The 115,426-nt window shown below is 41.5% G+C and overlaps 1 protein-coding gene across 1 annotated transcript; it reads left to right on the top strand.

Moving 5' to 3' along the window:
- The first annotated feature begins 7,341 nt into the window (after nt 1-7,341).
- On the top strand, nt 7,342-94,145 carry MOXD1 (monooxygenase DBH like 1). The gene is made up of 12 exons (XM_073335194.1): nt 7,342-7,664; nt 27,027-27,173; nt 27,855-28,022; nt 28,151-28,234; nt 53,890-54,069; nt 57,330-57,432; nt 60,881-61,047; nt 62,645-62,836; nt 68,952-69,011; nt 80,989-81,131; nt 86,972-87,140; nt 93,663-94,145. The coding sequence occupies exons 1-12, from the start codon at nt 7,410-7,412 to the stop codon at nt 93,825-93,827; spliced, it is 1,833 nt and encodes a 610-aa protein (XP_073191295.1). The 5' UTR covers nt 7,342-7,409; the 3' UTR covers nt 93,828-94,145.
- Nucleotides 94,146-115,426: the final 21,281 nt, after the last annotated feature.

The raw sequence follows: 115,426 nt of genomic DNA, 5'->3' as shown, positions 1-115,426 counted from the left end.
GGAAGCTGTTCCTCTAACCCCCCCCCCTGCGCTTCCTGCACTCCTTCCTGCGCTCCCCCCCACACTCACCTCCGCTCCACCTGTTCCCCTGAGCACGCTGCCTCTCCCTCACCTGAGAGGGAGGGGGGAGAAGCAGAGCGGCGGCATGTTCAGGAGAGCAGGCGGAGTGGAGAGGAGCTAGGGCAGCGGTTGCCGCAGGAAGCAATGGGAGCGGGGAATGCGGCGCGCCCGGGGGAAGAGGTGGGGCCGGGGATTTGGGGAAGGGGTTGAGAAGGGGCGGAGTTGGGGCGGAGCTGGGGGCAGGAGGGGCATGAAAAAAAAGCAGGAGCGACCAAATGTTTTTTTGCTTGGGGAGGCAAAAATCCTAGAGCCGGCCCTGACTGGTCCGCCCAATGTTGATGCACAGTTCAATTTCTTGATGTTAGTACGCTTCAGTTATTCTTAGAATTAAAAAGTTTCTATAAGCCTAGAGGAAACAATTTTTTATTTGATTATATACGGCATGAATAAATACAGATTTACAGATCCTGGCAAATGTATCATCTTATATGAAAAGGGCAAATTGTGCATCAAAGTGGTGAAATGGGCTACAAATGCAATAAAAAAGGTATTCAAAATTTTAACAAATGGAGGGGGGTGCCATTTGGTCTAGGGCCAGCGCTGGCAGCTGCCATACGTAAACTAAATTTGGCAAATATTTAGTGCTGTGTGGAATACTTCCTGGAATATTTTAATTTAGTTTTAACAGTTAATATGAAAGTTTGAAAAATAAAAACTCTTCCAACTTTGATGCTAGCTGTTTTGCATGCTAATAAGCACATTCTGGCTGCTCTTGTATGTTGTTACAAAAGGGGGAGAGGATGCACTTATGTCTTCCCTCCTTGCTCAATCACAGAGAGGGCAGCTAGAACTCTGGTGCTTGAGTATCCTGACTACAAGGCACAGGAGACTAATAATGCTGTTTGGAGCACTAGTGTGCCCCAAGGAGAGGTGGCTGGATGTACTTAAGTGAGGTCATGGCAGTGACAGGGTGGTCTGCTCCTTTAAGGGTCAGAGGGCCTGTGGCCAGCCAGTCCTGTATGAATATTTAGACCCAGCTGGGAAGAGGTCATGTGATTCCTGTAACTCACTGAGACACCTCAGCTGGAGGGGAACTGCAGGTACAAGTTTTACTCCTATAACTGGCCTTGGAGCAGAGACAGAGGTGGGGGTTGGGCAGCCAGCCTGTCTCTGTGCCCTGCAGCCTGTGTTGTTGAGGGTAATAGATTTGTTTTGTGTAACTTTGGAGTTATTTTGTTTCAATGAATAAAACTTGCACTAAGGGGAGAGCCTGAAAGAGTTCTGGGTGTGGGGTTTAATCCTTCCTGGGCTCGGGAAACAGGCCTGCAGCCCTATCATCCTACTCATTTTCTGCATTCTGTACTATCTTGGACTCTGAGATACCCATTTAATAAGTGTAGCACTTGCCTATGCTTCCACAGAACACTGGATGCATTTAATTTGCCTCTCTCCTCCTTGGGCAAAATGCCTCCAACTGCTGCCACTGGCCTGATGGCCCTCTAGGCACATACCACTGGTTGCACGCAGTAGCTGGTACAACCACAAGCTAGCTATAATATATACATATTAGCATGAATAGTTCAAGAAAAATAAAATATCGAAGCACATTGATTTAACCAAATAACTGTATTGCTCTAGCAGTGATGTGACCCTAGATTATTAGGGTAAACATTTTTCAAAATACTATATTACACCTTTCATTACCCTTTTAACTTTATACACTTAGTCTCCCCCAACAAAATTAGTTATATCAAGCCAGATTTTGATGCTTGTGCACCACTTTGGTGATGCAAAGGGGATAAAGAACCATCTTAAAAATCCTGCTGGATATTTATGTTGCACAGAGGAGCCCTTGGGTGGAGTAAAGCCAACATAGCTAACTCTATAATACTTACTCCTGGCCCTCACCAACATAAAGGAGCTGCCAAGGATATCACAAGAGGAGGAAGGGATATGGCTGGACATTGCTCTACTTTCCAACAATGCTGGGCCAGCAGGAAGTCTCCTCGAGGCTGTTACTACCAGAGGAGGCCTAAGACTATTTTAATTTACACCATCACCAAATTAGCTCCCAGCTGCCTTGGGAATAGGAATTAGGAAATTTGTCAGAAAATTGTTTAAGCTATTTAATATTAAAGAAAATCTCCTGCAGTTTGGAACAACTTACCAAAAAATTCTGCCTGGCTGGGGGAATGGAAAAGGGTGTGACATTGATTTATAACAGAGCTTATTAAAACTAAACATGGAAAAACTACGTTGCCACATTAATAATCAACTTTATTTATATATATTTACATTCCCATTAGCTGCTACCTTTGTTCTGAAGAGGGCACTGACTAGCTCTGAGAGGAGAAATATTTGGCTTCTTTAAGTTTGTGGAGAAAAGATTCCATCTAAAAGCAGAAACAGCAATGTACTTGAGATACAGGATCCCATAAATTTCATTTGTTAATCTGTTCTGTTTTAAATTTGCTCTGCTGTTTCATCTTTTAGTCTCTGATGATTTTTTATAGTCTGTTTGGTTTTATTTTCCCTGTTGGTAAGTGAAAATAGGCTCCCACCCCTAATCTTACATTGGAAAAATCATACAATTTGATTTATCCCTGTGAAGAGAAATGTTTTCACTTTCAAAATATGAAAACAACTTCAAAGATTGGCTAATATGAAGGAATTTTTTTTTAAGGATTTTAAATTGCTCCTGTTGACATTGTTTTTTGCAAAAAAAAAAAAAATATTTGGCACTTGTATAGGGCCTGATCCAAAGCCCATTTAAGTCAGTTGAAAGAGTCATTGGATTTTGGATCAGGCCCATAGTATCTTCTATCCAATGAGTTTGAGTGCTTTATTAACATTAGTCAAGGTGGTGAGGTAAAGTCTTTTACTGGACCAATTTCTGTTGATCAGAGAGACAAGGTTTTGAGCTACACAGAACTCTTCTTAATGTTACCAACATTAACTAATTTAGCCTCTCAATACTACGGGGTAGAGGGCAAACAATGTTATACTTAATTTACAGCCCCTAATTTACCTAATTATTCTATTCTGTTTGTTTGAATTAGTTTGTATCTGAGTTTAGATAGCAGTAAAATCATGACTGGTGTGGAGAAAGTAAATAAGGAAGTGTTATTTACACCTCATAACACAAGAACTAGTCGTCACCAAATGAAATTAATAGGCAGCAGGTTTAAAACAAACAAAAGGAAGTATTTCTTCACACAACGCACAGTCAACCTGTGGAACTTTTTGCCAAACAATGTTGTGAAGGCCAAGACTATAACAGGGTTCAAAAAAGAACTAGATAAATTCATGGAGCATAATAATAATAGCCAGGATGGGCAGGGATGGTTGCCAGAAGCTGGGAATGAGTGACAGAGAATGGATCACTTAATGATTACCTGCTCTGTTCATTCCCTCTGGGGCACCTGGCATTGACCACTGTTGGAAGACAGAATACTGGGCTAGATGGACCTTTGGTCTGACCCAGTATGGCTGTTCTTATGTTCTTATGAATTTGGGCATTTTGTCTCAGGCTCCAGATGCTGCAGCAGTGTTGGCTGAGTCTATTGAGATGACCTGAGAGGGCCCAGTTCTTCGGTTCATTGGAGTTGTGGTGAGCGCTGTGACTGTTTTCATTTGTTCTGGCTTGACTGGGGAGTCAAACAGAGGTGTAGACAGTGATTTCATGTTTTCTACAGCCATGTGATTGTACATGGAGCTTTGTATAGAGATTCTAAGAGTCCAGTCCTGTTTCCATTAAAGTCAGTTTCTAAACTCACACTAACTTCAAGATCTGACCCCTAAACTTCTGAAAAAGGATTCCCTCATTTCACTGGTTACCTAAAAAGATTTTGAAATCTTACATATATACTCACTGTGTTGCACAGGATTACCTGTACTGTCTTGTGTCTCTCTACAGTAATATCCTATCCTCTGTTCTGGGTTTTCAGAATTTGTCATTTTCAGATACAAACTATTTCGAACAAACAAAATAGAATAATTCAATTTTTAAATTTATTTTCTAGCAACAGAAAATTAAAGGCCAGATGGGACTATATGGCTGACTAAGACCTGGTCTACACTAAAAAGTTAGGTCTACCAGCTATGTCACTCAGAGGTGTGAAAAATCCACATCCCTGAGCTACACAGGTAAATTTACCTAATTCCCGGTGTAGATAGCACTACTGCCTATTAGGGAGATCGATTACCTATGCTGAAAGGAGAACTCTTTCCCTCAGCATAGGTAGGGTATACACTGAAGATCTACAGTGACGCAGCTGCAGCATTTCAAGTGTAGACTTTGCCATATCTGAGCTTTGGTATTTTTTCTTTTCTGTTTAATTCTGCCTTTATGTGGGTGTAACACGTCTCCAAGAGAAATGTAGACTTTGCAATCTCTGAGACATTTCATTGCAATCTCTGAGAGGGATGGAAGTTGATCTACCAGTACTCTATTCTGATTGCAATTTGTGAAGTAATTAAAGCATCCAGGTTCACCTGACAGCGTTGGGATCAGGATTTTTATTAGGGAGAAAGGATGGCTTTGAGGGTAAGGTACTGGCCTGGGATTCAAAATATTGGGGTTCAGTTTCTGGCTCTGCAACAGACTTTCAGTTTTACCTTGCGCAAGTCACACAATCTCTGTGCCTCATCAGTTTCCCACCAGTTAAATGGGGATAATGATGCACCCTGGTGTGCTGTATGGATAAATCCAGTAATATATGTGTAAGCTGCACAGATATTAGACAATGGAGAGTAGTGGTGGAATGAAAGTAGAATATAGTTATCTTTTCTTAATTTTTTTAAACTGCTGCCCATCATCCTGGTATCTGAGCTCTTAGAATGTTTAAAATCAATAGCAGTAGTGAAGTCCCTAGTGAACCTCATGGAGTCTCAGGCTCTTCTCCCTTTTTGGAGTAAAACTGGGGTAGGGTTTGGGTTTTTTAAAATTAATTTTCTTTGTTATTGTCTGGTTGTATAGAAAAGGAGTACTAGTGGCACCTTAGAGACTAACAAATTTATTTGAGCATAAGCTTTCATGAGCTACAGCTCACTTCATCAGATGCATTCAGTGGAAAATACAGTGGGGAGATTTATATACATAGAGAACATGAAACAATGGGTGTTACCATACACACTGTAACCAGAGTGATCTGAAATCTGGTTGTATAGGTATTCTTGGACTCATACCCTGGATAGTCAAGTCATGGCTGTTGTATATCTCCCCAGCACCTCTATGTGAGTGGATCTGGAATGTTGCTGAGGAAAGACAGAAGAAAAAGATAAAACACTGAGAATGAATAAGTATATTACCTTCCTGTACTAGCATGCCAGCCCAGTTCTGATGCGATCTTTCAATTTTTCCCTCCCCCTACGGCCTGAAATTACCAGTCTCCTCTTTTAAGAGGTCTCTTTGCCGCATCTCTGGATACCTCTCTGCATGATAATTGACTTCCAAACGAATTAACACACATGGCCAGTGAAGGATATGGAGTTTTAAAAGTGAGCGCAAGCCTGGTAGCTTGGAGGCAATGCTCTTCACAGCCTCATGGGACTTCCATTTGAGAACATCTGCCCTGTGTGATGAACCTACCAGAAGCCGCGAGAAAAGGGAGCCTACACTATCGCTTTCAGATAAAGAACGCTGAAGATGAGCTGCCCTGGAACAGGAACGTTTCCTATATGGGAATATGTATTTGGGCAGCTTTTGAAAAACAAGACGAACTCAAAAACTTAGACTCTGCGTTAAAGGGGCACATGACAACGTGACTTCAGGCATTCCTATTGCTCATGCCTCATTTTAGCCATAAATAAGAAAGGGGCATAAGGTTGGCCGGTGGAGGGGGTTAGGTCCTAGGCACATTCCCTGTAAGAGTACCCACCGATTTCCTCCCCGGTGGAGAAGAACGATTTCCCTGCTTCTGCCACTTCGTCAAGTCATGCTATTCTTCAACCTGCTCACCTTTCCAAAGGCGTGTCACGTTGTCTTTGGGTTTCCTTGACGAATCGGGCGTCAAATGTGTACATGGTAGTAGGGGCATGTGTTTTCCATTCAAACACAGAAGACTTCACCTTGTGCATAAGAGTCGTGTTCTCCACCTTGCTTACATGTTCTCTACTGTCTCCGTACAAGCTTTTCCTGGGGGGAGGGGCGGCACTATGCAGATATTTAGATGCACATTTTAAGCAGGCGTTGCATGCAGGCGACCGCACCCGCCGAGCACCAGCCGCTATGTAGCTTCGCGGGGCCCCTTTAGAATCCACCTTCCTCCCAGCTGCTCGGTCACTCTGTCGCAGCCCTGAACAGTGACCAGTAAGCATCCGAACTCGAACAGCGTTCCCATTTACACGGGCTGGTGGCCTTATACCGGAGTCTCGGGGCAGTGCCTGGAGCTTCGCCGCTGTTACCCCAGTGTATCAGATGAGCTTACACACAAGCTATTAGCAGGAGCAGGGGAAAGTGTGTGGCCGGCCGAGGGGCTGCTCTGAGGCTGGGACTGTGTAAACCAGGTTGGTTTCAAGCGGAGAGCGCGTGTCTTGGTAAACGAGAGCGCAAACACTCACAGGATCACCCATCCGCTCCGCTGCAGGGAGGCTCCAGCCCCGGGGGGCCTGGGCAGGCGCCGGGGCTGAGGGAGGCTGGGATCTGTCCTGTCAGGCCGGGGCTGGTAGCTAGCCGGGCAAGGCGGCTCACGCACGTGCGGTGCCTGCGGGCTGCCCCGGCACTGGCAAGAGTGTCTTGGCCGCCCGGCCTCTCCCAAAGGAGGAGAAGCCGCAGCCGGCCGGCCAGGGGCTCATGCGCTGGGCGTGTGTGTGGTGTTGGGGGGGGGATAGGGCTCCTGACTCACCGACTCAAAGGGTGGGGGGACAAAACTCCACGTGGGTCCCCAGCCGCTTCTTCCCTGAACCCCTCTCTCCCCCATTCCTGGCCTCCAGGACCCTTCCCTTCCCCCCGAGTGCCAGCCCCTCCCTTTCCCAGACCCCTTCCCCACGGCCCTGCCTCTTACCCCTGCGCCCCGCCCCCACCAGCCCCACCTTCGTCCGTCCAGCCCCTGCCCTCCCCTCAGTGACCCGCCTCCGCCCCCCGCCCTTCCTTCCCTCCCTGCAGCCCACCCGCCCCATCACCTCGCCGCTCCAGGGGGGGACAAAGCCCGCCCCCTGCTCCCAGCCAGGGCTGGTGCCGCCCGCTGCGGGGGCGGGCTGAGCAGGACACCCCCCCCCCCCCAGTGCAGTGCGCGGCGGCGGCTGCAGCAGTAGCAGAGCCCAGCGCCGGCTGAGAGGGGCTGGCTGGAGCCCGGCGACGTCCCCGCACCGAGCCCCTCCTGTGCCCGAGCGAGCGGCGCCCGGGAAGGATGCTCCGCTGGCCGCTGCTGCTGTGGGGGCTGCTGCTCCCCGCCACCGCGGCCGCCGGGCGCTACCCGCACAGCGCCGTGCTGGACGGGGCGGCCGGATACCGGCTGCTGTGGGGCCACCAGGGCAGCAGCATCTCCTTCCGCCTGGAGGTGCGCACTCTGGGCTACGTGGGCTTCGGGCTCTCCCCCACCGGGGCCATGGCGTCCGCGGACATCGTGGTGGGAGGCGTGGCCAGGGGCAAGCCCTATCTGCAGGTGAGGACCGCGCCGCCCCCGGCACCTGGCCGACGGCCCCAGCTCCAGCCAGCCTGCGAGCTGCGCCTGCCTTCGCGGGGCGCCCCGCGCCACCGCCCGCTGCTGCGGCGCTGGGAGCAGCCCGAGGCAGCGGGAGAGGACGAAGCGCTGCGGACCGAGTCACGCTCTGCCCTTGCCTGTGCCTGCTCTAGTTCTCTCGCCTCTGCGTCTCTCCCCTTCCCTCCACACACCCTGCTTGCTCTGCGAGCCTCTGCCCTTCCCTTCCCTTCGCTGAGCTCCCTTTCCGCTCCGTCTTTCCCTCCCCTTCCAGCCTTTCCGTCTCTCCGGGTCTCTCCTCTTCCCCCGCTCCTCTGCTTTAGGCTTCCCAGGCTTTCCTTTCGCTAGAACTAACTTTCTTTCTTTCTTTCTTTCTTTCTTTCTTTCTTTCTTTCTTTCTTTCTTTCTTTCTTTCTTTCTTTCTTTCTTTCTTTCTTTCTTTCTTTCTTTCTTTCTTTCTTCTGTCCCTCTGTCAACTTTTCCTTTATTAAAGCTGTCAGGGTCCTCCTCCTCCCACCCCCCCGCCCCAGGATCAAGAATAGGTAACAATCCTTTTTTCTCCCCCTTTCCTACTTTCTCCGCGTTGCGTTTCGGGGCTGAGCTCTGTGCTTGGAGAAGTGAAGTGCAAAGGCGGGGCCTCTTCCAGCGGGATGCGCTTTCCTTGGCACACTGCTGCCCATGAACAGTTAACTGAGCGACAGTTAGCTATGCTTCCTGCGGGTGGCGCAGCCTCCGTGTATTATAATCTTCCTGCCTTTAGAGTTTCTCCTTTCTAGTCAATCTAGGGGACCCCACCGACATTATGACCTCTTTATAATCGGGATGTAACTTCCCCAACTTTTAGTCCCAGATCCAGCCTCATCAACTGGAGCATAAACTGTCTCTGCCCATCTCTGTTCGTGCCATTATGTGCTGGAAGCAGACAGTAATGTTTTGACCTTGTTCTCACAATGGGGTTCAACAGCAGCAACTTTATGTTATATGAGTATTTGTACTTGTGAAATGTACCTCCTGGTAAGACAAGCTCCCAAGATGGTTTCAGTGAATCTCTCCAGTCCACTTGTTTTAATATAAGCCTGGTGGAAACATTTACTAGGTAATGCTAAGAGGCCTGGCTTTGAAACAGAAGTCCAGGACCACATCCCCCTAACGTAACTGGTGTTTGCAAACTAATAGAAGTGTATCAAAAATTATTGCAAAACGGTCATCTTATCGATTTATAATGCAAACAACAATCCATTCACAACAGTGTAAATCTGAAGGAACTATTTTGAACCCAGTGAAGTTAGATGATGTAAAATTGGGGTGAGAGGAGAATCAAGCCTGGTATCTACAAATGATGAGCCAGATTCTGCCGCTCTTACTTGCCTCGGTAATAGTAATAGTAATAGTAATTTATACTCCCTGTAACTTCATTGATTTTAAAGGGACTACTCATGGAGTAAAGTACTAGCCAAAGCAAATAGGAGTGGAAGAATCAAGCCCTATAATATACTCCTGATGGCATCCTGTGCCAAAAAATTAAAAATTCTGTGCATAATATTTTAAAATTCTGCAAAATTCTGCAAATTTTATTTGTCAAATAAATGTGGAGGTTTCAGCATGGCATTGGGGAGCACAGGCCACTGGCTGCACAAAGGTGGGAGAACACTGTTCAGTACCCCACACCCCCCGGGACACAGACTCAGTGGTGAGGCTGCACCCAACCCTGACACATTGCAAGGACTGGGCCTGCCCCAGAAACACCCAAAGGCCCTACCCCTCTATGTCAGGTGCACCTGATGTGAGCAGGCAGGCTCAGGAAGGCAGGATCCAAGTATGGAGGGGCTTAGTGTGGGGGGATCCACATGTGGGTTGAGAGGGTTTTGTGTGGGGCAATCTGGGTGTGGGCAGCTCAGTGGGGAATCTGGGTGAGGAGGGGATGTGGATGCAGAGGAGATTGTTGGGGTTTTTTTGGATGTAGTGGTAATGGGAATCTGCAGGGGGGTCTAGGTGAAGGTGGTTGAGGCTCAGCGAGAGGTGGGGGAGTCTGGGGGTGAGTGGGGTCCAGATGCTAGGGGAGTGGGACTCAGTGGGGTGGGGATCCAGGTGCAACTGGTTGGGGCTTGGTGGGGTGCGGATCCAGGTGCGGGTGGCTCGTCAGGGTGGTCCAGGTGCAGGGTCTCCTCGGGGGGGGTTCTGAGTGTGTGTGGGGGTGAGGCTCAATGGGAGGGTCTGAGTATGAGCGGGTCTGGATGCATGGGGGTTGGGCAATGGGGGAGCAGCTCCCTGTACAGGGATTCCTCCCCTGCAGCTGAGGAGCGATGGGTGCAGGAAGCAGTGGGGGAGGAAGGAGTTTGCAGAGCTTCCTGCAGCTGCGGGGAGAAATCTGGGGATGGGTCTGATCCGGCCCAGGATATCATGCTGGGGAAGACTGGACTTCTCATGCAGGGGAAGAGGAAGTCCCATCTTCTCCAGCCCAGACTAGCAGCTGAGCCTGGCACAGGGTAGGAGCTACCAGCCGGTTCTTCCCCAGTCTTGCCGCCTGCCCCACAGTGATTTGCCTCTCTGCTGGCTGCCCTGGGCACCCGAAACATACTGCTGGGGAGGGTCACATGACTGCTCTTGTGGCTTCCCATTGCTTCCCTGTCAGAAAGTCATTTTTCTGCAGGGAAGCAAAGAAATCTACAGGGGACATAAATTCTGTGCATGCACAGTGGTGCAGAATTCCCCTAGGAGTAATAATCGTAGCCTTTCTTTTCTCCTCCAGGATTTACTAGAAGCATTTGATCATTGAAGTGACTTCATACAAATTGGAGGTGCTTTTATTTTAAGCATATGGCATCTCTAAAACTTCAGCAGTAGAAACCAAGTTATAACATTTCTCTGTTGCATCAACTCAATAATCCAATAATAATCAGATTTTCTAAAATTAAACTAAATTTTGGAATATTAGTAACATGTTTAACATTAGGAATATTTTGTTATTTTACTGCATGAAGTACAGGCATATATTAATTGATAATTTCAGGTAAAAAGGGATTTTCTTTGCTCTTTCAAACTGAAGATAGATTTACATAAAATCTGTCTCTGAATAAAACACAAAACCAAAAGAGACCAGTTTAGTTATCTGGAAATGTATGTCCTAGGTTCATAGAGTTTTAGGGCCAGAAGGAACCATTGGATCACCTAGACCAGAGGTGGGCAAACTACGGACGACCCTCCTACCTGGCTCCTGAGCTCCTGGCTCAGGAGGCTAGCCCCCAGCTCTTTCCCTGTTGTCTCCCCTCTCCCACAGCCTCACCTCGCCGCGCCGCCGGCACAATGCTCTGCGCGGCGGGGCAGCAAGCTCCTGGGGCAGCGCTGGTGCTCCAGACAGAACGGTAAGGGAACGGTGTGGGGGGGTTTGGATAGAGGGCAGGGGAGTTCGGGGGCAGGGGTGTGGATGGGGTTGGGGTGGTCAGAGGGCAGGGAACGGGGGGGTTGAATGGGAGCAGTCAGGAAGGAGAGGGGGGTTGGATGGGGCGGCGGGGGCAGTCAGGGACAAGGGTTCCGGGGGCGGTCGGGGAGAAGGGGTGGTTGGATTGGGCAGGGGTTCTGGGGGGGAAGTCAGGAAGGAGAGGCGGGGTTGGATGGGGTGGTCAGGGGCAGGGGGTCCGGGGGCAGTCAGGGAACAGGGATGGGTGGATGGGGCAGGGACCCAGGGGGGGGCTGTCAAGAAGCGGGGGGGGTCAGATAGGGGGCAGGGGCTGGGCCATGCCTGTCTGTTTGGAGAGGCACAGCCTCTCCTAACCAGCCCTCCATGCAATTTTGGAAACCTGATGTGGCCCTCAGGCCAAAAAGTTTGCCTGCTCCTGACCTAGACAGACCTGTATAACGCAGGCCATTGAATTTCATCCAGTTGCCCCTGAATTGAACCCAATAACTTGTGTTTGACTAAAGCATATCTTCCAGAAAGGCATCCAGTAGTCTTGATTTCAAGACCACTTCCTTGGCAGTCTGTTCCAATGGTTAATCATAGAATATCAGGGTTGGAAGGGACCTCAGGAGGTCATCTAGTCCAACCCCCTGCTCAAAGCAGGACCAATCCCCAATTTTTGCCCCAGATCCCTAAATGGCCCCCTCAAGGATTGAACTCTCAACCCTGGGTTTAGCAGGCCAATGCTCAACCTACTGAGCTATCCCTCCCCCCGTTAATAATAATAATAATATAATCCTCCCTGTTAAAAATGTGTGCTTTATTTTTACTTTGAATTTGTCAGGCTTCAGTTTTCAGTCAGTGGTTCTTGTTATATCTTTCTTTAGTAGATTAAAGAGCCCTTTAGTACAAGGTGTTTTCTCCCCATGAAGGTGTTTATATACTGTTATCAAGTCATTGGTCAAACTTCTTTCCGATAGGCTAAACAGATCGAGCTCTTCAAGTCTTTAACTGTAAGGCATTTTCTCCAGTTTTGAAATAATTTATGTGGCTCTTTTCTACATCCTTTCTAATTTTTCAACATCCATTTTAAAATGTAGACACCAGAACTATATGCAGTATTCCAGTAAACCTTAAAAGAGTGTGTTCGCTGTCATGCACAATAAATTACAACTGAGATGAAAAAATGATATAAGCAACTTCCTAATATTTTTCGGAACTGCACATTTTATTCATAAACCTAGGCTAAGCCAAGTGGAATGACTTATTCTGTTGCAGTATGAAACAGAGTCTTGCTGAAATGCCAGTATCTATTTAGCTTGCTGACATCATCTCTTTTTCTCCATCATCCTTTCCCCAGTGCTGCATCCTATAACCTTTCTGTAAAATGGGGCAGAGTCTTATATAAGAATGGCCATACTGGGTCAGACCAATGGTTCCCTCTAGTCCAGTATCCTGTCTTCCGACAGTGGCCAATGCCAGGTGTTTTTACAGGGAATGAATAGAACAGGGCAATTATTGAGTGGTCCATTCCATGTCACTCAGCACCAGGATCCAACAGTTGGAGGCTTCAGGACATCCAGAGCATGGGATTGCATTCCTGACCCTTTGGCTAATAGCCATTAATAAACTTATCCTCCATGAACTTATCTAATGATTTTTTTCAATCCACTTATGGTTTTGGCCTTCACAACAACCCCTGGCAATGAGTTGACTGTCTTTAGGTTGACTGTGTCTTTTGTGTGAAGCAGCACTTCCTTATGATTGTTTAAAACCTGCTGCCTATTAATTTGATTGGGTGACCCCTTGTTCTTGTGTTCTGTGAAGGGGTAAATAGCACTTCCTTATTCACTTTCTCCACACCATTCATGATTTTATAGACCTCTATTAGATCCGCTCTGAGTCGTCTCTTTTTGAAGCTGAACAGACCAGTCTTTAAATCTTTCCTTATATGGAAGCTGGTCCACCCCCCTAATCATTTTTGTTGCCCTTTTCTGTACTTTTTCCCAATTCTATCTTTTTTGAGGTGAGGCAACCAGAACTGCATGTAGTATTCAAGGTGTGGGCATACCATAAATTTACATATTAGTATTATTATGATATTGTCTGTCTTATTATATATACATTTCCTAACAGTCTGTTAGATTTTTTGACTGCTCTGGCACATTGAGTGGATGTTATCAAGGAACTACCCTGATGACTCCAAGATCTCTTTCTTGAGTGTTAACAGCTAATTTAGTTCTCATCATTTTGTATGTTTAGTTGGGATTATGTTTTCCAATGTGTATTACTTTGCACATATCAACACCAAATTTCATTTATCATTTTTTTGCCCAGTCACTCTGTTTTGTGTGACTCTTCACAGTCAGCACTGAACTTAACTACCTTGACTAATTTTGTATATTCTTCAGACTTTGTCACTTCACTGTTTACCCCCTTTTCCAGATCATTTATGAATACATTGAACAGCACTGGTCCCAATTCAGATCATTTTGGGGAGCCTGCTATTCACCTCTCTCCACTGTGAAAACTGGACCTTTTTTCCTACCCTTTGTTTCTTATCTTTTAACTAATTATTGATCTATGAGAGGATTTTCCCTCTTATCCCAGGACAGCTTACTTTACTTAAGAGCCTTTGGTGAGGGACCTTGTCAAAGGCTGTCTGAAAGTCTGAGTATACTATATCATAGAATATCAGGGTTGGAAGGGACCTCAGGAGGTCATCTAGTCCAACCTCCTGCTCAAATCAGGACCAATCCCCAATTTTTGCCCTGATCCCTAAATGGCCCCCTCAAGGATTGAACTCTCAACCCTGGGTTTAGCAGGCCAATGCTCAAACCACTGAGTATATCCCCTGGATCATCCTTGTCCACATGCTTGCTGACTCCCTCAAATAATTCTAATAGATTGATGACGCATGATTTCCCTTTACAAAAGCCGTGTTGACTCTTCCCCAATATATCGTGGTCATCTCTGTGTCCGATGATTCCATTCTTTACAATAGTTTCAACCAATTTGCCTGACACTGAAGTTAGGCTTACTGGCCTGTAATTGGCAGGATCACCTCTGCAGCTTTTTAAAAAACTGACTTTTCATTAGCTGTCCTCTAGTCCTCTGGTAAAGAGGCTGATTTAAGCAATGGGTTATGTACCACAGTTAGTTGTGCTGCAATTTCATATTTGAGTTCCTTCAGAACTTTTGAGTGAATACCATCTGGTCCTGGTGACTTAATGCTGGTTTGTTTATCAATTTGTTCCAAAATCTTCTCCAATGACCCCTCAATCTAGGACAGTTCCTCAAATTCAGTGTGGGCACTCAGAATCACTGGTCCCTTGTGAAATTTTTGGTGCTTATCTTTTTTTCCCTTAACCCTCTTTGCTCTCCCTTCTATTTTTAAAGAAAGTGTTTCAGGAAGAGAGAGGTCATTGTTTGAGAACAGACATTAGAAGCATAGCAAAACGACTGTAGTCAATAAGTGTAAAACCAGGTTCTGTTTATTGCCATGTGAAAGATCAATTCATTGGGGTGGAAGAAGACTGCAGAGGGTTTCCAGGGAGCAGAAAAAAATCTTTTGCCTGCCATACAATCTTCATCCCTACATGTGCACTCCACAGGTACCACCCCACCACTGGGAAGCATTTTCCTTAAAAAATATATATATATTTTGAAAAATAGCATTTCAAATCCTGGCTATTCAACATAGATTTTACTTTGTATATTTTTAAATGTCTCTTGGACTTTGACGTTACAACTTTTGTTTCACCTGAGCCTTAATGCAACAGAAGGGATTTATGGTGGGGTAGCGCTAAAAGGACTTGAAAGACAATTCTGTTAACTCTCTCTAAGTACTGTAGATCAATCAGGCTGAAAAGTATAATTATATCATAGAAGGAAACATGATTTGAAAAAGTGTGGCTACGTGATTTGAATGATGGGGCAATAATACATTAGTGGCCAAGCATTTCAGGAGTTCAGCTATTGGAGTGGGAGCCTAGTAAACAATTTTGGGAAGGTGCAGAGAACAAGTCTCATGGCATGGTCACTTTAGCATACTCAATAGTATACTTGTATGAGGGACTGGAAAACTAGAAAGGGGAGAGAGATACAGAGAAGGCAGGAGAAGAGGCGGGGAACTGTGGTTATCAATAAGAATGTTACAGCCCGTATTCTGCCATGTTGCAGAGAGCATTGCAGTGGCATAGCTGCAGATTGCACAGGACTACAATGAACATGCTTGTTTTAAAAAACAGCAAACAGCAAAATAAAGCAATGGTGCCTGATGTAGGAAGGCTGGGAGCTCCTTATGACTCCATTGGAGAAACTGTTGAACCTGTAAAAATGTTACCCCAGTAATATTGCCAAGGTCACTTTCAACCTGGATTATATGCCATGAAAGTGCTTGGGGCAGCCTTAACTTTTGGATCTAGCTATATTTTAAAAAAAGCGCCTCTCTCATTTGTGCTCATGAATTGACACAGCATGGATTTTCATGCTAAATCCAAGCCTTCTCCTTTGGTCTCCACCCCTGTCTGGAATTGTGCATCCTGACCCACAGCACGTAGCAGCTTAGAGCCCCATTTTGAGTAATCCTCCTTGATGAATGCCTATTTTATGCAAGTTATACAAGAGGGTTGCATTGTAAGATTCATCTGTTGAACTTACACAAAAATAGTCCTTACTCAGGGTGTAAATCATTAGTGAATAGTGGCTATGTGTCACTAAAAAGTACTTCATTATTCATTACAGAGTTGCTTGTTAACTCTCACCCAAACTAAAGAATATCTGTTATCAAATGTATCCCATAGAGTTAGCTTATTTGCTTATAGGAAAGTTTTTGGAATGGATTTTAAAAGACAAAAACAGTGAGCATTCTCTGTGCTTAACGATATGCTGCTTTTAAGTGCACTCATGCTAACAGCAACAAAAATGTGTTTAGAAAACAAGTTGAAAGGCAGCAAAAGAGATGCAAATTGTGTACCACCCTGACATATTTCAGTTGTTGCTTTGTTGAAGGTATTTCTTGCAACGTGGAAAGATCTCCAGATGAATATTAAGCCCCTCTTAGCTTGAGTTTGGGACATAAGGAGACACTGCACCATAATTAGCCAGGCCAAAAAATAATTTGAAGAGCAACTAGCAAAAGACACAATAACTAACTGCAAAAAAAAAAAAAAAAGAAATTAAATACATCAGAAACATGAAGCCTACCAAACAGTTAATGGGGCCACTAGATGATCGAGGTACTAAAGGAGCACTCAAGGAAGATTAGGCCATTGTGGAGAAGCTACATGAATTCCTTGCATCGGTCTTCACTTCAGAGGATGAGAGAGATTCTCATACCTGAGCCATTCTTTTTAAATCTGAGGAACTGTCCCCGATGTGTCAATAGCGGAGGTTTTGGAACAAATTGATAAATTAAAGAGTAGTAAATCACCAGGACCAGAGGGTATTCACCCAGGAGTTCTGAAGGAACTCAAATATAAAATTGCAGCACTACTAACTGTGGTATGTAACCAATCACTTAAATCAGCTTCTGTACCAGATGACTAGGGATAGCCAATGTGACACCAATTTTTTAAAAAAGGGTCCAGAGGCAGTCCTGGCAATTACAGGCCTGTAAGCCTAACTTCAGGGCCAGGCAAATTGGTTGAAACTATAGTAAAGAACAGAATTATCAGACACATAGATTAACACAGTTTTTTGGGGAATAGTCAACATGGCTTTTGGGAGGGGAAATCATGTCTCCCTGATCTATTAGAATTCTTTGAGGGGGTCAACAAATATGTGGGCAAAGGTGATCCAGTGGATATAGTGTATTGGACTTTCAGAAAGCCTTTGACAAGGTCCCATACCAAAGGCTCTTAAGTAAAGTAAGCAGTCGTGGACTGGATCAGTAACTGATTAAGACAGGAAACAAATGGTAGGAATAAATGGTCTTTTTTCAGAATGGCAAGAGTTCAATAGAGGTGTCCCTCAGGGATCTGTACTGGGACCAGTGCTGTTCAACATATTCACAAATAATCTGGAAAAGGGATAAACAGTGAAATGGCAAAATTTGCAGAAATTACTGAAATAGAAATAGAAAATTACTCAGGATAGTTAAATCCAAAGCAGACTGCAAGGATTTACAAAGGGATCTCATAAAACTGAGTGACTGGGCAAGAGAATGACAATTGAAATTCAAAGTTGATAAATGCAAAGTAATGAACATTGGAAAACATAATCTCAACTATACACACAAAATTATGGGGGCTAAATTAGCTGTTACTTCTCAGGAAAGGGATCTTGGAATCATTGTGAATAGTTCTCAGAAAACATCTGCTCAGTGTGCAGCAGCAGTCAAAAAAGCTAAGAGAATGTAAGGAACAAGATAGATAATAAGACAGTAGATGTCATAATGCCACTATATAATCCATGGCATGCTGACATCTTGAATACTGCATTCAGATCTGGTTGCCCTATCTCAAAGAAGATATACTGAAATTGCAAAAGACACAGAGCAGGCAACAAAAATGGTTAGGGATATGGAACAGCTTCCATATAAGGAGATATAAAAAGACTGGGACTTTTCAGCTTGGAAAAGAGACAACTGAGGGGTGGGGGATGATAGAGGTCTATAAAATCATGAATAAGTGGAGAAAGTGAATAATGAAGTATTTCAGAGTAACAGCTGTGTTAGTCTGTATTCGCAAAAAGAAAAGGAGTACTTGTGGCACCTTAGAGACTAACCAATTTATTTGAGCATAAGCTTTCGTGAGCTACAGCTCACTTCATCGGATGCATCCGATGAAGTGAGCTGTAGCTCACGAAAGCTTATGCTCAAATAAATTGGTTTGTCTCTAAGGTGCCACAAGTTCTCCTTTTAATGAAGTGTTTTTTACTTCTTCAAGAACCAGAGGTCACCCAATGAAATTAATAGGGAGCAGCTTTAAAACAAAGAAAAAGAAGTACTACTTCACACAACACACAGTCAACCTGTGGAACTCATTGCCAGGGGTGCTGTGAAAGCCAAAACTATAAGTGGATTAAAAAAAAGAATTAGGTAAATTCATGGAGGATGCATCCGTCAATGGCTATTAAGCAAGATGGTCAGGGATGCAACCCCATTCTCCTCCTTGCAGACCTAGATTATTTTGTTATTTATAATGAAGGGTAAGGTTCTGTCATGGGTATTTTTAGTAAAAGTCAGGGACAGATCGCGGGCAATAAACAAAAACTAGTGGAAGCCTGCTGACTTTTAGTAAAAACTAAAGAGAAGAAGAGGGGAAGAGAAGAGGGCTAACAACCACAATGCTGCCAGGGGCTGACCTCTGTCAGCTGCTCCACACCTGCTGCTGCTCTTGCAGCAGGGGCTGACCCAACCTGAGTTTCTGCTTCAGCCCTGGGGCCACTGATCCAGTGGCCCGGGGACCACTACTCCGGCAGTCAGCCTACTGGCCAGCTGCTCCAGCAGCCCTAAGGACCACTGCTTTGGCGGCCCCAGGGCCAACTCGCAGCCATCTGCACCAGTGCTCTGGGGCTGATTGCCTACACTTGCTCCAGCCCCGCCACTGCTCCTGTGGCAGGGGCTGACCACCACTGCTACAATCCTGGAGGGGGCTGACCTAACCTCAGCCGCAGCTTTAGCTTTGGGGCTGATCCAGGGCTGACAGCTGCTTCAGTCCTGCCGCAGTGGAAGAAGTCCCGGAGGTCCCGGAAAGTTACAGAATTAGTGACCTCCATATCCTCCGTGATCAAATTGTATCCTTATTTATAGTACTTTTGTTGTCTTTATGAAACAAGGAGGAGATGAGATTTTTCTTACCGTTCCTTATTAACCCATACAGTTTCATACGTAGGACACAATGTGAACAAAAACACTTAAGTGGGAACACAAGAAATATAGTTATATGATATCATATATATATAATATGATTTAGTTAGCATTAAAAATAAGGATTTTAGATATATGGAGGAGATTTTCAAAAGCACCTAAGGAGTTTTGGAGCACAAGTCTCATTAGCTGTGCTCCAAAATCCCTCGGGTGCTTTTGAAAGTCTTCCTCATAATAATTTCAAGTAATTAAAAACAATACAACATCTACCTGTATAAATCTGGATCCAGAATGAGGGATATTCCTAATGATAAGGGACAGCTGAGAGGTATGCATAAATCTCCACCCTTAAGTCCACCTGAAAGATAGTCACTTCAGATGCTATTTGACTAGCATTTACTTCATCTGCAGACTAAAGAATCCTAGGTTGTTGTGCATCCCCACCCAGTGAAGGTTTTCCCCGTAAAGCATATTGTCACATGCTTTGTCTAGTCTAGTTTTTTTTAATGACAGTCCTGCATCCAGCTCTATAACTTACGGTTGAACAAGATGATATCTTTTAGACAGATAGCTAATCATGATGAAAAGACTCCAGGTGATGGAGAATTTACCAAATACCTTGGGAACCTGTTCTGGTGGTTAAGTATCCTCAATGTTAAAAAATTGTCTTATTTCAACTTCCAAACACTGAATCTTATTATGCCTTTGTATGCTAAATCAAAGAGCCCTCCAGTATCCAATATCTTCCCTCTCTGCAGATAATAATCAAAATATCTAAGTCTGATGCAAAATTTCATCAACTGCCACAGGGTTCCACAGAAACCAAGGAGTGTTTGCAGAATTTAGGCCCATCTTGCTGCAGAGCATGCAGATCCCTGACAGAACTTACCTCGATAAAAGAAATTGGATTTAGAATGAAAATTATTGACACCTTCCAGTTTGTAGGTTTATTTGACATATAAGAATGGTTTGTTTATATTTTGTTTGTGTTTGTGTCTGTGTGCACACACACACATACATATTATATACATCCTTCTAATATGTCAAATAACCCTAAAAACTGAAAGAAGTTCATGTATCTCTTTTTCTCTCTTTCTTTTTAAAAAAAATATTTATTTGCGGGAAAATCTTTCCTTACCCAAATGATAGTTCCGCTGTAGTAGGTGGGCCACATTCACCTTGGTATACTTCCACTAACTTAATCAGAGTTATACCAGTAATGAATGTAGCCTGCTGGGACTGCTCATATGAATAAGATTTGGCTTTTGTAGTAGTGAAGCATAGTTTATTTAATCTAGTGTTTCTGTAAACAGCCATCGATAATTAATCATGAACGAACTGGTTATAGGTGGCAAATGAACTGGCTATTGGACAGTTACTTTGGACACCTCCTACAGTTGCTTGATTGTTGTCAGTCTAGGCTTTCTATGGAATATTCTTTTTCATTTGGGACCTGTTACATCATTGTCAGTCAACCAGAATGATCTCATAATGTTCTTACTGTGATTGAGGCTTGCAGACTTTTCCTTCTTGTTAGCTCTCTCTTGGTCACTCTACTTTATTTTTAATAAAATAAGAACTGAGTAGAGTCATTGCTCTAAATTCAAGCTGGAACTCATGTGAGATTGAAAAAAGTTTGTTTTGCTTATTTGTAAAATTATGTTCTATGTGGTTCCTGTCAGATATCATGTGAAAACAGCTTTTCTTGTGATATTATCCACTGGCTGCTGGAACCAAGAACTCCAGGATTCCATTTGAATGAAAAAATAATATTAATAATAGTAATTAATAATAAAAAGATTAACCATGTGATTTAGAATTCCAAAAAAAGAGCTGGTTTGTTGCAGATTTAAGACAAAAGTTTTGGTCAGTTCTTACTTTTTCAAGAGCAGTTTGTCGTTCCTAGATATTCTGAGCCAGATTCTGTGCTGTACTTATTTCCTGCTAGGTTATAGCTCCCTGCTTCTCTCCCCAGCTCATCTCCAACTCTGTCCCAAGATAAAGCAATCTCTAATTAACAATGGTCTCTAAGATGGGAATAGCAGGAGTGCATCTAGCTCTGTCCATGCCTCTTTCCTATCGCTTGACCCTGACATGCCCCCTTATACTAGTCTAATGAACATTGAAATTTGGTGATCTCTGAGGAAGAACTGGCAACTTTTATAAATGGTGCAGTCTGCTCACACATTGAACCCGTGGATAGGGCCATAGTCTGTAAATTGTTTTCTGATCCTTTGGATTGAAAGGTGCTATGTAAAATTTATTATAGGAAATGGATATCATAAACAAAACAGTCTTGGACATTGTAAAGATTTTGAGGGTTGCTTTTTTCTTTATAAACACCTGTTCAAGTGTGTGATGACAGCTGGTAATATTTTTTTCTCAAGATTCCTTGTGCAGCTGTGCTTACATTCTTCAAGGATAAAACAGCCTATTTGCAGCTTTTATTACATCTATAAGAAATTACTCTCCATACCGTTTTGTATAGTGCCAATCAGAAACATGTCTGTTGCAAAGCTCTTATACGAAAGTGATACAGGTCAATAGAATGTGAGAACCAATTTAACATCATTGCCTTCATCTGTTGTAAATGATACACAACAACTTGTATAATCTGTGTGATTGTTAACTTTCCATAAACTGTTTTAATTTCTAAACAGCATATTGTGATAATGCTATCTAAGTATTCAACTGATGTAAAGTCTGTGCTAAGGTTTGCTTAGACTGATTTATGCAATATTACTATAGAAAATGCAGGAAAATTGTGTTATATTTAAGATACTTTAAATTATTTTAAAGGGTATAAAATATCCCAAAGAAGAAAAGTCTGTGCTATCGTATCAAGACTAATAATATTTAATTCCGAAGGATTCATCTATAGTACTGCAAGTTTTCAACAGAAATTCTATAAACAACCAAAACTTGGTTTACCATTGGGCAAGGGAGCTAGACTTCACAGAAGAAATAAAGGGCCTGATTCTCCACTTGCTTCCTCCTTCTACAATCATTTACACTTAGTAAAGTGGGTATAAAACACTACCAGTCTGATTTGATAGTGTTTTTATATGCACTTTTCACTTATTTTGCATGGCAATATCCCCAGAGGTGCAAAGAAATAGAGACTCAGGCCTTAAGCCCTTATTATAATGGATGAATAGTAAGTGTAGAATCAGCAAACCAGACCATATCTTTTCCATGCTGTTAAGATTGATACAGAAATTTTATACTGAGAGCCTGATTCTGACTACAGATCTGTGCTTCAGCTCTCTAAAATTTAGAATAGCATGTACCAATATGGGCTTGTCAACAATAGAAAGTTTAGCTGCTTTAACTATAACTGTATAGGTTAAGTGGTAAAACCCCGTTACTGTGGACACAATTATACTGGCATAAAACTGCTTATATCGGTATACTTATTCTAGTTTGGGAACTAGAATGAGCTATATCAGTATAAGACATCCTTTTACAACTATAACTGTGTCCACACCAGGGGTAGGTACAAATCACGCCCCTTTAACTGACATAATTTTACCAGTAAACTTGTAAGTGTGGACAAATCCTGTGCTACAGAGCAGTCTCCACACTAGTAACCTGAGAAGCCAATGGGAATTTTGATTCTGGTGGTAATGTGGGAACAGGCCTTAGATTGTTTATTCTTATTCTCCCACCCTAAAGAGGTGTATCTTCAGATCCATATGTCCTCCATGTTTGTGATGGCAGATCTTCCAAAGACTAAAACAGTGGTTTTTAACCAGGGGTACATGAGATCTGGGGATACACAGAGATCTTCCAGGGGGTATATCACCTCATCTAGATATTTGCCTAGTTTGACAAGAGGCTACATAAAAAGCACTAGCAAAGTCAGTACAAACTAACATCTCATATAGACAATGACTTGTTTATACTGCTCTATATACTATCCACTGAAATGTATGTACAATATTTGTATTCCAATTGGTTTATTTTATAATTATATGGTAAAATGAGAAGGTAAGCAATTTTTCAGTAATAGTGTGCTGTCAAGGTTCCTTCCCCACTCTGAACTCTAGGGTACAGATATGGGGACCTGCATGAAAACCTCCTAAGCTTACTTTTACCAGCTTAGGTTAAAACTTCCCCAAGGTACAAACTATTTTACCCTTGGACTTCCACTGCCACCACCAAACTTTATCTGGGTTCCCGAGAAAACGTAGTTTGGACACGTCTTTCCCCCCAAAATCCTCCCAACCCTTGCACCCCACTTCATGGGGAAGGTTTGGTAAAAATCCTCACCAACTTGCATAGGTGACCACAGATCCAAACCCTTGGATCTTAGAACAATGAAAAAGCATTCAGTTTCCTTACAAGAAGACTTTTAATAGAAATAAAAAAGAATCACCCCTGTAAAATCAGGATGGTAGGTACCTTACAGGGTAATTAGATTCAAAACATAGAGAATCCCTCTAGGCAAAACCTTAAGTTACAAAAAAGACACACAGACAGGAATATTCATTCTATTCAGCACAGCTATTTTCTCAGCCATTTCAAGGAATCATAATCTAACACATACCTAGCTAGATTACTTACTAAGTTCTAAGACTCCATTCCTGTTCTGTCCCCGGCTAAAGCATCATACAGACAGACACAGACCCTTTGTTTTTCTCCCTCCTCCCAGCTTTTGAAAATATCTTGTCTCCTCATTGGTCATTTTGGTCAGGTGCCAGCGAGGTTACCTTTAGCTTCTTAACCCTTTACAGGTGAGAGGATTTTTCCTCTGGCCAGGAGGGATTTTGAGGGGGTTTACCCTTCCCTTTGTATTTATGACATGTGCTGTGACACTTGTATTTTTATGTCTGATTTTGTAAGCAAGTAGTTTTTAAGTGAAGTGAAACTTGTGGGTATGCAAGACAAATCAGACTCCTGGGGTACAGTAGTTTGGAAAGGTAAGAGCCATGGGACTAAAAGATTTAGCCAAAAATATAAATTGTTCCCAAGCTAATGGCTGGATACATTTGTTTAGTAAATACTGGGCTTTTTACATGCCAAAAGTGGTAAATGAGTGAATGGATTTGTAGAGGTAATGACTGAAACCAGCTTTTCTCTCCTTTGCTAGATGCTGAAAAAGACATTGATGTGGTGGTTTCAGAGTAGTAGCTGTGTTAGTCTGTATCTGTAAAAAGAAAAGGAGTACTTGGGGCACCTCAGAGACTAACCCAATCACCATTCCCCTGTAGAATCAAACTGAGACATCACTCACTGTAAATTGCGCAGATCTGTGACCATCCCTCTCCATTCATACAGGGTGAATGAAATAGTTAGGTTGACATTTAAATTGTCATCATTTATCCTTATTGGCATATTTTATGCCTAATTCAGTGATGCAGAGGACAGGATTTTAATATTTGGATGGGACTCAAGCAAAACTTGGAAGTGGGACCTTCACCCCGCTGCAAATCCATCTAATCCCTTGTGACTGTCTCAATGGAAAAAAATACATAGTTTCCACTCAACAAAAATATATTAATCACTGAACACAACACCCCAGTTCCTCAAGCAAACCTCCACACAACACCCACCCACCCATCTGTTCCCCCAATACAGACCCCAAAGCAGGTCCATTAATTCCACCTTGTAAAACAAATCCAGTAATTCTGCCCCACCACACAACCCAACCCAACCCAACCCATCCATCTATTCCCTTCCTCTCAGCACATGTATATAGGCCCCAGATTTCTCAGCTGAATCCTCTGCTCCTCTTCTCAGCTCACGATCGTTCTGATTCTGTGACTTTTCTCATCCACACACACTCACATACCCGTTTTTGAACATATACTCGTTCACTTGCACCTAGCCATGCATAGGGCTGGCCGGAAAACTATTTCATTTTGTGACAATGTATGAGGTTTTAACATTTGTTTTTATTGTGGATTGCACCCTGGCCTCATTCAGTGCACAGGACGGACAGTGGTCAATGAAAAAGCAGCTATTCCATAATTTGTGTTTTCCCCATTGTTCAATGTGTGGCTCCAGGCCTTATTTCTGCACACCATTCAAACCTTGCTGTGCATACAGAACTGTGAATTTCTTCATGGACTTATCTGTGGTGCTCATCACTATAGTATCTGAATGCTTTCCTAACATTAATTAATTAATCTTCACAATAGCCCTGTGAGGTTAGGGGAACATTATTATCTCCATTATCAAACACTTCAATTTGAAAGCACAGCTATGCTGACTTCAGTTGCAATTGCAAGTTGTCAACCTCAGGGACTCAACTTGGACACCATAAAATAAAAAACAATGTCCATGTGCGAATAGTTTGGTGTAACTGACTTGCCAAGCATCACATGGAAACTCTGTGGCATGTGCAAGGATAGAATCCAGTTCTCCAGGGAAGATTCAACTTCCTTAACCAAGAGACCATCCTTTCTCTTCCTGCTGCCCTCTTCCACATTTGCTATACACCATCCAACTTCTGTAACAAATGAAGCAGGGTTCCTACGAGCAACACTATGCAGACTTGATTCATCCCCATAACGTGGTCCATCCTGTGCACTGAATGAGGCAAGGGTCCTGTGGAAAAAATAATATGCTCCTGTAATTAATAGCATAGTGAATACACACAAGAGGGACCAGTTAAGTTTTCACAGACAACGTTAAATCTGGCATGTCCTAACTTTGGAGTGCTCCACATTCAAGATCTATAGATGCATACATATTTATGCATATCAATCTATAACATGCATAATAAGCCAAATTCCACTCTCGGATGCTATGATGATAATGAGAGAAAAAGGGACACTTCAGAAATGAGTGGTGAAATCCTGGCCTCATTAATTAAATGTGAGTTTTTCTGAGGCCAAGATTTCACTTAAGATTTTGATTTAGTTGCTGTTGACCAGGAGCCAAATTTTCAAAGGGATTTCAAGTTCAGCCTCAAATTTTACACTGAATATAATTTCTAAACACTTGCATGTGCACTTTTAAAACTCTCTCAATTGCATATTCAGGTGAGAGATTCTGCCTCTGGAGACTGGAGAATGCAAGTTATAGAAACCACATAAAACTCATTTAGCCCCAAAAGCACATCTACTAGTTAAAAAATTTTGCTTCAAACAAAATCCTTTGGTAACAGAGAGAACACTAGCATGTGCTGGGAAAGCAGTTTTCTCTTGATGTTTTCCTAACCACAGACCCGCTGCTCCCCTCCAAGGTTCAGTGCACAGAGTAGCAAAAAACAAAAAATCTGCACAGAACAGGCCTAAAACTCAAAGAAGGGCATCTAAGAATATCCTGCTCCCCTTGTTCCTGAGCCTACGGAAGGCCTTTTTTATGAACACCACATGGTTGGGGCTCTGTCAATATGAGAGGTTGTGTCATCTTGAGGGAATGAGGCACAGCTAGCAAGCAGCTGCACATGGCAGCAAAGAAGTCAGGGGTGACAAGGTTAATGATGTGACATTATTGAAGTGATTTCTGAAATTATATGATATATCTGTTACACTGAAGACTGTGATCTTTCTTTCTTTTAAAATAGTCACTACAAACATTAGAGTGGGCTTTTTAAACTGATAGATGTGTAAACAAGACTATGCCATTGTAAGATGAATTTTGCTGTTTAATGATAATTTTCCAAAAAACCCCACACTAGTTAAAGCTAGAGTGGCTGGTTCCTTTAGATTTTTAGATTTCTTTTAGATTTTTTTTCCAATTATTTTTTGTAAGAAAAAATAGTAAATACTAAAATGTGGGGAGAGAGGAAAAGGAAGTGCTTTTGATATAAACATTAAGTGAAATTAACTCTTGCTGTACTGAAATCGGTAGAGTTACAGTAAAGATGAATTTGCTCATTATCTTTTAAGTATCCTATTTGTTTTTTCTAGGTGACTGGGCACAAGCAGTAAATTTATACCATTGTTAAAGAAGGATCTGCTTTAAGTTTCTGAGCCTCAGCTGTCTACTAGTAAGACTTAGGTGACTTTTTACTCAGAAAATTACCCAATTTCATTTACAATAAATCCTTTAGCAAACAATTGTTGTAGTTTCAATATTTTACATAAAGACATGTTTTGGATTTAATACTAGATCATTTTATAATGAATTATAGCAAGTTGGTTTTATTTTGTATTTTCAACAGGATTATTTTACAGATGCAAACAGAGCATTGAAGAAAGATTCTCAACAGGATTACCATCTTGAGTATGCTATGGAAAATAGTACACATACAATATTGGCTTTTAGCAGAGAGCTGCACACTTGTGACACAAATGATAAGAGTATAACGGTAAGGTGTTTTCCTTTTGTATAGAGAGACACACATAGATCAAGTACATAAAAATATACCATGACATTGAAGCCAGTTATCAAAAACTCCTCAGATTATAAAAAAGAAAAAGAACTACAGAAATTAATCTACCAAACGTGTTTATCCAGCTATTTGACTTTCCAAACTTTCCATTTTGGGGCTTCGATTAATCATGTAAAATTTCAATATTTGGATGTATTTTAGAAGGCATGGGCAGTTAAAGTCAAATTCGAATTTCTTTCCCTCCCCTTCTATCTGTTTCTCAGACCTTTCCCAAATTTCTTTTGTATTGAGTCTTACATGCTTGACGTCAGTACAGAAAGATGAGTTTCTGGAAAATTTGTGCATATAGCTTACTTACATATAAACTTACTAACCTTTGTGGGAAAGACACATATACCTTGATGGCACTCATTTCTCAGTGGCAGAGTAAACCTCCAACTGAGACCAGCTGAGCCCTGCAAGGAGATCTCTGTGAAACATGTTTGGAGGACAGCCGTTGTAGATACATGGGGGTGGATTATAAAAACAGGGAAAGGGTGGCACCAGCAGAGCAATGACAAGTCACTACAGCTCTGGATCTGCCTTGGGAATGTTGTGAACTAAACTGTGAGGAAGGACTTCTTCCTATACCTAATCAGAAAAGATTTTGTTTTCAAGGAGAGCACAGTAAGGGTGATATGGGCCTATCACCACAAAGACATAGGAGAAGCAGGCCAAAATTATCATGGATCAAATCGCGGCTCAAAGAGTCTACGTTTACTGAACCCTGAGAAAAAGAATGTTATATCTGCCTCTTTGCCATACTTTGACTTGACAAACCAAGACGTAAGTTACTTTGGGTTTTGTTTTTATTTGGAGATATGTAGTGGTGGGGGTGAGAGGCGGGGACTGAAGCAACATGAAAAAAGTTTGACTTTTATATTAGTGTTTTCTTTCCCTTTTTATTAAGACAGGTTCCTATACCGGACAAAGACACAACATATTGGTGCCAAATGTTTAAGATACCTATACATCATGAAAAGCATCATGTGATAAAGGTATGTGACTCAGTCTGAAGAGTCTAATTTATACCCTCCTGTTTAGAGATGTCCAGAGGACAGCAATTCTGTTTCACAGCAACTTTCAAGGTTTTCAAATTTGTTTTTGTTCTGCACTTGGACAAAAACAAGGAAACAAACAAGATCTTTCAACTGGTTTTGTGAAAACAGGAGTAAGGAAGGGTGTGTGTCTGTGTGTGTGTGTGTGTGTGTGACAGAGAGAGAGAAAGAATGGGTAAACTAATTTGGGTAAAAAAAAACAAAAAGCCACAGGCTTTTTTCCAAAGCTCACAGCAAATTCAAACTGATTTCAAAACTGCAACCAGTTAGCATTATTCCTTATATTATATATTTTTTAGCCTCTGTAACTTCTGGTTCAGGCTGAACCCAGAAGCACAAAAACACTTTGAGAAAGATGGTGCTTACACTCTTCCTCACAAAACCAATAATGTGATGTACCTTAGATTTCACAAAAGAGCCCACTCTCATAATAATTCTGTTCTACTTTGCCAGACCAAAGTGAAGTAGATAGTTCAAATAAATATCCATCTGTTTGGGTGCCTATCTGAATCAACAAACACTTTTTAGATTCACTCCTCATTAATTTAAGGTATGTAATTTGTAATCATAAAATTATTGTGTCAGTGTGAATAGATGTTAAAAGAACAAAGTAAGAATTATTTGAGAGAAATTTCAGTCTTGAGAAACAAAATTAGATGGTGCTAGTTAAAAGGAGCATGATCCTGCAGTTAGTAGTCCTTGACTTGAGTGGCACTATACAATTATTATGTATGAATAAGGGTTGCAGGATCAGGCCCAAGGTTTTAATTTTTCCTAAAGCCCATTGATGTTTCAAGTAAAAACATGAAGATGTTACTACTATTGTTGGGCTTCTCTGTTATGTTCATGCATCTCCAATAAGTTCGGTGAGATTGTAAGGGTCTAAAAACAAAAGGTACATCTACACTGCAAAAAACACCCCCAGCAGAGAGTCTCAGAGCCCAGGTCAGGCTGTGGACTTGTGCTACAGGGCTAAAAATAACAGTGCAGACATTCCTGCTTCAGCTGGAGTCCAGGCTCTGAAACCCAGCGACAGGCGTGGATCTCAGAGCCTAGGCTCCAGCCCAAGGCAGAATGTCTACACTTCTATATTTATCTCGGTAACACAATCCCAAGTAAGTTGACCTGGGTTCAGAGACTTGCTGCTGTGGGGTTCTTTTTCAGTGTATACATACCCTAAGAGAACTTGACCCATTATCTCAAATGTGTATATGAGACATGGTTATTCTGCGGTACCATGGGTTTAATCAATTTTCCAGTGGATAAATCGTTAGGTCCAAATGATGCTGCCAGTTACTTGCATGTAAATCCCATTGAAGTAGGTGGTAACCTGTTATACAGGGGTATATGTAAAACAGAATTTGGCCTGCAATATTAATGTGTGAAAACTCCTTGCTATGTGTTTTCAAATGATATAGGCTCAGAATATTAAGCACCTATGCACGTCTTTCAATGCTGATCTTAATAGCAACTGTACACATGTATGCTTCACTGAAAAGACTGTGTAACTTGCCTTAAGATGCTTTGGATGACAGCTACTATAGGTGCACCATGTGAATGTACTATGTGGCCGGTTGAAGTTTGAGAACTTCAGCTGAAATTCACTTATTGGTTGATTTTTTTTCACAGAAGTGTGGTGTTTCATATTCTGTATTTATGCTGTGATTTATAATGAATATTAGAATCTCATAAACTTTGAAAGTCTCCTGTTTGATATTTTATTATAAATAGCTGACAATTTTAATATTATTTTCAATGTTTTTCTGACTTGGGGAAGAAAGCAATGTTGTAATTTAAATGTTGTAGTACTCACTGACAGCTAAACTGATTACAGAGAGAAGGAGAGAAAAGGAATTGTGAAAATCCTGTTTTAGCATTTCTTTCTAAGGATAGAACTTGAATTTTCAGATATGTCACCCAGCTATATAGCTGACTTATACAGGCTTGTTGTGGATTTATACAGATGTATTCTTGCAAACACATTGTGCATTTTCAAATGCTTATTGATTACACAAAGGAATGGGATTATGGATCTCCAAAAAGGACATGGGCCATGCAAACAAAGATAGAAATGGACAAAGGACAAGCCAAATGCATTATCTGCTTTCAACAAACTGATTGGGCTATTTGGATGCATAAGTAGATGTTGATTCATGGTTTCTTCTGTTGTATACATTCAGCACAAACAAGGCATGCCACTTTTAGAAAGAGAAAAAGCCATGTGCATAACTTTAAGTACATAAGCAGTCTCATCAGCTTCAGAAGGACTAAACAATTAGTTATGTACAAATGCTTAAGTACTTTTACTGGTTTAAGTCCTTAAGGTGGTCCAGCTCCAAGTTAAGTAGAATTTGGTTCATATAGCACACCTTTTCTTTCTCTCTTTCATTTCTTTTTGTTAATTATTATTATCCTCTGACTAATTTATTTTCAGATATATTAATTTTCATTGTAAAGTACAATATTTTGTCTAGACAAGACCTTAGGGAAATAGAGATAAAAGTAAAGCTAGGTAGTGAAGAATGTCAAGATTCTCTGATTGTAGACGGTTGAGTTGAAAGAGGTAAAGAAAGGGAAGTGATTATTGTAAAAAAAAACCTGTGAAACCTGGGATGTGGTTCCAGTTAGGAGACATCAGCCCCCCGTTCCCACACACAGAACAGTCCAACTCTGCTGGTGGTGAGTAGGCTCCATCTTTCTAAAAGATGCAGTGTTCATTCTCCCTGCATTCCCCGGAGAAGCTATGTGCTTCACGAGTTCCTTCCAGGCAGTGCAGCTCTGCTTCACCCCCACTGTAGGCCTGAAAGCCACAATCTACCCCAACCGCTTTTAGGAAATATGGTTTTCTCTGGGTGAAGAGCCTGCCAAATTGAATGGTGTTGGCTGTTAGTTCAAAGGCATTTAAGACTGCATTAGGTGCTGTTTTGGAGACTTACATGTTAAGGAAGTTAGGGCCCAATCCTACAAACCTTTACTCATCCAAGTATCTACACTGGCATCCATTGAAGCCAGTGGGACTGTTTGTCTGGGTAAGGTGTTGCAGGATTGGGCCATTATTCCTACTACAAGGTACGGTAATGAAATAACATATGTTAGTGAACTAACAGTTCTTTCTATTAGTTCAGGATTTCACATACAATGTAAAATGCCAACTGCACTATTTTCATTATCTGGTACTTTGCTGTATGTAGAAAAAAACCCCATAACATTCACTTTGTTTTCTGTGGGCCAGATCCTCAGAAATCAGCATTTCTCCACTGCCTCTATATCTTAGAACAAGATGCACCAAGTGACAGGTAAATTACGTGAGAGACAAGGTTGGTGAGGTAATATCTTTTATTGGACCATCTTCTGTTGGTGAGAAAGACAAGCTTTCGAGCTACACAGAACATTTCTTCAGGTCTGGGGAAGGTACTCCGAGTGTCACAGCTAAATGCAAGGTGGAACAGATTTAGCATAAGTAGCTAGCACATATTTTAAGGGACCATTCAAGGTAGAGTGACCTGTTAACACCTCTGCAATCATAGGACAAAAAGAGGGAGTTAGTGGGTTACGGATGGTTGTAATAAGCCATAAATCCAGTGTTCAGTCCATGACTTTTAGTGTCTAGCAGAGTTATGAATTTAAGCTCCCAGGAATCGACATGGCTACAATTGCACTGCATACAACAGGTAAATTATGTAGCAGATAAGACTACTTCTGCATTCAACACTTAGCTACAATGAGGACAGGAGCAAGTAACTATGCCTTACACCATATCTGCTAACAGAGAAGAGAACATAAGTACGATAAAGGGTCACTGAATCAGGGTTAAAAGAAAAGAAGTACTTGTGGCACCTTAAAAAGAAAAGGCGTACTTGTGGCACTTTAGAGACTAACCAATTTATTTGAGCATAAGCTTTCGTGAGCTACAGCTCACTTCATCGGATGCATGCAGGGGAAAATACAGTGGGAGGATTTTATGTACACAGAGAACATGAAACAATGGGTGTTACCATACACATTGTAACGAGAGTGATCAGGTAAGGTGAGCTATTACCAGCAGGAGAGGAAAAAACCAAACCAAACAAACAAAAAACCTTTTGTAATGATAATCAAAGTGAAAAGGTGGGCCATTTCCAGCAGTTGACCAGAACATGTGAGGAACAGTGGGGGGTGGGTGGGGGAGGGGAGGGGAATAAACATGGGGAAATAGTTTTACTTTGTGTAATGACACATCCACTCCCAGTCTTTATTCAAGCCTAATGTAATGGTGTCCAGTTTGCAAATTAATTCCAATTCAGGGGTCTCTCGTTGGAGTCTGTTTCTGAAGTTTTTTTATTGAAGAATTGTGACTTTTAGGTCTGTAAACGAGTGACCAGAGAGACTGAAGTGTTCTCCGACTGGTTTTTGAATGTTATCATTCTTGACCTCTGATTTGTGTCCATTTATTCTTTTACATAGAGACTGTCCGGTTTGGCCAGTGTACATGGCAGAGGGGCATTGCTGGCACATGATGGCATATATCACATTGGTAGATGCGCAGGTGAACGAGCCTCTGATAGTGTTGCTGATGTGATTAGGCCCTATGATGGTGTCCCTTGAATAGATATGTGGACACAGTTGGCAAGGGGCTTTGTTGCAAGGATAGGTTCCTGGGTTCGTGTTTTTGTTGTGTGGTGTGTGGTTGCTGGTGAGTATTTGCTTCAGGTTGGGGGGCTGTCTGTAAGCAAGGACTGGCCTGTCTCCTAAGATCTGTGAGAGTGATGGGTCATCCTTCAGGATAGGTTGTAGATACTTGATGATGCGCTGGAGAGGTTTCAGTTTGGGGGCTGAAGGTGATGGCTAGTGGCGTTCTGTTATTTCCTTTGTTGGGCCTGTCCTGTAGTAGGTAACTTCTGGGTATAATCAGGGTTATGATTTCTCATTTTAATTTTCCTTTATTTTATATTTCTTGGAACTTTAAGTTCCTTGAGATAGGGACTGTGTCTGCCTATATATTTGTGCAGGCTCTACTAAACCCTCCAGTTTGAAGGCTGTAGGAGCTACTGCAATACAAATAATATAATAATAAATAATAATAAATGATCAATTTACCTGTCATAAATACAAAGTATACTTTCAACAACATAGAGAGGAAGCTATTTGAACCAGAGTCAGTACCAGGCACTAAACTGTATTTGTATACAGCTTCAAACAGTAGAACAGTATCTCCTCCTCTTGTTTCACTAAACTTCTAAGGGTTTGTTCAGGCTTCATCTATACCCACTCGATCCCATTATGAACTTTCTGGCTGCAGAACCAAATATCAGTGCAAGAGGCCAATTTTAAAAATCGCAATAGGTAGAACTGAAGAATCATAGAATCATAGAATATCAGGGTTGGAAGGGACCCCAGAAGGTCATCTAGTCCAACCCCCTGCTCGAAGCAGGACCAATTCCCAGTTAAATCATCCCAGCCAGGGCTTTGTCAAGCCTGACCTTAAAAACCGCTAAGGAAGGAGATTCTACCACCTCCCTAGGTAACGCATTCCAGTGTTTCACCACCCTCTTAGTGAAAAAGTTTTTCCTAATATCCAATCTAAACCTCCCCCACTGCAACTTGAGACCATTACTCCTCGTTCTGTCATCTGCTACCATTGAGAACAGTCTAGAGCCATCCTCTTTGGAACCCCCTTTCAGGTAGTTGAAAGCAGCTATCAAATCCCCCCTCATTCTTCTCTTCTGCAGGCTAAACAATCCCAGCTCCCTCAGCCTCTCCTCATAACTCATGTGTTCCAGTCCCCTAATCATTTTTGTTGCCCTTCGCTGGACTCTCTCCAATTTATCCACATCCTTCTTGTAGTGTGGGGCCCAAAACTGGACACAGTACTTTAGATGAGGCCTCACCAATGTCGAATAGAGGGGAACGATCACGTCCCTCGATCTGCTCGCTATGCCCCTACTTATACATCCCAAAATGCCATTGGCCTTCTTGGCAACAAGGGCACACTGCTGACTCATATCCAGCTTCTCGTCCACTGTCACCCCTAGGTCCTTTTCCGCAGAACTGCTGCCTAGCCATTCGGTCCCTAGTCTGTAGCTGTGCATTGGGTTCTTCTGTCCTAAGTGCAGGACCCTGCACTTATCCTTATTGAACCTCATCAGATTTCTTTTGGCCCAATCCTCCAATTTGTCTAGGTCCTTCTGTATCCTATCCCTCCTCTCCAGCGTATCTACCACTCCTCCCAGTTTAGTATCATCCGCAAATTTGCTGAGAATGCAATCCACACCATCCTCCAGATCATTTATGAAGATATTGAACAAAACCGGCCCCAGGACCGACCCTTGGGGTACTCCACTTGATACCGGCTGCCAACTAGACATGGAGCCATTGATCACTACCCGTTGAGCCCGACAATCTAGCCAGCTTTCTACCCACCTTATAGTGCATTCATCCAGCCCATACTTCCTTAACTTAAGAAGGGGACATGTTGGGGATAGAGTATGTCAGGCATCATCTAATCCACACGCTGGACCTGTAAGATGGCTGTACAGTAGCTCTGAAACCCCAAGATGAAACTGTCTTTGTTTATCAGAGCAGTGTACATCACCTCTGTGCAAAAACCTCCCACAGCTAGATGTGCATTTGCCTGTCTTGTTGCTTGCAGCTCCAAGATGTGGCATATGCTTGGGGCTTGCGGCCATGAAGTATGTTTTTATTTTTCCTATACATAGAAATTAGCCCTGAGTTTTCTCAAATGCAGGGGCTCAGGCTTTGTGTTGTATTTGTTACTCAAGACTTTCTAAAATATAAGTTTAAGTCTATTGATTATTCAGATTCTTGCACTGCTCTAGATAATTATTAACTAGCCATTCTTGAAAATGAAAGTTTGTCTCACTTCTTTTTCTAAATGTGCTTTTATTGAAATGAGTACACAAAGAGTATCATATTCATAAGACAAAGTCCTCTGCACCACATAAGCTTCTCACAGGAAATGAGTGGGGTGTGGGGGGGTGTCTGCTGATTGGGTAGTCCCACTGCCCTATGAAAAGGTCTCTGCATCGGTCTTGCATAAACCACATTGAGCATGGATTTTGTGTGCATGGATAATTGGCCTAGAGGGGCCACTGGTGCTATGCCAACCCTTAGATTGGGGTAGGAGCTATGTCAGTAAGAGAGAGAGAGAGCAGCTCCACTCCCCCAATTGCTCTGTATGCCACCTGCCTGGTGCCTGAATACTCAGGTTTTCTGCGGGTAATGAAAGGGTTAGTTTAGGTTATGCCATTTTATCTGGTCAAAGATTACATTTTTTAAAAATTCTTTTTATTATTTCTCATTCTATGTAAGAGTTCTCCCCTGGAGGCACATTGAAACTTCTGAAATCCATTTAAGTACCATCGTGCACTCTGATTTCCATTGCTTATCTACATCGTGTGACAACACATCTCTTTTGTCACGTCAGGTCTCAGCATTTCTCCCTGTGGTGTTGAGGAGACCTGGGGTAAAACAGGCTGACACTGGAGGTTTAATATTTCACATGGTTTATTTACAATATTTACAGAGTTGGCCCCAAAGCATCTTTAAACAAAAACAAAAAAATTACATTTCCTAACACCAGCTGGAGTACTGCCTCTTTTTATGTCACTACCAGTTGCCAGCCACCCTCTCTGGGTCCAGCTACGTTGAGAACCAAGGCCCCCACCCCAAACAAAAGATTTCCGCTTATAGAGGAAAACAGCTCTTCACTACAAGAAACCTTTTCCCTTCACTGCATGCAACCCTTCTGCAGCGTGTTTGTCATCCATCCTCTCTTATCCCTCTCAATGGAAGAGATTTTTAAAGGTCACAGGCTGCCCTTCATTAAACTCATGTGTCGATAATTAACTTGAGGATAACCTCTTTCAGTTCATAGGAAAAAGTGCTTTAATCATTTTAAGACTACTATACCTACCTTCAACCACCCTTCCAGAACTGCCAGGTCTGACTTTGTCACAATATATAAAAATGTTACCAGATCGCTTTCACTATTAATGCTTCGTATATCTATTATTTTTGTCTTATTTTTCAATTTATCTGGTGACCTTATTTCTTGATTCTTTTTCTGAGCTTGCACCATACAGATGTTTGCCATACATATGTCATGAAAATGACAGTTTCAAATTCATGAGAAACGCTTCTACAGAAACTATATTTTTGAAGCGTGTTTTAGTGCTTTTATCTCTTTCTGTTCATGATTCTTCAGTAACATTTTTTTTTTTTTACAGTTTTTAGCTTAGGCCTCGGTGCTTTCTTTCTCCCTAAGACTTATTTTAAGTGGATTACTTACTAATTTAACTGCATCAGCCAAAATTATATTATACATTACTTTGGACCTGTGCTTCTTAGGTATAAATGCTGACCTCAGATCTCCCAAATGCAGCATTATATTTCCTACTGCAATTAAAAAACTTAAATACAGTATTACCTGCTTTATACAAATGTTCTCCCAACACACCTGGCATACCTCTGTTTCCCTTCACGTACTTGAGTGGTGTATACACACTTCTGTCAATTTATAACATCTGTTGATGAAAGAATGTATGTTTTAGAAGCCAGGAACTCCATAATCACTTTGCTTGAAGGTTTTTCAGCACTAAGTGTAACATGACCATACTAGTTTCAACACCCAATCCATTTTTCCTTCTTATTTGCTTAACCTCCTTAAAGTATCTGTTTAAAAATTTGTGGAACCAATCTTGCAACTCCTAGTAATAATAATCTCTACATGAATAGTAGTAATAGGCAGAAAAAAGTTGTCTGAGACTGAATATTGGTATTAAGGATATCTTCCATGGCTTGCAGTGTTGTAGTCATGTTGGTACCTGGATATTAGGGAGACAAGGTGGGTGAGGTAATATCTTTTATTGGACCAACTTCAGTTTGTGAAAGAAAAGCTTTCAAGCTTACTAAGTTGGTCCAATACCCACCTTGTCTCTCTAGTATAAAGGATAGTCAAAGCAAGTAGTATAAAATAAGAACTAACTTACCCAGAATTTGGAACCTTCACCCAGAACTTTGAACCAGCCTTGCTGAAGATACAAAGAAATCAGCCAATGTGTTTCTTACCCACCCCCCCTGCCATTATTTTTAATTTTCATGCTGCTTGGAGGTTCTGTCTGGGACCAGAAGCAGAATAGCCAAAATACTGGAAGAAAGGCTGCGCTATTTCCATGACCAAATGGCACCAGAAAGTATTACAAATCCCATCAGAGAGCCTGCTTTTATGAGATTTGCAGCACAATTTTGCAGACTCTGCAGAGATTCAGAGAGTATGGATGATGTTTGGATACGTACTCAAACCATCTCTTTCATGTGTCTCCATTCATTGTGCAGTATCACTCATGAGAATGGAGCAAACATGTTGACCAGTGATGGAATGGGAGAAAGTACAATGCTTAGGGTTTATATGGGTAGACACATAAGACACAATCAAAAATACATCTGGTTGGTCAAATATCAAGTATCTCTGAGTGTCTCTTGTACAATAAAACAAATAGCATATTGACACAAATAAACCTTTTTCATCATTATTAATATGTTGGGTGATAGAGAAGGTAGTGATAAAGGATTTTTAACTCAAATTTCTTAGGGAAGTAAATCACTTTGAGTCCCATTGATGTATCCTACTTCAAAATAAAAAAAAACCTATTGTTTTTTTTAAGTCTGCTTTGAGGAGGTTTGGATTTTTTGCATAGGCAATTATTTTTTCTTTTAATCATCAAAGGATAAGTGAGAGAATAATCAAATCAGGCCATATATTTCACCAGGAAAAGCCTAGTTATAGAACACTGAAAAATGTTGAAGTACACTGTTGCATAACATATGTAACCAGTTTTCCAATACTGGTCTTACAACTAGAAGGGAATGCCTTTTAAACTAAGATTTATCGGCATTGGAGCTGGCTAGCAGCTGCTGGTTAAACTTCATTTTCAGATTCATAGTAATCTCTTATTAGAAAGCAGAATCCCTCAAAAATCTTGTTGCCAAGAGAGACTGGGCTTTTGGACATGGGAATGCTTTAGTAATACCAAAGACTCCAGTGTGAAAAACACAAAGGGACTCCAGTTTAAGAGACTGATTGATTAAAAGCCAGAGAGGCGGCTTGTAGCCTTTGGTACCTAAATGGGGGCACTGATTTTTATGTTGAATGATACCAGACAGTAACTTCTTGTTGTTCTCTGGCCTGAACTTTTACGTTTTGCTTAATGTCATAACTCTGGAAAATTGCATCAGACAGTCTGAAACAAAAAAGTTCTGTATTTTACATGTACATTGCATGTGCACAACAATTTCAACCCTATAAAATTAGATTGTCTGCAAAGTGTTCATCCTGTGCCACAAAGCTTGCAAGCTATCTGGCCTTTGACCTGGTGGGCTCTCACTTCATTGCAAGCCTGAACAGGCACATTAGATTATGCAATGTCAAAAATCACTCCACTGAACTGGCAGAAGATTCAAACTTTTCCAAGAAAACCCCCTTAAATGTACACCTGGCACATTTCAAGCACTGTCCCTTCATGCTGTAGGTGATTGTGTGCCTCAGACTTGTGAGCAAAAATAGTAGCATCTATAGCCACATCAGAGTTGGTTGTGCAGCCAAACTCCACATTTCTCAGTGGAGTGTAATCCTCCCCTGAAGTTTTGTCTGTATTCCTTTCTAATAAGAAATATGTAAAGGGTGCAGCTCCTTCTATTTAGCCCCATATTACACTGTACACTGATACTCCATTCCATTGTGGCTAGCTGCAGAACATGAACATCTGAATTCACCCACTCCTATCACCTTGGTCTTCTTTTCTAACTAAATGATCACCCAAGCTCTATACTGATGCACTCACAATGTGATCATGCAATAGGCAGCTACATACTCTATACAGGCCTTCTGGTTCACATGGACCACAACTTCTTCTTAAGAGAATGACCAGTATCATAACTTAAACTTTTTCTTAAAATCCAGCATAGTGAAGGGACACAAGTATGTGTGCCCTGATCCTCTGGGATTCAGCTCCCTAATCCCCAAATCTTCTAACTGCCCCTTTCCATGATGGAAGAATTTGTCTGCTTTGAGGGGTCATCATCTATCTATGCTTGATATTAAGGCTCCATTCCCACATTTGATCTCCTACTCCATCTGTTTCCCCTCCTCCCCCCACTCTCTGTTCTGTGTATGGTTTTGGGGATGTGGAAGTAGATAAAGGGAATTTGGATTCAGGCCTCTGAAATGAGCAGGAGTCAGGCTAACTCTAGCTTTAATAATGCGAGATTTGTAGAAGCGGGGATAGTGCAAAGCGAGTGGAAAAGAACTGTGAAAGAGGCTGTTGTGACCTTGTATTAAGAATAGAATGTAGACTATAAGAGAAATTGGTGAGAAAAATAAGAGATCATGAAGGAATATGTATAAACAATATGCAGCTGTTATTATTGTCTGTAATAAAGGTATAAATGCTTGCTCGAATTGTTTATCTTTAGAGATACCTGCCTAGGTGGGGGAAACCCTGAGTCCTAGTGCACTCTCTCCCTTTGTGCAATTGCTTGAGATAATAAAGTGCATCTGTCTTGCTGCACCCAACCTGAGAGGGAGAACTGTGTTTTTCTCCAACAGGGATATGGTAGCGACTAACCAATGCAGTAGTGTAGTTGAGGGTAAACAGAATTTACCCACTTCTTACTGGGAGAATATGGAGTTTAGTTTAGGGGTTTACCCATGTCTTTTTTTACTACTACATCACTGAACCAATGCACCAAAGATGCAAGGAAATCCTGTTATAGGAATGTCTGCAATTAGTCTGACTATTCTCCCCATCATGGTAGGTAATAAAACATTCCTGTAACCTGTAAATATATAGTCTGTAAATATATATCCGCCAAAATGATGCTGCAGTGGTCAGGTGTATACCACTCTTTGTGTAAATACCAGCATAGCTAGGCTATAAGTAGGTAATAAAATACCAATGAATGAGACAACTGAGCATGAGTAAGGATGGTTGTATCTGGACCATACTGAATAGCATGCCCACCTAAGTCCTAATAATACTGTGCCTATTTCCCTGGTGATCAATTTTCTAGATCAGACAAGCCAGGTAGGTTTAGCATCCTTGCCAGAGCCTCCTTAGAAGCACTTTTGAGTACTACAGGTTTATAGGTATCACTACCTGGGGAATTCCAGTTGGTGTCAAATCCTAGTTATCTGGTTATTCTCCACAGAGTGAACAATTATGATTGGAGGATACCCATCTATCCATCAGGTAATGAGATGGGAACAGCTGCTTCCAGAGTATCCTCTGAATGATGTGTCATAGTGACCCCAAAATCCAGTTGTAAACTCATCTTTCCAATGACTGCTTATTTCAGGGGCCAGTGAATGAAACTGTTACTGAAATGCGGATCCATATGTTCCAATGAACTCTTAAAGTTGAACAAACAAAATTACATTAATATAACCATGGAAAAAAACTCAGGCAAAACCACTCTGCCACATCAGTCAAATTCCTGCTGAGGTCACACAAATATAACATCTCAATACACATCAGGTGACAGCTGGATCACTGTTGGCTTCTGAGTGTCCTTTGCACCAGGACCCAAGGGAAATTATACCTGGCTAAGTATACTCTAGCTCATAACATATTTAAAAATATAAAAACAAAAACTACCTCTGGCCCGATGAAACATACAAAGACAAAGTTGCTATAAAGCTTCTGATGCACCCTTCATCATTACATCCTCTGCCCCATCCCTCTCTTTCATTTCCCTTCTTATTATGTATGGACTCATTTTAGATGTTAAGATATTTAGGCATGGGCTGTGTCTTCCTCTTTGTTTAATGAGGTGCCTATCACAATTTTGGGTGCTGGAAAAGTTATGAATGATAATAACAATATTCAAATAGTACTAATTACTTTGAAAGAGTAGTATTATCTGAAGCTGACCCTTATTATGTTTCCACTGATGCTGAATAGTACTTTATTCCACTGAAATCAATGGGACTACTTATGGAGCAAGGAGCTACCCTATGCAAGGGTATCAGAATCTGGTCTAATATTAGAGAATGTGAATTTCATGGAATTAATTAACATTAATTAACTTTAACATGCTTTACCACACTACTGAGCCACATACAATTTGCACCCTTTCTCTTTTCTATATGTTACTTCTTTAAGCCTTTGGAGGGCAGGGACCATGGGTAAAATTTTCAAAAGTGTTTGAGTGACTGAGGATAGAGTTTAAGTCCCATGTTCAAGAACCCAAGTGCTTTTGAAAATTATATCCCATGTCTTTATTTTTTACTTGCAACAGTATCTAGTAAATGTTTAGTGTTACAGAAAGATTAGAGATGGGTGAAACTTTTTAAGTGAATAGTTTACTTACCAAAAAATGCTGTTTCAGGACAACTGAAATGGTTCATGAATTCACTTTGATTTGGGAAATAGTTTTGGCTTAGAGAACAGAAAAAATACCATATGCCTAAACAGACTGATCACAGAGAACTGTCAGCAGTCATTCCAGAAAGTTTTTTTTTTTTAAAAAAAGTTTCCCCCCAACAAAAAAGTCAAATATTGTTTAGCAGCAAACAAATAAATTACAGTACTGGTTTTTGGATCTGAAACATAAGAAGTTTATTGCTTCATTATTTTCACAGATTAATTTTGTGTGGTGTGTGTGAGCTGCACTGAAATCTAAGATTCTGTGGTCGTACTGTATGTGTATCACAGCTACCATGCCAGTATGCCTCATGCTTGAGAAAGAAATGACAGGATGGCAAAGTAAGATAACTGAATGAAACATGTATTTTCTTGACCCAAACATTTTATCAGTTTACTCCTCAGGGTTGCATTTTTTACTCTGTTACTGCAATCTGTTATCTTAACAGTCTGAGGACATACCTGAGGGGGAAACAAGTCTTTGTGAGTGCTCATTGTGATGTATGTTTCTTTTGGTTTGAGATGACTTTTAAGTTCTGAAACTCTTCCTAGGTAGTAAGTTCAAACTGGTTAGTTGGAACTAAAAGCAGAAATTTAGGAGTGGACTGGGTGACAGTTGTAATTGTTGTCCACCTGTGCTTATTTTGAAATCTTTGCTGTTACTATTTTGTTTTTGTTTGTTTCTTCTTACCCAATTAAAGTTATTTAGTTTATGGTTGCATGGCTGCTAATTGGGTATATGGAGGTGTAACAGTTATTCAGATTTTTTACTTTAATTATGATGATTTGGGGGGGATTGCATGAATTTAGAATCATTTAATTTAATTATGATAATCTTTGAGGAAATGGGGGGAACAGCATGAATTTAGAAATGCAAAATACAGAGCAGCATTTAGCTGCAACTGCATATTTATTCAAGTGAAAATCCTACAGTTTCAAGCTACAGTACAGTAATCAAGTCTTAATGAGGTATAATAGTGAAATTTAAATAAGTGTCTCTTATTACATTAAGCAGCATGGTCAATCAGCAAACAAATGTCTCCTTTTTAACCATAAACAGGAAATGTCAATGCTCTGAATAACATTTTCCATTCAGACGGTTAGGACATTGTTCCCCACAGTGATGACAGAATTTGTGTTCAGTAACCTTGCTAGATAGTTTAAATTACCCTCAGAAGCAGTTAAACCCAGACTCAACAACAGTTTATAAAATAAATAAACAAACAACACTGTTATTTCAATTCAGGATTATGTTCTTCATTTGAAACTGTCACTGAATACACTCTGCATGCACTAAGAAGGAATCATTCAAGTTTAAATGTCTGGAGTTGTCGTATGGAAAGTTTCCCATCCTCCAAGGGAAATTTACCTAATCTCATCATTTGGCTCTTTCTCCTGCAGGCTGGGCCTTTTCCTATTTAAGCGATCTTTGAATTAAATTGTTGTAAGAAGCAATTTATTTCAGTAACAACAAAATGTAATTGATATTTTCCCCACATCCAGGGTATGGCTAATGTAAGAAAATATTTAATCTGAAAAAATATCAAGATACATAGCGGTGCTCAGTGTCATATATAAATAGGTCTGAGTGGAACTATAACAGTGACTTTGTTATGCCTAGCACTGTTGACTCCAAAAATCACACACTTTTTAAAGATGCCTATATATTTGGTACCTCATAAATTCTGGAACTCTTTCTGGAAGGCAGAGTTCAGAACTGATTAGTTAGAAATAAGGACTGAATTTAACGTGGACTGCATGACAGTGTCACCAAAACATATGCACATGCTTAACTTTGCACACAGTGATTAATCCATTGAACTACTCACAGTGTGTAAAATTAACATGTGTTTTAAGTCTATGCAGAATTCAGACCTATGTAAAAATTCAGTATTGAAGCATGTTTTTCAGCATACCACATGGGACATGGACAGATGCCCTGGCTATTCTGTGAGTTTAATTTCACAGCTTCTGACAAATGCTCTCCACAGGGTGGAGGTGTTTGCAGGGCTACAATGGGGACAGGCGTGTGGTCCCCAAAATCCTTGAATTCCTAGGAACTGCCATGAAAATAGATTTCAGGGGTGAAATCCTGGCCCTATTGAAATCAATGATAAAACTCCCATTGACTTCAGTAGAGTCAGGATTCCACCTCAGCTCTGCAGATCCAGCTACATAGGGCTTCTGCTCATTTGACCTGCTCTGGCTTGCATGGTGCTTTACATATGTGTATAAGAAGGGGAGCTGATCAGAAAATGAGGAAGGGGGTGTTGTGTAGAAAAATTAGACCAAAACAACAAAATACATTTAATCAAAATTTTCAGCAGAAAATGTCAACTTTTTGTCAAAAAACCCCTAAAACATTTCAGTTTTAATTTTCTGAAGACAAATCTAGAACTTTCAAGGGAAGCAGATACTTTCCATCAAAATTATTATTTACTTAAAACCCAATTTTTGGTTGAAAAAAGTTTCAACAAAAATATCTTCAATCAACTCTAATGAGAAAACATGGACCTTACCTTGAGGAGCTTATTATCTAAGTTGGACAGGCAGATCAACAGATAATGAAAAAAATGTTGTTGATATATGAGAAGGTAAAAGTAAACAAGAAAGTAATACTAGATGTCAAAAGCAAGAGGTGAGCAAAACATCTGTACGTCTCTCATTGAAACTGGTGAAAATTAGCCAGAGCTCATTTTCAAAAAGCATTCATGGGTTTGGTGAACCTGATTAGATAAAATAACTATCCTAAACCATCCTGAACACCAACAGTAAGTACACAAAATCTCATGTCACTTTTTCTAATCCAATTTTTCAGACCGTAGAATAGTATTCTGGACACTGAGCTGAACACTATGGGCAGCTGATGGTACCACATTCAAATGACTGTATCTATCCACTGCAGAGCTTTTGTGCAAGGCCATCGCCTTGCTAAGTGCCATTTACCATGGAGAGTACATCCTCCTATAGTGCCTTGCTAGCAGTGGTTCTGGGTATTACATGGTTTAATGAGATGTGGGTGATTTATGCAGCTATGTACTCCATGGAGTAATGGGTCTCTTGTCAATCTTGATGCTGTAGAGGGACTGTTACTCCAGGGAAGTACCTGAATTCATTTTTCTATGCTGAAGCATCGCTGTACACACTTTCACAATGGTGCATGGTTCATGGTTCATAAGACACAGGACACACCTATTCTGTGCAAGTGTGGCAGGGTGCTGGTTGAGAAGTCCTTCATCAGCTCCTGCCACTTCAGCCCCAATCAAGGGGAATGGATTGGGGCTGGGTGAATAGCCCTGTGCTTCCCTGGTAACTGGCTGCATCTGCCAGTCTTATTAGCCCAGAGCTATAAAGGCTGTGAGGAAGCCAAAGAAAGAGGGGAAGGTAAAGAGAAAGGTCAGGTATAGAAGGAGTTGGGAGCCCCTGAGTCCGTTGCTGGCCAAGCCTGTTGTAGGCAAAGTAGCTGTGACACCTGTATATAGTTGTGAACTGGTGGTGGGAAACCTTTAGAGAATAAAGAGCATAGGTGTTGCACCAGACTGAAGTGTCCTTGACTCATTGAGGAGGGAGGAACAGGGGCTGAATACCCGGGGGTGCAGCGTGGACTCCATTACAGCAAAAAGAAAAGCCCCTTTTTGAAGCCTGCATTGTCAAGATCACTTGCTTTAGTGCAGGGAGTGTGGAGGTGCTTCTGCATCTGGCTAACGAATGTGGAGTCCCATGCAAGTCTGGTGCTTTAGGAACACTACTGTGTCCGTGAGGGCGGGGCGGGGGTGTGTGTGGAGAGATACCAGCGAAAGGAGGACACTCAGGCCTAAGAATAGTAAACTACGCTTTATTGAAGGAAGGAAGGAAGAACTTACATTCCAATCTGTGCAGGGAGCCCTTAGGATGCGCAGCAGGGCTGCAGGGGACTCTGGCCGTTCGGGACAGCTGACTAGGAAGGACAGCTGACCAGGGAGTCCTCTGTGGCGCTATATTCTCCGCACTTATCTCGGGGTTACATGGGGTCAACAGCTGGTTATATTCTTACATGTATGATTTATGCTTGTTATACAAACTAACTTGTTTACAAGCAAACATATGCTGAGCTATGCTAAGATATATCTTTTGGCAGGGTCTGTTGGACAAAGTTTGTTGAAACTGCCTGCATCCTCCGCTTACATCCAGTCAGGTACTCAGTCCACCACTTAGCTCCTCGCCAATTGGGCCAGAAGTGACTACAGAAATATGCAATAATGACAACATTTTATCTCAAGAATTTAAAACATCAAAATTAAATGGAAACCAGCTTTTGAATCTGAAGAAATGAATAGACTAGCTTTAGTTTTTGTTGATGTTGTTTTCATGTTCGTGTGAAGACACCACTGGAACAAAAACAAAAACTGATTGACATTTCTTTACACAACAAAGAAATCCAAAACTTGTTTTGCTAAATTTGGTTGACCAGATTTGCTAGTGAGACATTTCTGAGGTGGAGGATGGGATAAAGTTTTCTGGCTTGGATCATTTGGAGAAACAGCCATTAATAACAAGCTACAGCTGTAACTTCAAGGAAGCAAAGCAAACAAAAAGAGACAGAAAATAGTTATAAACAAGGGTAAGCTTTCTTGTGAGATTTCTTCCTAGTAGGAGTCCTGACATCTTGGCACATTAGATCAATTTGAAAATTCATCCTGTTTAATGTTAATCCCATCAGTACCTTGAAGCTGGTTTGCAACAGAGTTGAATCCAAAACCCCTGTTAATAATGCTATGTTAAAAAAAATCAGGATATAGAAAGAAAAACAGTATGGTTGTGTTTGTAATATGTGAGTGGATAATTATGCAAAAAAGAACAAGAATTTATCTGAATAATTATCGGGCCCTGATGAGTAGAAAATCAAAAGGCCAGATTCTGGTCTCAGTTATTCCTTTGTAAACATAGAGTAACTCCATTCATTTTAATTAAGTGACTGTGGATTTGCACAGGTGTGATTGAGGTCAGAATCTGGCCCCAAATTCTAGTTTCATATTACACTGACAGTTCTTTGGAGTTAGTCTTGTGGCCATTGCTAAGAGGATACATTATGATGAAAGATGCTATAAAGAGGTGTAATGGCTCCCTAGTTAAAGAAGTTTGCTACTAGAGGAGGTTTCTAAGGGGTTTGAAGTGAATTATTAATAAACTCTAATAAGAATATAACAGTAGGGATCTATTATCGATCACCTGACCAGGACAGTGATAGTGATGATGAAATGCTAACTATCAAAATAAAAAACTCAATAATAGTAGGGGATTTCAATTATCCCCATATTGCCTGCCTTTCCTGTCACCTCAAGACGAAATGCAGAGACAAAATTTCTCGATGCTTTAAATGACTGCTTCTTGGAGCAGCTGGTACAGGAACCCATAAGGGGAGAGGCGACTCTCAATCTAGTCCTGAGTGGAGCGCAGGATCTGGTCCAAGAGGTAACTATAACAGGACCGCTTGGAAATAGTGACCATAATATAACAACATTTAACATTTCTGTGGTGGGAAGAACACCTCAACAGCCCAACACTGCGGCATTTAATTTCAGAAAGGGGAACTATGCAAAAATGAGGAGGTTAGTTAAACAGAAATTAAAAGGTACAGTGACTAGAGTGAAATCCCTGCAAGCTGCATGGACACTCTTCAAAGACACCATAATAGAGGCTCAACTTAAATGTATACCCCCAAATTAAAAAACACAGTAAAAGAACTAAAAAAGAGCCACCATGGCTTAACAACCATGTAAAAGAAGAAGTGAGAGGTAAAAAGGCATCTTTTAAAAAGTGGAAGTCAGATCCTAGTGAGGCAAATAGAAAGGAGCATAAACACTGCCAAATTAAATGTAATAAGAAAAGCCAAAAAGGAGTTTGAAGAACAGCTAGCCAAAAACTCAAAAGGTGATAACAAAATGTTTTTTAAGTACATCAGAAGCAGGAAGCCTGCTAAACAACCAGTGGGGCCCCTGGACAATTGAGATACAAAAGGAGCACTTAAAGATGATAAAGTCATCGCAGAGAAACTAAATGAATTCTTTGCTTCAGTCTTCACAGCTGAGGATGTTAGGGAGATTCCCAAACCCGAGACGTCTTTTGTAGGTGACAGATCTGAGGAATTGTCACAGATTGAAGTGTCACGAGAAGAGGTTTTGGAATTAATTGACAAACTTAACAGTAACAAGTCACCGGGACCAGATGGCATTCACCCAAGAGTTCTGAAAGAACTCAAATGTGAAATTGCGGAACTATTAACTATGGTTTGTAACCTGTCCTTTAAATCAGATACTGTACCCAGTGACTGGAAGATAGCTAATGTAATGCCAATATTTAAGAAGGGCTCTAGAGGTGATCCTGGCAATTACGTAAGTCTAACGTCAGTACTGGGCAAATTAGTTGAAACAATAGTAAAGAATAAAATTGTCAGATACATAGAAGAACATAAATTGTTGCTCAAAATTCAACATGGTTTCTATAAAGGGAGATCATGTCTTACTAATCTATTAGAGTTCTTTGATGGGGTCAACACACGTGGACAAGGGGGATCCAGTGGACATAGTGTACTTAGATTTCCAGAAAGCCTTTGACAAAGTCCCTCACCAAAGGCTCTTACATAAATTAAGTTGTCATGGGATAAGAGGGAAGATCCTTTCATGGATTGAGAACTGGTTAAAAGACAGGGAACAAAGGGTAGGAATAAATGGTAAATTTTCAGAATGGAGAGGGGTAACTAGTGGTGTTCCCCAAGTGTCAGTCCAAGGACCAATCCTATTCAACTTATTAATAAATGATCTGGAGAAAGGGGTAAACAGTGAAGTGGTGAAGTTTGCAGATGATACTAAACTGCTCAAGATAGTTAAGACCAAAGCAGACTGTGAAGAACTTCAAAAAGATCTCACAAAACTAAATGATTGGGCAACAAAATGGCAAATGAAATTTAATGTGGATAAATGTAAAGTAATGCACACTGGAAAAAATAATCTCAACTATACATACATGATGGGGGCTATACATACATAATGGGGGCTGATTTAGCTACAGCTAATCAGGAGAAAGATCTTGGAGTCATCGTGGATAGTTCTCTGAAGACGTCCACGCAGTGTGCAGCGGCAGTCAAACAAGCAAATGGGATGTTAGGAATCATTAAAAAAGGGATAGAGAATAAAACAGAGAATACCTTATTGCCCTTGTATAAATCTATGGTATGCCCACATCTTGAACATTGCGTACAGATGTGGTCCCCTCATTTCACAAAAGATATGCTGGCAGTAGAAAAGGTTCAGAAAAGGGCAACTAAAATGATTAGGGGTTTGGAACAGGTCCCATATGAGAAGAGATTAAAGAGGCTAGGATTTTTCAGCTTGGAAAAGAGGAGACTAAGGGGGGATATTGTAGAGGTATATTATAAAATCGTGAGTGGTATGGAGAAAGTGAATAAGGAAAAGTTATTTACTTGTTCCCATAATATAAGAACTAGGGGCCACCAAATGAAATGAATGGGTAGCAGGTTTAAAACAAATAAAAGGAAGTTCTTCTTCACTCAGTGCACAGTCAACCTGTGGAACACCTTGCCTGAGGAGGTTGTGAAGGCTAGGACTATAACAGGGTTTAAAAGAGAACTGGATAAGTTCATGGAGGTTAAATCCATTAATGGCTAGTAGCCAGGATGGGTAAGGAATGGTGTCCCTAGCCTCTGTTTGTCAGAGGGTGGAGATGGATGGCAGGAGAGGGATCACTTCATCATGACCTGTTAGGTTCACTCCCTCTGGGGCACCTGGCATTGGCCACTGTCGGTAGACAAGATACTGGGCTGGATGGACTTTTGTTCTGACCCAGGATGGCCATTCTTATGTTCTTATGTTCTTATTAAATCCTGTAACAAAGATGGACTTTTACAAAGTTCAGATGTGTGGCTATGTGAACAATTTAAAAAAACTTCATTTACCCAATCAAGGCAGGTCATGCAGGTCAAACATCATAACCCAACTATTTAGAGTAAATAGAATGCCCTGGGCATTCACTTGAAAGACTTTAATCTTCAAGACTTGATCATCCCACAGAAAAGCTCCCAAGAAAGATATAAGCCTTTTTTTTCCCGCAGTATAAACAAAATTTGCTACAAACCATTATCAAGAAATTTTAGTGAAATGTTGAAAATGTGAGATTCAAAAAAGATACCTTGTGGCATGTAAAGAGCTCATCACTAAAGCATTTTTTGAAGCTTAATAAATGTAATTATACTGATACGTACTGTGTAATTTTCTGAAGATGTATTGATTTACAGTAGTAGCTGGCATAAATCCATCCAGAGCCTTAAACTTCCCATGGTTTATTGTAGAAAAAAATCAGAACAATTGAAAAACCACTGCAATATCAAATAATATTTGTAATGGGTGGTAAAAGGAAGCACTTAATTGTGTATATATACTTACTATTTTATACAAAGTTAACCATTTTTTAAAAATCTCCTTCTTTCATTTGTGTGTGTGTGTGTGGGTGTCCATCCGTTCATCCGGTGGCGGGGGAGATTACATATCCCTCTAAAGAAAGGAATTCCTTCCATTTCAGGTAGTGGGATATAAAACATGTACATGGGTATTAGTGTGGTCGTTCAGAAAAACCTTGTGCCCAAACATGCATGCTACAGGGGGGAGAAGGGGAGAAAGGAAGTGAGCATGAACGAGTGGCAGCAATAAGGAAGTGGCAGTTAATTTTTTTTAATTCTTGTGAAAAGTAGGCGTGATTAAGGACTTTTTAAAATACTTTATACACTCCTAAGGGTTTTAGGCATTTTGATTTGGGGTAAATGTGAGACTCTCATTCCCCAAGCCTCTGGTGGTAGGGTATGTGAAGCAGAAAATTCCTCTGCCTTGGGGGAGAGAACTGACTGACATGCTCTGATAGTACAATATCTCCTGCGGGCCTATTCGTGACGCAGTTTACAGATCAATTCTGACAGCTGCTTCTCACTTGCATTTCAGCAACTGCTAAAATACCACAGATAAACAACTAAAGAATAGGCAAAGTGGGGATGGAAACATTGTAGGTAACTATAAATGAATTCCCCCTCTATCTCGTCTTTCTCTTTCAATAATAATGACTAATGGATGGCCAAATCTTGCTACAAGAATCGGGTAAGAATCAGCAAGGAAAGGTGAAGGAACCAAATAGCCAAGTCGAGTTGTGCCTAAAATGTTACAAATAAATGCCCAGAGTCTCATTTATGCTACAGCCCCTTCACATGGCTCTGGCAGTGCATATGTACCAGGAAGTGGGGCCTAAATGCAATTTTAAGGCTCATTTACAGTCTGAGAGCACAGTAAAAGGACTTTTGTGTAAATGAAAATCAGATCTAAAATTAATTAGTGACATAGGTCTGCAAAGATTGTTTAGTCATCACAGAATATGACTGACTTTTCATAAGTTTTCCCAGGACTTTACTCCTCTACCCAAATTTACTATGACAAATTAAAACCCCTTTTTCCTAAATTATTCCAAAATTTGGGTTTCTCCTTTCTCATATTCACCATAATGAATTAGTAGCCTTCGACACTCATGAGCATAACACTTTTGCTGGAGTAATTGTTTTGTTTCTGTGACCGGTGTTTTGTAAAGGTAGAACTGAACCTAAGTAGCTTAGTTTCAGGTTCTTTGGCTTTTGGATTAAAAGGCATAGAACCAAATTTTAACTTTACACTTTAAAAAGTTCAAACAATTGGGAAATCAGAATTTATAAATTAATTGGTCCAAAGTTTCAAGTGTGTGTGCCTAAAATTAGGCATTATAGTCCATTTTTAGTCATCTAAATAAACATGGCCCCATTTTCAAAGGTGCTGAGCACCAAAGTTAACACTGATGTTCATGGGAGCTGCAAGTACTCAGCAGGCCATTCTTATTTAGTGCCTAATTACGGTTTCAGCTGCCTAACTTTATGTACCTACTATAGCAAAGCACTTAAGCACATGCTTAAACTTCAAACACATGGGACTGTTTACATGCTTACATGCTTTGCTGGATTTGGGGCCCAAATTTGAAAATTTTGGTCATCAGTGTTTATGTCCTATTTCTCCATAACTGACTTTAAATGACATCCACCTCATGCTCATCCTTATTTTTTTATTTATCTAAATTGTAATGAGAAAAGCATATAATTATCATTGCACTGACACTTTTAATAATGTACAGTATATTCATAATTCTGTCTGAGGAGTATAAAACCTCTCACAAAATGCACTGCAGAGACACAACTGAAGGATTTTTAAATGGTTTGTTTTTTAAAGATTTTTTTAAAAAAGCTCAAAGCTGAACCAAAAATATCTATTTGAAATAATGTTATTGTTTAGATAACAAGATGTCAGTGACAGGATGTGGATTTCTAACTTTAGTGATGTCCTATTGCTTTGAAGAGAAATAGTTTTTGAAGTAGTGAGTGTAAGCACAGCAGGTGCTGGGTCCTGCAGCAGCAGGCGGACGTATCACATGTTTGGACAAGTACCTTTATTTTCGTGGCATATACAGAGAAAACATTTCCCATAAGCTTTTCACTGAATCCATTCATAATTTATATAGAGATTCTGAATGCTGGAGGCACCTACTCCTCTGTAACTTCTGAGCCACAGTGGTGTGGGCAGTTTTGGGTTTTTGCACTTCTTGACAGATATGCAGGTACTCTGCATGGAGCTGGGGCCGGGAAACATCAGGTTGAGGTAGAATTCTCATAATATAATCATTTAGTCCTGGAAAGATAATGGGGTGAAAATCTCATCACTGTGGGAAAACTGCTTGCATTACCGTCACTCCTTTTCCAATAAATACATTTTGTATTTGTACAGTGGTTTGGGGAAGTGGCAAAGTGGAGAGAAAAGGGGAAAATAATGCAGAAGATGCTTCCACCCCAGGAAGACTTTAAGGCTTGCCGTCAATAGTAAACGCTCATACACTACCTGAAGATCCGGTGTAAATCAGTATAGTGCCATTGACTTCAATAGAACTGTGCTAATTTACATCAACAGGGGACTTGGCTTTGGTATATGCAGACTCTGTGTGGCCTGGTTTGTATGCATTCATTTCAATAGTTTGAATAAGGGCCAGTGACATACATTTCTGGAGACTGGCTCCAAATATTTTAACAAGACGCTCTGACAAAAAATGTTCTCAGCCAGTTATGAGCCAGCTGTAACAGGGAGGCATATGTTTGCAAGGTGAAATTGCAGGACTTGGGAATGTGTTCACTTGTTTTCCCATTTAAAAAAAAAAGTATTCTCATAACTATTAAAAGGAGACAACACTACTAGGCAAACAAACATATTAAGCACTACATGCCAGAAGTGATTATATTTTTGCCCCTGAAATATATATACAGTATATTGATAGCATGGCACAGGGCTTCTCTTGTGTAATTTGAAAAAGGCTTGGACGGAGTGGGGTGTATACCTTGAAAGGGTAGTGTGGGGGAGGTTCTCTCCCTTTTAATATTTCTGGATAGCCTGACTTTTAGTGGAATCTGGTCTATTCAAAAAGCAAAAAAATTTGCTCTTCAGAAACGTTCATGTTTTCCGCAGGGATGTCATCTCTGAGAGAGATGATTTAATAGCACCCAGATAGAGGAAGAACTCCATTAGACAGCAGTGAAATCACTCTAGCCTTCTCTTAAGTTCAGTGGCAGAATTTTAACCAAGGGCTCCCAGGCACTCCTGAGAACCCTCCAGCACATCACTGTAGCAAACATACTGCAGCATCTATTCTGTGATGGGTGACTTCATGTAAAACATTGTGGGTAACAAATACCATGGTAACTGGAAAGTGTTTGGTTACACGCTGAAAGATGTTGGGTTTATTTCATGGTAATCAGCTTCCAAGACTCTCACTCTAGAAGTATGCAAATTATGGAAGATTCTGTATCAAAACTGACCAGTCATGGGTCTAGTGTTCCATGGATACTGTTGAGCGATCATGTTCTTTATCCTACCAGCAGTGCCTCTTGGAGTTGCACAGCACTGAAGTAGCTCTTCAAACACTATAACCAGGCTATATTTTATGACAAAGCCTTCTCCATTAAAATAAGAATCCACCATATTTTTGGATGCAGTCTACATATCTATATTAGTTGTTTCCTGTTACTGAAAATGATTCCATCCAAAATGTCATCTTTTTGTGTGTGTGTGTTAACAGGTCGAACCATTGATACAGAAGGACCATGGGAATCTGGTGCACCATATCCTACTTTATCAGTGTAGCAGCAGTTTGAATGACAGTGTGTTGGACTACGGCCATGAATGCTACCACCCCAACATGCCAGATTCTTTTCTCACTTGTGAGACAGTCATTTTTGCCTGGGCCATTGGAGGAGAGGTAGGATGAATGGCTCCTGGGATGATTTATCGATAAAGCTTTAAAGGAATGTGCATCACAGTGAAGGTTTTTCCATGCTGCCAATTAGTAAATTGGATTTCATATTACAGAATTTTGGTCACTAGGACTTTTACCATATTTGCAAATTGTGTGAGATTGTGTTCTGCCATTACACACCTGCATAGTGGTGTAATAGGTAGTGAGAATGTGTGTTCCCCCCTTACATGCAGTGCAGCCTTGGCACTCAAGGATGTGCAGGGGCTTTGCCTTGAATGCCACCCCCAGGAAGCAACTGGTAGAGAGTGGGGATTAGGTGGAGTATGGCTCCCTCTTGGGAGCAGCTGTTGGGAGAGTGGGGATGGGGAGCAAGCGGAATCATGGCTCTCTCATAAAGTCATTAAATGATTGTTATAAACAACACCCCTCACAACAGAACATGAGCCCCGTGGTTCTTATTTTGATAGCCAAGATGTAAATATAGTTTTTCGGGAAGAAGTTACATATTATCTTAGCTGGTCACTTAGGCCTAAAACTACAAAGTTACTTAGGATCCTCCCCACCTAGAGTGGAGGCCATTTTGGGGAGCCCATTCTTAGTCGCCTATCTCTCCCCATGCATTGGATAGGGAGTCTAGGCACCTAACTCAGGCTTTGTGGATTGCTGTGCATACCAGTGATTTTCTAGGCACCCTAAAAGTTAGGTGTTGCGATGCTCAGTGTCAGAAGGCCTAAGTTCCTATATGGATCCAGACCTTAAGCTCTTTTCCTTAAAGCATATATAGCCGTAATAGCAAGTGTCTCACCATACAATGTTAAATTGTATTGACCTTTTCTGTAAAGAACATGATAGGGATATTAAGTGCTAAGTTTAAAAGTAGTGAAAATAATGTAGAAAGTGCCAACGCTTGTGGAAAAAATGATTTGGGAATGTTGGCTTTGCCATATCAGACTGCCCCATCTAATCTGGAATCCTGCCTCCAGCAATGGCCACCACCTAATGCTTCAGAAGAAGATGGAGAAAACCAAACTGCCCATAGTTAGTGATGAAAACTAGGTAAGGACAGGAGGGTTCTCTCCAAATAAACATAGAGATTAATTTCACACTGGCACAGATCCTTGTGTGCACTGCTGTTATTTTGCACCACATGGCAGGTGTAATTTGGCCGTAATTCTGGTATACCCAGACCAGGGCGTATCACGGAGAGGGTGATCCTGCACGAGCGTAAAGCCAAGATAAGGGCTTATATGCCACACACCTTTTCTACTGCAAGCATATTGATCATGTTTAGTCTTGAGAAAAAAGAGGGAAGATATGTTCATTTTTCAGATATGTTAAGGGTTGTTCTAAAGAGGATAGTGATCAGTTGTTCTCCATGTCCACTGAAGATAGGACAAGAAGTAATTGGCTTAATCTGCAGCAAGGGAGATTTAGGTTAGATATTAGGAAAAACTTTCTTACTATAGGGTTAGTTAAGTGTTGGCATAGGCTTCCAAGGGAGGTTGTGGAATCCCCGTCATTGGAGGTTTTTGGACAAACACCTGTCAGGAATAGTCTAGGTTTACCTGGTTCTGCTTGAGAGCAGGGGGCTGGACTTGGTGACCTATAATAGCTGTGGAAATTGGATGTGACTTTTCAGCTTGGAAAAGAGATGACTAAGGGGGGATATGATAGAGGTCTGGGGTAGAAAAAGTGAATAAGGAAATGTAATTTACTCATTCACCTAACCCAAGAACTAGGGGTCACCCAATGAAATTAATAGGCAGCAGGTTTAAAGCAAACATAAGGAAGTACTTCTTCACACAATGCACAACCAGTGGAACTGCTTGCCAGGGGATGTTGTGAAGGCCAAAACTATAACAGAGTTCAGAAAAGAACTAGATAAGTTCATGGAGGATAGGTCCATCAATGACTATTAGCCAGGATACGCAGGGATGCAACACCATACTCTGAGTGTCCCTAGCTTCTGTTGGCCAGAAGCTGGGAATGAGTGACAGGGAATGGATCACTTGAGGATTGCCTGTTCTGTTCCTTCTCTCTGGGGCACCTGGAATTGGCCACTATTGGAAGACAGGATACTGGGCTAGATGGACCATTAGTCTGACCCAATATGGCTGTTCATTTGTTCTTATGACTATTGAAAAGAGGACACAATCCTGATGTCATATCAGTCCTAGGCTATGTTTTCAGTCCCTTGCAAATGTTAAAGTTAGGGCAGTCCTAATGGTACTGTCACACTGTGCAGCTGGAACTTCCAAGCCCACTCTAGCACCAGAATCAGAGCAGTCCAATGGACAACTTTAGGCCACTTTTGCACATCACCCCTGACATGTGCTTTGTGCATTTTGGCCATAACGCTACACTCTAGCATCATATTTGTAACTTTCCTCTACCTTGGTCCAAGTGAAGTAAGAAGACCATATAAATAAAATCTAGTTTAACAAGGTTTATCACAGTCTTTGCAAGGATAATCCTGTTAATGCACTGGAGTAGGAAAGGGAAGATCTGGGTTCTATTCTGGCTTTGCCACTGAACCCCTTAGTGCCTCAATTTCCTCATATGCAACATAAGGATGGTAATATTTATTGCTACCCATAGAAGTGTTGTGAGGTTTAGTTCGTTAATGTAAACCACTAGAATGCTGAGATCCTAGAATGCGAAGTGCAAAAATACTATTTGTATATGAGAAACAGTGTAACTTGGCTTCCGACAGGTCTGAAGTTTGATAAATGACCTCTTCTAGTTGGTGTAGGATCAGTTTTAAGGCTCAAATAATTTTACTGAGAATGCAGCAGTTTGTCTAAGAACAGTCTAAATTCATATAGCCAACATATTATCTGGAAATTGTTGCTTTTAAAAACGGGGAACATTTTTACTTTAGATTCAAATGTTCATAAAAAATGTATTTTCCAACTAACCCGCTTGATGGTGCAATACTGACCCTTTTTTATTTAATTTCCTTTTGCAGCTTAGTCAACAAATGTAGGATGAATAATCTGCTAGTGAGCAACAGAGCTGAATATTTTATATAGGTTTAGTGGTTTGGTTTATGCATTCATTATTATTTAATGGGATATATCATTCCATGATGCCGTGTCCAGTAAGTTTTTAAAAAGAATTGCTGTTTGTCCATAGGTCACATAATTCTTATTTACATTGTTATATCATTGTTTTTAAATCAGTAGGTATATTGATCAAAACAAAACTGACATGTGGTCAGGACAGGAACCCTATTAACCAGATGTGCATGTTTCAAATTACAGGCCTTTACATACCCTCCTCATGTTGGTTTATCCATTGGCACATCAACAGACCCTCAGTATGTGCTTATGGAAGTCCATTATGACAATCCATCATATCTAGAAGGTATGTTCATTCACCCTAACCATAATATTCAGGATTTCAGAATGTACTGCATGTTGATATATCTCATCCTTTCACCAGAACAGGAGAACCAAATTAACAGCAAAACAGAAATCCATTTTCCTCTGATATTGTCCCTATTCATTATCAGATCCAATCCTTCATTCCTTGCACACCAGAAGTCTCGATCGAAATTAATGGAAGTTTTGGATGCACAAAGAATTCTGAATCAGGCCCATCATGAACAATAAATAACTGTTTTATCACTAAATACTTCATATTATGTCTGTTTGTATCCTGTTCCTTACATTGATAAGTTTAGCCTTACTGAAAGATGACTAGCATTAATTCACTTGCATCGAGTGACCTTGAAGCATACATAATGTAAAAGCAAACAAAAATTCAGTAGAGGAATCAGGGAACAAGATTAAAAAAAGAATAAGTCAGCAACCACAACTGAAGGCAGTTTCTGAAAACTGAATATTCAGGATGCTAGACAAATCACAGATTAAAGGATGCATGTCTTGAAAGATTTACTCTCCTTTTGTAATATTATTTTTTGTATTTTTTTCAAAAAGTTGAAGAAAATTACTTAAGTTAAATAGAAGCAAAGGGAATTTTTGCTGTGAAACCAGAGACATTCCAGAATAATCTAAGACATTTCAAAGCTAACTTCTGACAAGATTAGTAATTCATTCTGGATCTTAAAAAAATATGTGCTGAGTTACCTGAGAATTTACTGTAACTGGCAAAATGCTAACTGGGTAAAATGTACCACAGCCCCTTTTAATTCTCTTAAGATGAATCATCATTAGTAAACTCATGTCCCTATTAAATCCTCTGCTCATAGCTTAAGAGACCCTCTCTCTCCTATTTTTGTATTAATACAATCAAGTCCACCTAAAATACATTTATTTAACTGAGCAATTTCTCCATTCTGCAAACCTCTGCAAATCTCTCAGATATTGTGAAAACCAGTTTGCACTGAATACAAGAGTCCACATTAATATCATTGACATTTAATGATTTTCCATTAAATATCAGCTGAAAATCAGAGATTTCAGGCTCCAAGGAGAGCACTTAATGTTAATTATTCCTCACAGAACCATTGTTTTGTTTTAATTAACCACACTGTGTAATTTTATGTTTTTATTCTAAATGACTTGTTTAAAAAAAAAAAAAAAAAAAAGGACATGGGCAGACTGGAATGATGATTTAACTTTGGAAGCCATGGGAAGGATTGTGCCTCCTGGTTTGGCCCCTATATGTTGCCATAAACAGCCAGCAAAGGACAAGGGAAAATTTGCCCAGTGGAGGCACAGTATGGATACCACCAAAGGTGGCCCTGTGCTGCCACCACCACCACCCCCCCCCGGCCCATCACTACTGCATGCCCTGCTGCAGGAGGCATGCAAAGAGCAAAGGGGTGAGGGCCTATAGTGCACGATGCTATGGGAAGGATGCTGTCAATTAGAACAACTCCTGGCTACCGGACCAGACTAGAATCTTGAGGGCACAGAGTTGTCATAAAGTCACGTCTGTCCTCCCTCTTTCTATACTATATCTTCTATGCAGTTCCTGCTGGCATTGCAGAACAGAATCTTAGCCAATGCCTTCACTGAGTGATTGAGGCCCCTGCAGTGGCAGGGAAATGATTAACTGAGATATACCCAGATAATCCTGGCAAGTGACTTGCACTCTATGCTGCAGAGGAAGGGAACCTGCCTCCCAACCCCCCGAAAGGTCACTGCCAATCTGACTTGGGGAGAAAATTCCTTCCTGTCCCCACATATGGCAATCAGTTAGACCCTGAGCATGTGATCAAGAACCAGCCAGCTAAGCCCCTGAGAGAGAATGCTCAGACCCACCTCTGAGCATTGGGCCACCCTATCCAGTGTCCCATTTCCAGCCATAGCCATCTCTGATGCTTCAGAAGAAGGAAGCCAAAAAACCCCACCCAAACCCAGAATACATTGGTGCTCCAAAGAGATGAGATCCTACAAGTAGCTCAGAAAGAAAAATCAATCTAGAGTCCCAAGTCCTAGAAGTATTAAAAATCAATATGTTGCTGGGTCCCTTGTTATCTCTGATGAGGTCGTAAGTCATGCACTGTACTGTAGATCAACAATAGTAACTGGTTATGTATAACATAGAAATGGAGAAATCAGTACATATCTTATACTCAGTTTGCTAACTCAAACTTGTCAGAACTGGTGCCCAAGATGATACCCCAGGTCCCCAAATAATTACACAGTTTAGATCTTGCATACTTTGGTGAATGGGCACTTTAGAAAAACTATTGGTAGACAGGGAAAGATCTGTCTTAACATATCCAGCTAATAATATTGTATTGACGTAATATATGGTTGCAGTCATCATGTCTGTTATGTTTCTTAGAAGAACTGTACAAGTCCCTGGAAAGTTTCTTGCCTTCTTTGACGTTCTTGTTAATTTACTTGGATTTTTAATTTTCTAAAGCAAATATTTCAAAAGGGGGGAGAAATCAAAGAAGGAAGTGACAGAAATGATCATAAAAAATACATAAATGTGACTATACATTTTGATGTATGAAATGGCCTTGGACAAATATCAATTTGACTCTTATAAATTGTCAGTCTTTATACATAAGGCTTAGCTTCCTTCCGTGACTTCATATTTATGTAGACATGTGCCAGGCTAGAAAAACAACATGTCCCTTGCACTTCCACAGAAAGCTCAACACACACAGTACATTCACTACCAGAAAACAATGGTGTACACAGAGTATAGCGAAAATCTAGAAATGTCCCTGATTATAGCACCAAAAAATCCTTATCTAGTTCTCCCTCCTCTCTCTGGGATTTATACAGTGGATAAGCACGTTCATCATTAAAGGCTCCCTGAGGTGACAGGGATCAGAGAGGTGGCAAAAGAGGCTTGCTTGGTCTCCAATGACATGCTGCAATCTTAAAAGGCTTCTTTACAGTCAAACCAACAGAGAGGAAAAATACCACTGGTGTTGTGAAGGGATAAAGAAACTTATAACTGGAGGAAAATAGATGTCTGTTACCTAAAAAAACCCAAAATGAGTTTAACTGCTTTTCAAATATTTTATTTTAAAATCACACATCCTGCCTTTTGAGATTTTATTATTCACTTTCATAGATTGCCCATAATCTGCCTTTGTGCCCTCCAATTTCCATGTAAACGACTAAGAGGAGCATGACAAACATTTTTCATACTGGTTAACTTGATTCAGATATCAACATACCTTATTTAACAACTTTCTTGTAAGTTACCTTTATTTATTGCTTCCCTGATTCCTGTAAAATATTTAACCCATTTCCAATTTAAAACCTCCCTTGCATTATTTTCATGTAAAAATTATGAACAACTCTGAGAGAAACTCTGTGATTGACCTTTTTTAAAATCCTGATTTATAGCCACAGTTGACAGTGCTCTTTTGTTGCAGGTTTGGTAGATAACTCTGGACTGAGGCTATTTTATACTACAGATTTACGGAAATATGATGCTGGTGTTATTGAAGCTGGTCTTTGGGTTAGCCTCTTCCACAATATCCCACCAGGCATGCCTGAATTCATGTCAGAAGGTCACTGCACTCTGGAATGTCTGGAAGAAGTATGTGTCCTGTCTAATACTATTAGGTTTCGGTCTCAATACTAATTTGTGATGGCATTTTTAAATTAACTTCTTGGGAAGAATAACAAATATTAGTTAAAGTCACTTGAGCAAAGGCACTAGGCACCAAAACTTTGGATCTTTTTGGATATTAGTACCTCCTTTTCAAACAATATAATTTTTAGTATTTTTTAAATTATGATTTTCTCTGTGCTGAGATTATTCTATGAAGTTGATATTGTAATATTCAATATTCCAGTTGTATATATTGATACATATAATGAAGTATTATATAAAATATTAAATTATTTTATACACTTTTTAATATAATACTAGATAAAACATTTCACTCTGCAGAGCAAAGACATCATTGTATAGAAAGCTAACCATGAAGAATTGTGGACAGAGATTAACTAAGATCTTTGCAAAAGCTAAAGGTTCTATGTATTGAAGTCACAGTCTGAAAAACAGTGTTAGGTTGATCAATGAAGACTGGTTAAGATACAGGTACTGAGGTTTTGCTGTGTGTCCCAAAGTATTAAATTGTTCAGTCTCAGTTTCATTAAAAGACCTTTAATGTAGTTTTGAGGAGAGGATTCTGTTCCACTTTGTGTTATTGAGATGTGGTATGAAACCAGTGATTAAGGTATTATATCATACTCTTGTTGATATTTTGTCCTATCTAAAGTTGGGACAAGTTTGAATGTATAGTTAATTTAAGCTATGGTTTGGGTTTAAGGCCAAACTAGAGCTAGGATTTGGGTGTGCAACTGACTGGTGGTGGTGGTGGTTGTAGCAAATTTCAGCCTAAAACCGATAAGATCTGTTCTTGCGAGGTTGCTGCCATCTAAGGCCACATGTGAAACGAATCTGGAAAACATGTGCTTTCCAGTTTTGGATCTAAACCAAAATCAGAACTACAGGGTAGGTTTGGATCTGTGTTTGAAACACTCACACCACTTGGAATTTGGGGATGTGTGTGCCAGATTTGTAAAATCTGATTCAGTCCTATCTTCTGTGCTAATCTGTCAAAGAATGCCTTAAAATTGTTTTGGCCTGAAATGAAAACTTTAGACTTAATTCTGCAGTATTTTGGTATCAGCCCACCTGCAGTTTGGCAGAAGAACGTCTTAAGCAGTATTTCCAAACTTTCATCTTAAACTGCCTGTCTATGCATGTCCTTTCTAGTAATGCGGTAAAACACCGCAAATCATTTGTCACAAAAAAGACACACTCATATGCAGCAGCAGCAGCCCATAGCCATGAAATGACCATACCATTTAAAAAACTGTATTTTTAAAGGTCAGATTCTATTGGCTGTGTACTCCATTGGATGTGGCACTCCAGTTAATTTTAATGAGAGCTACATGTGCACATCAGACTAATAAATATTGCTTAAATAATTGTTTTTATTGTACAATGGCAATTTGGTTTTCATTTGGTGTTTTAGATTTGCTGTTTCTCCATATTGCACAGTGCTTATATTATTATAAGCTGAGGAAACATACAGTGCATTTATATATTTAACATTCTCACTCATCTGTTTACCTTTTGTGCTTGTGATGTACTGACAGTTTTGTTGGTTTCCCTTTGTCAGGCCTTGGATGCTGAGAGGCCAAGTGGGATTCATGTGTTTGCTGTTCTTCTCCATGCCCATCTTGCTGGCAGAGCCATCAGGATGCGTCACTTCCGCAAGGGTGAAGAACAGAAGCTGCTTGCTTATGACGATGAGTTTGACTTCAATTTTCAGGAGTTTCAGTATCTAAAGGAAGAAAGAACTATCTTGCCTGTATGAATCTCTTTGTTCTTCCCCTTACCATAGTTTGTGAGCCACAGTGACTAATATTTTGTTCATAGTTAGGACTAATTTTGCTTGTGAAATGACTTTGCTGTCTTACTCACTTCCCGCCTTTCACAAAATCACATTAGAGTTGGGAAAATACTCTAAACAATATCCCATGAATATGTACCTAAATTTTTAAATAATTTTCTTTGACCATATTCTGATCTCTTTTGTGTTTGGTTTCCACAAACATTTGAGCAATTGAGTTTTACTGTCACAAATGTTTGTGGAAAGCACATTTTAAACTCTCATATGTGAGTGTGCCAGTTTTTTTGCACATTAATCCAGTCAGGGAAAGGAAACAATACCATATGGCTTTTCTGACCAATTGTAACTAACACAACACATCTTGACTATCAAGTACTTGCAAAGAGCTGTTTATATTCAACCTCACACAGAGACAGGAAATCAGTCAACTAAGTCTTCCATTTATTTTAAATTTTTTATTTGTTGCTAAAGGGGAAAAACTTCATTACTCCATCATGCTCTGTATTGACCTTCATTGAGTAACTGAATCTTCTTAGGGCAAGAAATCATGATGTCTTATTTTCACTGAGGCACTTAGCACACTCCTGAACATTGTAAAATAAATAATAATAATAATAATAATGCACAATTTAAAAAAATACAAAAATCATCAACTTTTTTATAACAAATATATTCAATTCAATCACCATCTATTTGCAGACATTCCATGAGAAGAAAGAGTCTAAATTCATTACAGATTATTCACTCAGCTCTTGTTACCTCCGATTGGCACCTTTTTTGGCAGAGAGGCTACAGACTGAGGGCTCCAGGGCTCTGAGCACTCCAGTCATGATCCAGCAAAGTACTTCATCATGTGCTTATCTTCATGCAGGGGGAGCAGTCCCATTGACTTCAATGTGATGGCACATATTGGTAAAGTTAAGCACGTGGTAATTTTTTCAGAATAAGCCTATTACAGAAAGTGAGTTGAAAGTGGCAAGAAAAGGTCACTAGAAGTGACTGAATGTTAGCTTAAAACTGTCAGTCTTCCCCTCACAATTTTCTTCATCTCTATCTCTCCTCCCCCACATCAGACTTCTTTGATACTTGCCCTTCTAAGGTAAGAAACTGAAATGGGAACCTTTATCTAGCTTCCAGTTCAATTTCTACAGCAAAGCCTGGCCACTTCTCAGGTGCAGCTGTGCTTGCAGGGGAGAGCAGCTTTTTCCTTTTGAAGTCTGACTGCTAACAATCCAGTGGGACTTCAAAAGAGAAAGCACTACTTCCACATCCAGAGAAGGAGTACAGGGGTTTGGGAAGGAGAAAGTGGAGGCTGAGAGAGGATTAGAGGTTTGGATGCCTTTATAGAAAAAGCTTGTATGCAAATTATAGAGAAAAGTCCCTTTTAGATTAAAGAATAAACAGAAATAGATAGGAAAGAGACTGAAAAGCACATTTGCTTGAGTATATTATGAGCAACTCAAAAAGAGAGGGCTGGAATGAAAGTTGGAATTCAACCTTCTCTAAAGTGGGCTATGCCGGCTATAATATGAATCACCTGCATCTAAATTCTCATAATTTGCTACCAATGATTCCAATATTACTGCTACCACAATACATATAAATAATAATAATAACTAATAATACTGCTTATTGCCAATATGGTAGAACAATTAATTCAAAGTATTCTCCTCAGACATTCCTATCAGTCTCTCTGTCTGTTCCTGCATGTGCTGTTCCTTGTAGTTGTGGAGTTCATAGTATTTGTTCTCTGCAAGTATTAGAAGCTTCTGATGCATTTGAAACCCGAAGAGCTAATCACCAACCAAAGAAAGCTTTGCTGGATGTTCTGTAACTACTTGTACTCCAAGGGCCAGGTACTCAGCTAGTGTAAACCAGCATAGTTCCACTGACATCAATGGAGCGTTGCCAATTTCCATTATTCAAGTCATTAATGAAAATGGTGAATAGTACTGGACCGAGGGCTGACCCTTGCAGGACCCCACTAGATATATCCTCCCAGTTTAAACAACAAACCATTGATAGCTATTCTTTGAGTAGGGCCTTTCAACCAGTTGTGCACCCACCGTATAGTAATTTCATGCAGACCACATTTCCCTAGTTTGTTTAAGAAACTGTCATGTGGGACTGTGTCAAACGTCTTACTAAAATCAAGATATATCATGTAAACTGCTTCCCCCTTATGCCAAAGGCCAAAGAAGGAAATTAGGTTGGTTTGGCATGCTTTGTTCTTGACAAATCCATTTTGGCTATTCCTTATCACATTATTATTCTCTAGGAGCTTATAAATTGATTGTTTAATAATTTGTACCAATATCTTTCCAAGTATCAGAGTTAGACTGACTGGTCTATAATTCTCTGGGTCCTCTTTGTTCCCCACTTTAAAGATAGGTACTGTGTTTGCCCTTCTCTAGTTTTCTGGGACCTTACTCATCCTCCAGGAGTTGACAAAGATACTTGTTAATCGTTCTGAGATTGCTTCAGCTAGTTCCTTAAGTACCCGAAAATGAATTTAATCAGGTCCTGAAAACTTGAATACATCTAACTCATCTAAATATTCTTTAACCTGTTCTTTCCCTATTTTGACTTGCATTCCTTCCCCCTTGCTGTTAATATTAATTGTGATAAGTATATGATCACATTTACATTTTAGTGACGGAGCAAAATAGGCATTTAACACCTCAGCTTTTTTGATGTCATCAATTATTAACTCTTCTTCGCCACTAAGTAGAAGACTTACACTTTCCTTCATCTTTCTCTTGTGCCTAATGTATTGAAAGAACCTCTTCTTATTGGCTTTTACGTCTCTTGCTAGGTGTATAACTCATTTGGCGCCTTAGCCTTTCTGATTTTGTGCTGTTCTTTTGTACTCGTCCTTAGCAATTTGTCCATCTTTCCACTTCTTGTAGGATTTCTCTTTAGTTTTCAGGTCATTAAAGAGCTCCTGATAGAGCCATTTTTGCCTCTTACTATTCTTCCTGTCTTTTCTTCACATCAGGATAGCTTGCAGTTATTGTCTCTTTGAGAAATTGCCAGCTCTCCTGAACTCCTTTTTCCCTTAGATTTTCTTTCCATGAGACCTTACCTACCAGTTCTCTTGAGTTTGTTAAAGTCTGCTTTTTTGACATCAGTTGTCCTTGTTCTGCTACTCTCACTCTTTCCTTTCCTTAGAACCATGAAATCTATCATTTCCTAATCACTTTTACCCAAATTGCCTTCCACCTTCAGGTTTGCTACCAATTCCTCCTTGTTGGTCAGAATCAAGTCTAAAATGGCTGTCCTCCTTGTTACTTCCTCCACTTTCAGGAATAGAAAGTTCTCCCCAATACATTCCAAGAATTTACTGGAAATATTGTGTTTTGCCCTATTATTTTCAGGCAGATGTCTGGGTAATTAAAGTCCCCCATTACTACCAGGTCTTGTGTTTTGGATATTTCTGTTGTTTGTTCTAGAAATGCCTCATCCGCCTCCTCTTCCTGATTTGATGGTCTATAGCAGGGGCGGGCAAACTTTTTGGCCTGAGGGCCACATCAGGTTTCCGAAGTTGTATGGAGGGCCAGTGAGAGGAGGCTATGCCTCCCCGAACAGCCAGGTATGGCCTGGCCCCTGCCCCATATCTGATTTCTCCCCTGCTTCTCACCCCCTGATGCCCCCCCCCCCCGGGAATCCTGCCCCATCCAACCACCCACCCCCTTCTCCCTGTCCCCTGACCACCCCTGGAATACCTGCCCGTGACTGCCACCCACAGCCCCCTCTTTCCTTTCTAACTGCCTCCCCGGACCCCTGCCCCATCCAACCACCCCTTCTCCCTGTCCCCTGACTGCCCGTGAAACCCCTGCCCCTGACTGCCCCCTGCCACTCCATCCAACACGCCGTCTCCTTCCTGCCTGCCCCCTGGGACCCCTGCCCCCAGTCAATCCCTGTTTCCCGCCCTCTGACCGCCCCAACCCCTATGCACACCCCCACACCCTGACCACCACCCCAAACTCCCCTGCCCTCTATCCAACCCTCCCTGTTGCCTGACCCCTTACCGCGCTGCCTGGAGCACCAGTGGCTGGCAGCACTACAACTGTGCCGCCCAGCTGGAGCCAGCCATGCCACCGCACAGCACAGAGCGCCGGGTCAGGCCCCGGCTCTGCAGCTGCGCTGCCCCAGGAGCTCGCCGCCCAACTGCCCAGAGCATTGCGCAGGTGGCACCATGAGCTGAGGCTGCGGGGGAGGGGGAACAGCGGGGGAGGGCCCAGGGGCTAGGCCCCCCTAGGCCAGGAGCTCAGGGGCCGGGCAGGAGGGTCCTGAGGGCTGGATGTGGCCGACGGGCTGTAGTTTGCGCACCTTTGGTCTATAGCAAATCCCTACCCTGACGTCACCCCCTATTTTTTACCCTTTATTCAGAGACTCTCTACAGGTCTGCCTCCCACTTCCTTCTGGACCTAAGAACAAGTATGTGTGTGTGTGTGTATATATATATGTATATATATATATATATATATATCTTCAAAGAGTCAGAGTATAGTTAAGATGATGACTGCTCCTAGAACCAGTAAGTCCACTTTCTCCATTTCACAACTAATTACATAGTTTTATTACAAAGCTGTAAAGGTATACACACTATCAGAACTACATAGGGAGAGGGAGATTCAGACCTTCTGGTAGGTAATCCCCTGACCATTTCAAGAGAAATTAAATCAGCAGATAAGGGCTAAATAACTCAGCTATCCATATGCAAATAAACATAAAAATCCCCAGAACTGGTGTGCTCTGAAATTCCCCAAAGTATCATATTTCTAGTTCAATCCTGTTCTCTACTTCCACTTACAGGGAAAGTTGTAGGTTTTTGTTGTTTTTGTTTTGTTTTTTAACTTACTAAGGCCAGAAGAGAAATTTTATAAATCCACGATTCTATTTACAACCCCTTCAGCTTCCCCTCTTTTTTTGGGTGGGAGAGATGGGGGGGAGGAGAGGGGTTATTGCTGTCTAACAAAATACACCTTTTTAAGTAGCAGGCCTGTGCCCTGTGGCACTGAATTCTTCAGATCTTTCAGTCACAAATTTAGGACTACTTTGTGAGGGGCAGTGGCTGCAGCCACTCTGGCACTATCTTCTTTAAGGGATAAAAAATATTCCTCAAAAAAAGTAGACTTCCCTCTTTTTAGTAATCATTAAACAACTCAGTCAATGAATAAACAAGCACGTGAGAGCCCTGAACTCCTCTAATTAAAGGTCAGACAAGAATTGCCCACAAGGCTAATACAAATGTGTCCAGTCAGTACTTCTGCACCCCTCATAAATTATATGTTATAATTATATATGTTATATATAATTTCTGATCCATATTGCTTTGCATAGGGACATGTAGACTGTATTTGATTTGGTATAGAAGATTAGTTACTCTGTGAGCTACTGCTTTTTATTATTTAAAAACATGGTAGAGCAATTTAGTAGTAATGAAAATGAAGAATTAATTGAACATACTAAAGACAAAAAATGTGCAACCTTCTCCAAATAAATCTGTCAATATTTCAATCATATCTCGCCACACCTCCTGCCATACCAAGCTCGGGGTTCTCTTGAGGAGAGACTGCCAATCATGGCAAACAATATGGTGCTTTTATGATGTGGAAAATCTTTTCCTTATTCACACGGATAGTCCTATTGAAATTGGTGAGAGGATTTATCACAAACAAAATATCCGTACTCATAGAGTGTAAGGAATTTGGAACAAGAACCACATCTTCCTATGTGTGAGGGCCTTGGTGGTGACTGGAGCTTTTGGGTGCTAATGCAGTACAAATAATGGACTAGGTTCTCAGCTGGTGTAAATTGACATGCCTTCATTTAAGTCAATGTAGCTACACTAATTTACACCCGCTAAGGATAATGAATAATGAATTAACTAAACAACCAAAGTTTTAGTCTGGGCTAATGTACTGATCCTCTGCTCCTTCAAAAATTCAAATCCCTGGATTCCAGTGTTCTGACCATTATTTGTTAAACCTTTGCAATAGTAAATCATCACCTGAACCAAATGTTATAAAACTTCATAATTGTGAACTTCTTATATTTTATGTTTCAGGGGGATAATTTAATCACGGAATGTCGCTACAGCACTATAGATCGAATACGTATGACATGGGTAAGGAAAGCTTCAAATGGGTTGACACTGAAGGCATATTTCTTTGAAATAAATACATAAGTGATATGTTCTCATTTGGAAGCAAAAATAATTTGATATTGTGAAGAGTAAAGCATTATTAAGTGATAGCACCAAGGTTCCTTATGGATTTATGCAGCGATTACTATATATAATTTAACATTCTCTAATTGTAACTGTACAGTATGCAATTAAGGCACCAGTCTTCCCTTTGGAAGTTTGATCTTTCATGGGACAATGCTTGTTCTGGCTCTTTTTTTATTCCTCATTAAAATAAGAAACAATTAATGCCCTTACTAAATCTATCCCCAGGCAAAACATCCATATATCAGCACAATGGGATATTTACATGCATTTGTCTTCTCCATATAATACAAAAGTGGGAAATTTGGGGGATTGGCATAATATTTTATTATTAGGTTGAGCAGTAAATACAGAATCAAAATATGCAATCCTAACTACCAAGTGTATTTAGTGCTTGAAAATATGTGTGCTCACAACTGCCTAATGTGAGTCAAATTCTGGAATCCTTACTTACTCTGTCCTCAGACAAAAATCCCATTGATTTCATCTGGATGTTTTGCCTAATAAAAAGACTGAATAGGGACTCCAAAGCCAGAGTCTGATTCATAGTAATTAGACAATTAAATGTGTATGTATGTTTCAGTACTACAAATTCTTGGTAGTTAGACTGTTGTATTTTGAGTCTGTGTTTACTGCTCAACCTAGTAATAAAGTATCATCCTAGGCTCAAATATACACTATATGGAGGAGAGTGAAAGCATGCAAATATTGGCCAAGGATCTAATTCTGCAAAGACTCACTCACATGATTAATTTTACACATTGTAAATAATCCTATTGACCTAAGTACCTGAATAAGTCTTTGTAGGATTGGGGTCCAGATGTGGCCAGTGCATGGAAAAGTGGGGAGCACCACCTGGATAACCTTCTGCAAAGCCTGTGGAAACTCCTACATGAGACTATTGTGTAGACAGGAGGGGGATGAGTTTTTGAGACATGTTGGGTCATGGAGGTTGAGCTCAAAGAGCAGCTACTCCAGAGGGCATGCTGCCTTCCAAATCCAGAAGATTTTCCACCAGTGAAGGTCTCCCTGTGCTTTGTGAGTCCCATCAGAGGGGGGTCCCAGAACACAAGGTGGCAGGGATATCATTGGCAAGATGAAGGAAGTGTGGGGTCTGGAGTTGTGCCAGAGGGGCTTCTACTGTACATGGATGCCTTAAGACCTTCAGCATTAGGACTGAGACTACCCACAGATCCTCAGGTGCAAACCTCTGACCTTTTCTGCTCTGGCACTGGCCCCTCTCCCTGAGGGTAAAGTAAGTCAGAAATTCCCAGAGTTGAAACCTGAGGAGCTGCATGTCTGTGTGTAGAGCAGGGTAATTAGGAACCTGGTTAGGGCACTCCAGGCAGTACATAGATATTAGGCTATTGAATGATGGTTTACCGTGACAAGTGAAATAAATATATTTCAGTAGAAAGAGAAGTAAACAAAAAAGTGAGAATTGTGTCTTTTACAAAGATACCTATACCTTAGTTGAGCCATATCTACCATCCAAGGTTAGAAAGTAATGAGTCACTCTGTTACCTATTCCTTGGTTTTGCACTCTTAACTCAGAATTTAATAATTAATAATTACGTAATTATTTAATGATTAAACTATGCTCTCTGGTACTAACATACCTTTTGTGGTGAGAAAATACATCATTAGACTGAACACTTCAATTTTATTTTGCATTCTATTCTTCCACCCTATTATGTCAGAGCAAGATAGTAATAATTCATATCTGGAGCTATATGAAATGGAATGCTAGTATGGAATTACACAATTTGAATTTGTCTTAGCAAAACATGGCTTAAGGCTTTAAGACTAGAAGAACAGAAAATGTCAAATGGAAAAATTACTAAACCATTGTTAATCTTTGTACAGAATTGAATCTGTCAGTATCATCTTGTTTATCAGCTGTAGGCAACCAATCAGGATTAAATTATTCACCTAGGACATATTTTTAGGTTTGTCTTCATGTACCAGTTTTCGGACCAGTTCCTGTTTAACTCAGTCCCATGTGTACTTTCACTGAAGTCTAGATACTCCTTTAAGTCTTTTCCATCTTTAGCTTCTGTGATTCCGTGAAATCAGTGGGAGTACTTGCAAGCAGCATTTGACATTTAGTTATTCCAAGTTATCCAGGTTCCTCCCCCACTCTGAACTCTAGGGTACAGATGTGGGGACCTGCATGAAAACCTCCTAAGCTTACTTTTACCAGCTTAGGTTAAAACTTCCCCAAGGTACAAATTAATTTTATCCTTTGTCCTTGGAATAACCACTGCCACCACGAAACTCTAACTGGGTTTACTGGGAAATGTAGTTTGGACACGTCTTTCCCCACAAAATCCTCCCAACCCTTGCACCCCACTTCCTGGGAAAGGTTTGGTAAAAATCCTCACCAATTTGCATAGGTGCCCACAGACCCAAACCCTTGGATCTGAGAACAATGAAAAAGCATTCAGTTTTCTTACAAGAAGACTTTTAATAGAAATAGAAGTAAATAGGAGTAAAGGAATCACCCCTGTAAAATCAGGATGGTAGGTACCTTACAGGGTAATTAGATTCAAAACATAGAGAATCCCTCTAGGCAAAACCTTAAGTTATAAAAAAGACACACAGACAGAAATAGTCATTCTATTCAGCACCATTCTTTTCTCAGCCATTTAAAGAAATCATAATCTAACGCGCACCTAGCTAGATTACTTACTAAAAGTTCTAAGACTCCATTCCTGATCTATCCCCAGCAAAGCAGCATACCAACAGACACAGACCCTTTGTTTCTCTCCCTCCTCCCAGCTTTTGAAAGTATCTTGTCTCCTCATTGGTCATTTTGGTCAGGTGCCAGCGAGGTTACCTTTAGCTTCTTAACCCTTTACAGGTGAGAGGATTTTTCCTCTGGCCAGGAGGGATTTTAAAGGGGTTTCCCCTTCCCTTTACATTTATGACACAAGTAGATTTTGCTTGTTGGTGATTAGGATAGCTGAGTTCAATTCCAGCTTTGATAGGGATTTCTTGTGTGACCTTCAGCAAGTCATTTGAAGTTAGATTGTGGTTTCCCTTACATGGCTGCATAGTGGGGTGGGAGGGAGTAAGGCACACCCCGCCCTCCTTGAACAGACAGGGTAAGGGCTGATCAGAATTGCAGTGGATGAACTTAGGGTTCACAGAGGCTACTATCAAGATGGTCCCCCCAGTAGATCTTGGCAGAAAAAGTACAGGAGGAAGATAGATGGAACCGTGGCTTTCCCGCACTTATTCACTGGACAGCAGAGCTGGCCACACAGGCTATAGGGGAGTATCTTGCAGGCCTTAAAGAGGCATTTCTTATTTAGTTTTGTACTTCTCCTGAGAAAATAATAAAAGAAATTAAAAAAAACAAATTAACACATTATTATTGTGCTTCTGGCTGCCACTTCAGTTCAACTGAGACTGAATGCCTTCTGGTGGTCCCCCTGTGTGCCAGTCCATCCGTTCTGCACTATCTGAAGCCAAACCTGGGGCTAAATGCCACACGTGAATTACTGATCTCTCTGTATCTCAATTCTGTCTGTGTCTGAAAATGGGGATAATACTACTACTACCCTACCTTGCAGGGGTGTTTTAAGGCTAGATCTTCAAATACTTGGAAGGTGCTCAGATAATACTATAAGGGGGACCATATATATAGAGAGAGAGACTTTCAACTGTTCTTTTCAAATGTAGTAATGTCTTTTAGAATGGAAGTACAATTGGGTCCTTTATAATTTGAAGTTAGTGGTTGGATATGACAGTGCCACATGGGAGCACGTGCAATTTGGAGCACATTCGAGTTGGAGTAAACCTAAACTAAGTGCTGGCAACTTCCATGTAAGTCTCTTGGTCAAACTCTATGATGCAAAAGGTTACAGAAATAGTCTTCTTCATTTTCCCCTTCTCCCACTGATCAGGGTCAGTAGCTCTTGTTCTTTGTTTCCAGGTGCTCTTGTTGAGTGCCTCTTCCAAGCAGATACCAACCTTCTTCATGTCCTATTTCAGCATCTCAAACCACCCTTTTTTCTAGGTCTTCCTTGTGGTCTTTGTCCTGTGACTATTATAGTTCTTGTACTCTCTGGCCAACATATTCCACATCTTATTGTCGCACGTGACCCAATCATCTCAGTCGATACTCCTTCTTCTTTTCCATAAGGACAGGTTTCAGAGGAACAGCCGTGTTAGTCTGTATTCGCAAAAAGAAAAGGAGGACTTGTGGCACCTTAGAGACTAACCAATTTATTTGAGCATGAGCTTTCGTGAGCTACAGCTCACTTCATCAGATGTTTACCGTGGAAACTGCCAAGATCCATAAACCTGGAAATCCTGGGCGCCCCATTATCTCAGGCATTGGCACCCTGACAGCAGGATTGTCTGGCTATGTAGACTCCCTCCTCAGGCCCTACGCTACCAGCACTCCCAGCTACCTTCGAGACACCACTGACTTCCTGAGGAAACTTCAATCCATCGGTGATCTTCCTGATAACACCATCCTGGCTACTATGGATGTAGAAGCCCTCTACACCAACATTCCACACAAAGATGGACTACAAGCCGTCAAGAACACTATCCCCGATAATGTCACGGCTAACCTGGTGGCTGAACTTTGTGACTTTGTCCTTACCCATAACTATTTCACATTTGGGGACAATGTATACCTTCAGATCAGCGGCACTGCTATGGGTACCCGCATGGCCCCACAGTATGCCAACATTTTTATGGCTGATTTAGAACAACGCTTCCTCAGCTCTCGTCCCCTAAAGCCCCTACTCTACTTGCGCTATATTGATGACATCTTCATCATCTGGACCCATGGAAAAGAAGCCCTTGAGGAATTCCACCATGATTTCAACAATTTCCATCCCACCACCAACCTCAGCCTGGTCCAGTCCACACAAGAGATCCACTTCCTGGACACTACAGTGCTAATAAACAATGGCCACATAAACACCACCCTATACCGTAAACCTACTGACCGCTATTCCTACCTGCATGCCTCCAGCTTTCACCCTGACCACACCACACGATCCATCGTCTACAGCCAAGCTCTGCGATACAACCGCATTTGCTCCAACCCCTCAGACAGAGACAAACACCTACAAGATCTCTGTCAAGCTTTCTTACAACTACAATACCCACCTGCAGAAGTAAAGAAACAGATTGATAGAGCCAGAAGAGTTCCCAGAAGTTACCTACTACAGGACAGGCCTAACAAAGAAAATAACAGAACGCCACTAGCCGTCACCTTCAGCCCCCAACTAAAACCCCTCCAACGCATTATTAAGGATCTACAACCTATCCTAAAGGATGACCCAACACTCTCACAAGTCTTGGGAGACAGGCCAGTCCTTGCCTACAGACAGCCCCGCAACCTGAAGCAAATACTCACCAACAACCACATACCACACAACAGAACCACTAACCCAGGAACTTATCCTTGCAACAAAGCCCGTTGCCAATTGTGCCCACATATCTATTCAGGGGACACCATCACAGGGCCTAATAACATCAGCCACACTATCAGAGGCTCGTTCACCTGCACATCCACCAATGTGATCTATGCCATCATGTGCCAGCAATGCCCCTCTGCCATGTACATTGGTCAAACTGGACAGTCTCTACGTAAAAGAATAAATGGACACAAATCAGATGTCAAGAATTATAACATTCATAAACCAGTCGGAGAACACTTCAATCTCTCTGGTCACGCAATCACAGACATGAAGGTCGCTATCTTAAAACAAAAAAACTTCAAATCCAGACTCCAGCGAGAAACTGCTGAATTGGAATTCATTTGCAAATTGGATACTATTAATTTAGGCTTAAATAGAGACTGGGAGTGGCTAAGTCATTATGCAAGGTAGCCTGTTTCCTCTTGTTTTTTCCTACCCCCCCCCCCCAGATGTTCTGGTTTAACTTGGATTTAAACCTGGAGAATGGTCAGTTTAGATGAGCTATTACCAGCAGGAGAGTGAGTTTGTGTGTGTATGGGGGTGGGGGGGATGTGAGAAAACCTTGATCTATGCAGGAAATAGCCCGACTTGATTATGTAAAGAGTTGTCACTTTGGATGGGCTAGCACCAGCAGGAGAGTGAATTTGTGTCGGGGGGTGGAGGGTGAGAAAACCTGGATTTGTGCTGGAAATGGCCCACCTGTTGATCACTTTAGATAAGCTATTACCAGCAGGACAGTGGGGTGGGAGGAGGTATTGTTTCATGATTTCTGTGTGTATATAAAGTCTGCTGCAGTTTCCACGGTAAACATCTGATGAAGTGAGCTGTAGCTCACGAAAGCTCATGCTCAAATAAATTGGTTAGTCTCTAAGGTGCCACAAGTCCTCCTTTTCTTTTTCCATAAGGGTGACTTCCTGCATCCTGGCTCATACTGTTTCAGTAAGTAGCTTATCAGCTGTCATCTTACACAGCGTCCATCTGCACATTCTCATTTTGGCTGTGTGAAGTAGGAGTTCTCCTCTCTTCCTTGTTGGCCAGCATTCTGACTCATACACCATGGCTGGTTTAATCATGATCTTACACACATTGCTTTTAGTTTGTGTCATATTCTTATCGCAGAGAGTTCCCATCAACTCCCTCCATTTACATCAAGTGTTCTTCAAGCAGCTCCTAACATCCACATTTCCATCATGGCTCAGCAATGAACCAAGGTATTTTAATGTCGTCTTGTTGTGCCTCTTAATGAAGCATCACATGTATTCTATCTTTTGTCAGCTGATTCATAAGCCATTTTCTTCTAATGCAGCCTCTTATAGTTCTAGATTCTTTTCTAATTCGTATTTATCTTTGTCATAAAAATAAAGGGAAGGGTAACAACCTTCCTGTATACAGTACTATAAAATCCCTCCTGGCCAGAGGCACAATATCCTTTTACCTGTAAAGGGTTAAGAAGCTCAGATTACCTGGCTGGCACCTGACCAAAAGGACCAATAAGGGGACAAGATACTTTCAAACCTTGGGGGGTGGTGGGGAATGCTTTTGTCTGTTCTATGTGCTTGCCAGAGAGAGATCAAGAAAGCAAGCAATCCAACGCCATTAGAATTAGTAAGTACTAGCAAGGAAATGCATTAGTTTACTTTCGTTTTAGCTTGTTGTTTTCTCTGTGCTGAGAGAAAGGTGTATTCCTGGTTTTCTTTTTGTAACTTTAAAGTTTTTGTCCAGAGGGAAATCCTCTGTGTTTTAAATCTGATTGCCCTGTGAGATTAGCTTCCCTTCTAATTTTACAGAAGTGCTTCTTTTACCCTTTTTCTTTCTAATAAAGTTCTGTTTCTTTTAAGAGCCTGACTGATTTCTCTATTGTCCTAAGAACCAGGGGGTTGGGTCTGTGGTCGCTTTGTAACCAATTAGTTAGGATATTATTCTCAAGCCTCCCCAGGAAAGGAGGTGTAAGGGCCTTGGGGGATATTTTGGGGGAATAGGAACTCCAAGTGGTCCTTTCCCGGATTCTTTGTTAAATCACTTGGTGGTGGCAGCGTACCCTCCAAGGGCAAAGAGTTTGTGCCTTGGGGAAGTTTTACCCTAAACTGGTAGAAATAAGCTTAGGGGGTCTTTCATGCGGGTCCCCACATCTGTACCCTAGAGTTCAGAGTGGGGAGGGGACCCTGACAATCTTAATGATGCAATATAATGTTATTGGTGAAAAGCATGCTCCATGGAGCCTCTCCTCTAGTCTCCCACATCAAGATGAGAGTCAGAGGCCCTTTGGTTCCATCTGGCAAAGGGTTCCCTGTTCCCTGTCAGCAACTCCTTTCAAGGTTGACAAACTCACTACACCTATTGCTGTCATAGTATCTATCCATAGAGTGTCATGTAGGATCTTAAATGAAAGCCAGGATCATGCTGGCCATTAATATAATTGTGGATCACATTTAAAAAGTTATGTCTATATACTGAATATGTCCTTATATTTTGTATCAAGTTGATATTCCCCTGCAGACGTGAGAAACTGATAAACATCTCTGGTCTGTCAGGAAATCAGTCTGTCTGTTGAAATGTAAATTGAGCATTGTTTTGTTCACAATCACCAACCTGAGCTAAATGCAGATTTAACAAGAAGAAGAGAACAGTAGGGGGAAAAGACTTGTTTGGGGGTGCACTTAAAAGGTTTACTTGGACTATAAGCTGGGGACAGGGATAATACCCTGTCATCCTGCACTTAAGGAATTAGCTGGGCAGCACAATTATATTTATGAAAATGGGATCCCAAGTTGACCTGTTGGAAATATTGGAAGGAAACTGCTTTAGACAAGGAATTTAACCTGTTACAGATAAGTTTAGCCTCTAAGAAGCATGTTTTGTTTTATATAATAATTTCTGTTTCCATTATTAATACTCACTATCTCTTACACCTTAATCTTTAATGATAAACTTACGATTGTTTCACTATATTTATATCTCCATGCTTTGGTAGTATAAAGGACCTTATCAATGAAGCTGTGTGTGTACTGTTTCCTCGAGAATAGCAGACCTGGTAATTACTGTGAGTGTTTAGTGACGGGGGCTGGACACTAGTGGGGTACACTTCAGAGGAGCTCAGGGACTGGAATACACCAAGTGTTAAGCTGCAAGGCAAAGTAAGGGCTGGCAGAGTCCTGTGGAGATTGTATGTATGGGTAAAAGACTGGGGATGTCAGGGAGCTGCCACCTTGTTTAGCAGAAATAGTCTGTTGGTGTCCATTGGTCCATCAGCCCTCACAAAGAGCACCAATCACAACGTGTCATTCATGTTGTTCTAGCCAGTCCTTCAGTCATCCGCTGGCCAGGCTGTCAGTGGCACCGGACACCTGATCAGCATAGCGCACCGCAACCCAGAACCCCTTAGGGATCCACCAGCCTCAGCCTCCCAAGTAGCAGGGATTACAGGAGCACCACTGTGCCCAACCCCAGGGTGTCTTTTACAGACACAAAGAAGAAAGGGCTTAAGGCTGATCCTTGATGTAGACTTACCCTCACTGTAGCCACAGCTGCTTCCCACTACCATTGTGCTACCCTCATCCATGTCCATGATCGTCTGAAAATATATCTGTAGCAGACTGTGTGACTGTAGGCACCAGCATCACAATTCTTTAGGCACTCTGTCCTAACCCTTCTCTAAATCCACAAACACTAAGTGCAATTCTTTGCATTTCTCCCTGTTCTTCTGCAATATTTGGGTTGCAAACACTGCATCCATGGCTGGCCTTCCTGGCATAAACCCAAATTGGTTGTCACTTATATGAGCTCGAGCTCCTCCCAAACTCTTTTCTCGGTAATTCCTTCCATCCATTTCATCATGTGACTCATTAACTTCATGGGGCTGTAATTACTACATTCTTGCCCATCTCCTTTATGCTTGAAGACAGAGACTGATGTGCTCTTCTTCCACGCATTGGGCAATTTTTCTAATACTGAGAATTAAGTTGAAAAAATTCATCATCATCACTACTTCTTCTGGCCTAATACTTTAAATGCCTCTGTTGGTACACAGTCTGATCCCTACATTTCATCATCTTTAGTGCTGTCTGCATCTCCACCGTGATGAGAGGTCTTGTGAGGTTGTTTGCGCATACTGTCCCCAACAGTTTCTTCACATTCTCTTCATTGAGTAGTTTCTCATAAAACTGCTGCCAACTCCTAATGATTTCACTGCCTTCCACCAGTACTTTTCCATTTTCATCTTTGACACACTTCTACAGCTCCCAAGTCTTCTATGTTTCTTTGCCTAGTCTTGGCTAATCTGTATATTCCTTTTCCCCTTCCTTTGTTAGAAGTCCTCTGCCTTGCATCTAAGGCTTTAAATGCTTGATGCTTAGCTTCTGCAACCATTCTTTTTACTGTTTTCTTGTATCCCTCATAACTTTGTTCCATTCTGACTTTCTGCCATTGCTTAAGCCTTTTCTTCTTCTTTGGTGCCTCCTGCACATCACTGGACCACCACCACATCTCCTTGCCGTAAAATTTCCCTCTTTTTGTTTGGCCACAAACAGCTTGTGCACTTTCTGTGATATGTTTGGATATTTTCCCCCCAACCTTATTGGTATCATCGCAGTAGGTTTGGTCATTGTCCAGCCTCCTTGGAAACTCATCCTTAAATCTCAGACTAACTTTCCTATCCATAAGCCTCCATCAGTTTATCCTTTGTTCCTCAACTCATATTTTGTCCCCCACTAGTCTTTTCACCCAGAGGTCCATTACACGCAGTCTATGTTGCTCCTCAATTTGCTCTCCCAGGATTACTTTACAGTCTCTCATGTTTTTTTAAATCCCTTCTTCTTGTCAGGAAGTAATCAATCTGGGACCTGCTGGGACCACGCTTGTATGTAATTAAGTGCCCCTTCCTCTTTACAAAGTATATATTGACAACCATAGGTGCTGACTCCATGGTTGCTCCAGGGCTGGAGCACCCATGGGGAAAAAATGGTAGGTGCTGAGCACCCACTGGCAGCCCCTCTATCAGCCCCCCTTCCCATCCCCCAGCACCTCCCTCCTGCCAGTGGGCTCCGCCAATCAGCGCCTCTCCCTCCCTCTCTGTGCCTCCCACCCACCACAATCAGCTGTTTTGCAGCATGCAGGAGACTCTGGGGGGGGGGGGAGACGGGAGGAGCGAGGATGTGGTGCACTCGTGGGAGGGGCTGGAAGAAGTGGGATGGGGGCAGGAAGAGGCGGAGCAGGGATGGGGACTTGGGGGAAGGGGTAGAGTCAGTGTGGGACCTGGGGCAGAGCTGGGTGTTGAGCACCCCCAATCACATTGGAAAGTTGGCGCCTGTATTGGCAACAATCAGACCACAGGCTCTGGCTATCTTTAAGATATCCTCTCCAACTTCAGTTCTTGTTCCAAAGCCTCATCCTCCAAGACAACTGTTGTTGCCATCACTGCGTTCTCACACATGTTCATTGAGATCCGCTCCAATAATCAAGTACTCAGCTTGTGGTACTTCACTTAATCTAGTGCTACCTGGAATTCCTCCTTCTCGGAATTGTACAACCAACCTGTGGTACATATCCACATATAACGTTAAATATTTGTTCTCTGCTTACTGCTATTCTAACTTTCATTAGTGGGTCACTCTTCTTTAGAATGTCTAGGTACCTTCTCCTGTAATATTTCTGCTACCATTATTCCTACTCCAATCTTCTTTGCTACTGATTCATGATATATTATCTGGTAACCCTCACTGATATTGATGGATTTCAACCCCTTCCATTTTGCTTCCTGTATTCAGGCAGTATGCACTCTCTATTTCAACATCTTGATTACTTCTCTTGATTTTCTGGTCACAGAAATAGTATGGGAAGGAAAAGGAAGCAAATGCAATGCTATAACAGTAGTTCCACTGACTTGGCATTCAGTGGTTGAGTATAACAAGTGTGATTTATATTATCAGTGCGTTAAAAGTGGTCGACAATGGGAAAAGCAACTAATGGACGGGTGTTAATATAAAATACCCACAGCTGCACTTGAATCATCCCCATTGCCAACTGCTTCTTCCTGGTGCAGCAGGGTTCACTGCACTCCAGTGTGAATTTACCCTACCTCACTTCCATCTCACTTTGGAAAATAGTGTCAAAACAAGAGTTCATGAAAGACTACAAAGGTGTAAAATAGCAGGAAGGTTATTCTGACTTCACTGTCAGTAACATACTGATAGCTGCTTTTGCTGCCATTTATTTTTATACCTGATCAGAGCAATGAGTGGACTTTTAATGTATTTTGTTACAAAGGGACTACTGACTTTTGTTCCTTGATAACTGAATATGCAGAGTAACCTTGCCATATTGGTCCATTATTTCTTTTCTCATGACGGTTCACTAGCTAACATATTAATTATCATCACTGTCTTTTTCTGAGAAATCATAAACTTCCATTGCTAAAACGTCTTCATCTTCAGGGGGGTCTGAGCACCAGAAACGAAATGTGCCTGTCTTACCTACTGTACTACCCGAGAATCAATCTTACCCGATGTGCAAGTATTCCAGACATAATGGAGCAACTCCAGTTTATTGGAGTGAAGGAAATATATAGACCAGTCAGGTAAGTAGGGGAAATATAACGGGGTGTGCACCTTGTAGTCATTCATTAATTCATTTTGGTCTGTGGGATTATTGCACACGCATATGATTTTTTTTAACTTCTTGTAATAACACAGTATGTTGTCTCATCTCGTATCACTGGCACTACTTGAACTAAACACAAGAAATGTTACTACGTGTTCCCAGCATCTGATGTCTCATGATTGTTGCACTTCTTCTAAGGTATGTTTAGAGTAGAAAAAATGACACATTGCTGACCATGCTTGTCAGTCATTAGGCACCTCCTCCACTGGTATTGAAAAAGGTTTGTCGGGTAGTGTAGACAGAACACAGTCATTTTCAGTGTCATTACAAAAAGCCTAATGGAACCACGTTACACTTAATCCAATGGTAAGGTCAGTTAACACTAGCAGGTAAAATGTTTTCAACACTAGCTGAGAAGGGGTTGAGGGTCTCCTTTTGCTGACAACCATTAAAACAAAGGTCATTTTCACAGTGTTTAGGGGCCCTAGTGTAAGGCATTGGGGACCTGATTGTCCTCGGATTAAATCAGAAGTCAAGTTAAACTGAAGTCAGTTGAGTTACATTGACAGAGAGGAGAATCAGGCCCTAGAACTGCTGCTACATCCAAAAGCTAAGAACAATTTGAAAATAATGGCAAGAAAGGATGATGATGGAAAAGATAATAAGGTAGAAAGGTGATAGAACAGGAGAGTGGTGCATAGCAGGGGATAAAATGGAGATGGAAAGAGATGTGGAGAGAAGGTAGAGGCTCAGGAGGGCAGGACAGTAGCAAGTAGTAAGAGGAAGTGCAGGGGAAGTAGTAATGAAAAGGGTAGAGGAAAAGAGATCAAAGACAGCAGGAAGAGAATGAAACAAAACAGCAAACAGGAGAGGTAAAAACAAAAAAAGCAGTATTTTTTTTATCACAGTAGAGAATGTGCCTCTTGAGAGAAACCGCCAAGTGGCACTGTCTCTAGAACAGCCCACTCAGGGATTAGGAAGTTTAGGAGCAAAAGGAGGAGACAAATCAAGTGATGTAAGACAAAATATTGCTTCCAAGAATCTTGCCTTTTGTTGCTGGTGTACATTGTTCCTCTTCAAACCATTTCTGAAATGAAACTTGCTTGGGTGTGTGCTGCATAAACTGTGCCTTGATTTACCAAAATGCACACTTAGTGTTGCAAAGCAAAAATGTTTGTAGGAAAAAAATAGAGATTAAAAAAAGAAAAAAGAAAAAAGGAAAGAAAAGGTTATTTTTTGTCAAGTTGCCAATAACGTTTCCCCTAAGCCACAATTTGTTACTGTTATACTGTTATGTACACCACCACCACATTGAAGCTGCTGGAAGTAGTAAATGCCTTCAATTCAGGCTAAATAAGGGAACATCTAAATTCCCCTTTGTTTAGTGGCATTTGAAACAATGGAAAATCATCACCCAAGATCTAGACCGCATGCAAATCTGGGCAGTGGCTGAACCATGCAGCGCAAGGAGTTTCCTGGGTGTCTGATAACAAATGCAGGGACGGAGGATTGATTTGATTAGAACTGTGTGGGGTGAGAAGCAGCAGAAACACCAGAGAAGCGAGCAGAGAAACAGCAGACAGCCGAGGAGAAAGCAAGAACAAATACTGGGAATATAGCCCTGAGACAAAGCCTAGAAAGCAGGGCCGTGTCCTTACCCATACGCAAAGTACGCAGCTGCATAGGGGGTGCCCTGTGCAGCTGTGTGCTGCTCCAGCCCCTGCTCCAGCTCTTTTCCAGGACCTCCGCTCCACCCCACCCCACCTCTTCCTGCCCCTGCTCCACCCCAGCCCTGCCTCCACTCCCCTGAGCTCTGCAGAAGGGCAGAGGATGCACTGACTGGTGGCGGGAAGTGCAGCCACCTGGCCCCAGCCGCGCTGCTGGTGAATGCTGGGGGGTGGTTCCCCCATGCCTCCCAAGCCAGCCCCGCCCACTGCAGGCCTGCCCCCCCACTCCCACCCACAGAGGCCTGGGGCCCCACACTCCCCCTCCCCCGCGGGGGGGGGCTGTGTAGGGCCCCAGAATAGCTAGGGACGGCCCTGCTAGAGAGAGCGCTTTTTGGGTAAAGTGTTGGCTAAAAGAGGCTTATAACGGTGAGCAAAGGAACTGTTTTCCTGATGTTTGATTCCTCCTGTGTTCAGGGAAACAGGCCTCTGCATATATTCTGTGTAAATAAACAAGGACTGAACCAAAGAAATACCTGGCGTGAACTGAAATCTGTCTCTCCTCCTAACAGAAACAACCTGCAAGGCCCTAAATATTGGCTACCTGCTCAGGTCAAAAGGGGTAACCTTGTTTTATTGTCAGTTCTAACCACTTTGGTGCTCTACAAATATTCAGCACACCCTCCGAAAAATGTCGCCCTTTTAGCAACTAAGGACCTCTGTCAAACATCCTGACATTCTGTGGAAGATTCAGCTGGAATATGTGTGTGTGTGTGTGGGGGGGGGGGGGGGAGAGTAAACCACCTGTCCCATGAATTTGCAGTGGGTGTGGCACTCATAAGGTTAAATGATGTATTGTGGTTTGGCCATTAAAATGGCAGGGCCCTTACCCGCTTCACTATGATTGTATCAGAGAAAACAAAAAAGTTTCACTGCATATTGTTAGTGTTGGGAAGAAATTCTCTATAAACAGCCATTCATCATCATGACTAAACTTCTACATTACTTTTAAACTGAAATAAAAATAGCTATTTTTAAAAATCCCATTGGACCTGACTCCTACAGCTTTTGATTTCAATGGGACAACTTGCAAGATAAAGCATTGTTCTCTTGGAGTAAGGTAGAATTGGGCTTCCAGAAATTAAAGTTATATGTTTTCCAGCACAACACAACTTTTAGGTTTTGGTAATTAAAAGAAGAGGGAAGGAAGGTTCCTAGAATTACTATGAATAGATTTTTAAAAAATTAATAAACAGGTTTTTTTAACATTTAAGTGTTCCTTGTGGTGTTGTAAATCTGAAAAGCAAAATTGAAGGTCAGAAATTGAAAGTGATTATAAACCAAAAGGGAGAATGGTCCAGTCTAGTTACACTGCTCAAGTTGAGTGAACTACAGAAAAATAAATAATGAAATGGTGAAAAGTAAATTTCCATTATTAAAAAATAGTTTCAATAACCTAAGATACAGGTAAGGATTTTAAAATATGATTAATAACCCAATAGTGTCCTATTAACTTTACATTTTAAAATTTTTGATCTCACTATATATAAAGTATCCAGTAAACGCTCACAAAGGCTTTTAAGACTATTATTCCAGAGAGCTTTGATGTAAAAAATTACTGATCCCAGTTCTAAACTCTGTCAGATGCACAGGAATAAGAAGAACCTCACAATACAATACCAGCTGCTGCTCTCATGCTGTCAGTATTCACAATCTTCCTTGACAGCTAAACAAACACATTTTCTAATTTAGTGCTAGCACAACCAGCTTTCTGATCTCCTGAACAAAATATTCTAATAAATGAAGTGTTATCTTGAGTGTTCATTCATAATCACTGTTCTTAACAAGAAAATGCGCATTTGGCCTGAGGAAAGAAAGATGTTTTGAATAAAGTAAGTAGGCAGACTCTCTGCCTGAGATGGAACAGTCATTAAAAGAAGAGATTATTAACGCTCCTAGTATTCATAACCTAATCTACAGTTCTTATTGCATTAAGCATTACCAGCCTAAGAGTATGTGGCCTGATGCTGATCTCACTTCAACCAGTATTACACTAGTATAACTCCACTGACTTGGTTAAGTTACTCGTGATTTACACCAGTGAAACTGAGATCAGAATCAAGCCTCTGATGGCTCAGATTAGAACTCTTTGTCCCTAATGTGTGTAAATCAGGAGGAGTTCAAGTGAAATCAGCTGTTACACTGTTGTAAAAGAGGTGTGAGAGCAGAATCATGACCTTCCATCTATGGCAGTGGGGTGTGAGTATGGCAGAGGAGGCAGTACAGTATTAACAAATGGGATATCGTTTTATTGTAGAAGGCATAGGTCTGATTAAAATATTTTAAACAGGTGAAATCATGCCTTCATCCAAAGAACTAATAAATCCATGTTAAATAAAGTTTAATCACAATCAATTCTCCACTAACAAAATTCAGATTTCCGTTTAAAAGTATACCATACACCATATATGACTTTCCATTCCCCTCATTCTGTCTCAGCACCAGGGATCGTATCCCTTTAAAGAAGGCTAAAGTTATAGAAAAGATTTTCCTTATGCCTACCTCTTAGTTCCTTATACCCTGTCTCTCTCTTCCTTAGAAGAGTCACAGAAGATCCAGTTTGACTGGGCCAAATTTTCTGTCCCACTCTATCACCTTTGTATATCTCAGACTGTGCACAGAGGACAGAATCAGGCCCTTCTCTTCTGTGGGGGGGATCCCCCTGGCATGGAAGAGTCCTCAGAGGGCATAGAGCCAGCGTAGCAAACTTCTGCGCCATCCTTTCCCACAGTCCTTGGAGCAGAGTGTGTGCTGGGGGTCTTCTTGGAACATATCAGGAGCAGGGAAGGAAAAGTGTCTAGAGCCTGCTGTGCTCTGACTGTCCTCATTTGGGCCCTTTGGCACAAGTTAGATCAGCCCCCATGCAGCTCTAACTTCCTCTGAGGCTGGGAATAGGATGAGAATCAGGGAGCTGTAACTAGCTTTCTGACAGCACACATCCTCTCCTCTGTGCCAAGTGTCTGCTCCATGCAGCAGAAAATGTGACCCATTGTCTTTTGAGGAATTAAGAGGGGAAAGATTTGCACTGGATTTGTTTTCTCCTTTTTTCTAGATATTTTATCTAGAACCTGTGGTGATTTTCTTTTTGTTTTTTACTTGAGAAAAATTCCTTCCCTTTACCAAAGCCTGATGGGGCAGATCCTCAACTGCTATAAACTGTCACAGCTCTAGCGAAGTCAATGGAGCTATGAGAATTTACATTATTTGAGGATCTGTTTCCACATGGCTACAGGTAACATAATACAGTGGTGCGGCAGCACTACTATAGTTAAGGTTGTATCATGACTTCTGTTTAAAAGTTGACCTTTTTAGGTCCTCTAAAATCCACATTCTTAGTCAGATTCCTTTGAACTTCGGTGTGCCTGAGGAGGATGCAGAGTAAGATTAATGACCCAAATTAGGGGTCAAAGCTAGCAGACTGCAGAGATGTAAGATCTGAAAAAAACAGCCGTTCTTCAAAACGTTTCTAGGTGCTTTTTGTTGCCTAGAACTAGAGATAAAACTGTTGATGTGATGCAGGACAACGTGGTCTCAATCTGTTGAGTTTAACCAGTGTAGTGCATGGCACCCACTAGATCTTTGGGGACCCAAATTGAGATGGTCTGGGTTTACTTCGTCCTGTCTCAGTGCAGGGAGCTGGACTTGATGACTTCTCGAGGCCCCTTCCATCCCTACATTTCTACGATTTTATGATTTCAACAACTGTGGGGGTTGGCAGAGTAAAAGGTGTGTTTGTTAACAGTGTACTGTACTGGGGCACTGCTGAAAAAGGGCAGAGTTAAGGTTGTGTGGGCAACCCTAATTGAGTGTTTCCTGGTTTTCAAAAGTTTTGAGTTTTTCTGAACTCAACATTCTGCAGAGGGATGACACACCAGCAAGCAACCTTAACTCTGTGCTAATGTAGTTTTCTGCCATTGACTATAAATTGAGTATTAGTCACATTCAAAATTAAATAAAAATAAATAAAAATTAAATAAAAATAAAAATGATAGCACAAAAGGTTAATAATCAATTTGCTTTTGTTAAAAGGGTATTGTATATACCTTTGCTTATAAATGTTAATAACTTAGTAGGGAATTTTTCTTTTATTCAGGACATGGCCTTTCATTATCAAGAGTCCAAAGCAATATAAAAATCTCTCTTTCATGGATGCGATGAACAAGTTTAAATGGTCCAGATCAGCAGGTCTCTCCTACAATGAGCTTGTTCTTAGACTGCCAGTGAATGTGAGATGCTCAAAGACTGACAATGCAGAATGGTCGGTAAGTCTAATCCTGCATTAGCTGTCCAAGTGCTATTGAAGACGTAACAATACTATGAATACAATGGGGTTCTCTCTGATCGAAGCATATGGGAGTTACTGTGCTTGAATTGATGGGGAATGTGAAGTTGGTTAAATACCTTTCCCCCCACTTCTCATGGCTGTTGAAAAACAGTTGAAAAAGTTTGGAAAAGTTGGAATATACTATCTGTATTTTCCTTTCTTGAGCACTGACAGGATATTAAATGACTGAAAAATCAGGACCCTAGTCAGTACATGGAATTAGTAATAGAATAAGGAGCCTTTCATCACCTCTGGGCCATAGGTTATGGAGTCTACATCTCTCACCTTAGGAGTTGGTCTTCTAGCTCAGTGATGAGGTGTGTTAGTAGGTCAGGGAAGGAAAATTCACATTGTTTGCCATATTTTCTCTGTGTCCGGTTGCAGGATTTCAGTCTCCAAGGATGTTCCTTTCTGATTCTCCCTGAGCACTAAATTCACTTAGAAATGTAAAGTAAAAAGTAATCCTCCACTGAGTTAACAGCAGCTCTAAATGTCTATTGACATTTTAACACTCCCTCTGGGAAAAAAATGAATGGCATGGCTACTGAACTTGCATTGACAAAGTACCATTAGAACACCAATGTAGCATCAGTGGAGGAGACATTGCAAAAATAAATGTGCTCTATTGCATATCTGACTCCATTATAAACAGATTCATGCATCAATTCTTCTCTGTATGTGAGCTCTGCAGAGCATGAGAGGGGAGTGCATCATGGACCCAGTTATGTGCTTGATTCTGTGCTTACCCAGCATGGGCATGAGTTAGAGAAGCCTAGATGCAGTTCTGTGTCACTGATGATATGATCTGTAAGCACACTGCTGTCAGTGGTGGATTGGCAAAGCAGTGCTCTCGCCCCAGCCCTGAATAGCTCCCTCCATCTCCCACTCCAGTAAGAGTGGGGACAACTGGCATAGGAGATTTATGCCATTGGGGGAGTTTCCATCCTCCAGGGGAATTCTCTACTCACTAAAATCCAACCCCCTTATACCTCCTGAGAGTTTCAAAAGGGCAGGAGTATAATGCAGAATCCGGCCTTCAATGTCCCTAGAATTCTTAGAGTTATCATATTCATACATTATAAGAGAATCTAACATTGATCAGATTGGCGTGACTTTGGGATGGAACTGAAATAATTCATGGTTCATTATCAGTACAGCTCTAACTACGCATAGTATGATATTACTAGAACTATGAGATACCTTCATTGAAATTGTATAGTGTGTGAGAGATTTTTATGAGACGTCTGTAAAATAGTTCTGATTTCATCCTAATATTTGCTATACTACTGAAATTCTATGAAAAGTAATTACAGACACTACACGCAAAATGTTCACTGTTCATGGTTAAATAGCTTGGCTGCTTTAATTTACTTAAAACAATAGTAAACATAAAATGCACAGCCAAAATAATTTCATTATTTATTTTTGGGGGGTTCTAGCAAAGAGGCTGGAAATCATATATGGAAATTATATCAGATATGGGGAGGATTTTCTATTTTCTCTACTCTTCACTTATTGGACAGCAATATTTGCAGTATTACAGACCCAAGTCAGTATGATCTCAGGAGGATCTGAGGGTGATTGACTCTATATTTTTATCATTAGTTTCTTTTTTCACCAAGTTACATCCATTAAAGCTAAGAGCAGGATATCTTTCTTTCTTTCTTTCTTTCTTTCTTTCTTTCTTTCTTTCTTTCTTTCTTTCTTTCTTTTCCATAACTAGTATTGCAGTTAGCCATCCTTCAACAAGATGAAGGTAAGAGCTCCATACTGGGTCAGACCAATGGTCCATCTATCCCAGTATCTTGTCCCCTACAGTAACCCATACCTGCACTTCATGGTGAGTGTACAGAACAGGGCAGCTGGAGTGATCCATCCCTTTCTTCCTCTCCTGGCTTCTGGTAGTCAGAGGTTTATTGTCTCCTCAAGCATGGAGCTGCAGCCATGCCCATCTTGATTAATAGCCATTTAACACCTCTAGTTCTTTTTTTGAATCCAGTTATACTTTTGGCCATCTCAACATTGCATGGCAGTGAGTTCCACAGGTTAATTGTGAAGTGTGTGAAAAAATACTTCCTCTTGTTTATATTAAAACATGCTGCATATTAATTTCATTGGGTAACCCCTGGTTTTTGTATTGTGGGAAAAGGTAAATAACACTTCTCTGTACACTTTTTCCACACCATTCATGATTTTATATCATATCCCTCCTTAATCATCTATTTTCTAAGATGAAGAGCCCTAATCTTTTTAGTTTCTCCTCATATGGAGCCATTCCATACCCTTGATCATAGAATCATAGAAGTGTGAGACTGGAAGGGATCTCAATATGTCATCTAATCCAGTCCCCTGACTTCAAGGCAGGGCTAAGTAATAACTAGACCATTCCTGACTGGTGTTTGTCTAACCAGTTCTTAAAAACCTCCACAACCTACATAGGAAAGGAGTACTTGTGGCACCTTAGAGACTAACCAATTTATTTGAGCATAATAAATGTGTGTGAGCTGTAGCTCACGAAAGCTTATGCTCAAATAAATTGGTTAGTCTCTAAGGTGCCACAAGTACTCCTTTTCTTTTTGTGAATACAGACTAACACGGCTGTTACTCTGAAACCTACATAGGCAATTTGTTCCACTGCTTAACTGCCCTAACAGTTAGGAAGTTAGGTTAAGTTTTTCCTAATGTCCAAACCTAAACCTCCCTTATTGCAATTTAACCCATTGCTTCTTATCCTGTCCTCAGAAGTTAAGAACAGTTTTTCACCTCCTCCTTATAACAACCTTTAATGTACACCTCTACCCCGATATAACACTGTCCTTGGGAGCCAAAAAATCTTACCGTGTTATAGGTGAAACCACGTTATATCGAAGTGGCTTTGATCCACCAGAGCGCGCAGCCTTCCTCCCCCCCGCAGAGCGCTGCTTTACCACGTTATATCCGAATTCATGTTATATCAGGTCGCGTTATATCAGGGTAGAGGCGTACTTGAAAACTGTTATGTCCTCACCTCCACCCTTCTGTTCTCCAGACTAAACAAACCCAGTGTTTTCAATCTTCCTTCATAGGTCATGTTTTCTAGCCCTTTAATCATTTTTGTTGCTCTCCTCTGGACGTTCTCCAATTTGTCCACATCCTTCCTAACTATTTTCTTTTTGAGATGGAGTGACCAGAACTGGACACAGTATTTAAGGTGTTGGTGTACTATGGATTTATATAGTTGCATTATGATATTTTCTATCTTATTTTCTATCCCCTGCCTAATAGTTCCTAACGTTCTGTTAGCCTTTTTGACCACTGGTGCTCATTGAGCTGAAGTTGTCAGAGAACTATCCATGATGACGCCAAGATCTCTTTCTTGAGTGGTAACAGCTAATTTAAAACCCATCATTATATATGTATAGTTAGGATTGTGTTTGTCAATGTGCATTACTTTGCACTTATCAGTGTTGAATTTCATATGCTTTTTATTGCCTGGTCACCCAGTTTTGTGAGATTCACCTGTAACTCTTCATAGTCATCTTTGGATTTAACTGTCTTGAATAATTTTGTATCATCTACAAACTTTTTTTAATTGTTTGCTCCCTTTTCCAGATCATTAAATAATTTGTTGAACAGCACAGGTCCTGGTACAGATCCTTGAGGGAGCCTGCTGTTTACCTTTCTCCATTGTGAAAACTGACCATTTGTTCCTACCCATTGTTTCCTAACTTTCAACCAGATACTGATCCATGAGAGGACCTTCCCTGTTATTCCATGACTACTTAGTTTCATCAAGAGTCTTGTCAAAGATTTCTGAAAATCCAACTATATTGTATCCACTGGATCACCCATATCCACATACTCATTGACTCCCTCAAAGAATTCTAATAGATTGGTGAAACATGATTTCCCTTTACAAAAGCAGTGTTGACTCTTTCCCACAAATCATGTTATCTATGTGCCTGATCATAGTGCCTGATCATACGATAGTTTCTACCAATTTTCCCAGTACTGAAGTTAGGCTTATCAGCCAGTAATTGCCAGAATTGTATATGGAGCCCTTTTTTAAAAAATGGTGTTACATTGGCTACCTTCCAGTCACGTGGTACAGAGGCTCATTTCAGCGATAGGTTACATACTACAATTAGTAGTTCTGCAATTTTATATTTGAGTTCCTTCAGAACTCATAGGTGAATGCCATCTGCTCCTGGTGACTTCTTACAGTTTAATTTATCAATTTGTTCTAAAACCTCTTCTATTGACTCATCAATATGGGACAATACTTCAGATTTCTCACTCAAACAGGGTAGCTCTGATGTGGATATCTCCCCCACATCCTCTGCAATGAAGACCAATGGAAAGAATTCTTTTAGCTTCCCTGCAAAGGCCTTGTTTTCCTTGAGTGCACCTTTAACACCCTGGTCATCCAGAGGGCTCCACTGCTGTTTGGCAGGCTTCCCGCTTCTGATATACTTACAAAAATTCTTACTATTAATTTTTGCATCTTTAGGAAGTTGCTTCCTAAATTCTTTCTTGGCCTGCATTATTTTACTTTTACTCTTCACTTTCCAGAATTTGCGCACCTATCCTATTATCCCTATTAGAAGGATTTGATTCCTAAATTTTAAATGATGCCTTTTTTTCCTCTAACAATCTCCATTATTCTGCTGTTAAGCAATGATGGCATTCTTTTGGTCCTCTTACTGTCTTTTCTGATTTGGGGTATACATTTAGTGTAAGCCTCTATTATGGTGTTTGTAAATACTCCCCATGCTGCTTGCAGACATTTCACCCTTGTGACAGCTCCTTTTGGTTTCTGTCTAACAAGCATCCTCATTTTTGTATAGTTCCCCTTTGTAAAGTTAAATGTTACTATGGTGGGGGTTGGGGGTGTTTTTTTGGCATTATCCTCCCTACAACTATGTTGAATTTACATTATGATCCCCTTTACTGAGCAGTTTAGCTATAGTTTCCTCTTAGACCAGATCCTGTGTGCCATTTAGGTCTAAATCAACAGATTCCTTAATCCTGATGAGGGCTGAATGGCCAAGAGGTCAGTGATCTGATACAAGAAAGGAAGAAAATCTTAATTCTGAGGGTGTTAATTGAAAATATTTAATCCCTCTTTAGGGTTGTCATCTCCGTCTGTCTTAATTTTAAATGTTGTGTTTATTAAGATTAAGTGACTGTTTATTTCCAGTACTCTATGGAGAGAGCAACTTCAAAACCAGCCCATCAAGCCACAAACCCATCTGTTGCATTTCCAAAGGCTAAAAAACGTGTGTCCTAAGCTGCTGGAGTCTCATTTTTCATGGAACTCCTTTATTTATCTCAAACATATTCATGTTTGTTTTTAATTCAAGTTGTTGCTCATCTTAATGGGGAGTCCACTGCAGGAAACACACAACCAAACAGTGTACACCATCCCACTCTTATGTCAAAGCAGGGGCAGACGGGGGTTGTGGGAGCTGCATCACAATGACATTGAGGTGACAAGGAGGACTCTCTGAAGATTATACTCCATCATCTTTATTGTGTGCAATAGTCCCTTCCATTTCACTCTTTGAGGGGGATGTGCAGAGGAAACTGCAAGTGAGGACAGCATGAAAGCTGCTGCTCCTGAAGAAACCTGAGCTAGAGCCCCAAGGGGACTTAGGCACCTAAAGCCCAGTTTTAAGCACCACTGCCAATCTAGAAAGCCCCCACTCAGCTGCCACCTAACTCTGTAGGTGCCTAAACTCATTTTGTGCCCTAAATTTTTTGTTTTGGAAGTTCCCAAGATACCTAAGTTTCTGCCTCTGGGCACGCGCACAGCTGCCTCATTCAAGGCAGTATCTTCCACCTGAGCCCCAATTTGATCCACAAATCAGTGAAAGATCAACATCCTTCTGCCTATAGGGACCAATCCAGTAGGCATGCTCAGAGGCTATCTAGCGCTATACAAAACAGTCGGGGGGAGGGGGGTAGTCGTAAAGGAGGCCCCTCCCTCATCACCGTTAGCCCCGTGATTAGGGTGCTCACCTAGGATGTGGGAGATGCCCAGTACAAGTGCCCCCTCTGCCCAATGAGAAGAAGGGGTTTAAACTGGGATCTGCCGCCTCTCAGGTGAGTGCTTTAACCATTGGGCTACATGGAGAGACTCTTATTCTTTCTCTGGCCCAATTAGTATGTAATTGAAGTGGAACAACTTCAACAGAAGAAACTGAGAAAGCCCTACATTGGAATATCCCTGCCCCCAGCCCTTCTGTGTGGAGTTGCCCTTAATGGACAGGCTGCAAAGGAGTTATGCTGATTTATGCCAGCTGAGAATCTGGTCCAGAATACGTGGATGGGTTGATTGAGTTTGACAGCTACGGAGGTGGAGGCCCTACCGCAGTATAAATACAAAATAATAACGTTTCTGATGGACACACTGGACAGAAACTACCTATCTTCTATATGATAGAAAATCTGATCATTTTCAATATTGTTTTAATTGTAGATCCAAGGCATGACAGCTATACCTCCTGAAATTGAGAGACCGTACAGGACAGAGCCAGTAATATGTATCTCATCTTCCTATTTACATTGCAGTCTATTCCTTAACCTGTTGTTCAGTGCGTGTGTCACGGTCAGTACCCTTAGGAACAGTTGGCCCTTTGTATAATAATTTAATTGTTTTCATGTATGTTCTGTATGCCATGCAACTCCAGATATGTTTGCACTGTTGCTATTGTAGATTTATTTTTTTACATATTAATAAACCAAATTTACTAGTCCAAAATAAAATGTTGACTTCTTCTGAAAACTCTGTTTATTTTGTTTTTTAATGTACAGTATGTGTAAAGAACAGTAGGTACACTGTTACGTTACATTATCAAAATTGTTTCCCCTACAGTTTTGTTACAGCTTATCCTGGCTTTTCACACAGTGTTTCTAGAAACAGCTCTGTATCCAGATAACATTAATAAACTAAAATTTAAGTAGTTCACCTTAATCAACGTGGAGTGTGCTGTATTATTTTGTCTTGGTTCTTGAGGCTGATGTAGGGCTTGATCCTGCAAACGCTTATCAACCTGAGTAACTATACACACCTTGGGCTGGCTCTCCCCCTGCTGCGGTAAAATTCCCAAGAGAGAGCTTTTGGGGAAGGAATTTCGGTGGGAAATCCCTTGCAGACTCTCTCCATCATAGTCCCTTTGAGGGGAGGTAAGGTGCACGGTTTGTCCTCCATGGAAAATGGTGCAGGGCAGAACCCCAGGGATCATTGTAGAGGCAAGAACTATCCATGCAGAGACATTTTGTCTTTGCATGGGCTCTGGCTCCAGGAACCCTCCCTCCCAGCTTCGGGCAACGGAGTGTAGTTTCTCCTCAGAGGTGTAGCACAAGCCGCCCCTCTGATCTTGTTAATCAGAGTGGCTTTTCCCTCCCAGCATGGATTGGGTCCTGAGTTCTTTGTTGCAATGTCTGGTGCCTCCACCCAAGGTGACTCTTCTCTGTGCCTGGGACACAAAGGGTGCTGTTTCAGGGAAACAACTAAGGGATATCTGCACTAAACTTGTTTCCTAACTGATTGGGAGCTTCTGGAATGAATCACAAAGACCCCGTATATCATTTTAAAGTAAGATTCCACAGACCACTGGTTTAATCTTGCAACTTTCAGAACACAATATGCGGCTTCTTCCTTTGTAGCTTACTGCCCTCTCCAGTCAATACCAAAACCTGGGATGGACCACTGTGACCCGGCTGCTATACTCGGTACTCTAAAAGACTGGCAAAGATCCCAGGCTGGATTTTCCACCAACACTACGGATTCTACAATGGCACAGCTGTAGCACTATAGCTATGTTGCCATAGTACACAGACAGAAGGTGTTTTTCCATCGAAATAATTAATCCTCCTCCTGGAGTGGGGGTAATTAGGTTGATAGAAGACCTAGCTACATCTACAATGGGGGTTAGTTTGGCTTAACTGTGGCTTGGGGTGTGAATTTTTCACACTCCTGAATGGCATACTTAGGTCAATCTAAATTTTAAGTGTAGACCAGGGTTAATACTATACTGTTAACAAGGAGTATGACACAGTACACAAGAAACAAAATACAGTCATACAAATCCCAACAAATAAAATGCCACACCCAAAATAACAGTGTAACAAAGAGGGGTCTTGACTGGTGACAGGAAACAGAGGCTCTAGGGAGGGAATCATAGAATCAGAGAATATCAGGGTTGGAAGGGACCTCAGGAGATCATCTAGTCCAACCCCCTGCTCAAAGCAGGACCAATCCCCAACTAAATCATCCCAGCCAGGGCTTTGTCAAGCCTGACCTTAAAAACCTCTAAGGAAGGAGATTCTACCACCTCCCTAGGTAACTCATTCCAGTGCTTCACCACCCTCCTAGTGAAAAAGTTTTTCCTAATATCCAACCTAAACCTCCCCCCTGCAACTTGACACCATTACTCCTTGTTCTGTCATCCGCTACCAGTGAGAACAGTCTAGATCCATCTTCTTTGGAACCCCCTTTCAGGTAGTTGAAAGCAGCTATCAAATCCCCCCTCATTCTTCTCTTCTGCAGACTAAACAATCCCAGTTCCCTCAGCATCTCTTCATAAGTCAGTTCCAGTCCCCTAATAATTTTTGTTGCCCTCCGCTGGACTCTTTCCAATTTTTCCACATCCTTCTTGTAGTGTGGGGCCCAAAACGGGACACAGTACTCCAGATGAGGCCTCACCAATGTTGAATAGAGGGGAACGATCACATCCCTCGATCTGCTGGCAATGCCCCTACATATGTTGTACCAATAAAATAAAAACCAGCAGGATCTTATTAAAGGGAAAAAGGCAAAATACCACATTTATTGTGAATACAGAAAGGATCATAGTAAGCAGTTAGTTATAGTTATAACATTCCATTCAATCTCAAATTTATTCTCACATTCATTCATTCATACAAACATACACACACACACACACACACACACACAGGTTCTGCAAGGTTGTTATCATAGTTACCAGCCTTAGAGTTGCTCATGCCAAGCCACTGGCCAGGTGGCCTGGACATGAGGAGGGAGCAGGGCCTTGTCAGATGCTCATCTGATGCTCCTGGAAGTTGGTTTGCAGAATCAGACCCCAAAGTTCTCACTTTTTAGAGTCTATTTTTATAGGAATTTCTTCCTATGTCAGTCTATGGGAATTGCTTCATCATGCTGTTGCTGAATCAATCAGCAGATAGCACATTCCTGACGGCTCCAAGATGTTATCTTGTTCTTTGGTTCTCCCATTCTTGAGGCTGTTGGGTGGATTCCAGTCTGCCCTCCGGGTGGGGTCCTCTGGTTATTTCCACTTGACACCTTCTTCAGCCGATGGACACTGGATTCTTAGGCTGGCACCTCCCTGATCATTCAGTTATTATCCACACCAAGCATCCATCCACATACATCCTCTATCTCTATTTTAATGACAATTGTTAATACAACAAAAGGGTGGGGAGTCTCTGGGTGCTGTTTCTGTTGTTAGAGTATTGTTTTGAGTCTCTCTCTCTGTGAACTGCTTTGAGAACAGACTCTGTCTTAGAATGTACTAACACAGTTAGCAGCTTGCAAGTTTCACACATAGAGGGAGAGAAACAGTACCAAAAACCAAGAGACCTCTTAATTAGTAATACCCTGGAATTTGAACTATGGGGAATCAAACTCATTTGTGATTTTAATACAGAACTTCTTTAATATGATCCAACATAATCCCCCTTTTGACACTAAGATTTATAATCGTCAGTGTCACTTTCTATGTAGCCTATTCAAGAGAAAGTACTGTGAGGCAATTTGAGTTTGTGATTCCAATTCTTGCCACATACATGATCCTAGTGATGTATCTTTACTACAAGGTTCTGGGGCAACAGGCAAGGTGAGGCACACCCACTTTTGAGGAGTCCATTCGGTACACCCTCTAGTGTCCAATAGCTTCCCTCTAGTGTCCAATAGCTTCCCTCCCTCCCCAGCCCACTGGCTCAAGGTCCAGGGTAGCCAAAAGGATCCCATGTGTAATATGGGGAGTGGGTTAACCTTCAATACCTTTGCCTCCAGGGACTGTTGGTGTGCAATTTTGACAACAATTTCTCCCATTAACAAGTCTGGTTTACAATGCTGGAAACATATTGCATCCATTCATATTGATAAGTGTCAACCAATGATCTCTTTCTTTTTTAACAAATGCATCAAACCCTTAATATTTCCCAATATGACCCAGAACATTTTGTGTTCCAAAGTACACACCTCACCTCAGTCCCTGGAAAAATCATGGAGCAGGTCCTCAAAGAATCAATCCTGAAGCACTTGCATGAGAGGAAAGTGATCAGGAACAGCCAGCATGGATTCACCAAGGGAAGGTCATGCCTGACTAATCTAATCGCCTTTTATGATGAGATTACTGGTTCTGTGGATGAAGGGAAAGCAGTGGATGTATTGTTTCTTGACTTTAGCAAAGCTTTTGACACGGTCTCCCATAGTATTCTTGTCAGCAAGTTAAGGAAGTATGGGCTGGATGAATGCACCATAAGGTGGGTAGAAAGCTGGCTAAATTGTCGGGCTCAACGGGTAGTGATCAATGGCTCCATGTCTAGTTGGCAGCCGGTATCAAGTGGAGTGCCCCAGGGGTCGGTCCTGGGGCCGGTTTTATTCAATATCTTCATAAATGATCTGGAGGATGGTGTGGATTGCACTCTCAGCAAATTTGCGGATGATACTAAACTGGGAGGAGTGGTAGATACGCTGGAGGGGAGGGATAGGATACAGAAGGACCTAGACCAATTGGAAGATTGGGCCAAAAGGAATCTGATGAGGTTCAATAAGGATAAGTGCAGGGTCCTGCACTTAGGACGGAAGAACCCAATGCACAGCTACAGACTAGGGACCGAATGGCTAGGCAGCAGTTCTGCAGAAAAGGACCTAGGGGTGACAGTGGACGAGAAGCTGGATATGAGTCAGCAGTGTGCCCTTGTTGCCAAGAAGGCCAATGGCATTTTGGGATGTATAAGTAGGGGCATAGCGAGCAGATCGAGGGACGTGATCGTTCCCCTCTATTCGACATTGGTGAGGCCTCATCTGGAGTACTGTGTCCAGTTTTGGGCCCCACACTTCAAGAAGGATGTGGATAAATTGGAGAGAGTCCAGCGAAGGGCAACAAAAATGATTAGGGGACTGGAACACATGAGTTATGAGGAGAGGCTGAGGGAGCTGGGATTGTTTAGCCTGCAGAAGAGAAGAATGAGGGGGGATTTGATAGCTGCTTTCAACTACCTGAAAGGGGGTTCCAAAGAGGATGGCTCTAGACTGTTCTCAATGGTAGCAGATGACAGAACGAGGAGTAATGGTCTCAAGTTGCAGTGGGGGAGGTTTAGATTGGATATTAGGAAAAACTTTTTCACTAAGAGGGTGGTGAAACACTGGAATGCGTTACCTAGGGAGGTGGTAGAATCTCCTTCCTTAGAGGTTTTTAAGGTCAGGCTTGACAAAGCCCTGGCTGGGATGATTTAACTGGGAATTGGTCCTGCTTTGAGCAGGGGGTTGGACTAGATGACCTTCTGGGGTCCCTTCCAACCCTGATATTCTATGATTCTATGATTCTAAGTAGCTAGTTCAAGTATCTGCATTTCAGTGCTTCCCATAGCTATGGCTGTGTAGTTTCCTATTCCTAATTTTTTTTTTTTTTCTTATGGATAAGCCATGTGGTAGTATTAAGCCATTACTAAAGATTCCATTGGCCTTTTAGGTTACCCAGACCAATTTGGACCAAGTCTACATTGGCATGTACTTGTTTTTGTATCAGGCTGTCCTGTAGCTGGGACAGAAAGCTTAATTTATTTTTAAGTTCCTGCAGGTCTTCAGTATTTTTTTTTTTTTTAAACACACAACAGTGCTAGCAACAACACAAAACACAAGACAAAACATAGAACACAGAACACAATTTCTATTGTGACAGTAGATTCATGGTATTGGGTTGCTTTTCAGCTGGCAGCTTTTCCTGATTTTCTGAAAGACAAAAAGAACATGTTTCTACCCCTTTTGGGGTGGCAGATTATTGCTTAAAATATTTCTTTTACAAATACCCTTGCTGATTGCAGGCAAAACAGAGAAATTGCCCCCATATTTTCCTGTTTTTGTTCTATAGGCAGGCCAGGTTTCAAAGGCTTTTATCTTTTAAGGGTTATGGGGAAATTCTCCCACTGTTTAGTCATTAAATCCCTGAGTTTTCCTTCTTATACAGCAGACCAAGTTTATAATGTTTTTCCTGCTGTATTAAGCTTTAAGTTTTATTTACAGGTAATAACTGAGAAGCATCATTACCATACGACCTTAAAGGATTTTTCCAAAAATCATACACACTATACGTTGTTACAGGGATACTTATTATCATTACATTTATTAAAATTATCTTGTTATCCCATTCCTTTTATTTAGACAATTTGTTTGCTGACCAGGTATGTCCTTTATCTGCAGCTCCTTTGTGCTGCTAGTTCTTTCCTTCCTTTATCATTTAGGTAATTTGCATTTTCACAGAAACTTCCTGCTTTTGGATTTAAAGCCATCAGCAGCTCAGAGACTCTATCTTAAAAGGGACACAATCAACTTTCACCAGAGTTTTGATTACTTTTAACTTCTGCTTCCAAAACACACAGCAATCTGAAAAAGAAAACCCAACCTATTGTGGCTCCCTTTGGAGCCCTAATAGCATTTTAATTAAGTAGCATGGTATGTTTGCATTTCTTTTGCCCCTTCTACAATATATCCTGCACATGTTCTGGGGCAAATGCACATTCCTTCCATAGTTTAACTTCTATAACATTATCCAGATCCATTTTTACATAAGGTGTCACTATTTCTTTTTTTGCTTACAGAGTTTTCATGTACCTTTATCAAAGTGACAGTCTGATTACTCAGAGCCATTTTAAGACTCAGTGTTTCTAACATTGCTTCTTTTTGTTTTGTGCACCTCACCCCTGCTGTTGCTTCAGAGAGGCACTGTCTTTTTTTAATTTTTTTTTTTTTACTACAACTCTCATCTGCTATTTTGTTACAAAAACAAACAAACAAAAAACAAACAAAAAGAATCCAAAATTTTTTTTTATATTCTCCTAATTTTGACTGCCCTGCTGCAGCCACAACTTAAAAACATTTTAAATTTTGTAAAGCATTGAGTTACCTTTTAAGGGTTAAATGCCAAATCCCAAAGCCAAACAACACTAATTACCTGTGTCTAGCAAAAAGGTCTGTCAGTTTTGCAACTTTGAATTAAAGAGTCAAATGGATTTTTAGTGGCATTATTTAAAACAAAAACAAAACTAACTGGTCCTTAGAACTTTACATATTTACACACACACAGATACATACACATTTTCTTTTCCTTCAACATCCCTTCCACACTGCTCTGTTTTTTACATCTTACATTCCCTTTATACATTTGACGTAGTTAAGTTCCAATAGAACCCTCTTATGTTCTTTTAGCAAATTTGACTAAATTGTCCAGTCAAATGATTTTAATCAGATAGTTTATTTTTGCCTGGCTAATTTACAGACATTCCTTTGGAAAAGGGCCCATTTTTCTTTCAGAATGGCTGCAAAGAAACCAAGAATGCTCTAACACTTTTCCTTTTTAACATTTTCGGTTAAAAGTTGTTTGGGTGAAATACAAAGTTTAACTGCTTAATTCCCTCCAGCCTCTGCAGAGTTAACTTTTTTTTTTTTTTTATTCTCTTTTCTCTTTGTAATTATGCCTGGGGGTGCCGTACATAGGACCTTCTCCCCCTTTACCTGCCTCCCTCCAGCCTCTGCAGAGTTAACTTTTTCACTCTTTTTGTATTCCTGGAGTGCCTCTTTCACTATTTTCAGCTGGCTTTGGATATTTGTAGCCAGCACCTTCCAATTGTCTGCTCCCTTTTCCATTTGTGCCTTTTCCTCTTTACATGAAGACAAGCGGAGGGAAGAATCCTTACATGCCTCCCACAACAACCAAATTGCTGCTGCATCTCTTTTGGCAGCACTAGAAGGTTTGTATATGAGGATATACTGAGCCAATCTATCCTCTAGGTCCGAAATAGTGCAGACATCAGCTAGGCCTTGTTTAGTCCAAGGACTGTGCCCAAATTTTTGAAGGATTTGTTTAAAAGGTGTAATTTCTTTAACAAAAGGTGAGGTTGGAGTTCCTTCTGACTCCATTCCTCCCTCTAGTACTGGCTTACCCTGTTTTCTTTTAAACATCTTAACATGGATATTTCAATCTCTTTGTCACTGCTGGTATTACTTAGCAAGTGACACAGCCTAGATTCTGAAATCATAGCTTAATCTATGCGTTTTTCCCCTGCTGCCTTCCCGGAGGCCAGCAGGTCCCCTGCTACCCTCCCAGAGGCCAGCAGGTCCAGTTAACCTATTTCTCCCTGCTACCTTCTCGGAGGCCAGCAGGTCCGGTTAACCTGTTCTTCCCTGCTACCTTCTCGGAGGCCAGCAGGTCCGGTTAGCCTGTTCTTCCCTGCTACCTTCTCGGAGGCCAGCAGGTCCCCTGCTACCTTCTCGGAGGCCAGCAGGTCTGGTTTAATCTGTTTTCCCTACTACCTTCTCGGAGGCCAGCAGGTCACCTGCTACCTTCTCGGAGGCCAGCAGGTCTGGTTTAATCTGTTTTTCCTGCTACCTTCTCGGAGGCCAGCAGGTCCCCTGCTACCTTCTCGGAGGCCAGCAGGTCTGGTTTAATCTGTTTTTCCTGCTACCTTCTCGGAGGCCAGCAGGTCCCCTGCTACCTTCTCGGAGGCCAGCAGGTCTGGTTTAATCTGTTTTTCCTGCTACCTTCTCGGAGGCCAGCAGGTCGCCTGCTACCTTCTCGGAGGCCAGCAGGTCTGGTTAACCTAATAGAAATGCCTAGCTCACTAGAGCTGGCGGTGTGCACACCAATATTTACAATAACTGAGGTTTTTTACCAATATTCCCCCTTTCGCAATTCTCCACCAAAATGTTGTACCAATAAAATAAAAACCAGCAGGATCTTATTAAAGGGAAAAAGGCAAAATACCACATTTATTGTGAATACAGAAAGGATCATAGTAAGCAGTTAGTTATAGTTATAACATTCCATTCAATCTCAAATTTATTCTCACATTCATTCATACAAACACACACACACACACACACACACACAGGTTCTGCAAGGTTGTTATCATAGTTACCAGCCTTAGAGTTGCTCATGCCAAGCCACTGGCCAGGTGGCCTGGACATGAGGAGGGAGCAGGGCCTTGTCAGATGCTCATCTGATGCTCCTGGAAGTTGGTTTGCAGAATCAGACCCCAAAGTTCTCACTTTTTAGAGTCTATTTTTATAGGAATTTCTTCCTATGCCAGTCTATGGGAATTGCTTCATCATGCTGTTGCTGAATCAATCAGCAGATAGCACATTCCTGACGGCTCCAAGATGTTATCTTGTTCTTTGGTTCTCCCATTCTTGAGGCTGTTGGGTGGATTCCAGTCTGCCCTCCGGGTGGGGTCCTCTGGTTATTTCCACTTGACACCTTCTTCAGCCGATGGACACTGGATTCTTAGGCTGGCACCTCCCTGATCATTCAGTTATTATCCACACCAAGCATCCATCCACATACATCCTCTATCTCTATTTTAATGACAATTGTTAATACAACAAAAGGGTGGGGAGTCTCTGGGTGCTGTTTCTGTTGTTAGAGTATTGTTTTGAGTCTCTCTCTCTGTGAACTGCTTTGAGAACAGACTCTGTCTTAGAATGTACTAACACAGTTAGCAGCTTGCAAGTTTCACACATAGAGGGAGAGAAACAGTACCAAAAACCAAGAGACCTCTTAATTAGTAATACCCTGGAATTTGAACTATGGGGAATCAAACTCATTTGTGATTTTAATACAGAACTTCTTTAATATGATCCAACATAATGAACAGTCTAGATCCATCTTCTTTGGAACCCCCTTTCAGGTAGTTGAAAGCAGCTATCAAATCCCCCCTCATTCTTCTCTTCTGCAGACTAAACAATCCCAGTTCCCTCAGCATCTCTTCATAAGTCAGTTCCAGTCCCCTAATAATTTTTGTTGCCCTCCGCTGGACTCTTTCCAATTTTTCCACATCCTTCTTGTAGTGTGGGGCCCAAAACGGGACACAGTACTCCTGATGAGGCCTCACCAATGTTGAATAGAGGGGAACGATCACATCCCTCGATCTGCTGGCAATGCCCCTACATATATATCCCAAAATGCCATTGGCCTTCTTGGCAACAAGGGCACACTGTTGACTCATATCCAGCTTCTCGTCCACCGTAACCCCTAGGTCCTTTTCTGCAGAACTGCTGCCTAGCCATTAGGTCCCTAGACCCTATAATGTGTTATAGTTAAATAATATATACTTAAATATTAATAATACAACAAATTCCCCACCTCTCAACATTCACAGATATACCACAGCTCTCAGCTCTCCCCTGGCATCTTCCCAGGCAGGCGGAATGCATAGGATGAGTCCAGAGATGAGTGTATGGAGATGAGAAGAATGGTATCCCTAGCCTCTGTTTGTCAGAGGGTGGAGATGGATGGCAGGAGAGAGATCACTTGATCATTTCCTGTTAAGTTCACTCCCTCTGGGGCACCTGGCATGGGCCACTGTCGGCAGACAGGATACTGGGCTGGATGGACCTTTGGTCTGACCCAGTGGGGCCATTCTTATGTTCTTAAGTAGCAGCACTGCAAACGGACAGTTTAGAGAACAAAAGGACCCCTCTGACAGTATTTTCACTCTTGAATGGGCAGGGTTCTCTCTCTGGTCTGGAGCCTTGTGGAGATCCCAGCTGGCTCTAGGTAGCTGGCACCAGGCTGGTTCACTGCCTCTCTGGCCACTGATCTCCACAAGCCTGGAACTGCCTGATCCATGCACTAGATCCCACAGCAGTTCACACCCTTTGTGGGGACTGGGAGCTAAGCAGAGACTCCCTGAGCTGTTCTGCTTCTTGCTCTGCTCCAAAGTTAAAAGCCAAAACTGCTCCTAAAAAGCCTTGTTCCTTTGTCTCTGAACCAGGCTGTCCCCTCCCCCTGAGGGGGTTGAGCAGTCCTGTCTCCTCGTTGGCCCAGAAAACTGTCTGTATAAATCACCCCATGTTCAAAAGCCTTCCTAATGCAGGAGCTTTCCATTTACTCTGCCCTGCCCTGGATTCTAAACATGCTGGAAAATGATGTCCAGAGGCTCTGGAGCCAATTTTATTGTGGTCCATAGGCTAGGGCCCCTAGGATATGTCTACATGGCAATAAAAGAGCCGCGACTGGCCTATGTCAGCTGACTAGATGTTCTGGCTTGGGCTGAAGCCTGGGCTCCAGGACTTCACAATGGGGGAGGGTCCCTAAGCCTGGGATCCAGCCTGAGCCCTGAGCCCTACACTGCAATTTTATAGTCCTGCAGCCCAAGCCCTGCAATTCCAAGTCAGCTGACGTGTAGGTCAGCGTAGAGACACCCTTTGAGGCTCAGTCCAGCATTCCAGGAGCTGATTGATATACTCCTAAAGGGGTTAGAGTAGCTTCTTTTTCTGCCTTAAAATGAGAGCAGATACTGAAAAGAGTGATATCCTGTCTCTTGTGAAAAGATAACATCTCTTTTGGGAGGAAATTAGGACCAGACCTAAGCACCACCTTCTCTGCAAGGAAGATAAGACAATGAGGAAGAATGCAATGCAGTGCTGCTAAGTCTCCTGTGTAAAGAGCCAAAATGATGGCCATTGTGAACACCACTTCCAAATGAAGAGAAGCACTGAAGAATGGGTGAGAAGATAAGAGTATACAGGTGAACCAAAGCCTGATTTAGGGTTCAGGATGTGTATAGGGACCTACCTATCGGGTGTAATGTACAAGGCAGCCTCATTTAAAATAAGACATTCTAGGGAGAGTTCCAAAGGGAACTTCTCTAATGCTACTTCTCAGTGATACAACCTGCACTCAGAAGGAGAAAAGAATCCTCATCAAATGCCCGAGGAATTTCTAATCCTGGAGCTGGGAAGCAGTGATACAGGAAGTCCATAAATGCCCTGCACTTTTCATGCAGCCACATAAATCACTAAAGGTGAATGTATTTGATTCACCTTTTCTTTTGGAAAAGAGAATACAGCACGAAATGAGAAAAGAAAATGGACGCCGGGTGCATCTTGCTAAACACAGTGTGCTTCTTGCATTTGCTAGTGGATGTGCGTTTCTGGCTTCAAGCCTACATGGACTTGCTTTGGAATAAAAATAAATAAAGCAAACATATGGTTATTTCCCATTCACGCAAAATAAATGGCTCCTATCTGATTTGATGCAGTTTCATATCGGAGAGGGGTTTTTTTCCAGGGGGACCTCACCTAATGATATCTTAACCAGTGTTGTTGCCATCCAGTATGTCATGCTATGATGTAAAATGAAGCAGGCTAGGAAGGGATGTTTGTGAGCTGTAACCACCAATACACCAGGCAACAAGAGTTTCCATATTCTCTAATGGACCATTTCTGCTTGGCCTGCCTCTGCTTTTAAGTGGCTAGAAGGGAGCGCAATGGAAAGTTGGCTCTACTGGTAAACAAAACATGGGTGAAGCGACACAGATTCAGCATGCTTCCGGCGAAAAGAAATGGGAGCAAATATGCATGTATGTATATATGTATTACCAACTAGATTTGCATGTATGTATATATGTATTACAAACTAGATTTGCAATGGAGAAAAAAAGGATGGAGACTGCCAAAAACCAAAACATGGGCGAAAAGTACCAGAAGTGAACACCGTGGCATTGAGAAGGTCAAGGTAGGAAAAGCATATGCGGCAGCGGCTAAGATCTTTTGGCCTTGTACACAAACAGCTTTCAAAAAGGAAGGTACAGTTTTAATTTCTATGGTTTGCTGCATGATTACCTTCTACTGCAGCATATATGTTTGCAATGTACAGCTACTTGGAAGTTTTATAGTAGCTGTAGTTAAATGAGAAATGCAGTAAATACTGAACTTAAAACATTCTCTGTGAGAGGAAAACGTGTGTGAAGAGGATATAATCAAAACAATCCTGTGTGATAATCAGTGATTGGAGAACTTCAGAAATTTCTGGAGCAGACTGTAAATCTCTGCCAGCTCTGTATCTGTAAACAGCTCTGTATATAATACTTTAGTGTGCAAACATTTATGTTTTGGAAAAGAATATAAAAACACTCTCCTTCATCAGAACCCATGTGAAATATATATCAGTGGCATCCGCAAAATGAAATATTATCAATTTCTGTTATGCTCTTTAATCATAATAAAGCTTGCAAGTAATGAAAATGTGGCTCATCTTAAACATCTGGGATACTCGGATGCACAGATGTCTAGAATTCTTATTTGAAAGTTTTTTTTCACTTTATCAGAATACAAAGATGTAAAAAAGATGGCATTCGGTATTTATATAGCACTTCAATTTTTGCCCCTATTAAGGAATCTGTCATTCCTCATTCCTACTTCTTTATTGCAAGGGCCTGTTATGTGATACAGACGCAATCTACTTGTGATTAAATCACAGTGACATCTGTGCAAAGTGCTTGTGTTGAGTGAGGACCCTGAATGGCCCCTAGTTAAAGTCAACTGATACGGTTTGGTAGGCCTAAAACCCCCTTCCCTTGGGAGGGTTGTCCATTTTAAATTAACCAGACTGGCTGTTTTACATTCCCATTTTTTAAAATAGAAATGATCTATTATAATCAAAATGTCCAAAAGGCTTAAAGGGAACATATTTAGCAAATAACAGAATCTGAGGCCACTATTTGTTTTTAACATTCCCTCACTCCTTTCTCCCACACTCCCCTATAACCTAGAATGTGACTAGACATACTTTGAAACTGATGACATTAACTGCAGAACATATGAAAATCTCCATTCCTCTTCCCATGCTCACCACATGAGAGCATTTTGATGTTAGTATATTGCTTGCAAGGTCCTGTCAGATGGGCTGTGTGTTTGTTGTAGCTCTTTAATAGAGAGGGAGCAGGAAATGCTGAGAGAGAGAGAGAGAGGCTGGAGCTGGCTCTCAGGAAGAGTAGGCTAGGTCCCTGCCGGCTTCCTCATCTGTCAAGATGGAGGACTGCCTGAACACCAGGCTATCTGATGATTAATAAGCCTTAGCTCTTATGCGGCGCTTTCCATCAGCAAATCTCAAAGGAGGTCAGTATTATTATAACAGTGCCTTAATGTGCTATGGGTGTCTATTATGCCCAGATCTCACTGGATTGTGATTTGGGGGCATTTCTGCGTGAGGGGCCTCCTGCAACAACACACAGGAAATTTTCCTCCTTGGGGCCCCTTTTGCTGCAGGTAGCTGTGTCAGCTTCCTGCTGTACTGGGGTCTGACTCCCAGCAGTCCTTGTGTGGTCTGAAAAGGCAAGTGTAATACAGCAGAGCTGCCCCCTCCCCACCAAGCTTGGCAGCAGCAGCTGGATTCACATACTCTTTCCCCTGCCCCCTCTCCCCCCATAGTGCACAAAGGGGGATTAATGAAGATAGTAGGAGCCCTGGTAAAGACCCTTTCCTGTAGGCTGGAGACAGCCATGTTGTGGATGGGTGGGCCTACTGGGGAAGCAAAGGGCTGTGGGAGCTTGCAGTGTGGAGGATGCTAGGTGAGGTGGGGTGGGGCTGTGGATCAGGGACCCGCAATTTGGTGTGCCTAATTTATGCATTTAAGGTTGAATTTTCACTTATAAATGGTGCATATGGGAGATGGGCAGGAGAGTTCAGAAACCAGAAGGTGGTACAAAACCCATAATTTGCAGCTTGAGTAGTGCTGTGTGGGGTAGCAGAGTGGAAGGAGCGTATGGTTGACTGCTGCCAGACTGAGGCCCTGGAGGAAGGGCAGATAAGGTGGTAGGGCTGCCCCCACTTCCCCTGATGGAAGTGTCTAGCACAGACTGCAGTTTGCCACTGGAGTAAGGGACTTGCCTGGTGAGTGGCTGGACTACAGGCTACTGGGTTCCCCAAAAGTTGGGGAGACAGCAGAGCAGGGCACAGCCACAGGGCTGTGCCCAGAAGAGGATGTTGCGGTCTGGGCAGTGATGCAGGTCCCAGAGTTGTAGAGATAGCAAAGTGGGAGTAATGGTGCGTGACACACCACGGGAGGAGGGTGCCCTGCAGAAGGACTTGAGTTAATTCCAGAATGGCTATCGGGAGGTGCCATAGTGGTGAGTCCTACACTGCTACAGGGAGGAACTGAGCAACGTCTCAGCCCTGTGCTCACAGGGAAGGTTCTTCAGCACTCATTGTATTGCACCATGCCACAAGCAATGGGATTGCAATACCCACAAGTCAGGTAATGCTGAAACAGAGCTGCCAGTATTTCCAAGCTGAAGTGTTCAAAATGGGTTTATTTTCTTACTCTGTATGACTAGGCAAGTCACTTAGGGCCAGATTTTCAAAGGCATTTAATTTCATTAGAAGATGAGTACCTAAACTTCTTAAGCACTTTCGAAAATCCCACTACATACATCTTTAGGGGCCTAATACCTTTCGCAGTTTTGCCCTTAGCCTCTGTGTGCCTCCAATGGGAATAATAGCACATCCCGATCTCCCATGGGTATTACAGACGCATTAAAGATTTTGTGCGCACAGATACTATGACAAAGGAGACCAAGGTAGATGAAGCCCCTCAAAACCTATGGAAACTTGTTCTCCATTATCTCTCTTCCTCCTCTCTCCCCCACCCCCAACTGTTGCAAACACATGCTTTTATTGTGAGTCTTGCAATATTTGGTGGGCTTTTAAAAGCTCTGGTTTCTGGAATCAGAGTGTATGTGAAAATCTCAACTTTTATTGTAACAGTTTTCAATCCATGTGGTTTGGCAGAAAAGCATGAAAACATGACCCAGTATACCCTAAAAGCTCACAAACTGGAAGATTTTTAGACAAATTAAAACATCCCCAAAATATTTTAAAGTCAAATTTAAGCCAATTTCTTGATTTGGGGGGTCCTGACCTAAGATTTTTGTGATGCTTGGGGTTGGTAATATTAGGTCCCTCACATTCCCCCTGTGTACTCCAGTCCACCTCATTTTCCTTCCCTTTTCCACCATAGACTCTTGACCCTCAGTTTCTCTCCCTGCTCCTTAATCAACCGTCCTGTCCCCATTTCCCTGTTTTTTCTCTACTTCCATCAGCCTCCATCTTTCCTTCTCTCACATTTCCCTCTCCCCCACAGTCTTTGTCTGTTTCCACAGTCTGCAACTCATCCCTTTCCCCACAACAGTCCTTTGTCCACTCACTGTCTCCTAAAACACAAGGGGCAGCCTGTCTTCTGTCTCACTGACAGTCAGTGACATTGAAACAATTTGTATAGTGGGGGTGTTGAAAGCCATTAAACAAAAATGTAACCCCTGTATATGATGGAAACCATTTCAAGCCAGGGGGTTCTACTGCCCTTGTGAATAAGGGCAAATGCTGGTAATAGAGCTGGTGAGGAGTTTCTGATATATTTTTTTAAAGTCAGAAGGTTTCCCACACCCTAGCTGAGTGCCCTAAACACTTGGCTATAGAGACAGTCTTTCCCACCGCAGGATTTGTTCTGTTTTGGCTTAATATTCACTGGGCAAGAGAGACTGAATGTATAACCTGGTGGTTATGCACTCACCTCGAATGTGGGAGACCTGGGTTCAAGTGCTTGTTCCAAATGAGGTAGAGTACAGACTTGAACGTGGGTCTCCCACATCCCCACGTGAATACCAGCTATTATCTGGGAGGGTTCTCAGTTACCTGTTCTTCTCCTCTCATGTCTTTCACACCAAAAGTTCAAAAGGTTTCAGTTTCGTTCTGCATCAATTTTTTTACGTGGCATTCTTGATTGCGGACCAGCCCCAGTTGACAAGAATGTGTCAGGACATCATGAGAAGCCTTTAGATAATCATCTGAAAATATGAGACTCATAATCATAGTGCAAGAGTTGGCAACTCTGTCTGCTCTGACACTGGCCTGCCTGCAGTTTAGACAAAATCATATCTCTTCCTCCCTGCCTACGAGAAGATCAAGACATGCTAAAATCATGATTAAATTCCAAGAGCTGACATGCCACTTCTTCTGAGCCACTGAGCAAGGATTAACCAGGATCACACAGGCATATCCCACACAATCAATTTCAGGTCTTCCCATTACCTGCCTTCCTTTGTATTCTATTTGTTGCTTCAGTATTTAGAGTTCTTTCTCCTTTCACTGAGTTATTTATAGATACACATTTTTCTCTTCTGGATTCATAATTGCTTCTCCATTCCATCCGGTCTTTTTCAAGGTAAGATAAATCTATAGTCAATGCATAAGTGTGAAATCTCATGGAGGACCCTATTCGCTATTGCCCTGTTCCTGTGTAGTCTTTACACTTGTGCAAGGTGAGTGGGAAAAATGCTACCATTCTGACAGTGTTTAAATCCAATTTGCACTGGTGTAAATGACCACAGACGGTGCAGGGCAATAGTGAATTAGACTCTGAGTATCTAAGGCAATAAGTTGCGTTGGCAGATATTTCTCTGCGACATTTCACAGCTTGACAAAACACACTAGTCCATCATGAGTATAAAGCTTTCTTGGGCAAGTGTGGGGTTCACTACCATCAACTTCCGCAGAACCCAAGCTGTTATTTAAAATACATTACGTTTCCAGTCCTTATGGCTTTGAAGATTACCCTCTAAATGTAAAATTAGTGTTGTCATCCTAAGTCTGTAGGCAGACAGCTGCTGCTGCTGCTTATAACTTTGCCAAGGGGTCACAGAGTTAAAACTGACCATATTCTTGTCAGTTTTCATTGATGCTATGCAAAATTCTGTATTCCTCAATGAAAATGGCAAGAATTAGGTCAGATTATCTTTTTGTTTTTTAAAGACTGTATTCTAAAACCCCACATAGACTTTACACTGAAACAGATTGTATTGCTACATTGCCAAAGTATTGCAAGGATTTTAACTGTGATTCCTATTGAATTTAATGGGAACTTCATGGCTGAAACTATTGTGTGGCTTCTTTGAAATGTAAGAGGTTACTGTGCAGCCCATTATAAACTAATCAAATGCTTTTTATAATGAAGGCTATTAGAGCTGCATTATGGGCACAATCTTGCTTCCATTGAAGCCATTGGGAATTTTGCCATTGGCTAGGCTTCCTAGATGATGATGAAAGGAGTTTTTGTAGGTGACTGGCTGGCTTGAACTCTTGCTGAAGTAATTATTTAATGCTGCTTTCTTGTAATTGTATTGGTAATGGGTGTCAGGGCACTTAGAGCCAGAGATAGGTGTCTTTTTAGTTATTTTTAAAAATCTAAATAAATAAAGGACCTTAAAAGGAGCAGGCCCAAAGTCTCTGACGTGTTGGTTATAAATCCTAAGACAATTAAAGTCAAATGGCAACACTCCTGAATCAGATGTAAGGAAACCATGATAGAGCTTCATTTTCAACAAAACCATTGTGCAGTGAATTCATGGGTTGGTTGCTTGACTAGAGGTTTTCAGAGTAGACAAAAAGGGTACAAATAGATGCAGTTTACAAATAGTAAAAAAGGAAACAGCCCCTCAGCTCATCAGTTTTATTTGAATCAAGATGTCTGTTTAATTTGCCATTTATTTTGTTTTTTTAATTGTTTAAATTCTGAATCAGATAATATTGTGACAACCAGCCTTTCTTGCCTTTGTGGCATCTTATAGCTAAATAATGTAGCCTTCCTTAGCTATCAAAAGTATACTTTCTTTTTGGTATCCTCACCTGCTGTCTATATTGAAATACCATTACTTCTTTTAGAGCGGCAGCCGTGTTAGTCTGTATTCGCAAAAAGAAAAGGAGGACTTGTGGCACCTTAGAGACTAACAAATTTATTTGAGCATAAGCTTTCGTGAGCTACAGCTCACTTCATCGGATGCATTCAGTGGAAAATACAGTGGGGAGATTTATATACACAGAGAACATGAAACAATGGGTGTTACCATACACACTGTAACGAGAGTGATCACTTAAGATGAGCTAATACCAGCAGGAGATCCAGGGGAGGGGTGGAGGGAAGAAAACCTTTTGTAGTGATAATCAAGGTGGGCCATTTCCAGCAGTTGACAAGAACATCTGAGGAATGTTGGGGGGATGGAGGGGGATAAACATGGGGAAATAGTTTTACTTTGTGTAATGACCCATCCACTCCCAGTCTCTATTCAAGCCTAAATTAATTGGATCTAGTTTGCAAATTAATTCCAATTCAGCAGTCTCTCGTTGGAGTCTGTTTTTGAAGTCTTTTTATTGTAATATTGCAACTTTTAGGTCTGTAATCGAGTGACCAGAGAGATTGAAGTATTCTCCAGCTGGTTTATGAATGTTATAATTCTTGACATCTGATTTGTGTCCATTTATTCTTTTACGTAGAGACTGTCCAGTTTGACCAATGTACCTGGCAGAGGGGCATTGCTGGCACATGATGGCATATATCACATTGGTATATGTGCAGGTGAATGAGCCTCTGATAGTGTGGCTGATGTGATTAGGCCCTATGATGGTGTCCCCTGAATAGATATGTGGACACAGTTGGCAACGGGCTTTGTTGCAAGGATAGGTTCCTGGGTTAGTGGTTCTGTTGTGTGGTGTGTGGTTGCTGGTGAGTATTTACTTCAGGTTGGGGGGCTGTCTGTAAGCAAGGACTGGCTGTCTCCCAAGATCTGTGAGAGTGACGGGTCGTCCTTCAGGATAGGTTGTAGATCCTTGATGATGCGTTGGAGAGGTTTTATTTGGGGGCTGAAGGTGATGGCTAGTGGCGGTCTGTTATTTTCTTTGTTGGGCCTGTCCTGTAGTAGGTGACTTCTGGGTACTCTTCAGGCTCTGTCAATCTGGTTCTTCACTTCAGCAGGTGGGTATTGTAGTTGTAAGAATGCTTGATAAAGATCTTGTAGGTGTTTGTCTCTGTCTGAGGGGTTGGAGCAAATGCGGTTGTATCGTAGAGCTTGGCTGTAAACAATGGATCATGTGGTGTGATCTGGGTGAAAGCTGGAGGCATGTAGGTAGGAATAGCGGTCAGTAGGTTTCCGGTATAGGGTGGTGTTTATGTGACCATCGCTTATTAGCACTGTAGTGTCCAGGAAGTGGATCTCTTGTGTGGACTGGTCCAGGCTGAGGTTGATGGTGGGATGGAAATTGTTGAAATCAGTGGATGGGTCATTACACAAAGTAAAACTATTTCCCCATGTTTATTTCCCCCTCCCACTCCCCACCACCAACCTTCCTCAGACATTCTTGTCAACTGCTGGAAATGGCCCACCTTGATTATCACTACAAAAGGTTTTCTTCCCTCCCCACACCCACTCTCCTGCCGGTATTAGCTCATCTTAAGTGATCACTCTCCTTACAGTGTGTATGATAACACCCATTGTTTCATGTTCTCTGTGTTTATAAATCTCCCCACTGTATTTTCCACTGAATGCATCCGATGAAGTGAGCTGTAGATCTTTTAATACTTCTTTTAATACTTTTTAAATAATTTTAATCATTTCTCCATTTGAAGTTGGATGTGGAATATATTTATCATTCAGATCCTTTAATAGCAGCTGCTTTCTCTATTTTAACCCTCCGGTATCTTTTATAATTCACATCTTTGTATTTAGGACTATATTAGTTACAGTAGGCCTGCTTTTTTCAGAGGTGCCGTGCACTTTCACATCCTATTGAATTCAATTAGATGTTGTGGGGGCTCATCTCTTGAAATTGGCCCCAGTGTTTTTTTTTCTCCCCACTTTCAGTCCATCTCAGGCTCTGTATTGTAACGGCCATCTTTATAGCAGAGGAGGATTGGACAGAACACAGCCAGTTGTTCTTCAAAGGGGGATTCCGTACCAGGGAACACTTTAATTAAATGTTTGTGTTTCTGTTTTGGTGTTTTCTCCATTACTTTCCTTGTCATCTTTGTTAATTATCAATATTTGCTCTTAAACAAATGTCGTCTTGTACAGCCCCACTCCCCCACCCATTTTTCCTTGACATGAAGTCATATAATGCTGAATTTGGGACATCACATTCATTTCCATGGCAACAGATTGTGATTTCATGAACACAGGGTTTCACTGTTGGACTGAGATGGGCTGTGATGGAGAGAACTCTGAAACACATACAATACCCTTAAAAATAGCCCTGGGGATTCAGAGTTACTGCAAAGTGAATTGCCTTTTTTCTAACTGTTCCCTCCTTTTCATATCCCCCATGGGGTTAAGTATATCACCTGGTAAATGCTTCCAGCCACTTCCATCCTAGTGAGTAAGATGTGGTCTACACTTCATGGGTAGGTCAACGCAAGGCAGCATATGTTGATCTAGCTGTGGATGAGTCTACAATTAAATTTCACTCCCGCCAACATAACTGCCCTACTACCACTTCCCTAAGCAGTGCGGAGTCAGGGTTGATGTAGTTAGGTTGACACACTGTCAGTGTAGACACTGCATTTCTCATGTCAATTATTACTGGCCTCCAGTACCTGACCACTTTGGTTACCATGGTGAACTTTGCTGCCCAGAGGCCAGGTGGACAGGAAGCTGCCCTTCCCCTAGAAAGCCCCATGAATTTTTGAAATTCCTTTTCCTGGTTGCCCAGCTCAGCGAGCACACTTACACTCAACAATGGAAAGCTGATAACTGCCCAGCTGACCATGGCTACATGCTACAGATGCGCTCCTGCCTGGAGTACAAAAGTAGTGTTAGATCTTCTGGGTCTGTGGGGAGAAGAGGCTGTGCGGGCATAGCTCCGATCCAGCCATAGAAACACGGACATCGGTCTGCTACCATATGTCTGTATTTTCCCAGATGTGACCTCCCTGGGTCCTCTGATCTGTCTGGGTGGATTTTTGAAATCTGACCAAACGTCCATGATTTTGAGCCGGGTGACCAAAGAGCCGCAGCTGCTGGCTGGGTGCCCTGCTGTGAAGGCAGCGCAGAAGTCGGGATGGCATGGTATGATATTGCCGCCCTGACTTCTGCGCTACGTCTGGTGCTGCCTTCGGAGCTGGGCAGCTGGAGAGCAGCGGCTGCTGTACCCCCAGCTTTCCCTTCTCTCCCCTCGTAGTGTCATCTATTTGGGAACTTGAAATACGGTAACCCTACATCTATAAGCAGATTGCTCAGGGGATGCAGGAAAAGGGCTAAAACGGGGACTAGCCCCATTGCAACGTAAAAGCCAAGGAGCTGCACCGGGCATGCCAGGGAGGCCGACATTAGATCTGGTGTGGAACCACAGACCTCCTGCTTTTTACAAAGAGC

This window comes from Lepidochelys kempii, chromosome 3 (assembly GCF_965140265.1).
Source record: "Lepidochelys kempii isolate rLepKem1 chromosome 3, rLepKem1.hap2, whole genome shotgun sequence".
NCBI classification, from domain to species: Eukaryota; Metazoa; Chordata; order Testudines; family Cheloniidae; genus Lepidochelys; species Lepidochelys kempii.
The sequence above is the reverse complement of the archived record's forward strand: the minus strand, read 5'-3'. Positions and strand labels throughout refer to the sequence as shown.

Bases quoted from the DNA above. Each gene is read 5' to 3' on its own strand.
- MOXD1 (XM_073335194.1), top strand. From the start codon at position 7,410: ATGCTCCGCTGGCCGCTGCTGCTGTGGGGGCTGCTGCTCCCCGCCACC. The intron at 7,665-27,026 runs GTGAGGACCGCG...TATTTTCAACAG, and splicing joins GGGGCAAGCCCTATCTGCAG to GATTATTTTACAGATGCAAA. The intron at 69,012-80,988 runs GTAAGGAAAGCT...CTTCATCTTCAG, and splicing joins ATCGAATACGTATGACATGG to GGGGGTCTGAGCACCAGAAA.